The following is a 115,916-nucleotide window of genomic DNA, read 5'->3' as shown; positions in this document are numbered from 1 at the left end:
CTGTGTTCTAACATATTTATACATGGGTTTTCTTTGTTAACACAAATAATACAACATATTGCGAGTATTACAGCCACCAACTGGTAATATGCCTCATTTGCAAATAAATAAATGGTCTACATTAATCCAGTATCCAGTGATCAACTGTTTTAACATATGATGAAAGTTGAAATTATCTTCACTCCTGTAAGGTTTTAGCAGTCAGCATCATATTTACTGGCATTCTTCTGTGATAAGTTATGTCACTTGGTTTTCCAACCTGAATACTGAAAATAAATTAATATTTAATATCCATTATCAGGTCTGAAGTTGGAAAGAAGTGCTGTAGGAGGTTACTGTCATCGACCCTTCCAAGACATCCACACATTGTAAAACACAGAGACACAGTGGAAATCTAAATATTCATTTTTATTTTGTATTACTTGATGTTCAGATAATTAGAAAACGCCAACTCCTTTTCACTGTATTCTAGTCTATCAAGTGATAATACAAACGCCTAAAGCAAAACTTGTCGGAGTTAAAAATCAAAGGAACCTGCATCAGAGTGGTTCTCAGAGCCGACCTATGTGCAGGCAACAGGATAAAAGTGAATGATGGTTTAATGAAATGAATACTGGTCATGTGTCCCCCTCTCCACAGTCAGTCTGGAATGTTTTTAATGTTGTGGCACAAAGGAGGAGTGTCTGGCCACTCAAATATTTGCCAAACCTGGAAATGATGTTCTCTAATGTCTTGTTTTATCCACAAACCAACATTATTCAGCTTTAATGTTTTCTTCACTATATAGAGCAAAGAAACCACAAAACGCTCACATTTAAGAAGCTGAAACATCCAATTGTCAATTAATAATCAATTAATTATTGCTGCCCTAAATAGATTAAATGAAAACATGTTATTGTTCGAAGATCAGTATTCTGACATCCCCATCCAAAATGACCATCTCTACCTGGCATCTGGTCTGGCATCACCATTACATCTGACACAGTGAAAAAAAACACTTCCCATACAGTAATTCTGGATAGCACCCAGCCCAGGATGCAGCGAACCTGCCCTTACAAGCTTGTGTGAGGCGTGGCGACTTGTGTAATGGCAATTTTGGGGAGGCACTAAGAATCCATGCTAAGAAAACCCAAGTAAAAAAGCAGTAACAGAATGTCCACCGTGTGATCGATTGCACAATCCAGACACTTTGGTTAAGTAGTGCATATTCCCAAAGTCGTGCCCCCACCAGTTTACAATGACTCAAATCAAAGTCCACCAATATGGGGCCTTCATGAAAACTCAAAGTCTGGTAATATATCTGTTACGACGAGAGGAAACATCCTTAAGCCTCTGATGTCCAAAGGCTGCATTTCATACCAACTGAAAACTGATAACGGGGGACGGTAATTGGATACTTTTGAAAGTACTGCAGTAACTTTTGTGCTATACGAAGTAGGAAATTCATTTCCTGAGCCTACAGTTTGGTCTGATTGAAAAGTAAATAAAACAAAAGGTATGCAAAATGCATGATGATATGTAACACAAAACACTCGAACACTAAGACACCAACACGGGAAAAGCTTGAAGTCAAAAGTTTCCAACACCATTCTTCATAAAATGCATCCCTCATCATAGTAAAAACGACGCTACTTTCAGGTGAAGTGCCAACAGTGGGAATCGACAGTACCATCAGTATTGTCAGAGCATTCCATCAGGCAGCTGTGGAATGCCTTTAGACTGAGGCCAAGTTTCTCAAACACAGTAAACATTCCAGACTGAAGAGGCAGAGAGAGACACAGCGTTATAGCACAACAAAGGCAACATGAAGTGACACATAATGTGGTACTTATTAAGCTAAACATCATTCTGTTGAGCTAACCTCAGTAAAAAACTATGGAGCTATCATCAAGTACATGTGCTTGTTCTGACAAAAATAAAACTATACAGTCATTTTCTCTGCAGTTAGACGGACAGTTGCCTGTCTCTTCTCTGAGGTAGTAAATAAGTAGAAATATCATTAAAGGCAAGAACAGAGAACTGTTTGACTCCGGAACACACTGCTAAGTTTTCAGTGTGCACCCAGTCCTTCAAAGTTGATTTCTGAACATATCCCACAACTTCACCAGTGGTAAAAAACAAAAACAAAAAAAAACTGCCTAACTGTTACAGGTTAAAACTAGTTCTAATGAATTTTGCAGCAAGATACATGACAAAGTAGAGGTAGAAAGTCTGACTGAATTATAACGTCAATGTCTGCCACTAGATAAAAAGTTTAGATTCATAAAATCTACCTTTATAGTTTCAATCTAATGGCACAAATAAGAGCCAAAACAACTAAAAGCAAATACAAAATAGAAACAGAAACCCACAGTTCTGCATGTTTGAGGTACAGGTCAAATTCATCTTTTTTTAAAATGTCGTAAGTGCTTAAACCCAGTTAAGAGAGATCAGACACTCTCAAAGAGGCACAACAGTAGCATTTTAAGACATCGGTGCAACACATTGAGGCTTGTTACAATCCTTGTGAGAAGTCCTTCAACATACAGTTTGTGGAATTAAGGCAGAAGAGAAAAAGATCATCTGACTCAGTCACTCTTTAAATATCTTCTTTCCAATCTCATCAAAGCTTGAGGCCTCTGACATCTCCACTACTCTTGATCAATTTCCGGAGTGGAGTGTACCAGAGGGCAGCTGGGTAGGATCCATTATTCCCTCCATGCTACAGTGTGACTCTGTTAAAGGAACCCTGAATCTCAACAGACCAGCTGCTCCTCAACTCCTGCTTCTCTGGCCGTTGCCGGTCAGGACGAGAGAAGGGAGTCGACCTTTTTAAGTCCTGAGAAGATCAGAACCTGTTTCATCCAACACCACAGCCAATAGTGACATCAGAGAAGGGAAGATAAAAAAGGAACACATGCTCTGGAAGACCTTTTTAGAACATATTCTGAAGTCAGAAATTCAAAGCAAGCAGATTACAGATGCAGCCTGCGCAGATCCAGTGGTTCAGTTTGAAATGAACAGGGGAAAGGGGGCACTTATTTAGACTATTTCTTTACCTGATGACAATGCCCTTCTAAAGCAGTGTTTCCCAAACTTTCTACATAGGGACCCACTTTAAAAAACAAAAAGCAAACTATTGTGACACAAATCACAATATGAATCATGACAAGAGCCAATTTGTGCATAAAGTAGCAACTAATCTGTAACACCCACTATCAGAATTTGAATTGGTAAATTACATTAATAAATGAATTACAACTTCATTTTATGCATGTTACTTAAAACGTATACAAATAAATCTTTACTAAAAGGGTTGAAAAACCCTGCAAATTTGTTTAAGGAACCAAAAAAAATCCCCCATGACCCATCAGTGGGTCCTGACCCAGTCTTTGGGAATCACTGTTCTCAAGTACCCCAGCTTACGGAGGAGAAGAAATACCGATTGGTTAACAAATCTCAAATCGTTCCTTGCGATTAACGAGGCATGTGTACTGAGCATGCAGGTGAAGGTGGCAGAAACTGCAATCACTTTATCTCATTGGTTCCTCACTGTTGGAGCCAACTTAAAATTTGATCTGACAAAAAAATATTCTGTTCACATAAGTATTTTTACTCACTAATTGAGAAATTGTTTGAATCAGCATTTTGCATGCATTAGGATCCTGTAACCGCTGATAAAGGACCTACACAGAAGCCAATACTATGACAACTGACCGTCTCCTGAATATTTTGATTACTTTATATGAGCAGTACAACTTAAAACTCTGGAAAATGTCCAAACCCCAATTTTCTGGGCATTATCTTCAGTTCATGTTTGAAAATAGCTTTAGAAAGCAGCAGCTTTTTTTTTTTTTTTACTTCTAATGACCTGTATTTATGAAAATGAAACATTAAGTGCATTTAATTATGTGATTCTACATAATACAGCAAAAAAGGAAATTATATCCATGTAGCATTAAGTGTTACTGTGCTGCTGTGATCTCAGGTAACTGCATTTAAAACGTCTTCCTATAAGGAATCCCTGCTTTAGAGTTTCTCTCTTACACTTTTACAGCATACAACATCAAGTGGGTGATAACATGGACAGACAAAAAAAAGGCCTAACACAGCCTCACTCTCGATGTTGGGTACATTTAGCGCACTTGAAAATCAGAATGGTTGAAATTATATTTTCATCTGCTGTTGAACTCAGACATAGCAGATGGTGTGCTGTTGGATCACTGACTGGAAAAGCTTTTTAATTAATGTTTTAGTGCATTAAGCACTAGCTAACATATGCAAACAGTGCTGCAGAGTTTGCATTTATAACATTTTAGCTTGTACTCATCTTTAACAGAGTACTGTTCTCTCCCTCTGTAAGGTAAATTATGCTCCACTCTAATGAAATGAGGAAAACTCACATCAGCTGCACTAAGACGGTGACATTTTCCTACAAATGATCAAATAAATTTTCAAACCTATCCAGATCAAATATTTCTTCACATGGTCGTGTCTTCTATAATACCCTAAAACTGAATGACTCAGAATTATGCAGCACCTGTGACAAGTGTGTTAAGTGCATCTACTGTTGGTTGAGGTACTCTGTTTTGGTTGCAGTGAGACCATCACATTTCCTCAAAACGTTCAAGCTTCCTTTTTAAATTATGAGGTAATACTGATGAGGTGATTTGTTGTGTTCAACAAAAAAAAAAAAATCTACAAAGATTAGCATTATAAGCACTGACAAGCGAAAGTTAAACTTTTTTATACAATAAAAGACGCTATTCTCATGTTTTACCCTTTTCATTAAAAATCCATGAGCATGACAAAGGCAACATTTGTGAAGACAGAGTTGCTTACTGCTGAAAGGCCTGATAGTAGTGAGGTAGGGAGCTGGAAGTGCTCATAGCAGGACTGCTGTATGCCTGAGGTAGTTGGCTGTGGTTGTGGGTTCCAGGGCCCTGGGGTACATGAGCCTGTGGAGGCTGGAAGAAAGTGAAAGGCCCTGGTGCCTGCGAGGACAGCCCAGTGGAAGAGGATGGAGAGGAAGTGGTAGTGGTAGCAGGTGGATAGCTCATCACTAACCCTCCCATCCCCATATGAGGGCTGTAGGGTGGCAGGCTGAAAGGCAGGAAACCCAGCAGCGGCCCGAGGTCCATGTTGGTGGTGCAGGACAGCTCGGCTGAAGAGACAGCAGGGCTCCGGCACAGTAGGTGGGAGTCACCACCAGAACCCACCCCTTCATTCAGCACCTCCCTCTGGGGGGAGGCAGAAGTGGAGGTAGAGGAGTTGACAGCACTCAGGTGAGGAGGGGGGGCACTCTGCAGGTCCAGCAGGAAACTGTCCACATCGGCACGAGGATATGAGGTAGATCCGTGCTGGTACCTGGACATGTTGCTATAGGACTGCTGCTGCGGAGCTGCCGGAGGCTGCAGGTGATGGTGGTGGGGGTGAGAAGGCTGGGGGGCCATGTGGCGACCCACACCCATGGTAGAGGGTAAGGTGCCCTGCATGAGGCCATGCGGGTGGCCCATCCCAGGGACAGGATTGGCCATGGGATAGGAGTTGTACATATCCCTGGAGAATGTCTCCATGGGCTCCTTGGGGATGGAGCCCATGTCAGAGGTCACAGGGCTGGGCTCCTTCACTGGGCACTGGGTGGCAGGAGTCGACGTAGCCACAGGAGTACTGGGTGCACAGGATGGCATCAATCCTGACTCCTGGGCATGACTCTTCTTCAAGTGGCGGGTTAGGTGGTCTCTACGGCCAAAGCGCTGTGCACAACGGGGGCACAGGAAATCACGGCGACCAGTATGCACCACGGCATGACGGCGCACATCTTTACGAGTGTAAAAACGGCGGTCACAACGCTCACACGAGTACTTCCTCTCTCTCACAGGCACAGCAGCATTAGCATTGCCCTCTGACGGTGGAGGCCTGTCTGTGTGGCTGCCAAGGTGCTCCAGGAGGGGTGGTGCCCCCTCTGGGCAGGACAGGCCAGTTGAAGCGCTGTGGGCTGCCACCAGGTGGCGTCTATACCCCAGCTGAGTGTTGTACTGCTTCCCACACTCCTGGCAGTGAAAGAGCTGCCTGCTGGCTGGGTGGCTCTCCTGCAGCTGGCTCTTCAGATGGTCCTGCTGGTGGAACATGGTCTAGGAACAGTGCTGGCTCTGCTACTGCACAAGGACTCTGGCCAAGAGCCTGAGCACACACAGACAAGACTCATGAGGATTCTCCAGACAGCTGACCATCAGCCTGTACACTGCTGGTCCTCTTGTTAACTTAGAGTGCTAGAATTAATGCTAAGTGCTGCTTGTTGAGAGTCTGATGGTTTCTTGTGGCAATGAGTAGTGGTCTGTCCTGCCTTGCTAGGGCCAGCCTGTGTCCAGCACTTGGTTTCTGTGACAGCAGCTGCCATAGCAACCCCAAAAGGGCTGCGGTGATGAGGAGCTTTGGAAGCCCTGACTGGATTGCTGTGTTTCTTGAGAAGAGCTCTTGTTGTTGGCCCACAGTCTATTTTAGTATTCTGCAGACCTGGACACCACAGTCACAGCAGCTGAATCACAGAAGCAGTTCAACATCTTTGCAGACCTGCAAACCAGAAAACAGTGTAACTATGTGCAAATCATGCCTAAAAGCTCAAACGCTACAGCATTATAGGACCTTATGTACCTTATATTGATAGGATCAAAGTAATGTAATGGAGAAGTCACAAAGAATAATCGCATTTTATCAAAATTTGTATACTTTTATTTTGACATTTTGGCCAACATTTGGTTTGCATTAGATGATGCACTGTGAATGATATAAGCTAATATTGGCCCTCTCACTAATTGTTTTTAAATAATCCTTATACATAACTTATTATTCATAATTATGCTAACAAGAGTGGTCATGTTATTTTGAATATTTACTTAAACCTAAAAAAAAAATTACCACGGAAAAACATTTTTAACTAATAATGATAATTCTCACTATAAAGGCTGATATATTCCCCAAGTAAGATTTGAAGAAAAAGTAAATTTTGGTTTTCAGGGATTTTATGGACCAATAACAGTTGCAGAAAACAAACATTTCATACATTTACACAAAACATTCAATGTGATTGTATGTGTTAAGCCTCAAAGTGTTTGGGAAATTAATAAATTATTCGTAGTATTGTTATTGAGTTATTGCACGAGCCCTAAAAACCTTTGAGGAATCCTCATTATGTTAATTTTAGGATGAATTATTCACGTTGTTAGTGTTAAAACCATAACTTACTCGCATGTCTGAATAAATGCACTTATTCATATTGAACGGTCACTTTTTCAGTCACGCTGAATATTTCCACTGAAAAAGTTTCCTCAAACGTCTCGTTGACAAGGAAAATGGGGGGAGCAGGCAGCGCCATCTTGCGGATCCTCATCACGGAGTTGCCGTTAAGCATTAATTCTCACATTTACACGAGTTCAACTCTACAATATGTCTCACCAAGTGCCAAAACAACTGTTATACACAAAACTAAAGAATTAGTGAGGATTAGAGCCACAGTTTGACTGAAGTGACCGAGTATGAGCGGGTAGAAAGTGGTCCGCTGCGTTGGTACCTGACCGCAGCTAAATTTCACTGCTAGCCCGGCTGCGGCCACAAATGTCGGCAGAGAGGTGATAGTAGGTTTAGTGCTCGCAGGTTTCCCTGTGCATTTGCACTGGTTTTTAAAGCGATGCACCTCGCAGATTGGCGTTAAGTGTGGATTTGCCCGCCTTCGGTCACTGAGTGGAGCCAGCATGCGGGTTAAAAAACAAAAGATGAGCGGTTCACCAAGTTGTATCGGAGTTTGTCTTGCGGGAGCTAACTCCTCTAACATTTTACCGAGCATGGTTAGCCTCCGGCTCGGCTCGCTTCGCACGGACCAAAACGGTACCTACCAGTTGTGCCTCGGTCCAACTCTTCGTCCAGCATCCGTTTCGCCTCGACATCGACATTTTGGGACAATTTAGAAGGATGTTTATTAGAGTCCAGGCCTGGACTACTGGGCGCCGTGCTGGAAGCCATGCATTCTGGGAGAGTGACGTCACACCCCGGGCTCAGAGGAACTCCAGCAGCAGTGTGTGTTGCTCTTGTCTGTGGGCTGTAGTGCATGCTGCCCGCGTTCATTCGTACTAAGTATACATTAAGACAGAAATAATATCAAACAACATACAAACAAAAGTTTGAGAAAACAAGGAAAGGGAGATTTTACGTTTTCATTCAAGTGCTGATTCATGGCTCTGTCTAAGTATTTTTATTTTGTTTGTCAGTTAGACAAGCTTTAAGTTAACACTAAAATACAATATTGGTATTTGTCCCCAGAGAGTTTAAAGGCACAAATGAAGATAAAATAGTTGTACGTCAGTGTACAATCACCTTGTTGTTTTTCATTACCCCCAGAAGTTGAGTTTTTATGCTCAAGGCTGTATAGGTTGTCCAACACACTTTGAAGGGAATAGGGATATTAAGCTGCAACATGCAACTACAACAATAAATGTTGCGCACTGCACCTTTAACTCAAGTGGGGACTGTCTAACTGTTTTTATGTTACACTTTTTCCCTGTAATAATATATTGTAGGGCAGTGATATAATGATATACATTATATGAACACAAATATCTGGACAATCAATCACACGGCAGGAACTCGATGCATTTAGGCATAAGGACATGATCAAGACAACCTGCTGAAGTTCAAATTGAGCATCGCAATGAGGGAGAAATGTGATTTACTTTTTTTTTAATGTAGCACAGTTGCTTGTGTTTAAGGCTCAGTATTTCAGAAGAAACTGTTGATTTACTAATAATACAATCTCTTGGGTAAAAGGAGAATGTCCAAAAAGAGAAAATATCCAGTGTTATGGATGAAAATGCTTGTCGATGCCAGAGGTCAGAGGAGAATGGCCAGAATGGTTTAACATGAACACACAACACTTTTGTGGGGGTCCTGTGTACATAATAAAGTTGCATGACCGAAACAGATGATTGTTGATGAACATATATGATATATATATATATAACGGTGATTGTTTCTTTGGCAGATCACTATTTACCTATCTATAACATTGTACCTTGATAAGCAATTTTAACATTTTAGCTGAATTGACAAAAATATCAAAAGGTCCGTAATCAAGTCATTCATTTCTTCAAAGTGTTTCCTTGGGCCATAAACTACATCCTTAAAAATATTTAACCAAATCTGTCATTTAGTTTTTGAGCTATGCTGCTCACAAACCAATACTGCCAAAAACATAAGTATCTCTTTCGAGGAAATAATGCTGAAATACATTGCTATAGGATTGCCACAATATTTTTCATTCTCACATGGAATAATATTTGAGGACCATTTTAAACCAGAGAATTCCAGATTTACACCAAAACACAAATATGCTTTAATGTAGCACATGCATACATTGCATTATGCATCAGAATATGCAGCCTGTGTTCTTCTGACAAAGAAACATGTTTTCCTGCTCTATAATAAAACAAAAATATTAATTTAATTGTTTAAAAGAAGCAATAAATATATTGTTGCCATTATAATTTCCTAATCCTCGTGGAGACACTACTGCTAATTTTAACTACTGAAATTTTATGTCAGTTCTCCAGCCATTAGGTTGAATAATGGTGAATAGTTATGTAAACTGGCCTGTTGATAGAATCCATTTGTTAAAAGATCAACTGAGCTAAGATACCGATGGAGCAGTTCAAAAAATATTTCCCTCCATTCTACTTACTATCTTTATCTGGAGCGTTGAAATGCAGCTCACAGTTGGCATAAATGTTTCTCAGTCCAAAGACTAGGGTCTGTTTTTGTCCTTGGCTAGGATAATGTGATGTACGATTTTATTGTATTGTAACCAATTAATCACGGAAGATGGCTTCAGCTAAAATAGATTCCAGTTCAGGAACAATAAAGTTCGTCTTTGACATTGTAATGTTTAGAATTCTTCAGAGTTGTATTCAATGCCAGTTTTTATATACTTTTATATATTTGCTCCCACTGTTAGATTTCAAGGGTAGGTTTAGGGTAACGCTAACCCTACCCCGTCTAAATAATCATAACCAGTTCATGCTTAAATTAACCACAATTCAAATTTTAGTCCTAAACTTAACCAGCTCCTCAAAAAATGTGGTTCTGCCATCTGCCTCATTAGTACCAGGCTTTGGTCTCCTGCATGACAAGGTCAGTGTTTATGCTAGAAACAGCCCTAAAGAGGTGGCAAATACAAGTAAACAAGTACAGTAAAAAATAGTACACATATAAATTACACATACAAACAAAAACTGATAAATAAGTTATATTATATATATAAAATATGTATACATACATATTTTTATATATGTATATATATATATATATATACTATATATATATATGTATAGAGTATGCGCATGCGGAGGGCCGGACGTTGTTTTGTTGCATTCCTGCGGAGCGTTTGAACTTTGACCTGGTTGTTGCATTCCAGAGAGGCTTGTCCTGCAGCAGCAGCACCACCACAGTCAGTCCAGCTCCCTCCCTCACTCACTCACTCCCTGCTCCAGTGCTACACGGAGACGATGGTGTATGTCGAGCTCGTTTAAGCAGCAGATCACTGGGCACCGTCGTGACAGTCGGCAGAGACGAGCGCCACATCGCAGCATCGTCCCGAGCTCAAAGGAACGTCTCGTCTCAGCTCTCACCTACAACGTAGTTAGCCATTTTGCTAAGCAGCTAAGCCGCCATCGCATTGAGGTTGCTTTGTAGACACACAGGCAGCAGGCTAACCCGCAGACACCAGCGCAGAGGAAATGAAGGACAAACAAAAGAGAAAGAAGGAGCGGACCTGGGCTGAGGCAGCTCGCATGGTAAACCATCCCATTTTCATATTTAAATTGCCGCAAGTGATCTACGCGTGAATTAATGTCTAGTGATGGATCCAGATGTGTTGTGGCGTTTGAATATTCTCCTCACGACCACAGCCTGGTGTCTGCTTTAACGTAGCCACACACACTAACACATGAGTGCTAACGTAGCCCACAGGCTTCGAGTGAAATTGATAAAGTGAGAGGTGGCGTTTTGCATTTGCAGCACGTCGTTCTGACTGTTAACATAAACCGCTACGCCACGCAGCAATGCTAACGCTGGTTAGCAACGCGAACACACACCTCCCCTGTTTTGAGCTCTTTGTTTGCTAGGTAGCAAACGAGCTAGTGCTATGCTAATTATCGCCCGAGCAATCAGTGTAACACTATCGCTACACCGTTTCCACGGTGTGTTTTACGTGCCGTGTGTGAGCAAACCTGTCACCGAGAGGTTAACGTTAAACCGCTAGTGGTTAGTGAACCGTTTAACACGATAGAGGAGTAGACAGCTAATGTTGTGGAGCATTGTGTTCGCTAACATTAGCGAAGCTAAAACGCTAGCGTTAACCCATAGCTCGGTTGTCTTCAGAACCTACATTGACATCGAACGGTGCATGAAAATCACAGCTCAGTTGTTTATTTAAACCTCAGTTCATGTTTATTTAAATTAGCAGTACAAGCAACATGCATATTGAGAGGAGTGGATTGAATCAGCTGTGATTTAAACGTTACACACTGCCTGGAATAGGAGTGATAGATTACGTTATCTACTTAGTATTGATAATGTGGCTACATGTCATTTAAGTCGTTCGTGTAGACCTGTGGTCATGTAGTTTGAGGTCAAGGGGTTCAGGTACCTGGGCTCAGTCTCATTTCATATAAATCAGGCACAAAGTTGGTTACAACATTGTGTTTTATATGCATAGGAAATCATGTTCATTGTCTCTTTTCATTAGCAGGGTACAATGGGCGTAATCCCCAAACATACAGCAGCTGTACATAGTCTTCTTAGACTTGTTTTTCCGTTCTGCACACAGGTGTGCACCCAAAAGCCCATACTGATAATATAAAAATGTTCCTACTGACATTTGCTGTGGCTCATCTCACTGTGGCCACGTCCATCTTGATCTATTTAATCATGATAGAATTGCCTTCTGTAAACTACATGTGTTTTTTCTAGCCTTTTTTTGCTTTGTTTAGGTGCACCCAGATGGTTTCATGGCATAAATGCAAGCTTTTTGAGCATTTTGAGCACTATGCTTCGCAAATACTTTGTGTATTTAAATTACATTGCTCCAGTAATACATTACATTTGTGCTGTTTTTGTTTTGAATGTGGTTTTGCCGTTAGTAGATTTATATTGTTTTGAAAAAAACAAATTGTGCAGGTGCTTTAGCAGGTGGTGGAGCATGGGTGAGGAAAGAGTCATTGGATTTGGATAATGTTGTGATTTGATGCATGTTGTGTGAAATTGATGAGATGATTCACAGTCTGGCCCACACAGACTACTGATTTAAAAATGTAAGTTCAGTTTTGACCAATGTATGTTTGTTTTTAAGGCAAACATGTTTGCAAATTAATAGAATTCATAAGTTTACAGTAATTGGCAGTTTTGCTATTTTCAGTGGTGGAACAAATGTAAAAGCTTACTCAATTCCTAATGATGCAGATATTTAAATCAAATATACACAGGAGGTGAATGAGGCTCGGTTTTTGTTACTTGCTACAGCTCAGTGATTTGGATTCTGATCAAACAAAGACACATGTGGTGGATTGAAACATGTCTTTAGCCGCACGCTTCCACCACCCCATGGCGTTGACTGAAATCTGTGAGCTTTTGCACAGTGGGTCCTCCATGCTGCAGCTTGCACAGCAGCAAAGCGAATGAGATGCTGCTGAGAAAGCTGCATCTCAATCAAACAATGCAGGTCTTTTATGTTCTTTGAGCTGACGGAACATATATGTGAACCATATTGGAAGTAAGTTTTGTAGCCCAACCCTTAAATCAGGTTAGCCCCACTTAGTTCCACAGGAATAAAATATCAGCGTCTCCTTTCATTCATCCAGCATTGGTGCACCTTCACTGCTAGATTGAGCATCACTGCTAAAATTTAACACAGTCAAAGATGTAAAAGACAGATTTATTTGGAAGTCTGAAGTCTTCATCAGTGATGTCTGATGTAGCAGGACCTGTGAGAAGGTCATTGGTTATTTTGCCTAGTGTATTTTGTGCTATGAAGTTTTCTAAATCCCGACAAAACATGTTAAAACAAACCAGCACTGGACAAAGAGTAATTGGATTAAATTTCGGATGTAGATAGATGGTGGAAACATCTGGGTCAAGATCTTTTTTTTTTTTTTAAAGCAGAGGTTTGATTACTGCAATCTAAATCCTCTCACTGACTCTGCTTCTTTTCTGGTGCAGTGTAGAGGCTGCCAAATTAAAGATAGCAGTAGAAGAAAGTAGCAAATTTAACGTTTTGACACTGAGATGATCAAAACCTATACTCTGTATCTAATGCAGTTATTTGAGGGACTGAAAGCCGATTTGTATCCTTTCCATTACAGACAAAAGCCAGATGTTAGTTGGCTTTTGTGGGTTTATGAATAGCTGCAAGTCTTTGTAGAATCCATGTAATTTTACACTCGTAAAATATTCCGCTCAATACCTTTTTTGATTACAGCTCCGTCCTCGTTTTGTGAATGTTTATATCTTCCTCCTTCCTGAACCGCAGAACGTTTTTGTCTGATGTTTTTTCTTAATGAACTGCCTCCTTTTATTCAGAGTGTTTATGTCCGTGTGGTAAAAACATGTTGGATGTTTTCCAGGTTTTGGAGAACTTCTCGGATGCTCCCATGACTCCCAAACAAATCCTCCATGTCATCCAGACAAAGGGGCTGAAGGAAATGCGGTCAGACTCATACACACGTGCACACAATTATTTGTAGTAGTGCATGCTGCTACTATTAAAATGTTAATCAAAGATTCCAAGGTTTAGGCTAAAAAATGTGTATCTGTCTAACTAACTAATGAAGCTTTAGATGTCATGTTGTTCGAGTTTCCCAGGGTTTAGTTTTGCAATTTTTGGTTAAAATCATAGCTTAAAGAAGGCGTTTATTATCAAACATGAATTATGCATGCTAAACTGTTCTACACTGCGTAGTTTTACCATTTACTCCCATTTTGGATGTATTCTTTTTATTAGTAAGTGAACCTAATATACTATCATGTACGTCTCACTCTCCTCTCTCTCTCTCCCTCTCTCCATACACCACGGAACCTGCTGCTGACCAACAGAAGGTAAGTTGTTGGACTATAACCATGTTCCTTTCTGTAATGACTTGTCTTCTGTAACACACACCTAATTTTTCATATTCTGTTGTATTTTATAGATCTTGTTGATGCTCAGAACATGTGATGTAGATTCATAACTTTACCCCGTGCTGGGAGAATATCTGGTGGATTTATGGAGAAAGTCACTTTAAACTGATTTGTTGTATAACTGCAGTTGACATTTTGATTGCAAGAAGCATTTGACATTCCCTGTCAGTCAAAAGTAAAGCCTGTTTTTAAATAAATAAATAAAAATGATGTGATTCCAGGGCAGTACATTGTGAGGCACAGTGCCCTTGTTTTACAAAATCACAGGTGGATATTAAAATGTCGGGACACGTCTCATTCCACCACGCATACTGATTTTGTCCCGGCTGTAATATAAAACATGTTAATTTTCACTGTCTATCACTCTGCTCTGTTTCTGTAATGGGGGACAGTGTTACTACAGCATTAACATGCAAATAGCCAAAAATGATACAGACGGAGTGATTATGTGACACAACACTACCTTGTCTTCCTGAAGTAATTTTGTATTTCGCTGTTTTTGGTCGCTGGTGTCCCCCTCACAGTGCAAACGGCTGTTTAAAGGTGCACCACTCGTAGTGTACGTTTCTATGAACTGCTGAAGCCCTTTGAGTAAACGGGTGCACTAGTTTAAAAATCAAGAGTATCACGTTTTATTCTGTGACTGCTGTAGCAACTTGGTTTCAGCTATCTGGTGACAGGTGGCATTGCAGCAATTTGTTGCTAATAATACATGTAGTTAATGGAGCTGAGGGCACTGTACAATTGCACTGTGATGGTGGAGAGACCATCGGTTAACCTCGACAAAGAGTATTGAGGGGAAACTGAAACATCTGCACCATGCAACCTATGTCAGGAAAATGTAAACCCAATGTCAAGAACATTTCGTATCACATTTTTGAGGAGGAAATGTTTGAATCTGTGGAAATGGAAACCTAATTCCAACGTGAATTGATTATTGTGCTCTTTGTGTCTTGTCTTTTTGCGTCCATACATGCATACGCAGTGGCACAGCCCCTTTGGCCTGCCTGGTCACCATGCTGCACTCCCAGGTAAGGGGAGACCGAGTCAAGAACAGCATCTTCTTCAAACTGCCTGGACGGATGAGCCTGTTCACCCTGAAGGTACTTAAACATGACCTATAAATCATGTTTATAATCAAGCATGATCCAGCTACTTTGTATTCATCAGTCTGCTTGTCTGCCAAGGTCACACGGTGTCTGAAGTCAAGTCAAGTTTATTTATTCAGTATATATGAAAACATCATCTCACTTAAAGTGGCATACACGCACCGCTAATGAATGAACAATACAAGTTCTGAGTAACGTAATTAAAGTAATAGGGGTTCAAACAAACAATTTACATAAACAGACTCATGAGACAAACTGAACTAAAACAAAAATAATGGTTACATGTAGGTTTAAAATCTTAAAAAGCCAAATACTCTTTGGGATGTGGTTTGAGAAAAGGTTTCTGTCATGATGAAATCCTCAAAAGCTTTGTAAACCAATGGTAGAATTTTGTGTTTTTTTGATGGATAAACGGTGTAGATGAGCTTGAGCAGGAGACATATGTAGAATTGAGTCTGGCTGCTGTATTTTTGACCAGTTAAATCAGGGTCTTGTGTGGCTGCATAATATTACTTTGCGTTTGTACACGGTACATAAAACAGTGAGTTAATCAAATCACATAGTCATGTGAGGTTGTTATCGCATTGTTATCAATACACATTTCAGTGTTCAGTGAAGTGGATAAATGATCGTAATGATGAAGGTCCTTCTAACTTTGCATTCATTCTTGACCCTGTAGAAGAACGCCCTCCAGTGGACAAAGACGACCTCCGAGTCTGAGACGGCAGCTGAGGGAGCAGGTAGCACAGCCCAAACAGCGTCCAGCAGCAGCACTCCTACAGCAGGCACAGCCGTCGGCACCTCAGATGCTGCAGAGCAGGAGAGCTGTGACTCCACTGAGACCGCTGCCGCCAGTGGAGACAATGATGGTAACACCACACTATACACCAAACCCACCAGACATTTTTCCTATTGGGTTATTCTAAATGTGGTCATCGTTGTGCTAAGCCAGGAGTACACAAGCCCAAGTGGCTCAGCTCTCTTACAGTGAGCTATTTATAGGCCATTGTCTGTTTCATTCACCTTGGTTGCGTATGAAGGTTTTGGGGTTACTGATGTAATCGCAGAGCCACATTTGTCCTTGGTGTTAATGTAAACCATGACATTCAGAGTTGAAGCGATGCAGTGCAGTCTAACTACCCCAGACTGTTAGGCTGCAGTGGATATGGTTTGGTGAGATGCAGCTATAGGCGACCTACACATTATAATAGAAACATTCTACAGGAGACAGTGTTTCCCCTATATGCACGTAGCAGTGGCGGGCCAAAAATTCCTACTGTCTCGAAGCAGCCTTTCTATGCGCGAGGCCCACTGTGACCTGCTGTCAATCTCAAATTACTGACAGATTACTTCAGAGATACGTTAGCCTACATATTATTTGGATGGGATTGTCCAAGAAATGTTAGGATGGCTGAAGGTGTTAACATGGGTGGAGTGGAGGATTGTGATGGGGACAGAGGAGGGAGTGGGAAGATGCATGTGTTGGAGGCACAGACCTTTTAGATTATTCTTGCATTTGTGTTATGTGATTTTACTGTATATGGTTCGTTGTTAATATATTTTTTTGTTAAAATTATTGTTAATTTATGCGTTCAATAAAAGTGTAAATTCCTAAAGCTTGAGACACCTCATAGCTAGGCAGACATTTCCCCTGCTCATTACTTTGCACAAATGTACTTTTATGTACTTAAGCCTAAAGAGCCCCTCTAGTGCTGGCAGACACATAGAAACCCCCCCAGCACGGTGCACTTTGCTCTTTGCTTTTGCATGCGAGTGAACACTCACCTCCACTGCTACAACTCCATCCTAGGGGAAACACTGGTAGAAACATTCTTGTAAGATGTTTGAACAGTTTTTGGATCATTTAACTGTAGAGGGGCAGATTAACCCATAGTCCTTATTTTTTATACAGAAGTAACAAGGGTTCTGACTTCCTATTTTTATGCAGCACTTCCGGTGTTTGTTTCCTTCATCTGTGAATGGAGCATGTTTGCTTTCTCAATGTCGTGGGAAAAACTCAAAACAATTGATAACAAATGGAAATGGAAAATCATTTCCACATCTGTGTAATATTACAGAGTAGGAGGATGACATGAAGAAGTGGGCTCTTACAGAGTATGAGGATATTTTTCATTATTTTGTGTTGTTGGTCTGTGTTGAAGGTGAATGAATGAAATTAAATTAATAAAAGCAGGCAAAATACCCCAATTAAACAATTGTATCAACTGTTACTCGACTGTCAACTTAGTTGTTTCTGCCTAAAATAAGGTAGAGAGCGGAGATGAGGAAACACATTGATAAGGAAAATAATTATTTGTTGAAGCCCTAAACGAATCGGGTTTGAGGAAGTAACTGTAATAATATGACTGAATTTAATTGAAATATTTTACTTGTGTTTGTGGAAACTAATTTTATTGTAACCTGGCTGCCCAACACTGGCAATGATGGTGCAAAAATACTGTTTATTACAAACCAGTGGATGTTTTCTTAAAAGTAGCTTCTGCTCAGGTGGAAGCTACTTTTCCATGATCGCTGGAAATATGTCAAAGCTTGCTGCTAAATGCTGTCAACTACATGTGTGGTGTCTTCTCCACTGTATAGCTGTGGTGTCAGTGTTGATGGAGTCTCTTTATCTGTCAGAAGAGTGTGTGAGTGAGTGGTTGTCTGACAGTATTTTTTGATTCACCCCCTTAGCCTCAGTGGATGAAAGTTCCTCCAGTGCCTCCTGCTCTACAGAACCACAGCCTCCAAGCAACCAACCACAGACCCGTCTGAGCCGGTCAGCAGGACAACAGGGACGCACAGACACACAGCAAACCCAGCACGCTCAGACCAGACTAAGCCGTTCAAGACAGGTCAGCAGCATTGAAGCCATGTTTCCAATGTACATCTCTTAATAACATTATATATAACTTCTCTTAAGTCAAGGATTTGAGAGCAGGTCCTTTTTTTTTTTTATTAAGGCCTGCACACATGACGAGAATCTGCCAAAGCTTTGTCGTTTCAGCTTTTTATTTCCATGGAACCAGCATTTTGGGAGCTATAAAATGCTATATTTGGAAAACGGGTCTCAGAGTGAAAAAAATCTCAAAATGCCACCCTTGCTTTTTGGTGTATACAACCAATATGCAACTTTGAGGACAAGATGATGTCATGGTCCCATCTCTATCTCTTGCTCTTGCATTGCCACTTTCTTTGTTGTCATCTTCTTCTACTTGTGTTTGGAGTTAGTTTTTCTTTTTTTAATTTATATTAACTTTTGTTTTCTTTCCCTCTTCCCCCTGGCATTTGTCTGTTTTTGTGATTTATACATTGTGTATGACTCAAATAAGGCTTGATTTAAAGTTTGTACATGACACAAGGTTTTTTGTGCCACATCATCATCTCCATTTTTGGTGTATTTCTATAGCAGCATTACAGCACCTTATACAGGCCTGCTATATGTACTACAGTGTTTAGATTAGGTTTTTTTTGTATTAATGAAGACATTTCTTGAAACAGTGCCATGTTTCAAACAAAAAACCAAAAGATTGTAATGGCTTTTGTAAAATTGTAATTTCTGTGTGGATAAGGCCCGAGTCATTAGCCACGTAACCCCCCTCATTTCATATTTTTTGAACCACATTATTTCTGTGAACTTATCCATCTCCTTGTGTTTGTCTACAGTCTGGGAGACAGAGGAAGAAAGCAGTCATGATGCCTCGCGTTGTCCTCACACCTCTGAAAGTTAATGGAGAGCATGTCCCCTCAGGTAAACACTAAATTAACACCACACCAACCACCAAGAAAAACCCATAAAAATGGAAGCCATACAGTTAAAACGGCAAAGGTTTAGTCTAATCTTTTCACCATTTATCTATGGACGAGTCAACAAATCTCTCACCGCCTCCTCTATTGTAGGCTCTGTTTACACTGCAGGTTTTGATGCCCCGACCTGCTTACATTGCCTTTCAAAAGTGACCCATATCTGAAATCTGCATTTACTCAGTTTGACATTTGCTGTGATAATGTGCAGGGTGGGCTGAGCTACTGACCTGAAAATGGTTCGTATGCCAAATTGGAAGTATAGAAAGTTATTTTGAAATCTAGACATCCTTTCAGTACTGAGGAGAGAAGAGAAAGGGTATTTTGATTTTTCTGTATGTCCTGTACATATAGAAAATTGACAATAAAAGTCTTTGAATCCTCACCCTGAAGGCTTAAAAAAGGCATGAAACTTCAGCATAAGTGCACTGGTTTGAGGCACCAGTCAAAAGGATCATGTGATTGTGGCGAGTCTCCATGTGTGTTTACATAATTGCCACAGTCTCATTTTTAAGGACGTACAAATTGCTTTGACAGGAGAATATATGATCTCACCACTCCGATGGCGAAATACACGTCTGATTCAAATCTGATTTATTAACTCGTACAAATGAGACCTGAGACTGGCCCAATGATGGATTGAATCCATGTGCTTTTTTCCTGTTAACCTTTATGTCTCACATCTGATTTGTGCCACATGGGAGGATAAAAATCTAAATTGGGTCACTCCACCTCATGCAGTGTAAAAGCAGCCATTGACATAAGAGGTTTTCTTTATAACTTCATATTCATATGTGAAGGGAACCTGACGATAGTGTAATTTGAGCAGCAGATAAAACTTGCGTTGTACTTTTTCAGGACCGATGAAGAGGAGTCGAGGCGGAGTGGACGTAGACTTTGAAACACCGGGCTCCATCCTGGTCAACACCAACATCAGAGCCCTCATTAATGTGCGGACATTCGCAGCCTTTCCCACACAATCACAGCAGCAGTTGCTGCAGTTGCTGCCAGAAGTTGACCGACAGGTATGTTTTTCTGATTTTTATCAGGGCGATGAGATGAGATTCAACTTTATTGTCATTATTCAAATACAAGTTTCGGGTAACGAATTGAGATTTGCTTCTCACCAGAAGTGCAACAAGCAGAAAGTGCAAGAATATGTGTATATATATATATATATATATATATATATATGTACAGAAGTAGATTTTTTTAATTAATATGCAATTGTTGGGTATATATGGATGGGTGGATTAGTGGGATGTTCTATGAATTAGTATAAATATATAAAAAACTAATATGAATATAAATGAGCGCTATAAATACAATTATATTGTGCAGATTATTATATACAGGTAAGGTGCAGTGAATATGCTATATTAATAGACATATGGATAAATGCTAATTTACAGAATATTTTACAGATTATAGACATATTTTACAGGTTGATAGCTTATTGAGGTGGTATGAACATTCTACATAATAAATAAATAAATAAACAAACAAGAGAAGACATTTTTCTCATCGTGTGTTAATTTTAATAATAATAATAATAATAATTTGTACTTTGTGTACTAATTGTAACATTCTTGTAGTAGTAGTCATTCTCGAGTAACATTCCTGCCATGCCCTCTCTTTTTGCAGATTGGCCCGGATGGTATGGCCAGACTGAGTAGTTCAGCTCTCAATAATGAGTTCTTCACCCATGCCTCCCAGAGCTGGAAAGAGAGACTGGCTGAGGGTAAAATAAATATTCAGTTACTTTTAACAGACTTGAAATCAGAGGAGTTTTGGACATTGCTCTGAATTTCCTCTAATTGTTCAGATATTTTCCTGGAATTGTAATATTTATGTCAGTGTTACGGCCGCTGCCATTTAGTGTATGTTCATTGTGTGTTCCCATGAGTGATTCTGCCAGGCATGCAAAGCAAGCTGTGTGAATCCCGGATGAAAATGAGAATACATATCGCTCTTTGTTCTGTTTAGGCGAGTTCACCCATGAGATGCAGGTGCGTTTCCGACAGGAAATGGAGAAAGAGAAGAAGGTGGAGGCATGGAAGGAAAAGTTTTTTGAAGAATACCATGGGCAAAAGTAAGAGTCCGTCTATGTGAATTCTTAGTCATGTTGGAGGTTTTGACTTTCTTGTGGCCATAAGATGACATTTATTAGAAAAACCCTGATTACACAACATTAACACCACTGACTACTGTTGTGGCTGATGGGTGTGGATATACATTTTTTAAGTCACAAATTTCCTCCACCTGTAGTTAAGATAGATGCATCTGTCACAGCCAATGTAATAAGCATTATTTTTCCATGATGTCCTAACATGATGTCTTTGAAACTGTAGGTCTGGCTTGACACGAGAGGAATCCCTAAAGCTGACCATGAGTGAAAGCAGTGAAGTTGCAGCTACTGTGCTTGACAGTGATGTGGCTGTGGTGGCAGCGCCCAAGAGACGCACTGTGGGACGGCGGAGGAGAGATGGCAGGATGAGGAGACGTACACGGGCTGACTTCCGTCGCAGAGCCCGCAGGACCCTCTGCAAGGCCGCTGCTCCGGCCCTGCCGCCCGCAGAAGCCTCTGAGGCCAGTGTTGCAGTGGACATCTCAGCTGTCACTATTGGCTCACCCGTTTCTGAAAATACAGTGGTTCAAGGTGAGGTGGTGCTGCAGGCTGAATGCGGTGTGGAGCTTCCAGATGAGGCGGCCCCATTGGATCCAAAGCCCTCTCCCAGTCCAGAGCCAGTCATTTTGCCAGCTCCCACTCCCACTCCTACTGCTACTCCTACTCCTACTCCTACTCCTACCCCCACGCCCACGCCCACGCCCACTCCCACTCCCACTCCCACTCCTACTCCTACACCTACTCGCACTCCCACCCCTACTCCTACTCCCAGCCCCAGCCCCAGCCCTGCTTCCACCAGCGCAAACGAAGAGCCCGAAGTTACAGCTCGTCTGCTCCCCGAAGAGACAGCACCTACCCTGGTTTCCACCTCCTCCCCTTCCTCCTCCTCCTCTTCTGTTTCATCTGCCTCTTCACCCGCTTCCTCACCCTCCTCACCTTCAGACACACAGGGAGCTTTTGCTGCAGGCCTGGACTCATCGTCATCCTCCTCAGCATCTTCCAGTGCCGCAGTTGTCGCCGATCCCTTGGATGATACAGCCTCTGTGGTCACATCCATCACAGGGGGAACCACCACCACCACCAGCAGCCGTGACAGCAGCCCTTCAGCCAGCCCAGCCAGCCCAGCCAGCACTCCTGTACCCAGCGCCCAGCTCAAAGAGCAGAAGAGAAGGCCAGATGAGAGTCAGGCCTTCTCCAGCTTCCCCGAAAAGAGGCCGCGGCTTGAAGATCGTCAGTCCTTTCGTACCACAATTGACGGTGTCCGTTCAGAGAAGCCGCAGCCGACAACAGAGGAGCCCAAGGTGCCGCCAATCCGGGTACGTGTTTGTTGTATAACACCTTGCACTAAAACTATTGTTTTAGTGAGGGTTACTCACTGTCTTTGTGTCTCTGTCCCAGATCACACTGTCCAGAATCAAACCTCCCTGGGTCAAAGGGCACCCCACCTACCAGATCTGCCCGAGGATCGTGCCCCCCGGCGAGGGCTCGCGGCGGTCGGGGACGGGGGGCGCACGCACGCTGGCAGACATCAAAGCCCGCGCCCAGCAAGCCCGGGCCCAGCGCGAGGCCGCTGCTGCTGTTGCAGCCTCTACCGACAGGGCAGGGCCGCCGGGGGTCAGGCTGCGGACTTCTGCTGGGCTACCGGATAGCAGCAATGGACGAAGAGCACGGGAGCATCCAGGACCTATCGAGCCCGGAGGAGGAGGAGGAGGAGGAGGAGGAAGAGGAACCAGGGGAGATGGTGAGATGGATGAGCAGGGAGCGTCTTCGGGCTCTAATTCATCTGGAACACAATTACTGCTTCTCAATGTAGACCCCACGCCCCAACCCTCCCCATCCCTGTCCACTACCTCAACTTCCATGTCCATGGAGCCCCCACAGACACCAAGTCCACCTCGAGAGGAGGCCGCTGGAGGACCAGACGTTGTTGAGGAAATAGAATCATCATCAGCCAGTGCTCATAGCCCCTCTAATGGGCTAAGTGACAAAATGATTGACTCTTCCTCTCCAGAGCCTGACACTGTAGCTGAGTCTGTGGCTGACCAGCCAACAAGGCAAAGTCCGCGACCTGAGTCTGCTGCTGCCTCTGCTGCTCCTACTGCACCACCCTCAGAGAGTGCAGCCATGGGTTGCAGAAAGCCGACTCTTGCCCCAACTTCAATCCCAGATTCTCTTCCTAGGTTTGGGGCTCAGGGTGTGGACGTTATTCAAACACTGGCCAGCTCCTGTCAGTCCAGAGAAAAGGAGCAAGTAAAGGAAGTTGGAATGGGTAGTGTCATCCAGCATGGTTCTCACCATGTGGATCCACAGGAGCCTCTCTCTCACAAAGCTACAGAGAGACGGCTAACCTCGCCGCATGTGGACTGTGGGATAGAGAAAGATGATGAGGCTGGGACACACAGTGACTCAACAGAAACCGCTTCAGACTGTGAGAATGAGAGCCAGGAGGATGAGCAGCACCATGACCAAGACTGGTCCCCACCTCGAAGTACCCAGAGAACCAGTCAACTAGTCATCTGCAGCCCTTCTCCCCAGAACCAGCAGCCAGTCATCCAGGCCCATGTGTCAAGTCGACAAGGACAGACCGTCATTCAGCCTTGCTTCCCCAACAGCTTGCAGAGTCGACCTAATTCTCAGGACCCCTCTGTCCAGACACAGGGGTTCAGAGACGGCAATGTTGTGGTCAAAATGGAACCCGTAGATGATTTTGGGGCTTCTAGACACAGTTCTGCTGAAGAAGAATGTCGTGAAGCCTTAAAGCCTTCAGCCTCTCACCCTTCCACCACATCTGCCTCCAGGAGACAGGCTAGCTCAGCCAGACCTGTGTCCAGTGTGGAGGCCAACAACCCTTTAGTCACTCAGTTACTGCAGGGCAGCCTGTCCCTGGAGAAAGTTCTACCAACGCACTCTGCAAACAGACTAGAGATCAGTCGCTTGCCAGGTCCACACCCAAGGCCACCCATTTCCAGGACCTCCGGGCCTCGCCACAGGCCTGAGGGTTCAACACAATCTCCTGCACCAGAACTGAACACAGTCTCTCAGAGCCACAAGTCTCCAACAGCCCGCACAGTGTTGTGCCTGATGGAATCTCCAGCCTCACAGTATCAGTCCCAGCAAGCCCCTGGTGCTGTTCCAGTCATCACCCCTCTGCCACCCTCCTCATCCTCCTCCACGTCTGTGTCCTCCAGAACTAAGTCAGACATTAGCGCTCAGACTTCTGTGGAGTCCGCAGTCATCAAAGACTCTCGTGGTCCTCAGCCGTCACCAGGAGCCATTCCGGACCGGGCCCAGGCGGCTCACCGGACCATACCCAATGGCCCGTCTCCTACCCATGCAGACATCTGTCCCACTGAGGTGTTGCCCACTATTAAGATCAACTGGCGCCCACCACATTCTCAGCTGCCCCACCATCTCCAACAACAGCATTCTCCAGCATCCGCCGTAAAGAACGAAGTCACTTCGCGGCCCTCTTGCCAGGCTCTTGCCAAATCTTCCCCCATTATACCCATGAGTGTTACCAAAAAGGAGCCTGTGAGCGTCATGGACAGTTTCCTGAGCGGAGGCGCGATGGAGGGACTCCTCAACATGGAGATGACTTTAGCCAGAATGGCAAAGAAGGAGCACAGCAAAGCTTCCTACTCATCTGGCTCCCCCTCCACTTCCTCTTCTCCCTCACCTTCCTCCTCCGCTTCCTCCCTTCCCTTCCAGCTGTACGGGAAACTGCCCAAGCAGGCGGGAAGTGTAAGCTACACAGCCAATGTGTCAGTGATGGACAATAATGGTTTCACTCGGAGCATGGCCGATGGCATGCTCCAGCTCCGCCCCCGTTTGGCCTCCAGCCAGGCCACGCTGAGCATCCAGGCTTTCACCGACGGTGCGACTGAGGAGGTGGCTCTCAAGTGCTCGTGCCGCCTTAAAGCCATGATCATGTGCCAAGGCTGCGGGGCTTTCTGCCACGACGATTGCATTGGTCCCTCTAAACTCTGTGTTTCATGTCTGGTGGTCAGATAGCATGTTGGCGTCGCAGTGAACTGTCGAACTGTATCTGTACAGTGTCAGCTGCAGGACTGGGGGCTCCGGAGTGTACAGAATCCTGAATAGGTCAGAGCACACAGGAGGAGCCTGAAAGGCAAAACTTGCCTTGTATAATGACTGGTCTGTATTTTTTTTGTTGTTGCAGATTTTCAGATTTTTTTAGTTGTATTGATATTATTATTATTATTATTATTATTATTATTGTTGTTATTATTATTGTTATTATTATTAATATTGTTATTGTGAATTTTGGGGCATGATTGATTGTAAATTGTGCCTTTTTTGTTTTCTCTCCTCAAAAACATTTACCTCATCTTATCTTGCTCCACCTGTCATCATTTGGTGGCCATTATTGTTTTGGTCCCTCGTTTCCTCAGAGAACAGGGACGCATTGTTGTCTCTTTGCTCAAAGAAGTATTTTTTTAACCATTAAAATGAGTAAATTAAATTGTTTAACTGTTGGCTCATTTCTTGGTTCAGTTAAACTTCAGTTTTAATAAAATATGGCAACCAAGTTAAATGGTCTTTGAGTGGTGAGAAGCTAAATTAAACCACTGCTTTAATACTGTTTAATACCAGTTTTAGATTCTCCATTTTTTTTATTGAAAGCAGCTTATTTATTAATAATTTCTTATGAATAACATAAGTCACTTGATCACACTGAAAATGTTTATTCTGTAAACTCTAATTTGGAGAAAGTATCTTACCGTGATCTTGTTCTGGCAGATTTTGTGATTTGATTTGCAAAAATATGATGGTGGATTACCACATGAAGTCCAGTTAAAGATTTATGGATTGTTTCCTCTTTAAAAAGTTGCTTAAAACAATGAAAAATCTAAAGTGAAACATAACAATTTCAGCCTTTGCTAATTGTCTTCTTTCAAAATGCGAATGAAAATGATAATTGTTAAGCCCAGTGTTGCTGCAATCCCCTGTTAAAAGCACTTAAACATAGGTAAGTATTGCATATCATGGCAGTTACAACTTCTGTGACCCGTAAACTAGTGTATCTCAAAGGTAGAGCACTAATTAACCACTAGGTGGCGATTTGTGTGTGTGTGTGTGTGCGCGCGTGCATACACGTGTATATATACATATATACGCGCGTATATATATACATATATGTATGTATATATATACGTGTATATACATATATGTGTGTGTATGTATATATGTATGTATATATGTGTGTATATATGTATGTATATATGTGTGTATACATATATATATTGTATATGTATGTGTATATATATGTATATGTATACATATATATATATATGTATATGTATGTGTATATATATATATATATATATATATATATATACATATATATATATACATATATATGTATATATATATATATATATATATATATATACATATATATACATGTATATGTATATGTATATATATATGCTGTCGTATTAAAGAGATGAGTCCACACAAATTAAATCCACATGCACTGTGGGTTAACCTTTATTTCAAGAGAGCAACTTAAAAGACTAATCCATACACAATCATAAACACATAGACGATACAAAATAAATAGTCACCATCACTTTGTTCTTCATCACCAAATAAATACCAAATATGTGCAGCTCAATATTCACAGTGTATTGCAATGTACTGAAAATAGTTTGTGGAAATAAAAGGAAAATCATATGAACATAAGCACCAAAGAAAAAAAATATTTAGAAAATTATTAAAAACTTTCAGATACAAAATATTTGCACTTAAAAAGATCCCTGTATTTTAAATAAATAATAAGATATATAAAACAATTCATAGTTGATATCTTAAAATATTTCCTCTTTTGTTCAGCGATGCGGAGGAAACCATTACCTTCTCTTGATTACCGTTTTTAAAATCTTCTCAGGTAGCATTTTTCAAATGAAAACAAAAACTTAATAAATAAATAAATAATGTATAATAAATAAGCCAAAAAATAAATATAATACAACGGACATGAGTAAATAAGTTATTATTAAACCAACATTTTCAAAGGACTTAAATAGTTAGACAGCAATTGTAAGAATGAATCTACAAACTAGTCCTGAAGGTGCAACATCACTATGCTCGTACAGAATACTATCAACATCACTGAGTGGAGATGAGATCAGTTCACTAACTAAACAAAGTCTGCTCGGCTCAGCCTCTACACTGTACTCCTGCCTCAAGTGTAAACCTTTGACTCCAGTGTGCACACACACACACACACACACGTCACACACATACATGTCACACACACGTGTCACACACACACACACACACCATCGTAAAGCAACATGCAAACGGGAAACCAACGCAAAGAACAGAGGACAAAGTTCCAAAATGAGAAGAAAGTCATTACACACAGTATTTGAAGGGTATGGGAAAGAAAAGGTGTGGTCAGTGTGATGGTCCCGCCCCCCCGCTGTCCGTCACACCTCGATGCCCTTCACGGCCTGATTGATGGACTCGAGCAGAGCCCGGTTCTCGGGGTTCTGGTAGCAGTCTTTGTTGGTAAACATGTGGGTGAGGGTGTCAACGTAGCTGTCAAAGTTCTGCTCGGACAGCGGCTCCTGCTGAACGGACAATGATGAGAGATTATTTTACATGTCATGATTTATTTCCTTTCAGCTTCTCCCTATAGGTGTCACCACAGCAGATTATTTGCCTACATCTTGTCCTCTCCCTTGTGTCCTCTTCTATGACACCAACTGTCCTCCATAGCAACATGCATGAACCCTTTCCGTGGTCTTGTCCTCCTACCCTCCTGGTAGCTCCATCTTCAACATCCTTTCTCCAATATAATCACTATCCCTCCTCTGCACATGACCAAACCTTCTCAACCTTGATCTCCAAACGTTTAACCTAAGCTGTCTCTCTAATATCTCTAATATTTCTAATCCTGTAGGTCCTGGTCACTCCCAAAGAAAATCTCATCAGCTCTGACACCTCCATCTCCACCTCCTGTCTTTTAGACAATGCCACTGTCTCCAAGCCATATATCATATCAGGTCTCACTAGCATCGTGTAGACCTTCTCTTTCACTTTTGCTGCTCACTGGCATCTTGTAGACCTCTCTCTTTTGCTGCTCACTAGCATCTTGTAGACCTTCTCTTTCACTTTTGCTGCTCACTAGCATATTGTAGACCTTCTCTTTCCCTTTTGCTCTTCACTAGCATCTTGTAGATCTTCTCTTTCACTTTCGCTGTTCACTAGCATATTGTCGACCTTCTCTTTCACTTTCACTTTTGCTGCTCACTAACATCTTGTAGACCTTCTCTTTCACTTTCACTTTTGCTGATCACTAGCATATTTTCAACCTTCTCTTTCACTTTTGCTGCTCACTAGCATATTGTAGACCTTCTCTTTCACTTTTGCTGCTCACTGGCATCTTGTAGACCTTCTCTTTCACTTTTGCTGCTCACTAACATCTTGTAGACCTTCTCTTTCACTTTTGCTGTGCACTAACATCTTGTAGACCTTCTCTTTCCCTTTTGCTCTTCACTAGCATCTTGTAGACCTTCTCTTTCACCTTTGCTGTTCACTAGCATCTTGTAGACCTTCTCTTTCCCCTTTGCTGTTCACTAGCATATTGTCGACCTTCTCTTCCACTTTTGCTGCTCACTAACATCTTGTAGACCTTCTCTTTCACTTTTAGTTGCTATCCTTGCGTCACACATCAGCCCTGACACTCATCTCCACCCACTCCACCCTGCCTGCACTGTCTTCCTCACCTCTCTTGTGCTCTGTCCATCGCTTTAGATGGTCGACCCCCAGGTTTTTAAACACATCCGCTTTCTCCACCTCTACTCCTTGCACCTTCAACATCCATCACCATCACCTGTCTCACACACAGGTATTCTGTCTTGTGCCTACATTCCTCTTCCTCTCATACATCAAATATCATGATAACTAAATCTTTTTAATCACATATCAATAAAGAAAACTCAAAAAACCACATAGTGTATAGTTACCATGGTGGGCAGGCGTATGTTGGCCAGACTGCGGATCAGGACCTGACTCAGGCCTGACAGCTCCAAGAACAGGGCCTCATTCCTTTCCTCGATCTGTTTGTTCTCCTCCTCCATGCTCTTCAGGTTCTTCTCCATCGAAGAGATCTGAAGCAGAGACAAACGCAGAACATCGTCGAGAGGCATTAGCACAGACAGCTGAAGAACAAATCGTGAAGACGCAGCAGTAGCATGACGTAGATAAGGACACACAGGTCTGTTTTGTTTTATCATACTAACTAAACACTCCAGTGTGTCGATACCGAGTAAATGCTATCCTCCGCAGTGTAACAAATATGGAATATCAGTCTGATTCTCTGTTTTTCTGTGAAAACTCCACACTGGTTTTGAAAGCAAAACTACGACAGGGTTAATATAAATGTGGATGGTGTAGCTTTTTGACTTTGGACTTGATATTATTCAAATCTGTCAAATTCTGTACACGCTGAAGAAAGCAAAATGATGTGTCCTTCTGTGTGTGTTGACTTGAGTGACTGGTAGAGAAGGAAAACACAGTCAGGATGAGTCACAGACTGTATACGCCCAGTTAAAAGAGGGACAGCGAGCCTCTGGTGGGCAAAAGAAACCCTTGAAGGACAACAACAAAACATCATGTCCTGTAACTGGGGGGTGGACGACCTTGCTTTCGACAGAAGCAGTGCAGAAAGGTGCAGCGTATCATGAAATGGAACTCTGCAAGACAGCAAAGGAAAGACAGAAGAAGGCTCCGCCCCCCCCCACTCATGACCTCTACTTTCCCCTCCCCACACTGCACCAAAGTATGGATCACGGATCCACAGACATCTACAGCCATCTGAAGACCCACAGGTAGATGACCCTGCAGAGAGGACAGTCATACTCGTCTCAAGTGACAGCCGATGACGATGACGATGATGATGATAAAAATAGATGTAGCCTTAAGGTTTGAAAAGTGAAGCCAAAGAAGTAGGACGGAAAAAGCCAAAATAACTCGAGCTTCTACTTAAAACGTCGGTAATCACATTTCTGTGGAGTCAGTCGTCTCAATCATCAGTCTCAGCTCTTCTCCAATGAATCACAATGTCACATTTGTCAAATTTTGTTCCCATTTAGAGGAAAACAGATGATAAAGTGCGGCACACACACATGAGTGTATCGTTCAATAGGAGCCTGGTTGCACATGACGCTTGCAAAAACCATCATGGCATATAGCCTATATAGCCTCCATCTTGTTTTTGTCTTTATCTACCAGCGCCCGGAGCTCACCTGAGTGTGCAGGTTCATCATGTCTGTCTCCATCTCTGAGTTGGAGTCATTCAGCTCGTTGATCTCCTTGTTGAGCTGCTTTATGTCCTCATCATTGTCCAGAACTGAGCAAACACACGGAAAACACAGAAAACACTGCTGTGAGACATTGTGTTTTGTTTGGAAGTGTCCACACGTGAGACATGTGGAACATAGAGTAAGAAAGTAAGAGTCTCTCACCATCACTGGCTCTGAACTTTGCAGTAATGTACTCGTCTCCAGGCAACTTGGCTCTCTTCTTGTTGGCTGACGCTCTGGGACAACCTGACAGACTGAGAGGATACGGTAAGATTAAAAATTTAACAGATTTTTCATGTTTTTTTGAAATTCATGCATATTCATTTAATGTTCAAGAGGTCAAAATCATGAGCTTTGACATTTGACAGGGATATTCACTTGTTTTCCTATCTTAACATTTCACATATTCACTCAGCATCTTACTTGTAAACTACCAACTCCCCTGTACCAAATCCCACAGAGTCAGCAAAATCAGCAATTTTGCTTCACAGCACACGGCGAGTAGCTGATCCACTGATCCACTGCTCCTTCCATCAGTTAGTTAACATTTAGTTGTTAGAAATCTTTGATTTTGAAGTGACCCTGACAGACACAAACTTACTAAACAGGGCAGCACTAACACAACAAATCACCTTGTTCCTGTGAGCAATAAATGCTGAATTTCCTCTGTAAACCTTGGTGCAGGAGAGTGAGTAGTTTACAAAAAAGACACAAACTTCAGTTTCCTGCTGTGAGGAACATGTGTGAGACTATTGTGCACCATTCCCAATAAAATTTGCTTTCACCAGTATCATATATGACTAAATATTTAGTTTTCTATAGTATAGTAGTCTATTTTATTGCTGCAGGACAAACACATTTTAGTGGTACCAAGTACAATGACAATAAAGTTTCTTCTAAGAGAAGTTAGTACAAAGATGTGTCGTTCTTGCCTGATCCATGAATTTGAAGCCATGACTTATTAACACCACTTCTCCAAATTAGACTAAAACCAAAACCCCAAAACAAAACCTTGCAGTGAATTAGAATAGTCCTGAATGGCTTTGAAGATCTTTGCAATCAAGGGATCAAAGCCCTACGAACTCGCCACATAAACAAACAGACGTTCAGTGTCAGGTACCTGCGGTGCGTCAGGAAACTGCCGTTGGCGTGACCGGAGCCGTCGCAGCCCGGCGTCGGGCAGGTCGGGCCGTCGCTCTTGAAGGCCTTCCAGGAGAAGGGAGTGCCGTTAAGAAGCCCTTCCTTCTGGCGGCGTGCCGCCAGCGGGCAGCCATAGGCACTGCGGTGGGTGGCGTACTTTCCACTGATGTGACCCAGACTGTCGCAGCCAGGAACCGGACACCTGGAGACAAGACAGTGTCCCAGAATGTTAAAAAAGACAAAGATAATTAGGTATTTTAAACAGACAACATTTACTGGTCTATTTATCACCATTGTGCAAGTATGTGTTATTGTTAATATGAAGGCCCATCTGTGTATTTTAGCTAAACATCGTCTAATATACTGATACTGAGGGATAATACATAGATATATAAGTCATTATCAAAATATCATATATATTATATGAAAACATGAGTTAAATATGTGTATAATAACTACAATATCATCACAGAATTTCAGTATTTACATTATATAAAATCATCTTACATCTGCTGTGTAAGTGTAAATAAATAATAAATAAATACGACATACTGTATATCAGCAATTGATTGACATATATATGTATGTATATATATATATATACATACATATGTATATATGTATGTATGTATATATACATACATATGTATATATATATGTGTATATATATATATATGTACTGTTTAAGTTTTATTTAACTTACACCCTGAACAAATTCACAGACCAGTTTTTCTGTGTGACAAACAATACATTTCCTCGACCACATGAAGCTTTTTGTAACTCCAGAGTTTGATGTTCAGTCCAAAATTCAACATAAAACAATTATAATCCTACATTTCCATAAAAGACAAGGAAAAAACGTTTTGTTTCCGCCAATCAGGTAAAACACGACAACATCTATAGACACTTCATTTCTCAGGAGAGGATTCAAACGCAGCCCTTAAGTTCACGTCTCTCACCTCAACAGTTCAGAGTCTTCCTTGTCGTCCTTGGTCGGGGTGGACTTGATCCCGCATTTCTTGGCTCTGGGGCACCCGGACAGACTGGAGGAGACAAACATGAGCGTGATGAAGGACACACGTCACTGATGAAGCAGCAGCAGCAGCAGAACAAGAGCAGAGAACTCCTTCCTACCTTCTGTGTGAGGCGTAGTTTCCAGTGATGTGTCCTGATCCATCACAACCTGGGGTGGGACACCTGAGACACACACAGACGTGCTCTCTCTTAACAGGCTCTCATCAATAACACCATCAGTAATTTAATCATTTCTTCTTTTTTTTTCTTTTTGACTAAATATTCATAATGATGCCACATCCAGTTAGTGGGATGTGTCCCTGCTGCCACCTTAATGCAAAGGACTCAACAAAAACAACGGAGCAAAACTTTCACACGTGAGAAGATGACAAAAGAGTGAGCTGAACTTTATATAACTATCATCACAACTGATCCTACTTTTATCCTCTTTCAATGCATACATGGGTCAAATATTATAGAGAGTGAATCTTTTGGAGTCTGTCTAGGAAAAACGGGGTTGAAAACTCAGCGAGTCATGCTGACTGTGTATCAGTGTGTGTACAGGAGAGAAGGGACAGAGACGTAGCTGAGGACTGAGGTGCTCAGTGAACATGTTGGAGGTGAGAGATAGGAGAAAGCAGACATACTTTAGTTCAGCTGTGTGGGCAGCCATGAGGGTCCGAAGTGATTTATCAGCAAGAGGACAGCCTGACAGACTGGAAGATACATTAGAGAAAAAGAGAGAGGGGAGAGTGTCAGAGAAGCAGACTGTGAACAGAACGTCTGAGTGAAGAGAGCCTGAGCTGGACTACAGAGCCAGGAGAGGACTGAGTGTGCACACACACACACACACACACACACACACACAGGCTCGCTGGAGGACATCTAAGTGTCAAAAAGGTAAATGTATGTGTCTTTCTTAAGAACTTGTTGTTGTTTTTTTCTACCACTACAGGTCACATTCATCCATTCACTCACCGGAGGGTTATTAGCCAAGGAGTCTGACATGTGGACCATGTGGAGCAGCAACCACTGACCTCTACCTCCTGAGACACAGCCATCCGTTTAGTGCGTGTGTGCGTGTGTGCGCACTGGTGTCCATCACTTCAGAGGACATTACATTGACTTACATTCATTTCCTGGAGACTTGCTCTGAGCTTAACCATCATTAATACTGACCTAATCCTAACTCTGACTTCAGCCTTCACCTTAAAATGTGGTCATTTAGGTCCCCGCAACATAAGGAATACCAGGTACACACACACGCACGCATGCACACACACACACATGCACGCACATGTGTGTACCTGGATTTCCTTATGTTGTAAGGACCTAAATCTGTTACACAGTCACAAAATTAAGTCCCTGTAACATAAATGATTACATTTTAAGGTGAAGACATGTTTTAAAGTTAGGGTGAGGTTAAGGTCAGGGTTAGGATTAGGTCAGTAGTAATTATGGTTAAGGTTAAAGTAAGTCTCCAGGAAATTAATCTAAGTCAGTGCAATGTCCTCTAAAGTGATGGAAACCAGACTGTGTGTGTGTACCTGGTATTCCTCATGTTGTGGGGACCTAAATCTGTTTACACAGTCACATTATGGGGACTTCTCTTCCGTATGGGGACAAAAATCAAGTCCCCATTAAGCAGATGACTATATTTTATGTGCGTGTGCGTGTGCAATTGCGAGTGTGCGTGCGTTTGTGTGTGTGTGTGTGTGCGTGCGTATGCTATTACATGGATATTATGGCCCTGTCCAAACCTGGTTTTAACAGCCATCTTCAGTAACGTGAGAGCATGTGACGAGCACTAAGTACGACTATTCACACCTGACATTAAAATTGGATTGGAGTCTGACTGTACAGATGTGTATCAACCTCTGTGTGTGTGTGTGTGTGTGTGAGAGAGAGAGCGTGTGTGTACTTTATATTTTATACGTCTTTTTACGCCCTTTTCTGTCATAAACACTGACCTTGTCTGGACCGGTAGTCCTCATGGAGACCAAAAACCTGGTCCTAAATGAGGCAGCAGCAACCTCAACCATCTACCTCTTAACTGTATTCACACCATAAATTTAAAAACTCTAATAAAAAATTTAAAAAAAGGGATTATTTTAAATCACAGTGCAGGTTCTCACCTTCGATGAGACGCGTAGTTGCCCGTAATGTGTCCACTGCCGTCACAGCCTGGGGTGGGACATCTGCAGCCAAGACACACACACACACACACACTCATACATCAGTCACTGTCTTTGGAAAAGACTTTTCCATTTTGGGTTCAGTCGGTTTATTCTTCATAAATCGTCACACAAACATTTGTCCAACCAGATTCTATCAAATCTGACGCTCAAGCTGGTATTAAGGTGCAGTGTGTAACATTTAGGAGGGTTTTCCTTGTAGAAACTGACTATACTGCCCATATGTATGTTTGCATAAAATAAAATAAGTGTCATTGCTTTAAAATAGTAACTGATTGGTTTTCTTAGTCTTAGAATACTAATACTTAGAATACTTTTGTCTGTATTTTAGATAAGGGCCTTTACTGCGCAGGCTAGGAAGGACGATGGCTCCACCCACATTTACCCAATGCATAAACCAACAAAGAAGTAAACGGTAACCGGAGAGTTGTGAAGAGTGTTTATATCTATATTTCTGGAATGCAAAAGGCCACCGTAGTTCCCTGACCTGCGTAGACACGCATTAATAAAGTCATTAATAGACGTGATGGATGTGAACGCACACGAGAACAGCAGAAAAATGTTCACGAATAATTCAGCGCGATGTTGAAATTCTCATTCGGCGTGAACGTAGAATTAAGTCGTCCATTTGTTGCAGTTTACAGTCTCACCACTAGATAATTGTCACACACTGGCCCTTTAACAGGAAGAGACAATACTATATAAGACTAAAACTTGCATATACACAAATTGGAGAAATAGAACATTATAACAACAAATATAACAACAACTTTGAATTTAGCTGTGACAAAGGCTGTGACTTACATGAGCAGGTCTTTTTTGCTGTCTTTGGGCTGAAAATTGACCTTGAAGCTGCTGGTGGTGACCTCGCCGGGGTACTTCCTGTCCTCCAGGTTGTCGTTGTCCTGGTCCTCGTCCTCAGCATCGGATGAGGTGTACGACGGAGCCATGTTCTCCACCTGAGGCAGAGAAAGAACAGATTAACACGCAGAAAAAAAAGGTTAAGGATATAATGGATTTTCTTGTTTTTGTGGTTGTTTCAGTGCAGCGAAACATTCATATTTCATCCTTTTCATTCATTAAAATACCTCTTCATGGTCTTCGTCTTTGACTCCACTTGATTTGGTGAAGTCCAATGGCCCCTCCCACTCTGGCTGAGGATGGCCCTGAGACAAGGAGACCCCGGTGTGTTGAGAGGACGAAGACGAGGACGAGGACGGCTCGAGAGACTGCATGCCTTCCCTCTTTGTCTTCTTCATGCTGAGATCCAGTGTGCCATTTTCATCCACTTCAATGTCTGATTCCTGCAGAGATGGAACATGCAGAACATGTTGATGATGATGATGATGATGAGGAGGAGGAGGTGGTTTTAAAGTCCTCAGGAGAACCTTTGTGATTGAGAGTCAGTGTACCTTGGTGCAGGTCTCCCTGGGCTTGGCGCTGAGAGTCTCGGGTCTCTCCCAGCAGCGGGTGGACAGGTTGAGGATGGCTGTTGCTGCCATATGCGCTGCTTCTGCATCTTGGCTGTAGTCATAACCACTGGAGGAGGAGCCGCTCTTAGAAAATCCTCCAGACACACTGTGACTCGGGGAGGAGGCCTTAGGGAATGATTTAGCTGCGTGGGAGTAGAGGAAAAATAAATTCAGTCGAGCAGAAGAGAGAGCAGACGACGAGTGCGGTGACTGACACGAGCTGATGGTTAGACACAGTCACATCACAGTGAACTGAGATCCTACATGAACAGTGTGTGACAAAAGACCTTAAATTGAAGTTAAATGGGACTTAAATGATGTCATGTTATATCAGACTGACTTATAGAGAATTTTGACGTGTTGACGACAGACCTCACAGACAACTTTTGGAGAGTTTATCAGCAGCATTTAAAATAAAAATTGTTGGTTTTTTGTGGCCTTAGAATAAGCCTCATATAAAGCTGTGTTTTCACTGAATTGACCGGTTCAGTTTGGTACAGTGCGGTACGTATTCTTTTTGCATTTCCATTACGATTAGTGCCAAAATAACTGGCCCCAACCATTCCATTTTTGGCACCCTTCCCCTTGGGGTCCCGAAGTAAAATGGTACGATACGGTTTGGGTGGCGCTAGACCCACAGCAGAAAAACATAACTCCCTTTTGAGACTGGTGCTTCTTCAACACCTGCAGTCTGTTCTCAAAGCGTGACGTCACAAACCGAGCTGCTGTCAAAAGCAAGCCTGACCCATGTACCATAATGGAAACACGGCATCATTGCTTCAGATGAAGCAGAAGCTTACTCAAAGAAAGAGGAACTTTGGGAAAGGTACAAGTGCACAAAGGAGTCACACATTCCTTATAATCTCTAGTGTCACCATTAGGAATGTGTGGACTGATGAGGAAACCACAACGTTCCTCGTGAAAGCAAGAAGCAAATATTACGATAATTTAACGATAATAAATGGGTTAGCGATGAGAGTATGAGAGGCTGCTTGTGGTCTTTATTTACGTCATCAATTTGTGTCTTCTTATGCTTCTCCTGCTGTGGCGCCACCTACTGCTTATCTCTGTAAACTACCTTCCAATATTCACTTAACGGCATATAAATGAGCATTTTCTTTTAGCTATAGATATGGTGATGTAATGCAGTGTTTCTCAAACCTGGTCCTCAAGGACTCACACTCCCACACACCTGATTCAAATAAATAGGTCGTTATCAGGCTTCTGCAGTGCTTGCTGATGAGCTGACCATTTGAATCACCAGGATTCAGAAACACTGATGTAATGGAAGGGTCTATATCAGTGTTTCCCAATCCTGGTCCTCAGAGACTCACTGGCCTGCCTGTTTTAGATGTTGCCCTGCTCCAACACACCTGATTCAAATGTTCAAGCTCTGTAAAAGCCTGATTACGACCCCATTTATTTGAATCAGGTGTGTTGTTGCAGGGTAACATGCAGGCAGGAGTCCCTGAGGACCAGGATTGGGAACTAAGAAGATCTTCTTCAGGTGAAGAGTATGACTTACATTTGAAGGCTTTCGGTGATGTTTCAGGAGTGCCGGGTGACTTTGGAATGAGCGTGCGCTTTCCAAACACCTGGACATCAAAGCTTGCATAGTCAAATGACACCTTGGAGTATTTCTCCAGCTCCTTGGCCAGGTTCGCCCGAGGCGTGGTGGTCACGGTGTTGGGCCTGTAGCTGCCGTACTGAGGGATCTCCAGCTGCTTCACAAAGCACATGGGCCTGAAAGAGAAAGACATCAGTGATGTTTTTGTTTTATTCCTGCAGAGACGTGGACGTGCAGTAGAAACCTGTGGTGGTAAAGGTTTGTCTCCTACCTGAGCACTCGGTCAGAGTTGGAGGAGGGTTCACTGGAGGTCGGCTGCAAAATAACCTGCTTGTCCTGGGTCTTATTGAGCTTAGTCGCTGCTGCGATGGGACAGCCAGACAGACTGACGGGAGAGACACAGCCACAGGTTTGGATTTGAATGATTTGGGGATTAGGCAAATCTGATACTCTAAAATTGACCGTAGGTGTGAGTGTGAGTGTGAGCGTGGATGGTTTGTTTGTCTCTATGTGTCCCTGTGATGGACTGACGACCTGCCCTTTTGCCCTTTGTCAGGGATTGGCACCAGCGACCCTCACGACCCTCATGTGGAGGATAAAGAGATATGAAAACACTCATGTACAGAAGATCAAAGTGTTGCTAATCCGTCTACAGACAGACTAAGAATGTGTTAGTAGTATTATGAGATTATTCTTCCCTGAGATTTTGCTCAGTGCTTAGTGTGACATCTTTATTTTTAAATCATTTATAAACCAAATTGAACCAGAATTCAACTCCAAAGGCCGTAAAATCTATATTTAGACCATTAGAGTTCTGAGGTCTAAAATCCCTGCCATAATTACCACAATAAATGTCAAATTAAAGGGATAGTCCGTGTTTTTTTGAAGACATACATACACCTGACTGTGCTAGGAACCCCAATGAGACAGGAAGTCATTCAGTGAAAACATGGCTGCCAGCAGGGACACAAGGAAAAACAGATTTTAGCCTCCTAAAAACTCTAAGCCCATCTAATAAACTGTATCTTGAGATTATCTTTACTACAGTATCTCACTGTTACACAGCCTTTTTCTGTGTCTGCTTCTGCATTGAATTGAAGTTTGTACGACATAGGTAAATCCAAACAAAGGATTTTAAAGACACTAACAAAGTCCAAGTTGTAAACACCATAAAGTCACAAAATAACACATTTTACTAACAGATGGAAGCGGCCGCGGATCCACACCTCCTGTGTGCCGTGACGTAAAATCACACATTTATCACACAGCCATTTTTCTCGATGGTGACAGAAACTTTGTGTGAGATAACAGTGAGAACATATTCTAAAGATAGCGTACACTTCAGCTGACTGAGCCTTTTGTTAAGACTAAAATGTGTTTTTCCTCCAGTGTCCCTGCGTGTCTCACAGATGGTCTATAGATGCTGACGATGAGATAATACTTCATACAACCTCAACTGTCCTCTGAAAAGTCAGGCCTATCTGTATACATGTTTGTGAGTACTGAAATAGTCTACTCAAGTAAAAGTACCACTATTTTGACACAAGTACAAGTACAAGTATTGGTCTAAAAATGTACTCAAGTTAAAGTAAAAAAAGACATTTGTTTAAAATTTACTGAGAGTAATAGTTACTTATTTACTTTTTAACAAGGTTGGGTTTTTTCTTGTGTCGCGCAAAAAGGAGAACATTCATTCTTTTAAGAAAAAAGGTCACAAACACTCAAGGACCTTAATTAGCGCCAATTCACCTGTCCTTATCATTCACCTGTCCTCATCATTCACTGGTCCTCTGTCCTCATCATTCACCTGTCCTCATCATTCACTGGTCCTCTGTCCTCATCGTTCACCTGTCCTCATCATTCACCACTCCTCATCATTCACTGGTCCTCTGTCCTCATCGTTCACCTGTCCTCATCATTCACTGGTCCTCTGTGCTCATCGTTCACCTGTCCTCATCATTCACTGGTCCTCTGTGCTCATCGTTCACCTGTCCTCATCATTCACTTGTCCTCATCATTCACTTGTCCTCATCGTTCACCTGTCCTCATCATCCACTTGTCCTCGTCGTTCACCTGTCCTTGACGTTCACTTGTCTTCGTCGTTCACCTGTCCTCATTCTTCACTGCCAAAGGTGCATACATTCTTAATTTTTTATCTTTTTACTCACTAACGGATGTGATTTAAAATGCACATGTAATTCATTACCTTTTCTGGCATAAACACTGACCTTTTCTGGACCAGTAGTCCCGAGGTCGTAGACCAAAACCTGGTCCTAATGAAGCAGAATCTAATTTTTTTAGTTAAAGTTTGGAAGTTTGATTATGTGAATTCTGGTTAGCTTAGAGTTAGGGTTAGGCATTAAGTGGTTATGGTTAAGGTTAGAGGTAACGCTTGGGTTAGGCCGTCCAAAGGAATAGAAGACAATGAGAGTCCTTAAAAGGACAGCTGTGTGAACCTGTGTGTGTGTGTGTGTGTGTGTGTGTGTGTATGAGTGTGTGTGTTGTTATTAACCTGCGGTGTGTGTTGCGGTTACTGTTGACATGTCCTTGGCCTGTGCAGCCAGGAGTTGGACACTTCAAGACGTTCTCATGCATGGCCAGAACTACAGACACACCAACACCAGACAGACAGACAGACAGACTGAGGTCAGTCACAGTAGTAACAGGATTAGCAGTGAAAGCCGCAAATTAGCTGGAAGAAGTGTTAATGGCATTAAAAAAAGTAAGTATTATTAGTAATTTTTTATTTTCTAAAACAGGAGGAAGAAGTCATATTAGTACTAGTACCGATGTTTGTGCTCTGGATGATTATGAAAGCGTGTACTCACTCTCTGGAGGGATTCGGTCTTTGTGAGGACATCCAGACAGACTGCGGTGGTGAGGGTACAGTCCAGTCACATGACCTGTACCGTCACACCCCGGGGTCGGACATTTCACCTCCTTCTTGTCTAGAACAGAGGAGACGGGACTGTCACACACTGTATTCCTTAACTATAACACAAAGTAAAACCAAGGATCTACATGGATAAATGGTAGTTTGGCGGTTGACATGACGTGATTTAAGCGATTAATTCATAAATAATTCCACCGTGATGCTCCTTGCAGTGTAGAGACTCACTGCCACTGCATGTTTTGGGGACTTGTATTTAAATGTGACATTTAACATCCCACAGTATCTATTATACGGTCTTGGTACACTGAGTTCTTTTATTTATTTATTTTTAAATATCCATGGCAACCACATTTAATAAAGACGGCAGCGGTCGTGGGAGTAGTGGCAAGTATTTGACACTGTGTGAGCTGTGCACAAATAATTTAACACACATATAATCACTTTACTGACATATGCATATGAAGAAGAAGTGAGAAGAAGTTTAAAACCACAGTTAATTTGTTTCTTCAACGCAGCAGCAAATATATACATATATTAATATGTATATATATATATTTTTTTTTTTATTATTATTATTTTAATTATAGACACTGAGGGAGTTTAACATTTTTCTTCCTACAAAGAGCCAAAAGACAAATGACGAGAAGACAAAAACCTGCTGTGTCTTAATGTCTGGACAAAAACAGGATCAAGTGGGCACACAGAAGACGTCGGTTGTCCCTTAAATCTAAAATAAGTTAGTGTAAATGCTGTATAATAGGAAATAACTACTGTACAAACATGTACATACTGTATTTTCACACTTTCACTTATTCAGCTTCTTATATCATTTCATATCATGTATCATATGATATAGGGTTGCGACGATTATTTGATTAACTGTTTATTATCAATTACTAAATTAATCATCAGCATTTTTGATCATCACATTTTCTTCATCTTCTTAAATGTGCACATTTGCTCCAGATAACAAAGGAAATAATTTTGGTTTGTGGACAAAAACATTTCCAGGTTTGAAAAACACCGATCAACATTTTCCAACATTTTCTGTATATATTACAGACCAAACAAGGACTCGATTCATCGAGAAAATAATAATAATAATGTTAATATATTAAAAGTATTTCTGTTTACTGAGTGTATTTTTGGAGCAGTTTTAGTTGCAGAGACAGTGAATGTTACCTTTGCTGTACTGACCCGAGCGTCTGGCCACAGACGCAGGCTCGGAGCTCCTGCTGGACGAGCTGTACGGGTGATACTCAGGTGAACTCTGGACCTCCTGACCTCCCTTCACCTCCTCTGCCTTCAGAGCGATGGCCTTCTCCAGCAGACCCAGGTTCCCTCGAGTCATGTCCCAGTTCTCTGAGTCGTCCGTGATCCCAGAGCCCTCTGAGACGCGATCCTGCTCGTCTCCTTCGTCCTCCTCTTCCTCCTCTTCTTCCTCTTCCTCCTCCTCCTCCTCGTCTTCTTCCTCCTCCTCCTCATCGTCATCACCATCATCGTCGTCAGAGTGGACTTCGATGACCACTGTCGTCGGAGAGGCTTTGCTGGATTCTCGGTCGTCCTCGTCTTCCTCCACCACTTCGCCTGCCTCCTTTCCTTGCCTCTCGTCCTCCTCTTCCTCCCTCTCTTCTTCCTGCTCTTCATCTTCCTCCTCTTCCTCCTCCTCCTCTTCCTCAGTCATGGGGGTGATGACCTTTTCTTCCCTGAGTGACACCTCGGCATCTGATCCCTGAGTGTGTGGACTCAAAGTGTAAGGAGTGTCGACCTCTTGGTGGACCTCCCTCTCCTCTACCTCGTCTTCCTCGTCTTCCTCCTCTTCCTCTCCTTCCTCTTCGTCCACCTCCTCCTCCTCCTCCTCCTCCTCATCCTCTGGTTCCTCCCTGTGACTCTGCATCTCGGCTGAGTCTTTGGGCTGATGCTTGTAATCACCACTGGAGTACTGGTGATCAGAGTTTTCCGGACTTAGAATCTGTCTCTTCACCTCCCTCTGCTCCACAAAATTATTTTCCCTGTCCTGCTGCTCCTCCTCCTCCACGTCCTTCTCTTCCTCCTCCTCCTCCTCCTCCTCTTCTTCTGCCTCCTCTTCCTCGTTTGTCTTTGTTGCCCCAATAACCTCGACGTCTTCCTCGGCTGGCTCTGACGTGTCCTCCTCCTCCTCCTCTGTCACCAGGGGACCTTGGTCCTTCTCCTGCTCCTCCTTTGTTTCTTCCTGGTGTTGATGATGATGGTGATGATCTTCATCGGCTGGTATTAGCGCCTTCTCTTCTTCACCAGTTTTCTCACCTTCAGCCTCGATTGCAGTCTCCAAAGTGACGCCTTCGCTCTTGTCCTCCTCGGCTGGAGGACAAACCACTGTCTCCGCCGTCTCTGTGTCCTCTGCTGTCACCACTGAGCAGTCTGCTGTGGATTTAAAGCATAAAACAATGTTTTAAACAGGTCTGTAGAGATTTACCTTGTGATTTACACAGAGAGTTTTTTAGCACTGATGAACAAGTTTGATCAGGACGTCAAACCTCTGAGGCCAGAGTCCGAAATGTTGACCTTTATGAGACAATTCAAATCCTCAGACCCTGACATCGGTCCTTCTCAAATATAAAGGTGGTGGTGGAAGGAGGGAGATTCAATGTATTCTTTTTTCCCACTTGGTCAAATGAAGAATAAGTCATTGTTTCATCTGATTTCATAACCCATGTTTTACAGACCCGACTTTATCTGATAGTTATTATTCAACTTGACGTTTGGTATTTTTCTATTTGGTGGGTTTCTACCACCAACAACCAACAAAAAGTGTCAAAGTACTTCATAAATACAGTTTATAAATGTGCTATACGAGTTATTATTATCATGATTATTATTGTTGTGGTTACATTAATTTCACCTGTGCTTCTTATCATTTTAGGGACACCGGGGAACTGCAGACAACCACACACAAACCCTTAATTATCCCTTTAAACCATTAGTCATCTGTTGTTCTTCTTCTCCCTGATGCCAAATGCTGACGGTCTACAATCTATGTGTTTCAAAATCCACATAATAACCCATCAGTCCTACCTTTACTGTTTAATTGGATAACACAGGCGTGCTAACATACTAACTGACCTGGGGGGCCTCTGAGTGCCTAGTTTGGTCAGTAGGGGGAAAAAAGATAATCAAAATGATAATATTTATGATATTTCACATCATTTCAGAATAAAAGTGTTTGTTTTGATATGGAACAATAAATAGTTTGCAATATAAATGTATTTATGATGCAAAATGCAAAAAAACATACAGAAATAACTCATTATAACTAGATTACGCATGAAGGCATGAACAGCATGAAATTGATTGCGGGGGCTGAATGTGGGCTGCGGGCCGCGGGTTTGTGACCTCTATGCTAACCTATAAAACAATAAAAATGAGTTCTCTGAACACTCAACAGTCATTTTTACATGACTCACCTTGTTCTGACTCTTTACTTTTGCACTTTTTCTTCTCTTTGAGGTCTCCCCCCTGCTCCTCCTCCTCCTCCTCGTCCTCCTCCTCCTCTTCGTCCTCTTTCTGTTCCTCCTCTTCTTCACTGTCTGCGGTGGAGCCCTCGTCCGCTGCCTGTTTGACAGCAGGCTGGTTCCTTCTCTTGGGAGCAGACTGGTTCTCCTCGGCCTCAGCCTCGGCCTCCTCCAGCTTCCTTTTCTTCACAATCGGGCATCCCAGTACGCTGAGGAGGAGGAGGAGCCGCAAATAAACATGTAACACTCAGCTAGAAACATCTAACTTAAGATGTAGACAACGAAACAAAAGCTGCACGGACATATTATGTCTATACAGGTAGGATTTTTTGTAATGTTTGTATGAAATGTATGTTTTTTTAAATGAATTTACAATCATTTGTCTTTGTCTGGCTGGTTTGACATCTGAGGTGTGTGTGAGTTTTACCTCCTGTGTCGGGAGTATCGTCCACTGACGTGTCCTTTGCCATCACATCCTGGGGTGGGACAGCTGCTGCACAGTGAGACAGATACACAGTTCATACACAGTTCATACACAGAGAGAGAGAGACCTAAAACATGATTTATAGACACTGACAGTCCTCATAAATGACCTACCTTAACTCCTGTTTCATCTCCTGTCCCACTATTTCTGAAGCTGAGGGTGAAAGAGCAGAGACTTCATGAGAACATTGAACGTAAATGTTGTGTACTGTTATTATGAAGGACACACAGGAAGCTACTGAGCACGGCTGGATTGGATGTCAATTCAACTCTTAATATCTCATTCGCATGTGAGATAAATAAGGCTATCTTATCTTATCTTAAACTTAGAACACGTGGATGTAAATGGTCTGTATTTATAAAGTGATGTTTCTAGTCTTAATGACCCCTCAAAGCTTACACTACACATTTACCCATTCACACGCTGCCAGCACAGCCTCAGGAGCAATGTGGGGTTAGGTGTCTTGCTCAAGAACATCAACAAGACTAGCAATGCCGGGAATCTAACCAACAACCTTTATGCTGGAATACAACTGCTGGTTGCTGGTCTCTACCACTGAGCTACTGTCACCCCAACAAAACTATGTGTGTGTGTACGTGTGTGTACATGTGGATGTCTATACACACCCCTGATGGCTTTGGAGCGGGTTCTTGTTCGTGTCTCTGTGATGTCTTGACTCATCTGCATTTCAGAGGGAGAGAAGTGTAAGATTTGTTAGTGAGGTGAAAGAAAGAAAGAAAGAAAGAAAGAAAGAAAGAAAGAAAGAAAGAAAGAAAGAAAGAAAGAAAGAAAGAAAGAAAGAAAGAAAGAAAGAAAGAAAGAACGGTGTGTACTTTGATGCTGAGGCTTGTTGTGGGTTGATTCCTCTGGTTCACTCTTGGCTCAGTGCGTGACCTTTGAACTCATTGTCTGTTGGATTGAACACACAACAAGTCATGCTGATGAAAGAAAAACATTCACAAACACTCAAATCAAATCCACGGATTTCATACACGTGACACAGTGATGTCATCATGTTTACCGAAACAACAAACATTTCTGTGGTTGTCTTTACTCATTCTAGAAAATCAAAGTCAGAAAATGGCTGCCTGTGCGGCCTCCATTTTGAACATTCTACTGAAAAAAACAGACAAATGTAAAAAAATGATCTTATTGAAATATGAGAACCTCTTTAACCCACTGCCAAGAAGCTTCAATGACAACTACAGAACAGTATACTCATGTAGACTCATATATGTTTCATTTTCATTTGTTTTCTTATTAGTTAATAATCAAAAATAACAATTAATAATAAATAGGGATCATTATTGGGCCTGTACTGGTCATAGGGAGATAATATTACAGTCATTTCACGTTATTTCCAAAGTAATAACTAGGTCATAATTTGGTAATGGGGATTATTTTATGCTATAATTAGTGAATTACCTTCACATGAAAATGTTAAAAGTTAAAAGTCAAAAATATATATATTTTTTAAATAAAGTTCCATTGTTATCAGCAAGCTGATGACTGTCAAGAAAGATGCTTTTATGTTAATATTACTTCCATTATACTCAAATATGACCATATTGTTACTGTACTGGAACATAAAGTCCATCCGTTGTTTCACGGTGACTGTGAGCGGAAAATAGCAGTTTCCTCACCTTTAACAACACATTTATGTCTCTGTCTAAATAAAATGACATCACATTACAACTAATGAGTCGCTTCTTTTTTAAAAAGTGTCTCCGTGTTTGTAAACAATGAAAGAGACAGTAACGGGATGTAGAGCGAGTTCTCAGTGGGACGAGGCCTTTTCTCTTCTCCTAACCTGGGCACCGTGACAAAAAACACCAAAACCCCACAAAAGCCTCCGTGGACGTCGTTCACGACACTACACGGTAAATATAGACAGCGGGCCGTCCGCCATTGTAGGAAATAACATCTCATAGTCGTAATCGGGTTAAAAGCCCGTGCGTCAGAAATGCACCTGAATACACGCCCGGCCTTGTCACGTCCCTTCTGTCCGCTGAGGAATCCACCGAAGGCCCGAGGAAATACCGACAAGCAAGAGCGCTTCATCACGCTCTTTGTCACGGAGACATAAAGCCTTACCTTCCGCTAGTGACTTCCCCTCCCCCTCCGCTCCGACATCTCCGGCCTTCTCACACACACACACACACACACACTCTGTGACACACACACACACACACACACGCACTGACACGGTGAGTGTCAGCAAACGCGGAGTCCAGCAGCAGATCGCAGCACAGCGGACTGAAGTGATCCGGCAGCCGCGTCACTCTGAGCCCAACAACAGCAGCAGCAGCAACACGGAGCTGTTCAGCACCCAGGACAGAGCCAAACCCAGTAATCTTCAGCACCATGGACAGAAGCCACCACTGCCTGCACTGCCCCCTACAGGAGAACCGGAGAGCTGCAGCCCTGACCTGACAGGGCCCTGGCTCTGTCCTGCTCTGGCTCATGCTGGGCCCGGGCCGTGCAACACTGGAGGCGGTGTCAATATTTAACAAGGCCGCAGCCAAACAGCTGGGGAACGAGGAGAGCAGCAGGAGGAGCAGAAAAGAGCAGAAAGGAGCAGGAGAAGTTCACCAACAACAGCCAGCAACTTAACACCAGGAGGAGGCTACAGTTACACAAATACACTCACCAAACACTTTATTAGGTACTAGGGCTTGGCAATGCATCAACGATAAGATAAGATAAGATAAGATAAGATAAGACAAGATAAGATAAGATAAGATAAGATAAGACGAGATAAGGACCTATCCAGGAAAGCGATAGAAGACGGGTGGATGAATGGAAGATAAGATTTATAAATAATGGAAGGATGTGTATTTTCATCCCCTCTCACACTGTGTGCAGCAGTAATTATAGCAGTGATGGTGAGGTGGCTCAGTGGTAGAGTGAGTTGTCTTTCAACTGGAAGGTTGTAGTAGGTTCGATTCCTGGCTCCACTCGTCTATACAGGCCAATGTGTCCTTGGGCAAGACACTGAAAATGAGAAATGTGCTGCACACAGATGTACTGTATGACAGAATGGGTGAACGGCAAAACTGTTATGAATACACACCATTTATCATGAGAATCTGAGCCTCCAGAATTGAGACTGAGCTGGCAACATGTTAAAGTCTTGCAACTGGAAATTCACGTGTCACATGCAAACGGCTGCTATTGGACGACACCAGCTGTGGATTAGATAAGATTGTGTCCAATCAAAAATCACATCAGTCCAGAAGAAGAATTTAAAGGACCAGTGTGTAAAATTGAGGTGAGATTATTTTCATGTGGCAGAAATTGAAAATAAAATAATTATACTTTATTGAATGTATTTTCTTTTTTAAATTCATCCCCATAATGAGCCTTCTTTACTTGTTTAAGCTTATAAGAGTTAAAAACACGTCTTTTTTTGACAGGCTTTTTACTCTAGATGAATGTCTCTTATAATCTCTCACTGATTGTTCTTGATCAATGTCTATTTACACTGGTCTTAAAAATGTAGTTTAATTGACTGCACTTTTGTTCTTATAATCCTGTTTTATGTTTTTATGTGTACATTTTATTTGTTGTGAAGCACTTTGTGATTTTTTTATCTGTGAAAAGTATACTATATTATATATATTTGTTATAGACATTATATGGTCAGCTTTGGAAGGCAAGTTTATTGCCTTCCAAAGCAATAGAACACAAAAGAACACATTTCAATAACAAGGCATTTCAAAGTGATTTACAATTTAAAAAAAAGAAAGAGAAATACAACAGCAGCAGCATTAAATATTTAAAGGGTATATTAAAACATAATAAAAACATTTAAATAGAGAGTTAAAAGACATTTAAGAAATACTAAAGGAACTAAAGGTTACAGTTAGGGCTGAGGTGCAACAGAGACGATTATTTTATTTTTATTTAAACTCAGTGGCAAACAGGCGCGTTTTCAGGCTCGATTTAAAATAATTAATTGATTTTGGAGGTTGGTGTGTATCTGATGTAGTACATATATCAGTCCAGCAGAGGGCGGTAATGCAAGGTGGTGACATTTCACGGGCAAAAAAGAAAACGAAGAAGAAGAAGAGAAGGCGGAGCTTAATCGGTGAAAACGTCGACGTCACTCCCTCCGTCTGCTCAGCTCTGTCCTCCACAGCTCAGGTTAGCACACATTAGCCTCTTTATTAACTGACTGAACGGTTTCTACGTGTCTACACTGAACCGCTGTGATTTGTTTTAACAGCCCAACCGAGAAATGTGCTAACGTTAGCTCGAGTTAGCAGGCGGCGGTTGTCTTCGTTAACTCCGTGAAACTCATGCTAACTTTTAGTTTAGCGTTTTTATAGTTTTTTTTTTTTTTTTTTAAAGTTAAAAGTTAGCTCGGATTAAGTTTGTCCCTTTGATAACGCGAGTGAGTCAAAAGTTAGCCGTGAAATGTTGAGCTCGGCCTAAACAGTTTTAAATAGCAGGCTTCTCACTCTTAAACCTGTGGAAACTGAATATACTTTATGTTTAACAGAAGTTAGTGCGTATTCACTTATATTTTATTCTGCTTTTTCATTCTGCTTCTATAAACTGAATAAATTATAAAAACAAATCTTATCTATTTATAACTGTACCTGGAACTGGAACTGGACCAATATCTATTTACTTATGCGTGTAACTACATGTTAAAGCAAATAATCTGTGAATTCTGTAAATAATGTTTTCTACGTCATCTGTCGAAAGAAACTTTATTTATAAAGCACTTTACATGTGAATGACGAAAAACATAGGATATTATAAATCATTTAAAACCAATTTAACATTCAGGTCAGCGCTGGGTCTTGTTGTAAACCTGCAAAATGTTATTAATTGTATTTCATTATATATTTCTTATATCATTTGTATTTTAATTGCATGTTAATATTATTTTTCTTTAAAATAGGAAAGTACCTTGTAAACTTGTTTTGAAAAGTGCTGTATAAACAAAGTTTATTATTGTATTGCGATAAACGTTCATAATTAATATTTACTATTGAGCTTAATATATGTTTTTTAGATTAATGCAATTTTTTGTGTGCTTAATGTAGGACTGAAACAGTTACTCAATCAATTATTAATTGTCAACTATTTTGACTATTTATTATCAATTATTCGGTATAAATTTTTTAATTTTTTTATTTTTCAGCTCCTTAAATGTGAATATTTTTTAGGTTATTTGCTGCAAATAACAAAGAAATCATTAAAACTTAATAATTTTGGTTTGTAGACAGAACAAGACATTTGAGAACATCATCATTTCTAGGTTTTAAACAATTACTCGATTACTCATGAGAATAATTGACAGATTAATCGATTATGAAAATAATCGTTAGTTGCAGCCATAGCTCAAACAGTCATCTATTGTTGTGTTGATATTGAAGACGGCTGTATTTCAATCCTTATTATACCTGGATTATTTTTAATTATGCCAACTTTTATGAGATTTAAATATTAATTTGGTCCTTCACTGTGTTTCATGCAGTCATTTTGGTGTGTGTGTGTGTGTTTGTCTGTCTGTGTGTGCAGCAGCAGCAGCAGCAGCAACAGCAGCAGGATGGACATGTCCAGCAGGCTGTTGATGTGGCAGGAGCTGGCAGAAAGCTGTGGTCTCAGTACAGTTTATCAGGGCGTTCAGCAGGTGTGGAGGCTGCTGCTGCTCTGCCTCATCTGCAGACTTTTTTTCAGACTGGGTGAGGGGAATACTTTCTGAAAGTTCCACAATGTTCGACTTCACCACAATTACACAACTTGTGCAATATGTTTTCCTCTGGTGGTGTATTTTGGAAAATTCATTAACCAGAGGGAGAATAACCAGCCCTTAACCCAATCAGTTTTTCACTTTACACTTCTCTAATTCAAATCCCAACCCAGCAGTGCTAAGAGGCTGATGTTGAAGGGAATGAGCTTGTGACAGTGATTTTCTGTTTGTTCCTCAGGAGGCGTGTCCACACTGAAGCATGTGGTGTCAGTGTTGGTCGGGATGTACGGCCTCTTCCTCTTCTTTGAGCTGCATATGCTGTGGGTGCTGTTGCTCAGTGCGCTCTGTTACCTCGTCTTGCTGCTCACGCGACACTCCTCCAGCAGAGGCCTCTTCCTCTCGCTTGTCATCCTCATCTACCTTCTTATTGGGTGAGAAAACAATGCAACAACCACACAACCTCCCTTAGTTACACGTACATGTGTTGGAAGAACTTAACCTTCTGTATCAGACTGCTCTATTTTCTTTTTCTTTCTTTCAGAGAGTTGCATTTAATTGACACGGGGACCTGGCATAAAATAAGAGGTAAATATTCCCAAATGTACACCGAGAAGGTTACAGTTCCTGATTTCACAACTGTTTTCTGCAGTTCTATTATTTTCTGTTTTATGGTGAGAGACAATTGCAGTATTACCTGCTTCACTACCTACCTATACAAAGAAATTTAATTAAATTGTAATATATATTAAAGATCCTACAGCAACAGAAGCATTCTTCAAGAACAACAAGTGTGTCTCCCAGCAACACATTTAACTTGTAACTGAAGTGGGTGATCCCTGCTATGTGAACAATGACTGTATATTTAACAGGAAACAGTGTTCCTCATGAATTAATATTGAAAACGATAAGTGGTGTGAGGGGAAAAAAGAAAGAAAACAGTGTAGCATAAAAGCTGTTTGTGTGTGTGTGTCAGGCTCTCAGATGGTGGTGGCCATGAAGGCCATCTCTCTGGCCTTTGACCTGGACAGAGGAGCAGTGGGCAGCCTTCCCTCTCCAGCTGAGGTCCTGGGCTATCTTCTCTTTGTTGGTACGGTCGTCTTTGGTCCTTGGATCAGCTTCTCCAGTTATAAGAACGCCACTGAAGGCAGAAAACTGGTGAGTCTATGATGTTTCTTGCTTGTGTTCTTCTTGTATAGTTCTGTGGAAGTAATGAGGTGGTTTGTTTCCTCAGAGCTGGTTGTGGCTTCAGAGTTCCTTCATCAGTCTGCTGAAGAGTCAGATCTGTTTGCTGGTCTCCACCTGCATCGCTCCGTACCTCTTCCTTTTGTTCATCCCTATCCAAGGAAACCCAGTCACAGAGAAGTAAGAAACATTTTTACTCCAAGTCTTTACTCCATGTGTAGCAAAAAGTTTTACAGATACATGAACAAACACTGGTTTGAGAGCAGACTGTCTGTTTTTCTTTCCCTGCTTCGAAGATTATTTTGACAAAGGTAAGTCCTGCAACACTTTATCTTGTGTTGGATACATTCTTGTTAGGTGACCAATCCAATCCAATCCGCAAGACTTCCCTGCAGGAAGTGGAACTAATCAGATTATAGGCCTGTAAGTAATATAAACCAGAGTAGCACTCGTCTTTCACTCAGAGGGGGTACAGAGACCCTCTTTGGTGTAATTAAGTTGGAAATTTTAAGTGTTCAGTTTGAGAAATAATATGTGCATTTCTTTATGTGTTGTGCTCCAAAGGTGGCTGCGTGCTTATGAGATTGCAGTGTCCTTCCACTTCAGTAACTACTTTGTGGGTCACCTCAGTGAAGGCACCACCATGCTGGCTGGAACAGGCTTCACTGAAGAGAAGGACAACATCAGATGGTGAGTTAAGCTGGAGCTAATCTGTGATCTGACATCTTTGAAGAAAAGCTCAGTTTTTGTGTCTGTGGTGACATTCCATTTCTGGATACTGTTCTACTAAGCAGCTGCACACACACACACAGTACCTTCAGCAGAAAGGTCGATTTAAGATCCCCCCACTTCATGTTTGGGTACTACATTACCCTATTACCCTCTAACTTGTTTATATGTTTTATTTGCAGGGATATGAGTGTGGTGAAACCTCTGAGTGTGGAAATGCCTCGCTCCATGGTGCTGGTGGTGACGTCCTGGAACATCCCCATGTCCCGTTGGCTCAAAACCTGTGAGTGTGGGGCTCCTACACAATGTGTTTTTTTTTTTTCTCAGTGTGCAAAAGTTTTATCAGAAGTTGATGATAAATCTTTTATTTTTTATGTACAATTAATTGTTTTTCATTACCCCAGAATGAGCCTTTTCTTATATCAGTAACCATGTCAGCTCTACATAGGGAGCCATTTTGCATCACCATGTTTTCACAGCAGCCCCACAATGGACAAACTAAACATCTTTTTAGTTTTGATGCTAAGTGAAGGCTACATACGTTTTACAACACACTGGGAAAGGAGGCATGGTGTAAGGGAAATACAGCAGCAATACAACATGTAACTTCACTAATAAAATAAAAAATTAAATGTTAATTCTCCATACCGTACCTTAAGTACCATTTCTCATTTTTGCTTCTGAAACTCAAATCATGAAAATGATTGTTAATGGTATTTACACTCTTTGTTTATTACATATCACTTTGTTTTTCACATTGATAAATGTGATAATATGCAAGTGTATTGTAGCCTATATTTGTGTGTATTTTCGTCATGTTGTGAATTTGCTGTGTTCTCTTGTTCTGCAGATGTGTTTAAAAACGCCATGAAGCTGGGGACGTTTGCAGCCATCCTTGTGACGTACACAGCCAGTGCCTTACTGCATGTTAGTAACAACTCGCATTTAGTCACATTTTTTAATTTTCCTTGTCACAAAATGATCCTAATGTTTTCCGTCTTAATATTTTGAGGCTACAGCTGTTGCCATACCATCATTACAGGTTTACATGTCTCTCCCCAAACCCAACCAAAGAGAGCACTAACCTAATTTGACAATCATTCTGTTGAGTTTGTCAGAACCTAAAATGAACCCAATGCAGTCAGTGTACATACATATACTGTATGTTGGAAGCAAATGATATCTAAAATTTCTCAACCTTGCATCAGAATGAATAATTGTTAAAGGACCAGTTTGTAGAATTCAGGTGGGATCTATCAACAGAAATGTTATACAATATTTAAAATGTTGTTTTTGTGTATTTATTAAACTTCACATTGCTGAATTATACACTCTGTTCCTTAGCCATTTGTAGAAGTGAAGTGCTCTACCATAATTTAAATGTATTACAAAGTGAATATTGATCTTGGGATAATGTTAAGAAATTAATATGGCAAATCACTTTCACTTCACGGGACACACGGTGGTGTAGTGGTTAGCACTCTCGCCTTACAGCGAGAAGACCTGGGTTCGAGCCCCGGTTGGAACAAGGGCCTTTCTGCATGGAGTTTGCATGTTCTCCCCGTGTGTGCGTGGGTTCTCTCCGGGTACTCCGGCTTCCTCCCACAGTCCAAAAACATGCAATGTGGGGATAGGTAAATTGGACACTCCAAATTGACCATAGGAGTGAGTGTGAGAGTGAATGGTTGTTTGTCTCTATCTGTGTGTGGCCCTGCGATGGACTGGCGAACTGTCCAGGGTGTACCTCGCCTATCGCCCGATGTAGCTGAGATTGGCACAGCACCCCCCGCGACCCTCTGGTGGAGGATAAAGCGGTAGATGATGACTGACTGACTTTCACTTCACATGGAAATAAATTACAGGCTCTTGACATCTACAGTATTTGGAGTGTAAACATTCACCACTTGAACCTAAAGTGCTGTTGTGTTGTTGTTGTTTTTTGTTTTTTTATTCAGGGTATGAGTTTCCACCTTGGAGCTGTTCTCCTCTCTCTGGGATTCATCACATATGTTGAACATGGTATGAAGAACATTTCTGTTTGTTCATATAGAGTATTTATCTTAATTTTAACGACTGGTGAAGGTGAAATAAAGCTGCATATTAAATCAGGGTAACAGTGGCCAGCACTTGAATGGTCCAGGTTGTTAATTCGTCTTTCTTCTCCTCAGTTCTGAGGAAGAGGCTTGCATCCATCTTCAGTGCTTGTGTCCTGTCCAGGCCTTGTAACTCTGGCTGCAGCCATCAGCACAAGAAGGTAAACACTCAGAACACAGACTTTGGTCTCCAGCTAAAGTGTATAAATCTAGAGCATAGGAGGTGGACGATATTTGCCATTTTTTCGTATTTGGCCTATTATTACTAATTACTAACACTTAGTGACTTTCTTTTATCAATTAAATTCGTTATTAACACATTATTATTATTCCTGTGGGGTTATAAAGTCAGAGGATCATTTTAAACACATTCCTGTACATCCCACACAACACAGTGTGTGGTCTTGTTATCAGTTTCTACTTTTTCTTGGTGTTTGTAGGAGTACTGGGTGGTGATGTTGAACCTGCTATTCAGCTTCTTGGTCATCTTCCACCTCACTTACCTGGGCTCTATGTTTGATCCTGGAGTTGATGAATATGAAGTAGAAGAGGTAAGAGAATGCCAAATAAGTGAGGTCAAAGACAAATCTGTATTTGTTTACTAAACAAGATATTGTGCAGGACACAGAAAAGCCAAACAAATGGATAAGATTCTGTCCATTGATTGTCTGAAAGGTTGTCGATTTGAGGCTGTTTGCAGAGTTTATTCTGTTTGTGCTCGTTTGTCACACGTATGTTTCCTGTGTGCAGGGTTACGCAGCCATCCACACCATCCAGAGGTGGTCTGAGCTGAACTGGGCAAGCCACTGGGTTGTGTTTGCCTGTTGGATCTTCTACCGTTTAATCCAGTGACACTGGACTGGATTGTAACTCTGCAAGACACCACACAATACAATGGGTTTGTGTGGGTGAGGTCATGTTCATATTACTCCGTTAAAATCTCTGCTCCGGATTAAACTTGCTGTCCACACAAACTTTTTTGGAGCCTGAAAAAGTGAGAAGTATAAAAATGCTGCCGTCTCCATGTTAGTTTGCAAACTGTGGGGCTGCGTTTTAGTCTGGGTGGACAAAAACAGAGAGCTTTGGAAGCAGTGATGAGTTCACTTCCTCATTAGGTGTTATTAGCCACTTCTCAACCATCAAAGGCTCAGTTAAAAGTTACTCCAACTTTGTCGTCGGTCACATAACAGAAATCCTGGTTCTTTCTCCTCAACTTTGTGTTTTGCTGTCAGCACTTTCTGAAACTAAGCAACTGGTACGTACGCCATGGTACATATAATTTTATCCGTGTTATTGTTGATGCCATTTAAAATATAGTCGTATGGATGCGGCCTGAATATCAGGGTGTTCCTGGATCTGATGGGAATGAGGAGGATTCGTCTGGACACCTGTGGTCAGGTGGATATCAAAGCAAAATGACACTTTACAGCCTCTATCACATACCTCCAGTGTACTGTATTCCGCCTGTGGATATTTACTTAAAGGATTATTCCAGAATCCTTTTATTCAAAAGAAAGAAAAACACTTTTCAGACCAAATAAACTGCATGCGCGTGTAGTTTGACGTGTAGAGACAGGTGTGTTTCAATGTTGGGTCCAAAGTCATTTCAGCATGTTTAAGTATACATACATGTGTATATATTTATATGTTTTTTTGTTTTTTTCTACAAAATGTTTGTGCCAATGTAAACTCTTGAGGTGAGTCTTTTTTCAGAACACTATCAAAGTGACTCACCGGAGGAAACTCTTGAGATATCGCACATTATAATCGATTTTTTTAATAAACGCATATTAAAGTGAATGATCAGTGTTTTTGATCTCTGAAATTATTTCGTAGTGACAAAGAAAAGATCTCATTTGGAGATGAGGCTGATCTGGGTAAGTACATAGAAATTAGGGCAGCCGATAATCGATGACATTTATTGGCCCATATGTTTAGCTGATTTTCTCTTTTTCCTTCATCTGATAAAATATAAATGATCACAAAAAATCCAAAAGAAACTTCAGAAACCAGTTAATGAACAACACTAATGGTCTGCCTCTTCAATCTACATGTTATGCCTGCACTGCAGTGCAGCTATATACAGTATTTTAAGAATAAAAGTAATGTATAAAGAAAATATGAAACGGGTCATCAAAAACCATTCAAATCAAAATTTTACTTGGATGAAAAGGGAAAGTTTGAGTGACTTTAACAACATTTATCAGAGAACAAGAATAAGTTTCAGGGAACGAGTAATGCTGATTATTAACAAAATGGTATATAAATATGTTCTAGTCTTAAGGCAGGTTACATAAAATGGCATAATGTGGTGTGTAAACCTAGAATAGTACGATTCAATGTAGCACAGCTTTAATCGACATTTCCTTTTTCCCTTTGAAAAACATAAACAAAATAACACAAAGCTGCGTTCTTTGCTGCTTCACACCCAGAGTGACCGGACCTGGACATGACACAGGCACCGAAGATGGATGTCTGGATGGAGTAACTACAGAACCAGTGTGTTCACTGGGTGAACATGTACAGTAATTACAGTACTTTTCTCCTCAGATGAGTTTCGCAGCGTCTTGGATGGACTTGGATCCCTCACCTGTCCTCTCACCTGTATCTAGTCAATCATTAACGACTCAGACCAACACGGAAGCAACAGGACACACGTCTGCGAGAATCACTCCCGACACCTCAGCCTTTCATCCCTGATTCAGTGACATTACGAGGTCAGTTTTTGTTTATTGGGCTGTTTGTTGCCCTGATGTTTTAACGTAACAGTCGACCAGTGATGGATTGTTCCTGACTCTGCGTTTGATAAGAGACAGGTGCACAAAGTTTTAATCAGAATGGGAAGAGGGACAAACTGTAGCTGGATCGAGCCTGAGATTCCTCTGTCCTCACAATTCTTCAGTGGTAAGTTAATGACCTATTACATATTTTAATATCTCCAGTAATGTGTGTGAAGTGTGTTTCCTTCTATGTCATTATATTTTCTATTGTGTGTTTATGTACACTATGTTGGTATATGTGTGTACACACATATATATACATATGTCTATATATACATATATGTATATATATATATAGATACATATATGTATCTATAGATATATAGTATATATATATATACTGTATATATATGTATATACATACTGTATGTATGTATGTATGTATATATATATATAAATAAGTGCAAATTATGTGATGTTGTAGAAGAGGTGAGATTAAATAAGTTTAAAACTTCTTCTCACTCCTATTCAAACATAAGAAGCAACAAATGAATGTGAATGATTTGATTTGAACATTTGTTCTTCTTTATGTTCGAAATGAATAGACTAAAGTTTAAACTAAAACCAAGGTTTTCGGAGTGTTCTAGATTCAGAAGGTTTTGTGTTAACAGGTAGGAAGTACTGGGATGAGATGGATCCTGACTCATTCCCTGGAAAATTCTTGGTCAGTCTGTACCAGGAATCTTCCTACTATGCAGATCTATGTTGAAATAAATTCATGCATTATGTTCAAGAAATGGAATATTATTTTCTTGATTTGCATTTGTGAATCCTCAGCTATTAAAGGTGAGCTGTGGCTCTTCCTCATCCCGGCCGGCCTCGCTGTTATTCTCCTGGCCGTGTTTCTGGAGGAGTTGGGCTTCATCCTACGTCAAATTCCCTCATCCCGACGGAAACGGCTTTACCTTTGGATATTAGGAATGTATCCGGTAACATTCACCACCGCACTTCTTTACCTGAAACCATTCTAATAAATCAAAACTCTGGAATAATCTCCATGTTTTCATTCTTTTTTAACCCAGGTTTTCACCTTCACCTCCCTCATAGCGCTGTATGTGCCACGCTCTTCCTCCCTGTGTAATTTCATTGCTTCACTGTGAGTAAAACATTCTCCATATATAAACTGTGGACAGTAACGAGATAGTGTAACCAAGTGTGTTGTGGATTTGTGCGTCTGTGCAGGTATCACTCCATCACCCTGCTGAAGTTCATGGATCTGATCACAGATTTCTTTGGAGGGAAAGCTCGTATGCTTGCTGTGCTGTCTGGACAGAAGGTGTCTCCAGATCCTTTCCCCTGTTGCTGCTGCTGCTGTCTCCCACTGGTGGCCATCAATAGGTTCTGAGCAACAACCTATGTTTGCATTTATTTTGTGACATTTAGTGGCCATTAAGAGCTTCGAGTATTGGTACGTTTTTTTGAAGTGTGGTTGCGCCAAAAAATGACTTAATCAATTAGTTTCGCGAGTTTGGTACTTTTTATGTTACTTTATTCACTTTATGTTAACTTAAAGGGTGAATGAGGGATTATTTTAACATAATTAATGTCTATTTTCAGGCAAAAAGTCATTATAATGTAAAGAATTTAAAGCGGGGCTCTCAAACTCGATTAACACTAAACATCTAGTCTGGTCGGTAGGGGCCGGTGCAGTGACAAAAAGTCCAAACTTTATGGGAAAAAGCAACTGTCTAAGTCCCAGTATAAATTTAAATTATATCTCATGATATCGTAATAACAATATTTGTATACAGTATTTCACAGATTTTCCAAAATAAAAGTGTCTGTTGATATGGAACGATATATAGTTCACAATTAAAATGTATTTATGATGTAAAATGAAAAAAGATTCAATTTTAAAACATAGAAAGAAGAAATAACTCATTATAACTTCATATTAAGTGGCGACCTCTGATTTAAAGAAATAGTTATTTAGGAAACTTAGTTGCATGTACATTACCTTATCGACAGAGTTGACACAGTTGGTCATCATGTAAGAGCCATAAACTGTAAACTGTAGGTATTTCCCTTAGTCAACTACTGCATAGAATGTCACTATGAAGTGCCACTTTACAAACGGCTCACAATATTAAAACTACACCAGTTTAAGGGGACACAGTCATGTCACTTTGCCTTCTCCGTTTTGTAATCTGCTCACTGTTCTACACCAAAGTCCATAGAGAATGGGATGTATACATAATGGTGTAATCTGGTTGTTGTGTGGACAGTGTGACCCTAACATGTTGACATGCTGCGTGTCCCCCTTGTCTTCTTTGTAGCAGCAGCCGGGGCTGGATGATGTTTGCTGTGCTGCAGCTCTCTGTTGTCCGCAGCATCCTGTTCTTTGTCACTCTGGTGCTGTGGACGGACGAACGGTACAACTACGGCGACGTGAGTGATTTATCACGACTTGCATCCAAGCTTTTTAAAGGTTCATTAGGCAGGATTGCGAGAAAAAAATGTCAATTTTCGGCTCTCTGTCTTGAGCTCCTCTCATCTGATGAACGTAGACAATCAGCCTGTTCGTTTGTTAGGTTTCTTTACACTGTAGGCAGTTGTTGCTGGTGGCATATTCTAAGAAATTTGGAGGATTTATGCCAAAAAATGTTTTTGCATCAAAGAATGAAAATGAGCACACTGAGCTTGAATTTGACCTGAGAATAGCTGCATGAACCCTGGATGTAGTTATTAACAGGCTTCAAAATGTAGAATCAGCACTACATACTGTATATTCTTCAGTGTCACTGTTCTTGTTCTCCAGGTTGATTCAGTTGACCCTAACCTGTATGTGAACGGTATCATCGGAGTGTCAACGTTTGTGTCCTTCTATGGCCACCTGCTGTTTTACAAAGCAACTAAGAGCGCTCTCCATGGTTATGGACTGAGAGCCAAGTTCATCTGTGTCATCATGGTGTTGGTGCTCTGTGGATTGCAGAATAGCATCTTAGAGACCATGGGTGCTCTGGAGGTCATCCCCTGCACACCACCCTTCTCTGACCTGACCAGGTCTCAGTGTAAGTCACATCTGTCACATTCTATCATCTGTACGAATTTCCATTTAAAAAATAGACCATTATTTTCCATTTTCCATTGCCAGGATAGATTTTTTTCTTTCTACATTGATTTATTTTAGGCCTTGTTTGTCACTGCTTCTCGGATCGGTGTCTTATGTTATCGTTCCACTCTTAGTGATCTACCACTACTGTGTGATTGTGGAGATGTTCTGCATTGGCCGGTACGCCCGCCATACTTTCCGTAAGTTGGAGCCGAGCGCGGTGCCGGATGTGGAGCGGCCATTCAGTGTCTGGCAGGAGGAAAAAGCAGTTCAAACAGATGAGGTGCAGCCGGTGCGTCAGAAGCTTGCCGTGTCCTCAGAGGAGTCTTGGCCTGGCCACTGCTGTGTCAGTGCCTCCAATCCAAGTTACAACAGTGACGGTGAGGATACTCTCTGCAGGATAGAGCATGCACCTCTGGATGGTTTCCCCTTCCCTCAGGCCAGAGCTCAGAAGCCAGGCAGAGCCAAGTCACTGGAGCCCAAATCTGCAGAGGAACCGGGAGTAGATTTGACCCACATTACAATCAGAGCTGACATTAACTGTCAGGACTGTAAGGGTGACACTGTGGTTTGAACAACTATGGAGGACCTGTACCAGCACAGTCTTGAGGCAGTGCTGGTAAGCCAGTATCAGCATCCCGATAGCTGGCACTGTCTGTGTCTCTGAGGCCTTATGTGAAGGACTGTGCTACGATAAACAACTGATACATCGCCCTCTTCCTCCACATGGTGAAAATTCACAGATATATTTTGTTTTACTGTACAAACTGTTACAAACTGTTACACTGCTTCCACACACACACACATCTTTAATTACAGATAAGCGGATACAATACTCAGTCTGATACTGGTCAAAATCAATGGATCCAATATCACAAACACCTTACATCTTATATGATACAAAACCCCCAAAACATAAAATCACATGAATGCTTCACTAAGCACAGACTGTAAAATGTGGGCTATTTATATATTCTTTATAAAAGCAAAATATTTGTTACATAGTTAAAACCCTATGTTTTCAAAATGGCCTTGTGGTAAATGCATCAGCACAAATGAGTTCATTGCTTGATAGTATAAAAATGGTTAAAAAAAAAGCTGTCTACGACTAATATTGGTATTGGTAGATATTCATGGTTGTGATATTGGGATCTGTATTGGACAAACAATGTGGTATCATCCCTGTTTTAATGGTACCAACCAAATTACGTTTGTAATGTCGAGTACCAATTCACAATAAATATATCAGCCCTAAGTTTATGTAACACCTTTACCTGAGGAATAACACACAAACCAGGCAATTTAATTAGGGTGAACCCATGGCAAAAAGGAAGGGAACTTACTAAACCTTAACTAAAATAAACAAAAGAGAAGAAAACACTATAAAACATTGCTGCTGGAAGAGGTATCTGTGCCATTTGCAATATTTGAATAGTAAACTACTTACAACCAAAACAAAGCTAATGCTAATGTGAAGAATACTTACAATAAGGATTTTAATTTCAACTAACACACAACAGAAGATCTCTGGAATGATCCAACTCTTCAAGTTTGGCGTTTTGTAGCCGTTGGCCTCATTCTTCTCTTCCCTGCTTAGTTCTTCTCTGTGTCTAAAACTTGGGCAGAGTCAATGCTGTAGCTGATTACTGATGCTTCTCCTCTGAGCTTGATTTCGTATATAGGTCCCTCCTCCACGTGGCACTGAGCTATCACCTCTCTTTTGATGTGCTCATGGCCATAGAAAGAGACTGTGACAAGCTGCTTTTCCCCAGGTTGCAGATGACCATACATTGGCAAGACATCAAATACCTCTTCTGCATGCACAGGACACTGTGTCCTGTTCTGTTCATATACACTTGGCCAGGGTTTACGTGTAACTGTAATTGCAGGAAAAGGCATTCTAGATGGAGCTGTCTCATCTTCAGTCTCATTTTTGTCATTTTTCTGCTGCTCCCCATCTTTGTGCATGTCTGTGTCTCTGACAGTACAGTGTTTTTGGTCCGCGAGGTAAGCCCAGCGGTAGGACACAGGCAGCTGGGAACAGTTTGTCATGGTGATTACTCTGAGAGTTTCAGTGTAGTTAAGCACACATCCAAAATCCACTGTGGTGGAGGAGAAGTGAAGGTTGGGAAAGTGGACCTCAGCACGCAGCTCCACCCTATCTTGTTGTGGTTGTCCTGGATAAAACACCTCAAGGAACTTATCCACTACCCGAGACACTCGATCACAGCAATCAGGATTAAAGCATATCCACAAGTCAACCTGTTTACCATCATCTAAAACCATGGACCACGAAGTATTTGAGCTTTGAGTTTCTGGGGCCTCACACAACGAGAATGGCTCTTCAAGACAGATATTTATTGAGACAGGTAGAGATGATATATTCTTCAGGACCAATTTCTCATATATGCGCTTGAGACTCTCTCCTGGTACCTTCCCTATGCAGAAGTTGAGATGCTTGGAGGAAAGGCTGAGCAGAGGAGCAACAAAGTGACAGATAACATCAACAGTCATAATCTGCTCATTACAGCCCTGTTCGCCCACAACACCACGGCACACCAGACGTTCCTGCACAACCTTGGCAGAGTCTGAAGATCCCTTTAGCACCATGTCAACAGAGCAGCCTGGTAAAAGCTTTACTCGAGAAGGGGTGAGGCTGAACACAGGCTCCTCCTCTTTTTTAGAGGCCACTGAAGATCCAAGACTTTGAACATCTTTCTTCTTGGGAGTGCGAGATTTAGTGTTAGGCAAGAGGCCATCAATCCCCCAGTACAACCAATTTGTCCGTTGGCCATGGTTGGTCAATTTTAAATGGTACTGACATGACCCAGGGCTAAAGTATTGTCCTAAGTCAAGTCTGGGTGCAAAAGGCTTGTCACTAACAATTGTGGTGCCAATGCCTGTGGCTGACAGAGGTATTATGTGCGTTTGACTGTCCTGGATGGACACTTCAAGCTTTTCCTGGAAGGTGATTGTGTCCTTCAGGTGGGCTACTACACGTAGCTCCACCTGGCTCTGTGGAGACACTTCCCCTTCACTGGGCTCAACGTGCCAAAAGGACTTCTTAAGGCCCAAGTGAGTCGTAAAGCTGGCTGGAATAGGGGAGTGGTTTGACAGGTTCAGAGTTCTAGTAATGTTCATGAGAACTGGGATTCTGCCAAAGTCTAGCTCTGGGCTCTGAATGTGAACAACTGGACCCTGCCCAATAAATGATAAGTCCACCTCCAGAGGAGGCTGGGTACAGCCAAACAATGCAATACGAAGAGTGTGATGCAGTCTTCCAGTGGCCTTAGCCAGCAGAGTCACAGGAAGCTTTACTGAAGTTTGAGGAAGAATGACTCCTCTGGGTGTGGAACAATAAAAAAGCAATGATGGAAACTCCTCAGCTTCCTTATAAAGCACGCCATAGCAGGCAGGCAGACTGCTGGGGTTGGTAAGCTGCACTTGATGTTCATAGGGGATACTGAGGAAACACCTTTGAAACTGTAACTCGGGAGTGTCCACCACAATCTCGGGAACAACACATCTGGCATTGATGGGCAGAGTCCCAATCTCCTTTCCAACACCTTCCATATCCACCACCAATGCCACTCTATATGTCCTGACTGTGTTGGAGCACAGAGTCACTTTAATGGTGACATCTGACATAGCACACACACAATCTTGTGCAGGGCTGATGTTGAACTCCATAGGTCGTGTAAAAGGATCACTTGCAGTACTGCCTTCCCAATTGTTTCTGAACACCTCAGATACCTGCATGGCACAGGTAACACTAGGAGATCCCTGTCCATCTCCCAGGACACGTAGGGCAAAGTTCATAGGCACAAAGGAGGTGTTGAATAGAGTAAATGTCAATGTTTGTGGAAAACCAAAGGGTACATCTCCAAAGTTGAGCTCTGAAACATCAAAATGAAATGTGGGGCAAACAACGCAACCCCTGAAGGTAAGGGTAAGTGGTTTAGGTTGTCCTTGGATGGTTAAAATTATGTCCTCAGAGAAAGTTCCCAAGTTGTGACTCTGGAAGGTGATTTTCACTGACTGGTAGGCCCCAAAGGGGATGACACCTTCCTCAGGGATGAAGGAGAAACAGTGGCCAAAAGTGGTGTCAGGGCATGACAGCTTAAAAGGGGCATTAATCAGCCCCTTGTTGGACACCAGTACTTCATAACAGCTTTTGTCACCAATGAATACATTTTTCATATTCAACTGGTTAAAGTTGAGCAGAAGTTTCGGTCCCATGCCCTCACCCTTGATTGAGAGAGGTAACCGAGACTGACGGCCTGTGATATCACAGTAGATTGTTTGCGCATAAAGCTTTGCCTTATTAGGCTTGAAGAAAATGTTGAACGTTTGAGTCATTTGTGGCCATATTTCACCTGCCGCTGGCTGCAGAGTAATACAGCTGTGTGACAGGGTGAGGTGGTCCAGTGGAGTCTGGCTTCTACCATATTGCAGAGCTCTGGTCAGTAATGGGAGGTGATGGATTGCTGTGGGGTCAGACTGGTACTGAGAAATCAACTGCTCTCTCTCCTTCTCTTTCATTTGTTGGAGAACTGGACTTTCCCTAAATATACTCAGGTCCTCCTCCTCCTTGCTCGGCCACACTGACCAATGGTATTGAAGAACGGTGTCACTCGTGTTAGTGAGAGACACTTTGTGTACATTGGCCAGGGAGATGTAAGTCTTGTTCAGTGCGACAGAGTCTGGCTCCAAGTGGATGTCCAGTTCCTCACAAACCCCATACAAGCTGATGTACACATCCTCACCAGTATGGTAGTGCAGCAACAGGTCTTGTCTGTGTTCCCCTGTGGTCATGGGATTGAAACTGACAACCACCTGTATGCTCTCATTCACTTCAAGAGTCCCACAGGAAGGTGTCACTGAGAATGGCCTCTGTGTGTGTAGTTTGAACTTGGCTGTGCTGTTTCCAATGTTAATGACTTGCTGAGTCCTTTCTGTGGAAGCTTTCACTGGACAGAGAGGGAAATGGAGCTCATCTCGAAAGTTCAAAACAGCACGTGGCCCAATAGCACTGACTGGGACCTCAAACCGCTCCCTGTCTGTCATAAAAAACAGTCTGTGGTGGTAGTCCCTGTTCTCCTGTGGGTGGAAAAACACAGTTAAAGTCACAGAACAACTTGGTGCAACCTTGCTTGATGCACCCTCTGGGCTGACCACATGAAAATTCTTTGATTCCTGCAGCGCCAGCTTCAGACGTCGTGGAACCTTGTCCATATTGATGAGGCGCAGCTGTAACTTGTAGGTCTGTGAAGCAGTGAAGTTCTGGAAGATCATCTCAGATGGATAGGGCTGGAAAAGAGTCTGGTCCATATCCACCATAGTTACTTTGTGATGCGTAGTGCTGCTCATGTCAAGCAGCTCCAGGATCCTGGGTTTGTGCACCTCCTTGGTGTTTGCAAGACGTTCTTCTGTAGACTGTAACATCTCCTGGTTGTAAACAGATGGAATTACCCTTCTTGGCTTGTCTGTCTTCAGGACAGGTTTCATATTGTAAAACCAGGACATTTTCCCCTTTGCTTGTGTGCGACTCTGATTGTCAGTCATTTTAAAGGTATTTTTAGCAAAGGTAACATTCCATAAGAGAGTAAATGTTGGCTTAAATCTCTCTGAAATTCAGGCACAAGCTCCTTTGTCAACATTGTTAGAATCAAAATTCTTTCATGATGGAGGTGAAGTAACCATGACATCAAACTCTCTGATGCTGATGTAGATCAAAGGCAGCAGAAGGGCAAAGGGTGGAGAAGAATGGAGTAATGCAATTATTTATGGATAACAACTGCTGTAAAACACATAGGACTAACAAAAGAGTCACTGTGTGATGGCACCACTCTAACCCCCCTTGGTAACCTTTATACTTTTGTTATTGTGCCCCTCATCTTTCCCTTCAGATCCACAGTTTATAGCTACTTTTATAGAAAGAGCTATAATAAATATAAAATAGCATTATTAATATTTTTAGGAATTTTCTTCACAGGAAGCTTTTCCTAAGAGAAAACAAGACTTCTGTGAGATAGAGGCTAAAATGTGTTATATTAACATCAAATAGTTGTTTAAATTGTTTGGTGTTTGTGTGTAGATTGAAGCTGAATTGTATTAGTACCTAAACAAATAATTGTACACATTTATAAATTAAATTTTTCATTTGTAGATTTTTAGTTTTTTGTGTTTTGTAAGCCCCTGAACAATTATTTTTTTCAGTAACACTGAAATTTAATGTGTAATATATACCATAATCATGGTGAATAAGTGGTAGCTTGACAGTAGGTGTCCAAACTAACAGATCCAACTGAAAATGTATCCAGTAACATTATAAAATACAGCCTATCACTGGATAATAAAATAATTGAGAAATTGTAGTAAATATATAATATAGTACAGTGGTTCTCAAACTTGTTATATCAAGCACCACCTGTGAAAATATTGAGCTCTTGACATCATTGTCACCAACGTTAAGTACAGTGGTGTAAATAGACCAAGCAAAGTCAGCTACGGACTTTTCACAGATTTATTCCCAATAAAATAATCTACTGTCTCATCATCCTCCTGTTCTTCACATATACTTCAGATGCTGGTATAGTGAAATTAGATTAAGAGATGGAGTGAGAGATAAATTGTAATTATTAATATTCAATTTTTTTTTTATTATTAGTTTCATTTTCTATACACTCCGGTCAAAATTCCACAGCTTCAGTATTTCTTATTTTCATCCAAGTACCACCAGAGGACGCTCGCTCAACACACGTACCAGTTTGAGAACCATGGCTATAGTAAATATTAGCATAAAATAATGAAGTGATAAAATATGTTTCGATTTTGTTTGTTTTTCCCCAATAATGGCCATTTATTTGAACCACAAGTCTTTGTGTTAACATTTTACACACAAATCATTTGAGAAATGTAACCGTTATAATGTTTGCAGTGAGAAAAACTACGACAACATGGCGACGACGTTGACGTATGAGTCTGCACCCATGTTTAGCGTTTATGGTCAATATTGAAAGGTTTCGTAAGTCATTGGTGAATAGGACTAGCTCCGCACAATACGTTGTACGTCATTCCGGTCGCGCCTCCTGACTCCCGCTGAACCAATGAGATGCCTGGAAAACGACGCTGGCCCAATCAGTAGCCGCTCCTCTGTGTTTCCCAACATGGTTCCGCCCACCGCCGTACGTTCTCTTATTTTGGCGGCTGTGTGGAAAACATGGCGGAAAATTTGAAAGGTAACTAAAGAGGACTTTATATTTTATCGTCGCGTTGTCTGCAATTACGGTGTTGTTTCGGGTAGGTAGAGTTTCTTTCAAATACAACGAATACGCACGCTTTTGTGGCCTTTGAATTCACGTAACACGAAGAGCGCTGGAAGTGCGTATCACCGTAAGTGTCCGGAGCCAAGTTAGTTAGTCTTAAGTTCCTTTTCTGTTCAACGTAACCCCCTTTGTTAGCCACTGCTTTTCTCGCAGTGTATTCTTCCAGAATTACTGCTATTATTACGCTAGTTAAGGGTTGTTATGTCAGTTGTCTTATTTTGAAACCGCTGCGGTTTAGCGGGCAAAACTACTCGTGCAGTTTCACGCGCCATGCTGCGTCACATTAATGTTTAAATGGCAGTCTCCGCTGTATCAACGCCGTTGATTTCAGTTCACTGTGGTTTGTTATTTCGTCAACATCTTAACATGGAGACACGGTACGATCGACAACTTTAGTATGAATGAAGCAGCACTAAACTAAAGCAGGAAACGGCGAAGTGTAGACGAGCGTAAAAGAGAAAGGAGTAACAACAATACACTCCGACCACATTATTAGGAACACGGGACGCACAATAAAGTGACCGGCGTGGTCCTTTTGCTGCAGTCGATCATCGACTTTACGGTTTTAATGCTTTCTGAAAACCTGTCCAACATCATTATCACGATGAATATTTTGCATATCAGTTAATATCAATGATTATCATGTTAGATGATTAGCCATCTGTAAATACATAGATATTATACCTTGTACATATATTTGGGGTAAACATTACAATGATTATACGTGTTATACATAAAAGTGTGATTGTTCAATGGATAAATATATCGATGCACAGTATATTGAACTTTAAAAAAAAAGGTCATGAACAACTGTTTTGATCATCTAATCAGTTTGAGGTTTTATTAAACAACATCTAGCTGTCAGCATTCTAAATATATATAAGCAATGTAATTATAATTAGGGCTGAAACAATTTATTCATTATTAATCAGTTTGAGTTGTTTTTAAGGAATTAAAACAAATTGTCTGATTTTTCAGCTAAATATGTGAATGTTTTATGGGTTCGTGGCTCCATATAACAAGAAAACATTACAACTGAAAAATTTTGGTTTGTGGACAAAACGAGGCATTTGAGAATGTCATCATTTCAACGTTAATGAAACACTAATCGATATTTTTCAATATTTTCTGACTATTTATGAACAAAATTATTGCTTGATGTAGGTGGTAGCCAAGGAACAAATAGTTTTATTTTGGCGATGATCCAGATTAAAAAAAAAAAGTTTGTTATTTTCACTTAATGTAAAGTAATTTTGTGTATCATTTGTTAGTGTTAAATTCATATTTTATCAAATGGAAGAAAAAAAAACATGCACCCGTCACTGGCTGCAAGGATTTCCTAAGCTTGGCATTTGCCATTAGGAAGTACCATACAGGTCGTCCTTGAGTAAGGAAGCAGAGTTACCAGATTGAAAAATATATTTATTATTGAGATGAATTCCTCTTAATTGGTTTATATTGTTGTACCTATTCAGCATGAACAGGGCCACGTATTTAATATACTTCCTATAAGTATGTTTGTATGTATAATAGCTTTAAAATCAGCATTGTCAACATTATTTGGTCTTTGTAGCCTTAGACTATGACTATCATGTACTTGAGGCAAAGGCCTTGCTTTACAGAGGCCATCATCTTGTGCTGCCAGGTTTCTACAGCAGGCAGAGAATGCGTTTTGCCTCTTGAAGCAGGTGATTAGTGACATCCTCTCTGTTCTGTGAAGGCCACCATAGTTCCCTGAAGCGGTGAGGAGGAGTCCACTGTATGTTTCAGTCTGTCGTCTCACTACTAGAGTTTGCTGTAGTTTGTAGTTTGCTGTTTGACTCTGTAGTGGTTAAATGGAGTTGCTTTGTCAGATTGCAGTGTACCCTGTAAGATGTCCTGGGAAGGGCTGGAGGCCCAGTGTCGCACAGAGAGGATCCAGTGTGATCAGCTTGGCGTGAACAGAGCCAACGTCAATGATTATGAGGTCGAGTTTCTCTGCGACTACAAGAAGACCAAGGTAAAGTATTAAGTATCATAATGCATGACTGCTATTAAAATGGCTCTATTCATCTGTGGTAGATTCCAAGTTGTTATGCAACATTTTTATTACTGTACACTGATGTCTGCCCCTTATTTGTATTTAGACACGGTTATGTGAAGCTTACATCTTTGAATCAGCTGGAATTATCCAGTGTTTAATCTCAAACAGACAGCAGTGCAACATAAGTGATTAAAGAAATTGGGTTTTTTGATGTGTGAGGTACTGACATATGATAAGTGCTGACTATCTTGTGTGTCTCACCCACTTACAGAAACATGAGTTTATGTTGCTTTGTGTTTGCTCATTCCCCTCACCAAAGTCCATACTTAAAATCACTGATTTCACATCACCACACACAGGAGATTGCTGATTTACTGCTGCTTTCATCTCAATTTGAAACATGTTATTGTGGGACTTTTGTGTTTGAAATCCTTCATTTGAAATTATGTAAGAAACCCAAATTTAGCAAATGAGGCAAAAGTAGAGCAGCAGCCCCTGTGTTTCTGTGGGCTTAAAACACTGATTTCCTCTATGTACTTGGTGCATGGTTTATAATCTTATAAGGCTGTCTAATGAAGAAATAACGCAGGTATTGCAATATTGCAGATTTTATTTGATAAAGCTTTTGTTAAGTAGTCCATGCTCCTAAGTGAAACTCTGTGTTTCAGGTGGAGGAGTTCTACCTGGTAAAGTGGAAGTCATTTCCAGAGTCTGACAACACCTGGGAGCCCAAGAGAAACCTCAAATGCTCCAAACTGATGAAGCAGTTCCACCTGGACCTTGAAGAGGTGCTGAGAAGGCACAAGAGACGTTGTGTCCCTAAAAAACTGGATAGGGAAATTGCTTCATTCCTCACCCAGAAAGCCAAACTCCGCTTGAATCTGCAGCACTGGCAGGACCATTTAAATTTGACTCGCAACCATCCAGGCCGCATTTTTGTCACAAATGGAGTGGACCTTGAGGGGCCCCCTAAAAACTTCACCTACATCAACAACTATAAAGTAGGCCAGGGTATAGTGTTAAATGAGGTGGCTGTGGGTTGCGAGTGTAAGAACTGTGTAGAGGAGCCAGTAAATGGCTGCTGCCCCGGAGCCTCTTTGCATCGCATGGCTTACAACGATAAAGGCCAGGTCCGGATTCGACCAGGACAGCCAATATACGAGTGTAACTCCAGATGCAGCTGTAGCCCTGATTGTCTCAACAGAGTGGTGCAGAAGGGCATCCAGTTTGACCTGTGCATCTTTAAGACGGAGAACGGCCGAGGTTGGGGAGTTCGCTCATTACAACACATCAAAAAGAACACATTTGTCATGGAATACATTGGAGAGGTAAGAGCTCAGTTATTCTGTCCTCTCATTTTTAACGGTTTACCCTAATGCAACTTTCTAATTATGGAAGAGGCAGGTTTTGTTTGAGGTGACGTGGTCAGAATCGGTGTTTGGAGGAGTATAACTAACATTTGATAAATCTCTGCTTTGTTTATCTGCTCAGTGCTTCTCCATGACATCACATGAGGTGCAGGGTTGCTCCCCTCTGTGTAATAACATTTATTCTTACTCTGTAGTATGTGATGTGTCATTATTTTTCACATGTTGTCATGAAGGGCTGCTGCTATTAATCAGTCGCCATTTATATTGATAATCAATTAATCAGTTTTAGTGTTGTTTGTTTTACAAGTTATTTGAATATTTTTTATCATTTCGAGGTTTGGGGACCACTGATCAATGTTTTATAACATTTTCCGACATTTTAGGGACCAAAAAAAATCTCAATTAATCAAGAAAATAATTGACAAAATAAACAATTATGAAAAGTATGAATCCAGGAGCTTGAAAGAGACACATTAAGATGTTACAAATAATTTTGAATTAAATTAAAACATTGTCATATTTGATGTGATCATTTTTGTGTATCTTGTGAAACAGGAATCAGTCCAATACAATAATTGTACATATTTAAAATCTACTAAGCTGTTGACAACATATTTTATGTGCTGATCTATTTACCACCAAGGTATAACTATTAACTAAACATTAAAAAAAACATGAATATAGTATAATTATTTGACTTATTCTGTTAATGTTTATCACACAGTCTTGGAGAACTCGGAGCAAGTAAAAACTGACTTTTTTACTGTCAGTGTTTTGTTTTTTTTTAAATGTCGATTTTGTTGGCTATCAACACTATCACATAGAAAAATGATGTCTCTGACGGGGTGAAAACAAACGGAACCACAGAGATAAACCGAATTACCATCTATTACTGGGTATTTCTTTAGATTTTGTACTGGTGTGCTTTCGTTTTCCTGATAGTTCAGTGTTTATACCAAACATTTGTGCTGCGATTTTACCAATGGTGCTCCTTTGTTTAATAAAAAAAAAAAGGATTGTTATTGGTTGTGGCTTGGCTTGTGTGTGCTGGTACTGAAACTCCTAGTAAATGGTTTGTGGTTGTTTGCATTCGCTTTATTTTTTGTTGTAGTAAAAATAACCATGCATATTCCAGAAAACTGGTTCCAGTGATGTCCTGCAATGTTATGTTTCCCACAGATCATCACAACAGATGAAGCGGAGAGAAGAGGACATGTGTACGATCGACAAGGATCTACATACCTCTTTGACCTGGACTATGTGGAGGATGTGTACACAGTAGATGCCGCGCACCATGGCAACATCTCCCACTTTGTCAACCATAGCGTGAGTGACATAGCGTAAGACATAATAATACCTGTATAAACTTTCATTGAAAAGTGACAGCTAGTGGATGTGTTGACATACTGACTCCTTGTTGACAATGACTGCTTGTTTACTTTACTGCAACACAAACATGGCTGAATAGCTGGTAGGATGTGGGAGTGGTTGGTCTACTGCTGCCGTCTTCAGGCTTCTATGATGGACTTCGAACATCAACGCCACAAAATAATACAGTTAAACTTGCTGATGGAGGCAGCAGAACGCCACACTTCTTGTTTTCTGTGTAAAATCACATGTTTTTTTAACATGAAATCTGGTGCTGGGGAAAAGTGGGTTACAAAGTCACAAACTTCTGGTTCTAGTTAGAAAATGCTCTGTAGCAGCATGATGAGAAAGAAATGAGCAAGATGAGCTAGAAACTTGGGCGTCATGATTGATGACCAGTTGACCTTTACAGATAATGTTGCTTCTGTCGCACCGTCATGTCGTTTTGCACTATTCAATATAAGAAAAATCAGACCGTACCTAACTCAACAGGCTACACAGCTCCTAGTACAGGCTCTGGTCATCTCATGCGTTGACTACTGCAATGCCCTGCTAACGGGCCTCCCGACCTGTGCTGTGAAACCAGATGGTCCAGAACGTGGTGGTGCACCTGGTCTTCAATCAGCCTAAAAGGTCACCGCTCTGTTCATTGAGCTCCACTGGCTACCCTGAGCTGGCCTCATCAAATTCAAATCACTGATGCTAGCCTATAAAAGTGCTTCATGGATCTGCTCCCACCTACTTAAATTGCTCTCCTAAAGGCTTATGTTACTCCTTGACTACTCCGTTCGTCAAAGGATTGGCGTCTGGCGGTGCCAACACCACACACAAGACAATCCAGACTCTTTTCATGTGTAGTTCCATGCTGGTGGAATGACCTACCGAGTGCTACCAGAACAGGGGCGTCGCTGTCTATCTTCAAGAAGCTCTTGAAGACCCAGCTCTTCCAAGAGCATCTTTTGTCCTAGCACTTACCTTACCCCCTCCCTCTGCACTTGCATCCACTTCTGCACTCTCACCCTCTATCAGTCCACTGTTCCTATCTAGTGGAGTTCTTTCCAAGACTTCTATGTAGCTTATTCCTCTCTTGTAAGTAGCTTTAGATAAAAGCATCTACTAAATGCTTAAAGGAGACAAGTTTTTAAGAATGTGAACATACTGCGATCTTACATGTCCGGGAGCATGTGTGAACCATGTCCAGGCAATATATCAATATTTTAAACTTTGACTAGAGCTAAATCCAAACGATTACTCGATTAATCGAGAAAATGAACGACAGATTAATAGATTGTGAAAATAATTGTTATTTGCATCTCTAATCATGACGTGAGACAAGCTATGTCTTCGATTTTGGATATCGTCATGTCCTACGATAAGATATCTGTGAGCTTTCCTGGTTTTTAAGGCTGTGGAGTGGAAACTATGCTATTCATAATAATATTGCAATAATTGTAAAATCAGGATGAACTACTTTTAATGTCTCTAAAACATGCTGAAAGTTTTTTGCATCATCATCTTTTGTTGAAAAAGAGGTATTTTAAATAATTTAAGAAAAATAGTTTTTATTTTTATGTATAGTCTGAGTGTTTGTGAAAATCTCCTTACATAATATTGTGTTCCTTTTGCAGTGTAACCCTAACCTGCAGGTGTTCAACGTGTTCATTGACAACATTGACGAGAGGCTTCCGAGAATAGCTTTATTTTCAACTCGGGCTATTCGGGCGGGGGAAGAGCTCACCTTTGACTACAAAATGCAAAGTAAGTGTCATTAGTTAGGTTTCAATTAAAGAAATATTGCAAACTTTAAACGCATTTTCACAGATTTGTTAAAAGAACATTTGCATTCATCCCTTTCTCTCCGCTGCTGTTCATCGGGATATTATGAGGTAGTTTGTCAAGATAAGCAAGAGTTTGTGTCACCACAGAAGGATAACAATAATTAAAGAGCTTCAGTAGCTGTAAAGTACTATATATGCTGACATTCATTTTCAACTTTAGGACTAAACTGGCTTCAAACAGACTTTAGGGGACTGCTTCTGTGTGACCATTACGTTTTTAGTGGGGTAGTAAAGTTTCTTTTCACCAGTCGATAAGAGCTGTTTTTTGTATTCCAGTGGACCCGGTCGACACAGAAAGCACCAAAATGGACTCCAGTTTCAGTCAAGCAGGACTCCCCAGCTCGCCGAAGAAGAGGATTCGAGTGGAGTGTCGGTGTGGATCGGACACCTGTCGAAAATATCTCTTCTGATAAGGCGAAACTGGTATTGAAAAATGTGAAAGATTGTACAGTTTTTTTTGTTTTAAAGAAAGAAAAAAAAAATAATTAAAGTTTTTTTTTTTATGTACTTTTTTATATGAACGCTCAAAGCCACCATCAACATCTCTGCAGTTACTATGTAATACATTTTAGTTATTATAAATATATTCACCGTCCATTTTAAATAGCAAAAAAAAAAATAGCTTTTTTTTTTTCGACAAAAGATTAAGCATACATCATTTTAATAATATGATTATTTCTGTTTATGTCGCAGTTAAACAGCTTTTTCCAACAAGGAATCATAGAGTTTGGACACTGGTGGAAGCAGCAAACTTCTTGTGGTGGTTACCAACACTTAAGTTTCCCGTCAGAAAGTCAGTACATTTGTGTTACTCAAAATGGAGCCTCTCAAACACCAAACACCACAAAATCATACAGTTTACCTGATCAGTGGGAGGCAGCAGTGGATCAGCAGCTCCTGTGTTCTGTGGGATGTAAAATCGCTGGTTCTCTCAATGGATTCTAGTGCTGGGAAATGAGTAGTTTACCAAGTGAGACAAACTTCAGTTTTCAGCTGGAAAAAGCACAAGGCAAAGCCGTCAACATTATCCTGAGAAGCTCTGTTCTTAAGCAGGTGTATGTTTTATTTACTGTGGTTAAAATCAGTCCTGACACCTCCCCCTCTGAATTTGTGTTTGTAGTGAAGATAATGTGGATGAATTGTGAGTGTATGCGTCTGCCTGCCTGACTGCTGTGTCCTGGATCCTGTGTTTTCCCCCAGTGGTTGACTTAATGAGTCATTTCCTTTTTTCCATTTTGATCTATAAAATGTCAGTCTTGTCTTGTTTTGTCCACAAACCAAAATTATTAACTTGTAATGATTTCTTTGTTAGATTAAAGGAACCAGGGAATAGTCAATGTTCAATGTGGAGGATGTAGTGGCACCTAGTGGTGAAGTGGAATGGTTTTGGACATGTGGGAGGAAACTTTTCACGAAGCATGCAACTCTTTTTATCAATTGACCAAACAAAAATGAACGACAAAATCAAAATACATAAATTGCAAATAAAATATCGATTTAATCATTCAAAAATATTGTATTTTATGTTTGATAATACTCTTGAGTTTGCGCTTCCTCACCTGTTCTTTGTGCCGTGTTTTTTTTGTTGCTTGCTTCGTGAAAAGTGTTCTTTGAAAGTCTCGACACAAACTGTAGAACCCAGAGAAACCCGTCATACGCCGTCCACAGCTCTGTTGCCCATGTTTCCCCTTGTGTTTGTACTCATCCGAGTATTTCTATGGCTCCTGTCACTGTTGGAGGAAGTGGATTTACCATGTGATATTACACCTGACCAGTTGGTCAAACTGCAGGGACTGGTGAGAGCATTTTTGATGGACTGGTCCTTTTTTAAATGAGCTCTCCTCTTCCAGTGTAAATATGTTATGTTGGTCAATAGCTTATTGTTTTAACGTGTGTGTACATTTAAACATTTTTAGTTGTCAGTACTTGTTTTTATCAGTGTTTTAGAGGGGGAGGGAGAAGAAAAACAATGTAAATAAATGGTTATGGTGTTAACTGATGCTGCTGCTGTTGTTGTTTTTATTTCACTGTCAAGGCTTTTGACATGTTTTCCACTAGGTGGAGCTTCTTGAGCAGCTACAGTTAACTGCAACATACAGTGTGTTTCACTTTCACCTATTATTATAACATACAAAAACAAGAGTTTGGAGTGATATTTCATGATGTGGAGCAACTGCACTTTTTGCCTGTAATTTTAAATACTCCGCTTATGCATGTTTTTAAACTGAAAGAATATGTTTTACTGATGGTTTTCCAGTTTTAGAAGATTCAGAGTGATCGGCTTACTCTCGGGGCAGATTTGAGCTGGAGATCTTCACCATTGTGAGCCGAGTATTGGCTAATGGACAGAAGTTGAGACATCGCGGTGACAGAAGGAGAATCCTGTGAGTGAAAGTTTTAATCCACTTGTTGCCAAACTTGAAACAAGTTGTCGATTGATTTATATTTTTTACACTCGTGACAATAATAATGGTTCCCTTCAGGGGATGTGTGTTATTTGACCTTTTGCACAGCGCTATAAAACATGAAGGGAAATTTACTCTAAATACGTTAAAGGTCAGAGCCATTACAACTAATCACTAATTGTCATTACCGAAGCATGTATATTATTACTGAACCAGGTGCTCACTTAGAGGTTTATTAATTATTGAAACAATAATATTCTTGCTTTTAGTCTGTGTGAAGAACATGTAAGTTTTATTTCGACGTTGCCACATGACTTAAAAAAATATGCCTGGTGATCATTTAATATTGGAAAAAATGTATTTGATTTGAATGTGGTGTGAGACTTGTTGGATGAATTGTGTCAATACTATATATATACTAAGATCAACACTCACAATTACCTAAGGCCTCTATGTTTCAGAAGCAAATGACCTTCATTCTGCCTCCTTAATTTCATGATTTCGAATTTCGACACTCAGTCTGGTGCAGTTTGGTGTTTCTGGATGGAACCATCGTGGGGAGTCGCAATAAACCTTGCCTGTAGTAAAGCAACTGTTTAAAGTTGCCTGAAAGTGGGAGGCATCATCAAAGTGTGGCCTATTTCTGTGAATGAGTCTGGTAATTGGTCTTGTCCGCTGCTCAAAGCTCCTTGTGTGAGCATGTGTAGGCCACACCATTGTCCGCAGTGTCCTCAGGAGAGGCCTTGTCAGTTGTCTGCTCTGGACAATGTGGCGAGGGGTTGCTTTGGATTTGCTGGATTTGTGGAGGATCAGGACTTGATGAGCTCCGGTGAAAAGACACAGGTGGTTGATGTGACTGAAAGGTGAATAAGCCATATCGGCCAGATGGCCTGTGTCTGGGTCAAATGAAGCATGATGGTGCATTTAGGAACAGTTTAGAGAACTTGTGGCTCTTCGTAAGCGATGTGCTCTCCACTTCTGTTTGGAGATGGGAGGGAAAACAAATAAAAGGGTTTTACGTGACACTAAAAACATTCAGCTTTGTAAAGGAAATCGAAGGACTCTTGCAAAAAGACAGATGTTAAAGTATCTTAAAGCAACACTATGCAACTTTTAAAGACACTGCTGTGGAATCATTGATGGCTCACTGACCTGTTAACCTCTGTCCCTACACTTTAGAAGTATGGTGAGTGGGTAGTAACCCTGTGAAAGTTGTGGGACTTAAAAGGTGCAGGAGCACGAGTTTGTTCCGCTGGTTGTTAAAACGTTAAGTTTTTTATGTCCTGAGTTTGTGTGCTCCTCACATGAGCGCAGAGAGACACACTTGCTGATACCGACTAGTGTTTGATTGTGTCTATTGTGTTTTAAACCTGTATACAGAATAGTTGTAAGAAAACGGGGGCGCCCTCCCCCCCACTCTCTGAACTGTTCTGATTTATCAATGCCTTTTTTTTCCTATGCAGGTCCGATTTCCCAATTGCTGTAAACAGGTAAGGTCTATTTTCTCTCTTGGATCACTTGATCTATGATATGCTGGCATATTATTATGGAATTATTGATCGATAACCCCCGAAATCTTGCCTACTGCACCTGGTATGACGGTCAGGGACTCAAAAAGTTCAGTGAGTTCATTAGAAGGACTGTACTGAAAATTATGAACTATTCAAAACAACTACTTTCCTTGTGGCATGTTTTTTTAGTTAGTGTTGCTTTCGTTTGAGCTCAAGTAGAAAGTTATGAAAATGTATAGTAAACCGTCATCAGTCGGCTTCCAAAACAGGATGTTCCATGTCCTGTGAACCTGATGTGTCGCGTTGAGATGTACTTTACGTCTATAGATATGTAAACAAGCAACATCACTATGGTTTAGAAAGTACTTTCCTTACATAATGAAACATAAATGACATGTTTTTCACTGTGTTCACATCTCAGCAGTTTAGTTTCACTGTTCTCATGGAAAAGACCCGATTTTTTGTGTGTTTTTGTACGTATATTTCTGTGTCATCATGTATTATCATGAAAATTGTAGTTTGACATAATAGTTTTAATGAATGAAACATTCAGAAAGACGCCAGGGTATGCAGTCATATTTGGTTTGTTCGGATGCTTTATCGCAAGCTTGTTTTAACCTTCAATTGTCCCTAAATATGTACAAAAAAATCCACTCCAATTACAATGACCTGTTACATGTGTTTTTTTGAAAAAAAGGGACTTGTAGTAAACATCATTGGTTTGAAAACACATTCATATCTTTGTATGGGGGGGGGGGGGGGGGGTCAACATGAGAAATGGCGAGGAAGCCTTTGCGGGAATGATATCTTTTAAAATGCAAAATGTGTCTCTTCAGTATTTTCCAGCCCGGTTTTTAAGAAAAGTGTTGCAAACTCACGTTTCTGCAAATCTAGGGAAACCATAAAGCAGTGGGTCAAGACTAAACCTTGACATTCTGGATTACTTTCACCTTTTTCACATGTTTTTTGAAGGAGAGGGTGTTGACACTATGAGGATTTTTTGCTTTTCCTTGCTCACTGTGCCTAAAGGGGTATACCTTTTGTGTCCATGTTAGACACATGTCATAATCCGCCTATGTTCCTATGCAGAGTATACAAGAACATTTTGTGTCTGCACGGATAGTATTCATAGGAACCTTCCTAGAATTAGGAGCAGTGGGCATCCACTGAGCAGCGCCCGGGAGTGAAGGTTGGGTACCCCAGCCCTTTGACCTGGTGGGGACTCGAGATGTAAACTCATCACTTAAAGGTCCAGTATTAAACATTTAGAAATAGTCTAAAGTGGCTTTAGATTAAGCCATTTTTTATGTACTCTTCGTAAAAGCCCTGCTTTACTGAACACACAGACCAGTTTTGCATTTTGCATTTACACTAATTCTGCAACACTGGACAAAGGACAAACAAATGGGGGCAAAAAAACTCTAAGTGCAAAGTTTCCACTCTGTGAATGGAGTCATGACCATGTACGCACACACAGGAAAAAAAAAAGCATGGTAAAGTGGAAAGTAGCGCTCATGGTGACCTCATTTCCGCCAAATAGCGTCACAGATGGTTAAAACAATCAAACATGAGGATATGTATGTCTGTAAACATGTACATAAGTAACATCATTTTCATTCTGAAACATACAGGCAGCTCATGGCCGAATCCAAGGGAATGGGGCTTTTAACCGGAGGGTAGCTAGTTCGAATCCCTGCCGGTTCAAGGGCTGGGTTACCAGTGGTAGAAAAACGTTTTCTACCACCTCTCTACCCTCCCACTACTCTGGAGAAGTGGGAGGGTAGAGAGGTGGTAGAAAACGTTTTTTGATTCAGAAACGTGAGCTCACACAATCTATGGTTTGCAGAAATGTAAATTGGCAACAATTGATCCTGGAGACAGAGCTGGTATTTCCCTTCTTTCCTTCCTGACATTCATGTGACCATCGTCTGACACAAACACACATTCAAACCTGCCAATAGCAACACACACACTCACACACACTCACTCACTCATACGCGCACACACACACACAGTCACAGTAAAAATACAATGACCAGGAACTCTTCCGTTGCATTTCAAAGTTAGTTTGCCGTCAATATAATACACACTAAATAATACAGAGGTCACAGTAAATTTACAAAAGATAATCTGCCTGAGGCAACTTAAAAAAGAAAGGGGAAAAAAAAGCATAGTCAGGCCTCCGCAGCATCAACTGTAAATCCACACTTCACTCTGGCTTCTTCCATCTCACTAATGAAGATGGAAAGAGGCGTTGTTTCCCCTTCGCTCCGCAGCGTGGTGGCGGAGAGGAAAACAAAATCCAGAGCAGAGTTCAGAAAGTCACTCTCAAACTGCTGCCAGTGTTCTTTCTGTGACCACAGTCCCTCCTGGATGTGATGGGAAGAGCAAGTCTCAAATGTCCCCAGTGTACACAGTGTTGCGTTTTCCTCTTTGCGGATGACGTCAGTGCATACAGAAGAGACACTTTTCTCTACTCTTTTGTTGCATTGGTTTGACATTTTTATGGAGTAAGGCCATAATAAAAAACAAAGATAAGATTAGCGATTCATGGTGGCATGCTGTTACTGTGTGTGTGTGTCACAAATGCCACAGCAGAGACACGGGGGGGCACCTTAAATCCCCCTACCCTCCCACCCAACCCCCCCAAAAAAACAACACTGCCCTCAAGTCATGTTTTTAGACATTCACTGACAATAAATACAATCTACTTCCACCTTAACTGCACCTCAAGTTACAAGTCATTCAGAGGATAAAAACAAGGAAGAAGCACAGTTTTGATTTAATTTGTGCAAAAGAATAAAGTAGAGTCTGCTGCTTCGTCGCCACCGCTTCACTGGTCTGAGTAAAACAATGACGATTTAAATCAAACATTAGGATCTGAACGTCAACCTGACATGGACTCCAGATCGGCACCAGGCGGCGGCGGCCATCATGGCTCTGTTTCATGATTCAAACTGAATTTTGTTGGAGTAATTATAGTGTGTTACAGTTGCCTCAAACGTCATGACTCTGTAGGATCAACGTCATGTCATGAGTTAAGTGTGTTCCAGTTTCCACAGAGCTCCACAACATCACAACTAGTTGTCTGACTAATTAGCAAACTAATCCAATCTGTTTTCTGAACACTTTATGCGGTAATTTATACATTAAAAACACAGACATCTGCATGATAGTCTCGTGTGTACAAGTTATTGAATTGGACAAAAAGTATGTGAGAAAAAAATTAAATTGTAAAACAAAAGTTGAACGCTTGAAGCAGCTGTCTTTAATTGTGATTTCAGTAGGGCTGTACCAACAAATTAATCTAGCAGATTTTTTTTTTATTCAACTAATGTATCTCCCAATTCTTCCGACCAGTCTACTTAAATTACAGAATATTTTCCCATTTCTGTTGAATTTGGGGAATGTGGATCTCAAAAAGTTGAAGACTCAACAAATTGAAACTTCAATGGGCGTTCAAATTTAAATTCAAACTGGTGAAAACTGGTGAAATTACAACTTGCGAGCACAACTGGAACACACTATTATGTCGTAAGTTTTGACAGTTTAGCAAGTTGGAAGTTTTGACTTTAAAAAAAGTCCACTTTGGCGTCCTGGAATGGACAGAGACGACCTTCTGTGGACCAGCTGCAGACAGGTTAAAGCTCAGTTTGAGTGTTGTGAAATCTAGAGAATCCTGTATTTTTGGACAGGGACTGAATTAGTGCAACAGATTCCGTCTCACCTGTGCTTTGCATCTTTCACATTTCACTCTGTAGCTGCTGTTCTTCAAACTGCAGTTTCCTTCACTTCTCCTAACCTCAGTAAACATTATTTCCCAGGTGTAAAATACTAACAAAATTGTGTCTGTAGTCAGGGAAAATAATTCCTTACAGCACAAGTGAGTGAGGACAATAACGCGATTTGGAACAGATGGAAGTTTTCTTGTTTTTACCCTAAAGTGGAAATGTGCAGAGGAGACTGGTGCCAGACAACGCTCATATCTGTCACACTGAATCAAGCCATTCCCTCTCTTTAGATGATTCTGTTTCCTCTGCCAAGTGTGTTTTTAATGGTAGTTTTAGTCTCTTATTCACTCAGTCAAACACGTCAGTTTCTCTGTGCTGAATGAGCCAATGGTGTGATCACATGACCACAGATTATAAGCGGGACGAAGACTTAACTGCTGCATTTGAAACGGCAGTAACTGCCCGTGATTCATGAGCTCATTTTGTTGCATGAATGAGATGCTAATAAAACACTGACCAGCTCCAACTGGAACTTTAATGTGGAGCAAAACAAGACCTTAACGACGGAGGTGGTTAAGGTCTTGTTTACAGAGCTGGTGATAACACTTTTCTCTATAATCACTTATTTCTCCTGTCCTTTAAAAGTCTTCTTTTTCTTCCACTCCACCACCTTGAAAAAGTATTTTATTCACATCTCATTCATATTGTCATGAATTCTTTCTCCAGTTGCCGGCCCTTCACCGTCATGTGCTGTATTATTTCTCTATTTTTGACTTGAAAATCTGCTCATAACTAGCAGATCGCATGATCACTTTTGTTCTAAAGTAAAAACAAATGTATGTGTGTGTATGAGGGGGTATTAAAAAGCACAAGCCAGTGTTGTAGTTGAGTCACTAAACTTCAAGTCTGAGTTATCAAAGACTCGGAGTCAAGTCTAAGTCGCTTTCCCATTACATATTAGTCTTAGTCTAGTGAGAAGATGGACTCCAGGGCTCCACTTACAGCTGACATACAAAAAGAAAAACTTTTTTTTTTTACTTAATAACCAAACAAATGCATGTACATGCACACTAATGAGTAAACTGTGTATTTGTGAATGGCTGCTTCATAATCATCATTGATCATTACATTTCAGAAAGTAAAAGGTCCATTGGTGTTTCCCAGACCTCAAAGTAAAGACATTTAATTTACTGTCATAGATGAAACCCAAAGAAAACCCAAACGTAACACCCAACATTTGACGATCAAATTAGAAGAAAATGATCGATTGAAGTAAGTGGTTCAGTCCTACTAACCACATGTACCCACACTTGAATTAATAAAGGTTTTGCTATTTTAATAAGCATTCATATTTTAATATTTTATGCCTAATAAATACGGTTCATTATGCAGTCGATGCATGAGTCTGAGTCTGAGTCATCAGTGCACAAATTGGAGTCAAGCCACAAGTTCTGGCTCAACCTGACTCGAGTGCTACGACACTGGCACGTGCATTATAGGCATCTGGACATGGGAGATTTCCATGACATCCTCAGTTTGATCCTTGTTACACTTGGAAGTACAAAGATCAGACAGAAAAGGACACCTGGGCACAATTTTCAGTTATAAAATGTAGCCTATAACAAGCTCCTGTCCACCCGAAATCTCTACTTCCTATATTAACTGATGAACTAAGCTGATCATGTTTTATCTTTTGTCTTTGAATGACGTGCAGAATCACAGGCTAACGCAGTAGGATTTCTGCCCCCGTCTGCAGAGAGTTGGAGTAACAGAGAGAGAGTGAGAAATTACATCATCCCACTCATAAAGGCTGGTGCTCGGTGCTCGTTGGAGTTCCTGCCACAAATGTGGCAAAAATAATAGTATTATATTCCTCTATCAGCAGTTATTGATACAAAGCATTATGTTCTGATACTGCCTTTGATTAACTTGCCAATTCCAAGTTGTCTCCATTTATTTAAGACACAATAACTTAGATTTTAAAGCCAAGATGTGACATATTTTGAAATTCCAAGTTATTACTGACTAAGATTTTATACGTTGAATGAACTGATGAGTCTTTGTGTCCCGATATGTGAAAATAACAACCAAGTGAGAATGTCTTTGGATCTGAGTTTTGTTTCCAAAAATCAATACATTAAGGTCAAAGATTTGAGGAATATTCTTAACATTTTGCTCCTAAAAAGAAACTAATGAAGAATATGCAGTTAGGGGTCAACCTCATGGTTTAGGGGTTAAGATGAATGGCAGTATCCCCGGTTACAATCTTTGTTGCATCGCTCCACCTCACTTCCTCTCACCTCTCCACTGTCACTGTATAGATAACATTATCTGGCTTGTCTGAGTGAGCTAGCACATTAGGAAATTTAGACTAGAAAAGTTGCTTCTTTGTGTCCCTTCGGTCACCAAAACATAGAAAAACAACCTCTTTCAATCTACTTTTGACATTCTTTCTGAAGCAGCTCATATAATTTGTTGATGCTTTTTTTCTTTTTTTCTTTTGTCTGGCTTGATTTCCACAGTGACAGCATTAATATTAGCTTGTTTCGCAATTCAACTATTTTTCTCATTGTCAAAAGTCAGTGTCTGACTCCATATATGTTCCTTGTTTTGAGAAAAAAAAGGGTTGGTAGATGTACATGCTTACCATTCCAGTGTTTTTACCAGTACACTCTCTAGTTTACACCCACTGCTCCTAAGTAGCTTGCATTGAATCAAACACAACGATAAATCAAGTTAAGACTCCCACAATGTATGTGTTGGTTGGCCCTTGGTTTTTCTCCATGTTCACATCATCATCTCTGCTTACATGATGCAATAAGGCTCTCGTGGCAGATGAGGTTTAGTCCTGCAGCAGGCTGGTAGATGGGAAAGGAGCCCTTTCTTCAAGTCTTTGTTAAGGAAGAAACAAACAATGGGGTTAACGCCGGCTTGAGCAAAACTCATCCACACAGTGGTGGAGAGGTACCGGTGCGGTATTGTGCAAGCCTTGACAAACACCCTCCAATAGCAAGCCACTATGTAGGGAGACCAGAGCACCAGGAACAGCAGGGTGATCACATAAAACATCCTGCCGAGCTGCTTCTCTGCTTTGAACTCCTCCATGCCCAACAGGCGCCGGTTCTGGTTGTGCAAGTTCTGCCGGATTCCCAGCAAAGTGGGTGGCATCGGGCCCCTGCCGAAGCCTGCAATCCAGTTAGCAGCTGCTTGGCCAGTGGCCCCCGGCCCATGAAAGGTCCAGTTCTGGCTGATGGCTGGTACCATCTGGACCGGCTTCATTTTGCGGTGCTTGTATTCAAAAAGCAGTAACTTCATGTAGACAACGTGTGTGGCCAGAATGAGCACAGCCAACATTAGCATGAAGCCTAATGTATCATTCGCCTTGAAGTAGCGATGCTCAAAGATGCACTGGTCCTCCTCACGAATGAACTTGTAGGTGCCCACGTCAAAAACTGGTGGGAAAGCCATCGCCACAGACAGTGTCCACACCATGCACACCACGGCCACACATGTCCAGAATGTCATGCGCTTTGAGTAGAAGCGGTGGTGTGCGATAGCCATGTATCGCGTAACGCTGATGCAGAACAGCATGAAGGCGGCGTGGAAACAGAAGAGCACTGCCATGAAGGCCACCACTTTGCAGCTCAGCACACTGTAAGTCCAAGCCGAGCCGTTCTTTATCGACACCAGCACAAACGGGAAGCAGATGGCTGAACGAATCGTGTCTGCCAGGCACAGGTCCAGCAGAAAGTAATAAGGTGCTTTGTGCAGGGCCCGGTCCCGCAGTACAAGCAGAGATACCACCAGGTTGCCCACGAGGCTAATGCAGATGATTAGCCCAAGTAGCACCAGTTTAATATAGGTAGAGACAGCTGAGGAGGGACTCTCTGCTACCATACCTCCTGCTGTAGCCACCACTGCTGACATGGACCCCGCAGGCCCCTCACTACTCTCGTTTCCATTCGCCATCCTGAATCGCTCCCCACCCATGCCACCTTTTCTTTAAGCACCCAAGCCACCACTGCCCCGCCACCTCCTCCGTCAGCTAGTAGTTCCGTCGTCCTCGTGGTTGCTTCCTTTTTGCAGTTCACAAGGAACAGGAACACCATAATCCACATTGCCCCATTATGAGCAGGGTCCCTTTGATGGTGTGATGTGATTCCTCACCTCCTGAGCCCCTCCAGGATCCTGGAAATAGAAAAGACAAAGAATTAGGGGTTTGGATGGTCAGTCTCTTCAGTCATCCAGGAAGTCACATACTGGATCACAAATAAAATGCCAGACTTGTATAACAACAACAATAATAATAATAGTAATATTAATAACAAATTCATATTTGAGAACATGGCATAAACAGCTCCAGATAATTCACAGCCAGGCTCCACTCCTTGCCTGGTTGTTCCAGAGATTCTCGTGTGGTTGTGAATGTGTCTGACCTGCTATTTTCTTTATTTATTACCAGCAAACTCCCACTCCTGTAATTCTACATTGTTTGAAAAACCAACAGGGCTACAGAGCGGCGTAGTAGCTAGCACTGTTTCCTTGCAGCAAAAGACCCAGATTTGCGACCCGATCCAATCATGGGCCTTCCTGCATTGAGTTTGCATGTTCTCCCTGTGTGTGTGTGTGTGTGTGTGGGAGGGGGTTATCCTGGTTCCCCTGTGTCTTCCCACAGTCCAAAATCATACAGACATTCATTTGACACTGTGTTTGCCCTGTGAAGAACTGGCGACCTGTCCTTTCGCCATGTGTCAGCTGGGATTGACTCCAGCGGGCCTGCAACCCTCATATGGAGCAGTAGACTTTAAAACCCTAAAACAGGGTTTACAACTCAGGGGGTAACGTCATGTTGGCGGCCATTTCATTTCAACTGGAGGAGCCTATGTTTATTCTTGATTAAGGCCCAAAACGTCCCTCATTAGTAGACAATACCATTTTGCAAAATGACAACGATATCAGTTTGAGATTTGGGAAACACTGATCAACGCTTTTTATGCACCAAACAACTAACTGACTTACAGGAAAGGTAATGAACAAATAGAAACAATCGTTAGTAACACACATTAGTTGGGCTGTAACTCTATTGTACATTTTTCATATTTTTGCAAGAACAAAGGTGTCTCAATAACGATGTGGACCTGTGGTGGTATCAAAAGATAAACATTCCATTTTGTTTCAGATACCGAGCAGCAGAGCACTCATATGTGCCCTGCTTCATCGTTTATTTTCCTCTAAATGTGAACCTAATTTACAAAACTAGCAATTGAGATCATTATCTCCTCCGACAAATATTTACTAACATGAGAAGTTAGCTCATGTTCCCTAAGAATTCAAATGGATTTCTTTTCCGAAGCAGTCGAGTCACCCCCTGGTGGCTTGTCAGTATATTTTTTACTTCCTGTTTGACTTTGTCTATGGTCTTTACATGTGTAGCCAAAATAGTGGATACCTGAGTCACTGGCAATGTGGAAAAGAGTGTACCTTTAGCAGAGAGAGAAGGATTTAGGAATTGTACTTGCTCAATTTCTGACTTGGTTTACCATGTCAGGAATGAGAGAGAAGAGTAGGTGACGGACAAATATGGACACTGACGGACAGCTGTGACCTACATGTCAGAGAACATGTGAGTAATATAAGAGGCCACTTGTCAAATCATCCATCCATCCATGTTCTGCCACTTTATCCTCCACATGAAGGTCACGGGGGGGCGCTGGTGCCAATTCCAGCCGACATAGGGCCAAAGGCGGGGTCACACCATGGACAGGTTGCCAGTCCATCACATGACCACATAGAGACAACGCACTCCTCCTCCGAGAGAGAGGTCCCCCCTCTACTGTTTAAAACATTTGATTTTGAGTTTATATTCTTAAGTCATGTTAAATCACGAAATATTCAGTGAGATCCCAAATCTCCTCCATAAAATGGTTTGATTAAACGCCAAATGTGTGGTCCTGTATCTTGGATGTGGGATCGTCTAGTCTGAGCTTTCTCTGGAATAAAACGTTGAAAATCAGTTGCAAAGTGCGTCGTGTCTGTGGTCTCCCACGTTTTTAAAATTGAGTCCGATTTGAAAATCCTCAAGTGAGGGGCAGGCATTAATCAGAATTTTATCGATGGTTTGAATGTTGCAGACATCATTTTTTTTATATATATTTAAACAAAAATACAGCTTTAAATCTATTACACAGTGAATATTAAAGCAAACCTTTACATATCCTTAAATATGTTGCAAATCAAACTGCAATGGCAATATCTGGTGGAAATATCACAATCAGATTTTTTTCCCCCAAATTGATTAGCCCTGGTATCATAATCAAGATTATTTTTCTTTCAACTGTGTTTGTTGATTTGGTGATTTTTAATTATTTTCTTTTTCTTTTTTGTTGGAGTTGCAGCCGCCACAGCTCCACAGGCTGGGAGCTACAGGGAGCTGAGTGGCTGTTGTGTGTCTTGAAGGAGGGGCTTTGTGAAGCTGAAAGTTGGTTGGCAGCTGAGGGCAGAGTCACTGTCAGGAACTGGGTAGCAACAGCAGCCCAATACCCCTGGCTTTATATCGGTGGGAGGAGGCAGCAAAGCTCAGTGGATGAGCCGTAGACAGTTCAGTGTCTGTGAAAGCAACATGGAGCTCACAGGTCTGATGAGAAGAGCTGCAGTCCAACATGAAGGAACTCTTCAAATCACACACACACACTGAGGCTTCAACACTCCCTCCCTACGGTGAATACATGACTGAATGCTATAAATCACTCATCTGTGTCTGTGCTTGACAGCAGGGCCTCGGAAAGCTGATGATGTGGAAACCCCGTAAATGTTTAATCAACACAACATGGCAGCGTCACACTGATGATGATGATGGTGTTGGTGGTGGTGATGATGATCACTGCATGCTGAGTGTGTGCATCACCACACACACAAAGGCTCTGTGAGGCCTGCAGGAGGAGGCTGCAGCTGGACATGATCTGTTACACCCATAAACACACTGTAGCATGAAAGGAGGCAGGAATGCAGAGGCACAGTCTGTCTGTCTGTCTATCTGTCTGTCTGTAGCCAATACAAAATGGTAGTCGTGGTGTTGTGCTGCTTACCTGCTGTGGGCTGCTTGTCCTCCACACTGTGGCAGGCAGGCAGGCAGGCAGGCAGGCCGTGTGTTGCAGTCTACAGTGATGCACCTGCACCAGCAGCAGTAGCAGCAGCAATGTCACTGCTCACTTCTCTGTGCCTGTTGCAGACTCCCTTTAAAAGACTGAGGCTACAAAGAAACCAAAGCTGTGTTTCCTCTTTTTTCTTGTGCATGTCATGTCATCATGTCATGTCAGTCTCATCATCATGCTTGTCCACAGATAGTGTGTATGTGCGTGTGTGTGTGTGTGTGTGTGTGAGGCGTTGACTCGTGTCTCCGGGCAGGTTTTTCACAAAGCACAGCCTGTAGTAGTGTCCTCCTCCTCCTGCAGCTGTGGACTCATCTTCCCCTGGAGAAGATGACGGACACCGGCAGACGCCCTGTAGTGGTGGTGGTGGTGGTGGTGGAGCATCATCATCATCATCATCATCTCGAAGACCTGTCGATCCACCGCCGCACTTCCCTCTGCATTGTCCCAACAACCGTCATCATCATCATCATGTTGGTGGTTGAAAAACAAATCCTTTCAGCTTCAACCTCAGAGCTTCTGCTCGGGAGGAAAATCTGCTGTTGTTCAGAGGCCAGAAAGCCCCGAGCAGCAGCAGCAGAAGACAGGTCCAGGCTGCGGGATGATGGCACCGACAATCCCCATCCTCATCCTCATCCTGTCCCGCAGCCCGTCAGCAAAAAACAGACATCTCCCGGGCAAAGACGGGAGAAACCACGCAGAGACAACCGTCCTCAGTGCGGCGGTGTCCACAGCAGAGCCGTTGCTGTCGGGCAGTTTTCATCCGACGCTCGGTAACAGACAACTTCAGCTGCGATGAAATCCCGTCTGAATGATCCATGAGCAGCAGCAGGGGCGGCGCAAAGCTTTCTGTAGGCCGTGGGCATTTGGAAACTCCAGATCCCCCCCACACATACACACACACACAACTCAGAATCTCTATTTATTAAAACACTTAAATTATATATATAAATAAATATATAATACAATGTAAGCAAAATAAATAAATGGCTAAAGCTTTTCACTTTTTTTTTGTTACTGACTTCTGTAACAAAGTAAATTACATAAATTATTGTTAAAAAATAATCTCTTCCACACTGAGGTAAAGCAGAAAATAAATAGTGAAAAGTCAAAAGAAAGTAACATTTCTCTTTTCTCTAACAAAATACTAATGTTGGGGTTGGGGTTGGTTACACGGGTTGCCAAGCTGGAGATCCAAGTTCAGGGGCGTTCCCGTGTAAGGTCCACTCCATGACCTCAGAAATTCTGAGTTCCAACTGCAAATGGAAATTAATATTTTAATGGTTATTTCAAACTTAACTACCTGCTGTACTATCACATCCCACCAGGGGGTTGCAGCTTTCACTTTGGGAATCACTGTACAATTCATAGTAATCACTACTAGTAGTCATAAGTGGCTGTTCAAAGAAAAGGCATTTAGCTTTTAAAAGTGATTTTAAATTACGGTAAAGGATTTAGATATTTTATCATACCATTGATAGCCATTTATCATTTTCACACACAACCATCTTTAGTGTTTACAGAGAGTGGTCTGAAAAACAAAAACGACCCAGAGATTCCTCTGGGTGAAAATGACAGAAGTCATAAGAGAATAGTCAGACTAGTTTGAAATGAAAGAAAAGCAACAGTAAGTGGCAAACATTGACTCAAATAACCATTCATAACAACCAGAAGACCATCTCTGAATTAACAAAAATATTGAACCTTGAAGCAGGTGAGCTACAGCAGACGAAGATAACACCACACACATCAACCATTAAAACTTCTCTTTCCTTTTTTATTCTTTTTAAGCTATTTAAGTTGCTCTTTATCTCAGAGTTTTTTTTATTTATCAGTTACAAACGTCAAAGGATAAATCAGGCTGAGTGCTGGTGAAGGCAGTGTGAAGATATAGACTGTGGTACACTTGATGAAAAGGAAATAATACAAGCGTTTTCACTTCTCACGTCTGATAAGGCCGCTGCGGCGGGGCTCCGTGTTATCCTAATAGCAGTCATGCAGTGTTGTCAGATCTGTGTCTGCAGCTCACTTGGCTGTAGTTAATGGAGGTCACTGGGACACAGGGCAGCGGCGATGACATGAGAAACTTCACACTGTGGCTTGGATCACAGCCCTCATCGTGGCCAGTCAGGCGTGTTATTTTGTGCCGTGGGCTTTTTGCCACAACAGCTGTCTGCTCCGCTGGAGACTGAACACTCAAAGTAAACAGCTGTTTGTCACTCTGAATAATGCAAATGTAGGATGTTGTGCACAAACACACACGCACACACATAACCAGATAACCACAATTGAAATCTTAGCCAAACTCAACAGGTTCATCAGAACCAGGTTTTGGTCTCTTTAGGACTTACAAAATGGAACAAAATGTCCTAAAGAGGTAACAAATGCAAGTACACACACATACACATTTATAATAACAAAGGGAACAGCTGCAACTGTACAGAAAAATAAAATGAAGACAAAATTAACCATAACGAATTATGCCAAATTGAACAGAGCACAATTTAGTTTTATTCATTGTGATTGTTCCCACAGGTTTGTCAGCAGGACAAGCAACCAAGATGGACAGAGGAAGACGAGGGACACTGTTCTTCACCGTCTGACCGCAAAATGATCATTGTAAGTGGCTTACAGATGACTCATAACACTTCTTTATTAAGTCCTGTAGGGTTTTTTTGTCAGGAGCAGAAGAAATGCCACATGGGCAGTTTGTGAAGAGTTCACAATAAATAAAGAAATAACATTAAAATACTTTGGATAAGCATGAGTTATATTTTAAATATCAATAAATTAGTTATGAGGGATTATAAAACAAGAAAATAAACAAGTTCTGGATTTTCAGTATAGGAGATAAATTCACTAAATGAACTAGAGAGACCACTCAGAGAGCATAAACCTCCTCCAAGGCCGCTCAGTTTCCCACAGTAGCCTTCACCGCTCAAGTTTAACTCTTAAATAGTCCTGAAACTTTACTTTGGTGTAGATCTGTAAATTTGCCTGAATAGGGTTACAAATTACAATATATGACTCACCTGAGAAATATACATAAAAAGAAGACCATATGACCTAGAAAATATCCAGACAGACTCGCTATTGCAGCGTTTGCAAAACACCTCGCACATGGGAAAAAAAACGGAACACCGACCATGGGCAGCCCCCAAAAAAAAGGTAACTCAATAATAATGTCAAAACTTTCAAAAGATTTGAAAGGACATGAGCTTCCGCTGTGCCTCAGTGGTGTTCTGCAGCGAGATGACCTTTGACAGCACAAAAAACAACCTCAAAACGAGCTGTTTACACCTAGAATGTTAGAATGTCACACATTATGGGCTTTCCCCCCCGCTCACTGCAGCTAATGCTTCCTCTTCAGCATTTATTGCTGAGGTTGTTGATAATGAAAAAGACTGAGATGACAAGTTTACACTGAATAATCATACTGACACCAGGAAATAATATTTCTGAGGAATTCAAAAAAGAAAAGAAAAAAAAAGTGAATTCATAATTGAAAAGTATCTACGCTTTACCGTAACCTCTAAGACAGGTCTTTTAATGATACCTGTTAATATTAAAAGTGGAGCTTTTTTTATATATATAATTTAAACTCAGTGTTGTTTCTGTTACTTACGTTATCACTATTGGTGTGACTGACTTATGTCACTAATAGTAAATGTCACAATTGGAAAAGTCAAGGTGGAAAATGATGATAACCTTTGCATAAAGATGCACCTACAGAGTAACTGTATCACTAAGCTTATTACATAGACGTGTACATAAGAGGAGAGGTTGGGAGATACACGATACAAAATCAGAAGAAAAATATGAATTACAACAATTAACCTCTCTCTGTTCGACTGAAACTTCATGTGTGCTTACTTGAGCTACTGACATATGCTGTAGTTCAGTTCAGTTGTCCCCAACCTCCAGGCTGCACGGAAAGAATAAATATTTCATTTTGTTTCCATTTCATTGATTATCAGACTCTTAAAGTTGTTTTATTTAGGAAAAAAAACAGATTATTTTTTAATAACATCCATCTGTTCCTCATGACACGCTTGACACGTGATACCAAAACAATTAAGCCCACAAATTAGTAAAAAACAAACATCTTTGCAAAGAGCTTACCACTGTCAAGAAAAAGAAAGCTACATTTAATTGAAAACATTTCCACAGAATTACCCCCACTCCCTCTGGCCGTTCCATTAAAATAATGTCTTACATGAAACCGGTCCATGATGCAAACAACATGGCATGATTGTTGCTGACAGACGGGCTGATCCAAGTGTTTGTTTTGTTTGTTTTTTTTAAACTGCTGATATACTCGGTCTCTGGGCTTTACAGAGAATAGTCAGAAAAAGAGAAAATATCTAGAGAGCTGCAAAAATGTGTTGTTGATGCCAGAGGTCAGAGGAGAATGGTCAGACTGGTATGAAAGGATAGAAAGTTTACAGTCTCTCAAACCAACCATTCTCAACCATTTGTTACAAGCAAAGGTCATCTTTGAACACACAACACATCAAACCTGAAAGTAGATGGGCTAATATGTTAGAAACTGAAGAACCCTGAGCTGTTGGCTCGTTGGTTGGCTTGGTCTGACCCAACATTGGATTAAACAAAGTGACCCAACCAGAGCCTTTATTTGGCCCTAAACTTAATATGTTTTGGGGGGCCCCTCCCACCACCTAAGATATGCCTGTGCTTGACTATTTTTGATAGAAATGTAAATCTAATAATTATATTATAGCTGTGTTATTTACTCCAAGCCAGTGTCACTCTTTGTTTTGTTTTTTAACATTAGAGGGCGTAGTTAATGTTACTAGTGGCCTAGTTTTAATTTCATATTCAAAGTGAAGCACTAAATATGGTGAGACTGAACGTGAATTGAAAAAATACTAGTAAACCAGTTTCATGGATTTTAAAAACTTGGAACAGTTGTACAATCTTCAACTGAAACCAAATAACTCATGATAAAAACTATTTAGATATACGAATGTATCTGTATTTCTTAAAAATGTTTTTTCTTCCCACACAGCCTCAGGTGCCAGTCCCAACAATATGGGTTAGAGATTGTGACTCATCACTTTCTGTAGTCAGCCATTTTCATGCAGAAGACAACCGATTCAACCTTTGCCTCGGCACAGAAGAGAAAAATGTAAGACAATAAAACTGTAGCTACAGATATATCAACTTTATATTGGTTTATGACCAGTTAGTTCTGTATTTCTAACATGAACTTAAAAAGTAATGTTAGCTGGCTAGCTTAGTTCACTCAAGCTAGCTGCCACTTGTTAGCTTTAGCTAGTTAGTGCACACTATTTTGTAAAACTTGTGTGGTGGAACTACTGGCTAGCTTTGGCCTTTCTCTAAGTCACTGGTTCTCAAACGTACCACCTGAGAAAATATTGAGCTCTCGAAGTAACACCATTATCACCAATGAAATTAGATTAAGACCACAGTTTGAGAACCATGGCTCTGGAGGGGGCAAGCTAGCAATACTGACAGATATAGTTTGTCAAACTCTCTGACTTTTTTCAATTTCCTCTTATTTGTTAAAGTTGCTTGTGAGATAAAGACCCGTGGAACAATCCATAGTGTGAATGAAAGATGGAGAGGAAGAAACACTTGAAATGGAACTTCCCTGAATTGCTCCCCACATTTAAAGGTAAGCTAAGCTCACTCAAGAGGTTCACATAAGACCTAATGAAGTAAGTTTAGGTTGAAATAAGGCATATAGAATAGCTGCATTGGTTGCCTGTTGTCTTTATTGGTAAAGTAGATGGATAAATCACTAGCTCAGGTATGGAGCAAACATACAGGTTTTATAATTCATAGAAATACTGTGTACAGTTGCTTTACTACAGTACATTTATGAGTACAACAGCTGTGTTTATTTTTTTTATGTTCCAGATACACATAATTGAACAGAGCATGTGCTGAAGTTCAGAAACAAATAATATAGAATAACTGTATTGGTTACCTGTTGCCTGTATTGGTACTGTAGATAAATAAATCACTAGCTCCAGGTATACAGTAGAGCAAACATACAGGCTATATAATTCGAAGAAATACTGTGTATGTTTACTACAGTACATTTATGAGTACAGCTGTGTTTACTTATTTATATTCCAGATACACATAATTGAACAGAGCAATGGTTTGTTCACGAGCAGATAATCACATAATCTGGATGCACACACCAGTGTTTGCATTCCTCACACTACCCGCTGGGAAAGTCCCAACCCTTCTAACTGCTGCAAGCACAAATCCAAAAACCCAATGAATAATACCTGCATTTTACCACTCAAAAAAACATTATGTTAAGGAAAAATAATGTAATTGATTCTTTGTGGAGGTTGACATGGATTGTGGCGTCAAAAAATAAAAAAATTACTAACACAAATCTTGAAATGAGTCAAATGAATGAATCATTCAAACATTGTCCACTGATTGATTTTTCATGAGAAATCAAATGTTTTGCAAAGAAAAAAATGACTAATTCCTATTAATTTCCATGAATCAGCAAAAAAAATGTACCTTTTATAGCATTTATGTATAAGAGGAAGCTGACAATTTTTCACAACGAAATGTCTTTGGCAGTGGTACAGTATTATGTAACCTGTAATGAAACAACCACTCACCCAAGTGTGGGTTGAATCAGCTGAGTAATCCTCACTTCCAACACGGGAAGGAGTGAGTTACTGTCATATCGACAATATGATTTTCATTCTGACTAACACAGAGTGCTAGTGCAGCATCCTTTACGCACGTTACACACACAAGTGTCCCAGAATCTTGTCAGCAAGAATCTCGAAACAGAATTCTCACCTGCTCACTGCACTTGTTATATCAGAAAGTCGAGTCATCAAAAGATTTTATCACCCGCTGAAATTCACACGAGAACAAAATTAACACCGTGAGACCTGGAAGAGTTTTCTGACCTGTCTACTGTTTCCATCGTGTGTGACAGTTCAAGCCGAACACATGAGGTATCGAAACAAAATGAAACAAAATTGACTTGACTTTGAAGTTCTTTTCTCAGCCAAGAAAAATGTATATCCACGGACCCCCCCTCTCATGTATTTCCCTCAGAATAACTTATTATTAATTATTTGATTTGAAAATAATCTATGAACTAAATATAGTAAATATAAATATAATAAAATAAAAAGGGACAGGAAGATAATTCAACAGATGTGGAATCTTTTCACAGACTCTAGAGTGACAGTGAGTGACCATTTGAAGAACTAACTACAAACTTTTATTTAATCAGGAAAGCAAATTGAGGATTTAACCGTCAATTTAAGTGACAGACAAAATAGAAATACCGCTAAATGTACGGAAAATGTAAAAATATTAATCTAAAAGAAGAATTCAATCATAAAACTTTCAGCATTCAGTGATCAACCAGGGCAGAGAGACCCAGCTACACTAAAACACTCAGATTCATGTGACTTCAGGATCTAAGAAAACATCCACTGAGAGCAGGTCTCTGTGATTCAGCTGCGAAAATGATTCCAGGGCTGATGGATTCTGGGAGCTTAGGCTAGCGTTTGCACTAGTTTTAGGAATAATGTAGGTTACGCTGTAGCTGTTGTTCTCTGACTGAGGATACTACCACCTGGGTATCTCTCCCCCCAGCTACATATTCTATAGCTACATGAGGATGTTTTCCTTGTATTTGATACAGTAAATGTACAATATAGAACTTCACACATGTAAAAAAAACCAAAAAACTATTGGCTTCATATCCAACATTTATTTTTCATTTAAGTGTCTTTAGCTTACACAAAATAGACTGGAGGCAGGTAATTACCAGTAATAGCCCTTTATAGACACATACCCTCAGCAGGTGTAAATACAGAATTCGAGATGGCCAGATTCTATTTAGCTGCTTCGTTTTTTAGTTTCTTCCATGGCTTAGTGGGACACATGAACATAGCGGAGTCAAGTTGCTGTTATCGGTAACGTGAGTGCTTTTTTAAATCCGACTGAAAACGTGAATCACGTGTGTGATTATAAATACAGATCATCAACTTGCTGTTCACATGAACATGAAACCCACTCAGTTCTCAGGACACAATGTGACTAACACAAATATCAGAGGGAGAGAAACACCAACCTCATTCTTGTGACACACTTTGAATCTCCGATACTGTACATACAGTTTATGTACAGGATTCAGTTTTCTCTGTCTGCACTTTTTGTGACTCTTGAGTAATTCCAACAGTGTTTCTGACATAGCACATTACTTTCATACCAAGAGAACGGTTCACAGTCACCTGTAATCAGAGGTGAAAATAGTACAAAACATTTTCTTCTAAAAAGTACATTTACTTTAATGAAATTGTACTCAAGTAGAATTACTGGTCTAAAAATCTACTTGAATGAAAATGAAAAGTTGGTCATTCATTAAAATGTACTTCTAGGGCTTGGGTCTTTCCTGTGTTGTGCAAAAGTATTTTTGTATGCTGTAAATGGGAGTGATTTTAAATGTAGTAAAGAATAATAGGACATTCACTGATGAATGATATGATTATTGCTGCCTGAGTTGGGCAGATAAATGATGTCATGTGAAATCTGAGTAAATTTACAGCAAAGTCAAAGTAAACTGGGAGTAAAGTCAAAGTAAATTTGGAGTAAAGTCAAAGTAAATTTGGAGTAAAGTCAAAGTAAACTGGGAGTAAAGTCAAAGTAAACTGGGAGTAAAGTCAAAGTAAATTTGGAGTAAAGTCAAAGTAAACTGGGAGTAGGGTCAAAGTAAATTTGGAGTAAAGTCAAAGTAAACTGGGAGTAAAGTCAAAGTAAATTTGGAGTAAAGTCAAAGTAAACTCATTGTAAATTTACAGTAAACTCAGAGTAAACAGAAACATTTAGTGAAGTAAATGTACAGTAGTAAGTTAGTGGCATGAAATAGAAGGATAAACAAAGGTTTTTACCAACAACATTAATTAAGCTACTACTCCAGGTTCAGGAGAATCTTAGTGCTGCTATTGATCAAGTGTAAGAGGAGCTCACACTTAATACTGGACACTTTTACCTGTTCAAGCTTTTTTTTAATGGCATGCATGGGAAAACAAGCTTTCAGTTTCTCTGCCCCCTCTGCTTGGAACCCTCCAAACTGAACTTAATTTGCAAACTTTTATTTCACTGGGAGCTTTCCGCTCCATCTTAAAAGACAGGCAACAGAAATCCATTGAACAGTGCCTGTGTTCTTAAATTGTTACTGTGATCACAACTCTATGTTTGTCTAGTTGTACTTTTGTATTTCCATGTTTGTATTGTAGTTGCTGCCTTCCTGTTTTTTATTTAACTTTCTTTCTTGGCCAGGTCACCCTTGTGAAAGAGATCTTGATCTCAATGGGTCTTTTATCTGGTTGAATAAAGGAGAAAAAAAAAAAGCATATTCCCTGTATTTTCTGCTTGAATTTTATTAAAGTGATTGAGAAATAATTATATATGGTGAAAAGAAGACCTAAGACTTTTGCACAGCTCTGTGTATTGCTCATTATTCCTGAAATAATCCAGCGTGTTTGGAGCGGTCCGGGTTAAATGTGTGAAGGTAAAGGTGGAGAAAACAAGATGCATTAAAATTCTGCACAAACACACAAAGACAAAACTTGTTTGTGTTGTTTTGGCTGCGCGTTAAACGGCATGGACTTTCCAGCAAACATATTTTTTTATTTTTCCTGTTCAGAAAGATTTTTGTGTCAGTTTTCTTTGTGTTTTGATTTGCTGAGGACTCGCGCTTTAGCTTTGCTGCGTTTCCTGTTGTGCGTATAAATACTGAGTGGATATATATCGTAGCTTTAATGTGGTCTCCTCTTCTCAGAGTGACATCAGGTGAGTTTTCATTTATATAAATTATATTTTACTGAAATATATACATGCTAGAATAATGCACATGTGGTTTACACCAACAAAAAATATCTACTTTTTGGAATTTGTTATGTGCTGGGGGTTTTTCTCTAGGATTTCTAGTCGTCTTCATACTGAGATCTATCTTTCATACTTTTTTGTCAGAAACACTATTTCCTGTGGAATAACACCCCCTCTGAATCATTTTACAGTATTTCCCTCAGCCGAGAGAAGGAAGACGGGGCCAGGCTTCAGGTTGTGCTCGCACGTGATAGATACGGTAAGCAGCACCAATTTTAACTGTTTTGTCAAAACGTCAAATTGTAAACTGGGATCATTGCAGTGACAAACACGGAAAGGCCTTTGACGTTGAGTAGGATTACAATGTTCAGTGGGAGCTGTTCAGTCGTGTGTGCAGCACAGACTGTATAAAACACACACACGAGTAAAGTCATGCACACTGTGGATGTTAATCTGCTAATCCACATTGTTGTGCATCCTCAAATGCAAACGCTGGATCAATTCAAATGTGGTATCACATATTTTTGAATAGAAATCTTGACTTAAATGTCAGCTGTGACTATTTTTTTTTCACTAAATGAAATAAAATTAAAGTTATAAAGATGATCTCCTCAGAACATTATGGTAAAAAATAGTGTTGGTAAAAGTATATATATATACATATAAATATATTTTACAGAGAGTAAAAATATTCAGAAAGGTTTTATGGTCATATTTATCTACATAACATAGATATATACATATATGTGTATATATATATACACACATACATGCATAAATAGATATACATGCAGGAAGCAGTGAAAGAATGCGATTTAATTAATATTAATAACTAATATATACATATCTATATATATTTTTTTTTTTTGTAAGTAAAGCCTATTTCATTATGTCTGTGGTTTAATGCCAAAGATGCTCAAATCATTTTTTTAATTTTAATGTGATTGTCTCTTGAAGAAATGATAACTCATTGGTTGTTGGTTGTTGGCAGGAGCTTCAGAGGAAATTACAAGATTAAGATTAATATACGATGAAAATGTTTATTTCTGACTTTACTCTAATCTCACTCTATTTCTCACGAATAATTGGTTATAATTATGGCCTTTAATAATGAACTCCTGTGAATACAGATAGTGGACGATTCTCCTCTTATTGTCCATTATTGCCTACTGCACATGTGGTCAGCATTTGAGATGTTGTCCCATCATTTCCTACTATTTATATTCACTAAATTGATTTTTTTCCCGGAGTGCTTCATACTGATAACTTCCTCTCTTCTGCTCCCTGGACTGGTGAGGATATAAAACAATGATGTGTGTGAGTGTGTGTGTGTGTGTGTGTGTAATAACTGCAGTGTCTACAGTATTTTACACAAAACTGCAACTCTTCACACACAATTCAGAAAAATTGTGACACAAAACTGCTAAATTCTGAATACTTGTGACACAAAACTGCTAAACTCAAAGCCCTATTACGCTGTTGTCGCTCAAATATTATTCTAAATACAAGACAAATGGCTCATTTGCACAGCAGCCATTTTGTGAGGTGTAACTGATCACGTTAATGACGTTCAATTCAATTCAATTCAATTCGTGTCAGTCAGGACGACGGTGTGAGTGCATGAACCCCTAAACTGAGGAAGATGAATGGGTTAACCCTAACACTGTCATTTTCTGTAACTGATAATGGCTGAACTAAAATGGCTAAAATTACTGACCCCTGATGACCAATAGTCTCACTCATGTTGCACCTGTGCTAACACTTCAATCATGTATCAGCGTTTAATAGAGACCTCAAGTCACCTATACAAAATATTTATTTTGTTCCATGTGTCTATCTGTCGTGTCTACCTATTTTGATAAAATAATAGGTAGGTATAGGTAAATTAGGTGGCAAAATAAGTATAAAATATGTAACATCTGCATGTACTTGCTGTATTGTGAATGCGTTTCCAGGAAAAAACCAAACTCCTACACTAGTGCAACGTTTTGTCTAATTGTGACGTGTATATAGCATTTTTGAATGAAGTCAAAGGTCAGTTCAAACTTACCTGCAATTAAAAGTGATTATATTACATCCTTTTGCAAAAATGAGAATTTGGTAGTTTGGAAGGTCGTACAGTTAGAAATAAAATAATTAAATTGCAAGCCTTTTTTGATTTGCCAATTGTATTGTTTCAGATTTACGATTTGACAGCGATTCATTTTTCATTCTTGACGAAACGTTAACTTATTTCCACACATTTTTGTGCTTTTGAATAATGTAACAAAATATACTTGAACACTAGACATAAGCTTACAATAGCTTTGGCAAAAGTACAAAAGTATAGTTTAACTCTTCAGTTTTGTTTTTGTTTGTTTTTTTAATTTGAGTCACAGTTTAAATACGGTTAACATTTGAGACAGTCTCTAAAAGTCAGAATTGTAAAATAATACATGTGTCATTTCAAGAATCAAACTTAAATGACAAAAGGTGATAAGAGGCATGAGTAAAAGCAGGTGTTCATGTGAAATGGAAAATGTTGTCTAAGACTGTGTGTATACATTACACACACGCATGCAAGCTTCTATTTATAAAGGTGACTCATTTGTCCCAAACACCGTTGGGTTCAACGAGATTCAAAGCGAGAACAGAGGAGCTTTGATCCAGATGTGTCCACGTGTCCTCCTGCAGATCATCTTTACTTGTCTGACAGAACCCGTTTAACACCTCAGTTAGCTGTTCACTATGAGAGTAACAGCTATGGAATCAGGAAATGAGGCTTCAGAGGAAGACAGCCGTCCAAACATTCACCTTAGCTCTGAAACAATTGACAAAAACATAGTCTTTTTCTTACTTTTTCTTCACTACATTTTTAAATAGTTCATTCAATGGCCTCATTTGAAACCACACACCTTGTGTCTCAACTATATGAAAAGGATTGGGAACATGGGCATTATCATAAGCGATGACTTTAACAATGAAAAGGTTATAAAATTTCACACATGATGAAAGCGTTAATTCCTCATCAGATGTGCGATTAACCCACTTTCCCCATGTGTGCAATTAGAGTTAAAATTGAACTGCCATGGTCATGACTATGGAGTAATAAATAGACACAACATGGTCACAACTGTGTGTCACATTATCTAAAAGTAAAGTGAAATATAAGATTGAGCCATGCACGCAATGATTTGTAAATAACTCTGAATGTGTGTGTGTAACCATACCAAGGCATTTGTGCAGGTTTAAAACACATCAAAAACTCAATAAATACTGATATTTTAACTCTTTCCAGTGAAAAAAAAGAAAAGAAAACAATCGTAATGTGTGTTTCACCTAAAATCAATAGTGGGATTAATCGTTATATTTCTTTCTAATGATGTGATAATCTTATTCTTTCATGTTAACTTCACTACTCCAATGGCTCAACACACTTTTTTCACAGGATTTCCAACAGTTCAGTAGTGAATCAGAACCTTAAATTACGAGTTCTAATGTTAGCTTTAACAAAATTAGCTTTGAACAACATCCTAAAACACACAAACACACAAAAGTCAACACATACAATTCACCATAAGGTGAAAATGTGAGTAATTATAACTAAAATAAACAAATCTTTTAAATAATTAAAGACACAAATCATAAATAAATAAATAAATAAATATATATAACAAAAAAATGTCTTGAAGATTAAATCATAATAAATAAATGAAAAACAGTTAGTCCCTATTATCAAGTACCTGTGTATTCTTCCATCGTATCAGTTGGCAGTAGAACTTAGCAGTGAACCAGCCCACGTTTCTATCAGGCTGCATTAGTGAGAAAGGTTAGATGTTATAAGACACAACAAGGATAAAGTGATATCTGTCAGTAGACCACTGTACTCTTTTCTCACATGCCACCTCCACTGTTGCCCTCCTCCTCAGGCTCTCTTCAGAATATGCCACGGTGTGTGACGTTGTCAGGGTTCACTCTGGAGAACCTGTTTTATGTTGCTCAAAGAAACCTCCCCTGTGTGCTGCAGCAAAATTAAGATGAAATAAGTTATTAGGTTTACTTGTGTGTTTATTGAGAACTGATATTTACAATAATGGAGCAGACAATTCAACGTGGAAATATATATACACACACACCTTACCCTAACCCCATCAGAACTAAATGCCTAACCCTAACCCTTAACCTAATTCTAACCTAAAACCAGGTGTTAACCTAAAAAATACCTTTAAAGTTTTGAGGACCAGCCAAAATGGGTTAGGGTTTCCTCCCTTCCTTTTTTTGGTCCTCACAAAGACATACATACACGTTCAGACGCACACACACACACATACACATACACATACACACGTTTGCACAGCTCTTCTCATTTGCGCAGCTATTTCTCTCTCATATCGACTTCCATTCATTTGGACAGCCTAAACAAAGCCTTGACCTTAACTATAACCTTAACCATAACCACAATTCAAAGCTTAGTCTTACTTCCTCAAAAAATTCCTCATTAGGACCAGGTTTTGGTCTCCATAAGGATTGCTGGTCTTGACAAGGTCAGTGTTTATGCTAGAAAAGGTCCTAAAGAGGTGACAAATACAGATACACACTCTCTCTCACACACACACATACCCACACACACTCTTGAATGATTAACCCCTGATTAATTTTAGATCAAAGATCTAAAAACAGACGTCTCCTACTCAGTAATTTCAGACTTTGAGAAGTATGTGAATAATAAACCCACACACGTCGTAGTACCAATATGAGGCCAATATCTGCAACTTTCCAGACTGTAATGTGGCTGATTACAATTTCCAACAGGAAACACTTCAAACGTGTTTGTTGCCGAAAGATGTTGACTCAGAGGAATACCAAATATCGAACATCGCTTAAAATTACTCTGCTCGCTTTGTCACAACACACACATACACAGAAAGACACTTTGATTGTTGAGACAGAGTAAATAAGGAAAACCAGAATGAGAGATGATGGTGAGAAGCCACACATATTCTGGCGCTCTCACTTTTTACTCAATTCCTGTGTCTGTGGGTGTGCATTTGCAGAACAAATATGGTATCAGGCTGTTTGGTTAGATGCACGTCGCTTCCCTACTCAACTTTAAAGAAATCTCTGATGTGACAGTGAGATAGCTGGGAAAGGGGCGCCCATGCACTTCACACGAAACTTTATTTACACACTGCACATGATGGCACTCACTATCACCTACTTATGTAATGATAATGTAACGCTGAGATCTTTCATACCATCATGACTAAACAAGATTAAACATCATGCTTCCGTAACGTGGGAAAAGACAAAGCCAAAGACACAGGACAGGATAGATGACTGCTTTTCTCATAAGTGGAAAGTTTAAATTTAGATAACTGTTCAGCTAAGGTAGCAGGTAAAATTAGAAACATCGGGCCACACGGTTAATGTAGTGTTTAGCACTCTGCAGCAAGAAGACCGGGGTTCTAGCCCCGGTTGGAACAAGTGCCTTTCTGCATGGAGTTTGCATGTTCTCCCTGTGTGTGCGTGGGTTTTCTTCGGGTTCTCCGGCTTCCTCCCACAGTCCAAAAAACATGCAATATGGGGATTAGGTGATTGGTCACTCTGAATTGACCATAGGTGTGAATGTGAGAGTGAATGGTGAATAGTAGTGCCGGTGGAACTACGCCATTAGTCTGCTGAGATTGGCACCAAACCCCCTGCAACCCTCCGGTGGAGGATAAAGCAGTAGATAATGGATGGATGGATGAGCTAAAATAGACAGTCAACAAAGGCCAGTTTGTTCTACTTCTTTGACATCTCCTTTGAAAATAATGTGGGTTCTCCAGTTTCCTGTCACATTCCAAAACTCTGATTGTCTCTCCAGGGTGTACCCCGTCTGGGATTGGCTCCTTTTTCCTCTATACAGTTCTAGCATGTTTGGCTCAACTGATGTTTCTGCTTTTCCATCAGTGACAGTACCTCATATCTGGTGCTATTTTTAGTACCTGCTGTGGAGAGGTTCCATGTGAGTCAATACTAAAATGGGATGTCGACAGACTGCCGGCCACAGATTGGTCAGAGAGTGTCGTCACGGGAAGAGTCAGGAGCGCGACATCCGACACAAGAATCAAACCGAACGATGCCAAACTGTAGATCACTTAAAAAGACTTAAAAATCCTGAAAACGTGCTCCAACATTTAGAAAAGAAATGCCTAAAATCTCAATATTTAACAGAGGAGTCTGGTGTATTTAGAGACAGCTCTACTTAAACTCTCACTGTGCCTGCATTTACAAAAAGGGGGAGGAGTCTGTGACAAAGAGCCTCACACTGATTGGACAAGATAGTGATGTAAGAGTGTACCAGTGATGCAAGCAAGGTCTAAAACAACCAATGGCAAAATTCGAACGCAGTGGCTGGTGTTTGACCAGAGAGAGGCAGTAGATGCACAGATTTTTAACAACAAATAGCATTACTAGATACACATATACACTGGTTTATTTTTTTAAAAAGTGGTTTAGGGGTTTAGTTCCACTTTAAGTAGCAAGAATCTGTTTTTCCTGATGCCTGCTGGCAGCTGTGTTGTCCCTAAGAGCATGTCTGTCTGTCTTATGCTTGTTCTAGGCGTAGAGTGCGCTCACACCGCTACTACAAATATCCCTTTAAAATATTAAAGAAAAAGGCCATCAGTCAATTTTACAACAACATAGCGTAATCAGATTATTGTCGTTTGTGGTCTAATTCAAGCATTATGTTCGTTTTATCAGTAAACAAACTTTTTCAAGGACATGAACATCAGATTTGTTTGTTGTTTTTCTTTGTGAAGAACAAAATCACAACCTTCTCTGTGAACAAAGTGCGAGGGTGTTTGATCGTCCAAAGCTCTGATGTCACTTTACTGTAAGAATGAAGAAATGAGCAGCTTTGAGCAGCTCAGACACAGCTGAATTTCACAAAGTGAAACAACACTCACCAGGAAAGATAGCATCTGATCTGCAGGCATCTTCTACAAACACAAGTCCCAGTGGTTACAGGTGACGCATTTCATCATGCACACTCTGCACACTCGCACGTGTTTTGTTACAGCCTTCTCTGCCACATAAACACTGACTTTGTCAGGACCAGTAGTCCTCATGGAGACCAAAACCTGGTCCTATAGAAACAGAACCTCGTTTCTGACGGACTAGTCAAGTTTAGGAATTATTTGAATTGTTAGGGTTAGGCGTTAACTGGTTATGGTTAAGGTTAGTGATAATGCTTTGTGTAGGATGTCCAAATGAATGTAAGAATTAGCTGTGCAAACCGGTGTGTGTGTGTGTTTCTATGTTAACATGAGTCTACTAGGGTGAGAGGAAAAAAGCCTATTTTGTGAGGACATTTTGACCTTGTGGGGACATCTTGGCTGGTCCTTTTTAAGGGTTAGGGTTAGACATTTAGTTGTGATGGTTAAGTTTACGGTAAGGGGCTAGGGAATGCATTATGTCCTCACTAAGACAGGTATACAAGAATGTGTGTGTGTGTGCGCACCTGCTGATGAACAACCACAGCTTTTGGAACAGGAAAACCATCACATTTAATGTTTTCGAAGACTAAAACACCAACACGGCTGCAATGAGATTTTCAACAATTTGTAATTGTTGTGTACAACTACAGTTTCCAGCTAATGCTCCAGTCAGGAGCCTGAAGTAAAAACCTGTATTGCTGAATTGATTAAAATGAATTTAATATTTCAAATTAAGTGTACATGTATAAACTATGTATGCATACACACTAATGGATATTTCTCTTAATATAAACGCAAATGTATCGGTTGTGTGCAGTAGTTATTTTTTATTAAAGCTTTTAACAGTAAATTAGTCACTTTATGTGTTTTACAACCATGTTGTTGTTGTTGCAGTTATTAATGTATTAAAACTGAATCATTGTAGTTTGTGGTTAAAACAAGACATTTCAGAGGTTTGGGAAACATTTTACGGCCCAAGCAAATAATCAGTTAATGAAAGAAATAATCGACAGATTAAGTAATTGTGAAAATAACCACTAGTCGAAACAACCTTACGTTCTCTATTGAGAATAAATATCACTGTCTCTTCTGTCACTGCAGAGATGCCAGAAACATCCAGTCAGAGAGTGAGATGTGGACAGCCCCAAGTTCAACCAACGCAGGACAAGATCAAACAACCTGAGGAGTCACTTCCTCCTCTTTCCTCTTCTCCTCCTCCTCTTCCTCCTCCTCCTCGTCCTCCTCAGACCAGGAGTGTAGAATCAGCACCTGCCTCAGGAAGTCAGGTATGACTCAGCCAACAACATCAGACAACTCTGCTGGAACAAACAAACAAAAACACCCCAGAATTCTCCAAAACACACAGATTAAATCCTCACAGCCATCTGGGCCCCTGTTCATGTCAGGTCTTGCCAATATTTTAATAATTTTCAAGTGTTTTAGGGGAAGTGTAATGTACTCATGAGATTTCATTATTCTTAAAAATGGAAAATATGATATAGAGCTCAGCTGTAATAACCACATGCATGTGTTTAAAGATATGCAAGTTCAGAAATGAAGTCAAGTGGACGGATTATTAATCTGCACTGAATTTTTGTATCCCCATGGTCACATGAAAACAATAATATATATCGGAATTATTGATCGTGATTCAAGGTTTGGGTTTGGACCTCAGAAACTTAAGGCACTCTTAAGTTTGGGAACCTATAGATAATGTATTAGTCTCAGTTGTTAAGTGGTACCTTTCTGTCATGTTATCAGTGTCGTAAATATTAATAATGACATTCGTTCCCACTCAGTGCTGGAGTGGTGGTGAAGGCATCAGACAGAAGCAGCAGAGACCGTCAGTGCTGCGCCACGTTTTCCAAATGGCTTCCAGACGACAACATGGTACATCCTCATCCCCACACACTCGCAACATTACCATGTCATCATTTTAGATGTTTTAACCAAATTAGTACAAAAACCTAAATTCGTTTTTTCTTCCTCTGTTGTGTCTAGAAAATGCTGCCCCCTCTGTTGGTGAGAAAGAGGAGGACACAGGCCGTCCTTCCTTGTCCTCTTCACCACAGATGGGCCCTTTAGTCAGACAAAGTCATCACCTGCTGCCTCTGAGGACAGATGGTCCAAGTCAGAGTTCCATCGAGGCCAGGCTTCATGATGGGTGACTTTTGCATTTTCACGTCGTGTTGAATGATAATTTACACTGAGCAAAAAGTAAAATTCCCTCTCACACTCACACCTACTTTCAGTTAGAGTGTCCAGTTAAATGTGTTTGGGTTTTGTTTTTGAACCGTGGGAGAGACCTCCACACAGAAAGGACCACAGTCAAACTTGTTGTGTCCATGTTTCATTTTTATATCAGGCACTGGGTCAGTTCCATGGAGGCCTCCATTTTGGACCACCATGTTTTTACATTATGGACAAACTAAAACATCTTTTGAGTTTTGATACGAAATGAAGGCTATATAGGTTTTCCCACGTTCTTGGAGGAAATGGGGGAGGTAAGGGAACTTTACAACATGAGTAATGATGACTCTCACCCCTTATTCTCCTTCTGGTCGGAGATTTAAAGTCCTAAAGTGCTACAGGTACAGCCTCATCCCTGCAGCAACAATCCCTTTAAATAAGACAACCTAAACAGGTCTTTTATTGATGCACTCTGCTGGTTTCTTTATGGTATTTTATCTTTTTCTATCTTCTTTTATTCTCTTTTCAATCCTTTGTATTTATCCACCCCCATGTCTTGTGCAGTTTTGTCTCAATTGTCTATGTCTGTGTGAAACACTGCAAACAAAACCCACGGTATAAGGGTATAAATAAAGTCAACTGGACTGAACTGAACTTACCAAGACGTTTCTATATTTTACACACTGTATCTTTTAAGATAGCATACATTCAAGCTGGTGTAGATTTTTATAAAATCTGCTTTTCTTGTGTGTCTGTCTGTCTCATGAAGGTTCTAGGTGTAGTCAGTGCACACAACACACTCGGATCTGACTATGTGTCAGCACCTTACACAACCACACCAGAAAAAAAGCCTGTATTGTCCTCGAATTTAAGTCTGACAGTGGTGTCATATTATATCTTTTTCTTCCAGTGTCTCTGAGGGAAGCAGTGCTCTGTTTGTGAGTGGCTTCTGCCGCTGGCCGGGCTGTGACGCAGTCTCTAAAGATTTCCAGAGCTTCTTAAAGTGAGTGGACGGCTGAACCGCTCGTCACTGAAGTGTAGTGACATTTTTTGAAATGGTTGTTTTTCACCTCAGAGCAGTTTACAGATGAAGCACTGATGTAAGGTTGTAAGGTTGGAAAGTAATGATTACGTCAAGAAAATAAAAGTTTTGACATTCTGGGAATGATTAAATGTACAGTATGTAACTTTACATGTAGGTAATTTTTTTGTTTAAGAAAATTATATAACATTATTTATATGCTGCATACTTTATCGCAGTGGTTCGCTCTGATTTTATGTTTTCTAGAATACAAGTGTATTTCCAGATATTGTCTCAACATCATCATATCTTGTCTTGTAGGCATCTCCATTCTGAACACAGTCATGGTGACAGAAGTGTTGCTCAGTGGAGGGTCCAGCAGGATATAGTCCAGTACATGGAGAGTCAGGTGAGATGTAGAAAGACACCAGTCTTAAATTGTGTGATCTGTTATTTTAGCCAAATGAAGGTAAATTTGACTTTGTTTTATTTTCAGCTCATTCTGGAAAAACAGAAACTCCTTGCGATGCAACTTCATCTGCACCTCTCTGAACACAAGTACACTGATCTGGTATGTTCAATTCTGACTCACGTTCTTTCTTTCACCTCCATCTGCCGATAAAATGATTTTCTGAGAGCATCTTAAAAAAATTGTTCAGTTGTATGAGGTGAAAAGTCAGTGACTCACGTGCAGCAGACTGAGATCTGCATGCAGCAAACAGCGAGCACAGAGGCAGCCACACGCTCAGTGAAAACGGCACTGTCAAACAAAAGCCTCACCTAAAAAAACCTACGCAGCTTAAATGTATGCTGTTTTAGGAACATAGTTGCTGTTTTATCACACTGTTACAATGTATTTTCTGACCGAAGACTTACATTTTTGTCACCTTGTAAACCACTCATTCTCATGCACCAAATTCCATTGAGAAAATTAGCATTTTTAGCTCACAGAGACACAGGAGTTTCTGGTCAATTGCTGTCTCATTTGGCAAGTTTCTCTCATGAAGGTAAACCCAACCCAAGTATTTCAAACGTCTAAGTCAAAAAGTAACACATTTGAACTCACTGCTGGAGGCAGCAGTGGATCAACAACTCATGTTTGCTGTGAAATTAAATCGCTGTTTTTTTCTATGGACTTTGGTGCGGGTGAGGTAACGGGTTACAAAGCGACACATACTTGTTGGAAAAGGCCATTTAATGACAAGTTAAAGTGGCAAACATGAATACACTTTATCAGATGAGCCTCTTCTCTTCTGTTTAACTGTATATAACACACTGACTATGTGTCAGCACCTCTTACAACCACAATGCCAGAAAAACACAACAACACCAGAATATAAATAGTTTTGAACTTTGTTTATGATTGCTCTTTAAATCACGTTCCTCATGTAAAAGGCAGCCTCTGAGTGGCCGTACAGCCTCCCTCTGTTCCTGCCACAGCCTCAGGTGGCAGACAGAGACCAAGTACAACAGTGGTGCATGAAACAGCTGGAGGAACTGTCCCAACATGGCTACAGAACTACTGCTGCTTCTGCCAACCTCCTGACAGGTAAAATAATAACACTTCTGTGACAGTTTCTCATTCACCAAATGTTACAGGAACGATAAAAAAAAACATTTCTGAGCTTTACACTGTGTGAGCACTAGGGATGGGAATCGAGATCTTCTCCAGAACCGGTGCGCAGTCAATCGATTCCTCGGAACCCTTAGTATGCCTGCTTAATGATTCCGCTTATCGGTTCCGCTCGTCGCAAATGCTTCATGACGTCACACACGCGCTGCGTTGTTTTGGTTCAGAAGACACCGAGGCAGAAGCGCTCTGAAGTGTGGTCAGTGTGGTGCACTCTGACGGTCACTTGTGTAGCCGGGTGGTAATTAAACCCAGATGTTATTGTACACTGCAATGTAAGATTTTAATGTGTTCTATTTTTCTATGTCATCGTTTTGTAAAGCACAGAAATGCACACAGACACTTTTGGTCACAGGGGGGCAGCATTGAGCCCTGTTAGGGTTTAGCGCGAAGTGCATTCTGGGTTGTTGTGGTTTTTCCTTCTGCTGGATGTGTGCGAAGTGGCTAACGGACACTCTGTTGTTTGAATCGAACGTTACAGAACACACACATGGTGGAACATATTATACACTGGAACTTACCTGCTTGATAATCGACCGAACATGGTAGTTGATAGAGAATGGAAATACGTTTCAGGATGTGAACATGCTAGGCGTCCACCACGGTTAGCAGCTAACTTCGGTGGTAAGTAAGGAAACACGTTGAACTACGATTGGTGAAAGTCTCCTCTGCCACTGCCGTATTTTGGGACATTTTATATTTTAATTTGATTTCTTTTCAAATATCAAATTTGTATAACCGCCCTCAGATATTTGGGTTATTGATTCAGGCCGACTGTCCCATAGTAAAGCTATAAAACCCCAGTTATTGTGTCCTGTGTGTGTGTGTATCAAATTCCCACGGGCAACACTTGTAAAGTTTCCATTTCGTCCAAAATGCAGAAACATTTGGCCACACACCATCCAATTCATTTGCAGGACTGTCGCGTGTGTGATACACTGCTACTTAGCGACGAGTCAAGCAGCAACGGGACGCCATCTGTTATTGAACTCTCCAGGCAGGACTACTACGACTATGAGCGCCAATTCATTGTGTAAACTTTTACGATACGAATAATCTCCATTGTTTAGATGATGATGATGATGACGGCCAGTGTCTGGCTGGCTCCGAGGCTGCAGCAAGTTACTCTCGTGCACCTCTAGCTACTCCGTTCACAGAGGCAGGGAAGAATAAAATGTCGAGGCGAGGATAAACGAATGTCACTGAGCAGTCTGTGCTTTTAGTTTTTATGGCACATAATGGCAGTTGGGCTTAAAAAGTAAAGAGAGTTAATATAAACAAACAAATTTGTACTTATTCCCTCACCCAATGAGAATCGATAAGGAATCGGATTGATAAGCAATATCGATAATGGAATCAGAATCGTTAAATTGTCATCAAATCCCATCCCTAGTGAGCACCTACTGTTCAGTTCTAAATTCAGCCCTAAAATCAAACAACCATTGTAGGTTTTGTCACATTTAGTCAATATCACACTTTTTGGAGTTGACTACATTTTTTAATTGTGATAAAATGAAGATGATTTTATTTTTGATTGTTTAATTTTTATATCACAAAAAAGAGAAGTGGGGAATCATAACTCAGTCATTGAAATTGAATGATTTAAGCGATTATGAAATAGGCCAGCTAATGTGTAAAATGCATAGACACCAAATATGAGGTCAAATTAATGCGGAAAATAACTTGTATAAAAAGTAAACATGTTTAAATCAAAGGGGGAAATCTCTAATCTTAAGTATTTACTAATTAGGCAGTGTGACAAGACAGTTATAAGTTCTGTTCCATCCAACACCTTATTACACCCTAATTACAATATCATCAACGTCAACAGTTCTTCGAGTTTTTTTTCCATAGCGTCAATATGCAGTGCTGTCAACATGCTCTACCTCCTGAGCCACAGCTGTCATATGACTGTGTGAGAGTGAACGTGTGAATGTTTTTGAATTATTGCTCCAAGTCGTCATCTGCAGTGGACAACATACTGTAAATACAGAACATTGTGTGTTTTTCTGTCGTAATGACACTTCACTCTTGTTGTTGTTGTTGTTGTTGTGCAGATGTGGTCCCCAGTATTGAATTTTACAAACACAAAAACATCAGGCCTCCGTACACTTACGCCTACTTGATACGATGGGTGAGTTTCTGTTATTGTTATTGTTGTTGTTTTCACAGTAAAAAAAGTATGTAACAGTGATTCTGAAGAAGTTTTCATGGCTCAATCTTTAAAGTGGTAGCTCAGGATTTTTTTGCACCCAGTACTGACTTCTCCAATCCTTCTGAACCAGCTGGACAAAAACAAAGAGAATCATTCTCTCTGAAAACGTGACTGTCAGCAGGTACACAGGGAAAAACAGGTTTTCTCCAATAACAAAAGTGTATTTTCCTGTGAGAAAACAGTAAGAAAATCCACAGATAATTGCTTAAAATATTATAAAATTAAGTAGGCATAGATTTTTATATGGTGAACCATCTGTTTTTTGTTTTTTATTTAACCGGTCTCATTCTCAAGAGAGACCTCTTTCAGACAAACGTACAATATATCAAACAATAATTAGTTATGAACAGACTACAGGAACACAGAAGTACAGCAAAATTAAGTGCCAATGCTAAGAACAGGAACACGTTTCCAGAGATTCTTCAAATGCCCTTAATGTTCGTTTGAAGTCCCCCAACGGAATCAAACTGGACAACTTCAGATCCTGTTGTAAAGGTTGGTCCAGGTTGAAGGAGCAGAGTAAGAAAATGTAATTTTGCCAAGCCCGGGAGCACATGTCTGCGTGACATGTTGAAAGAGATATATGAGGGCAGCAGTCCAAGGATTGATTTGTAGATGAAGTTGTACCAATGCAAATGACCAGAGAATACAGCGTGCAGTAGTGGGTGAGGTGTTTACAGCGGGGTATGACACTGGTGGTAGACGGTGTCCAGCATCTGTAGAGAGCTGGTAGTGGCATTCATGTCAACAATGTCACCATAGTCAGTAACTGTTAAGAAAGCGACAGCGACAAGTCCCCACGGCATCCATGTCTCAGGCTGGTTTTTGTCGACTGGCAGCACGGTTGGTGAAGTCAGTGCAAAACATCATACAACCACACTTCTAAATACCTGAACTGTCCCTTTAACACATATCCAGTGTGTGTGTGTTTGTGTGCTATATCCATGTTTGACAGAAATTACTGAATTAATGACGTCCATCTAATCAATAAACCGATACAATTATCTGTCACGAACTGGTTTGTTTGTTTGTGACTTTTTGCAGTCGATTGTGGAGTCTCCAGAAAAACAGCGCACGCTTAATGATATTTACAACTGGTTTACCACCATGTTCTGCTACTTCAGACACAACACTGCCACCTGGAAGGTTTGAACCTCTTTATTTGTTATTATAATACAAGAGAAATCATTTACATGACACTACTACTACATAGTTTACACTGTATCACATGCATTGTATTCACTTATATTAGATGTCTGGTTTTGCATCGTGTTCATGTTGGTCAGCTTAAAGTGGAATTCCAGTATTTTTCAACCTGGACTCATGTGTAAATGAAATTTCTTGAAAAACTTTGGTCCAGGCAAGCTCATCTAAGCCCCCTGGTGTCACCATGGCAACAGTGGCTACAAATTCATCTACGTAATCCAGTGAGAAAAATGAAGCTCCTTCTTCTTCATTTGATTCATATCGTCAGTTAAACATTTTCTTCTTCTCTCTCTCTCTCTCCAGAATGCAGTGCGTCACAACCTCAGTCTACACAAGTGTTTTGTACGAGTGGAGGGAGGGAAAGGAGCTGTGTGGACGGTGGATGAAACAGAATACCAGAGGAGGAAAGGACAGAAGTATCACAGGTACTGAACATCCTCACATACATAAACAAGTGTGGAACCTGATGTGTCTCAGTGCTGCTGTGAATGTGCAGATATGTATGTAGGGTCAGGGTTGGGTTTAGGGTTAGGCATTTATTTGTGGTAGTTAAGGTTGGGGTATGGGGCTATGGAGTGCACTATCTCTACTTGGATTTGTTTCCAGACATTTTCTGGCATAAACACTGACCATGTGAGGACCAGTAGTCCTCATGGAGCCCAAAACCTGGTCCTAATGAGGCAGTACCTAATTTCTGAGGAACTGGTTTTAAGTTTAGGGCTAAGATTTGGATTGTGGTGAGGTAAAGGTTATCTTTGGAAAGTCAAAGTGTGTGTGTCTTAAGAGGAATAACTAACTGTGAAAATCTGTGTGTTTGTCACACTAAATGTGTGTGTTTCCAGGGACTGTCCTGTCAAGTGGCTCACATCCTACTCACAGTATTATTGTCCAGAGGACGCATGAACACCAGCATGGACAGAACTGTGCAGCTGAAGTGATGATGATTTTGATTTCTGTTTTGATTTTGTTGTTTAAAAAATGTTACATGTGGTTGTATTTCTTTTCTTTTTCTTTTTCTTTGCTACATGAAGAATTATTTTTTTTTGTACGCATTGATTTTTAATTCAACAGAAATAAAATAAATACAATTTTGACTTGATTTCACCCATTCATCAACCAGTAGTTGAAGACAAAAAAAGATTCATTTATAACAGTGATCTGGCATTCATTTAAAAAAAACAAAAAAAACAGCGTTATGGTTGATATTAATATTTGAATTGATAATGATGTTTTAATACTTTATTCAGTGTGGTGGGAATGTCTTTGTGTTCTTGCAGCTCAGTTTTCCTTTGAGACTTTAAGTCGTATCACTCTCCACTTATTGTATTCTGTCTGAATGTTTTATTATGAATGTAATGTAAGGTGATGTAGTTTTCAAACTTTCCACAGAAGTGGAGGGTCAAGGTTGTAGTAGAGTAATAATAGCAATAGTTACTAAACAGTGGAGCACAGTTTGAAACCAGGTTGAAATCAAATGTAGCAATTGCATGTTGAGGAGACATCCTGTTATGTTTTAACTCTACAGTGTGTTGTTATTTTATGGAGAGGATGTAAAAACCATGATGGTAACCTCACTCATAATCAGGAAGTGATTATCATCACCCTTGTTGCCTCAAAAACCTCAAAGGTGCAATGAAAATGGATGGATAGACAGATTCAGATTCAATGAGGAAATTCATTACCTCGAGACTTGAGGCCCAGTCTTGGACATTTCCAACATACG

At 40.7% G+C, this 115,916-nt stretch overlaps 8 protein-coding genes across 25 annotated transcripts; 5 read left to right on the top strand and 3 right to left on the bottom strand.

The window, feature by feature from the left end:
- Positions 1-389: 389 nt before the first annotated feature.
- On the bottom strand, positions 390-8,181 carry LOC131468642 (zinc finger protein PLAGL2-like). The gene is made up of 2 exons (XM_058643132.1): positions 7,872-8,181; positions 390-6,552 (listed from the first exon to the last, which is right to left on the bottom strand). The coding sequence occupies exon 2, from the start codon at positions 6,108-6,110 to the stop codon at positions 4,818-4,820; it is 1,293 nt and encodes a 430-aa protein (XP_058499115.1). The 5' UTR covers positions 6,111-6,552; positions 7,872-8,181; the 3' UTR covers positions 390-4,817.
- Positions 8,182-10,418: 2,237 nt separating this feature from the next.
- On the top strand, positions 10,419-25,723 carry asxl1 (ASXL transcriptional regulator 1). Of its 2 annotated transcripts, XM_058642889.1 has the most exons (11): positions 10,419-10,820; positions 13,647-13,729; positions 15,185-15,302; positions 15,988-16,177; positions 18,003-18,163; positions 18,975-19,059; positions 19,971-20,137; positions 20,757-20,853; positions 21,099-21,204; positions 21,464-22,556; positions 22,639-25,723. In XM_058642889.1, exons 1-11 carry the CDS (start codon positions 10,764-10,766, stop codon positions 25,249-25,251), a joined length of 4,770 nt encoding a protein of 1,589 aa, XP_058498872.1. In that variant the 5' UTR covers positions 10,419-10,763; the 3' UTR covers positions 25,252-25,723. The 2 variants fall into 2 exon arrangements, with proteins under 2 accessions (XP_058498872.1, XP_058498873.1); XM_058642890.1 differs by lacking the exons at positions 10,419-10,820; positions 13,647-13,729 and adding an exon at positions 13,748-14,118.
- Positions 25,724-26,722: 999 nt separating this feature from the next.
- LOC131468589 (myelin transcription factor 1-like) lies at positions 26,723-47,149 on the bottom strand. 9 transcript variants are annotated; one of them, XM_058643012.1, is made up of 23 exons: positions 46,801-47,149; positions 45,665-45,740; positions 45,458-45,512; positions 44,945-44,984; positions 44,775-44,840; positions 44,300-44,556; positions 42,039-43,259; positions 40,792-40,911; positions 40,476-40,566; positions 38,235-38,348; positions 37,922-38,139; positions 36,337-36,539; positions 36,013-36,228; positions 35,729-35,883; positions 34,865-34,927; positions 33,377-33,445; positions 32,850-32,912; positions 32,675-32,758; positions 31,696-31,917; positions 30,738-30,829; positions 30,519-30,622; positions 29,238-29,381; positions 26,723-27,839 (listed from the first exon to the last, which is right to left on the bottom strand). In XM_058643012.1, the coding sequence occupies exons 3-23, from the start codon at positions 45,510-45,512 to the stop codon at positions 27,696-27,698; spliced, it is 3,741 nt and encodes a 1,246-aa protein (XP_058498995.1). In that variant the 5' UTR covers positions 45,665-45,740; positions 46,801-47,149; the 3' UTR covers positions 26,723-27,695. The 9 variants fall into 9 exon arrangements, with proteins under 9 accessions (XP_058498995.1, XP_058498994.1, XP_058498996.1 ...); XM_058643011.1 differs by having other exon boundaries at positions 46,926-47,149; XM_058643013.1 differs by having other exon boundaries at positions 44,775-44,837; positions 46,926-47,149.
- A 1,759-nt stretch (positions 47,150-48,908) lies between these two features.
- Positions 48,909-56,342, top strand: LOC131469253 (protein-serine O-palmitoleoyltransferase porcupine-like). 4 transcript variants are annotated; one of them, XM_058644233.1, is made up of 13 exons: positions 48,909-48,977; positions 50,367-50,530; positions 50,777-50,969; positions 51,080-51,123; positions 51,512-51,693; positions 51,770-51,900; positions 52,285-52,410; positions 52,632-52,732; positions 53,300-53,376; positions 54,405-54,468; positions 54,618-54,703; positions 54,983-55,093; positions 55,293-56,342. In XM_058644233.1, the coding sequence occupies exons 2-13, from the start codon at positions 50,395-50,397 to the stop codon at positions 55,392-55,394; spliced, it is 1,353 nt and encodes a 450-aa protein (XP_058500216.1). In that variant the 5' UTR covers positions 48,909-48,977; positions 50,367-50,394; the 3' UTR covers positions 55,395-56,342. The 4 variants fall into 4 exon arrangements, with proteins under 4 accessions (XP_058500216.1, XP_058500218.1, XP_058500217.1 ...); XM_058644235.1 differs by having other exon boundaries at positions 48,935-48,977; positions 50,373-50,530; XM_058644234.1 differs by having other exon boundaries at positions 48,952-48,977; positions 50,370-50,530.
- An 826-nt stretch (positions 56,343-57,168) lies between these two features.
- si:dkey-16n15.6 (organic solute transporter subunit alpha) lies at positions 57,169-61,405 on the top strand. 2 transcript variants are annotated; one of them, XM_058641938.1, is made up of 8 exons: positions 57,175-57,259; positions 57,359-57,446; positions 58,100-58,251; positions 58,345-58,418; positions 58,505-58,660; positions 59,599-59,710; positions 60,081-60,333; positions 60,509-61,405. In XM_058641938.1, exons 2-8 carry the CDS (start codon positions 57,380-57,382, stop codon positions 60,946-60,948), a joined length of 1,254 nt encoding a protein of 417 aa, XP_058497921.1. In that variant the 5' UTR covers positions 57,175-57,259; positions 57,359-57,379; the 3' UTR covers positions 60,949-61,405. The 2 variants fall into 2 exon arrangements, with proteins under 2 accessions (XP_058497920.1, XP_058497921.1); XM_058641937.1 differs by having other exon boundaries at positions 57,169-57,446; positions 60,509-61,404.
- Positions 61,406-67,528: 6,123 nt separating this feature from the next.
- Positions 67,529-74,907, top strand: LOC131469286 (histone-lysine N-methyltransferase SUV39H1-like). Of its 5 annotated transcripts, none has more exons than XR_009241784.1 (6): positions 67,529-67,615; positions 69,556-69,701; positions 70,394-71,053; positions 72,275-72,435; positions 74,092-74,221; positions 74,578-74,717. XR_009241784.1 is itself a non-coding variant. In XM_058644281.1 (6 exons), the coding sequence occupies exons 1-6, from the start codon at positions 67,597-67,599 to the stop codon at positions 74,709-74,711; spliced, it is 1,236 nt and encodes a 411-aa protein (XP_058500264.1). In that variant the 5' UTR covers positions 67,529-67,596; the 3' UTR covers positions 74,712-74,907. The 5 variants fall into 5 exon arrangements, 4 of the variants coding, with proteins under 4 accessions (XP_058500264.1, XP_058500268.1, XP_058500265.1 ...); XM_058644281.1 differs by having other exon boundaries at positions 72,275-72,421; positions 74,578-74,907; XM_058644285.1 differs by lacking the exon at positions 67,529-67,615 and adding an exon at positions 67,683-67,769 and having other exon boundaries at positions 72,275-72,421; positions 74,578-74,907.
- A 5,963-nt stretch (positions 74,908-80,870) lies between these two features.
- Positions 80,871-89,919, bottom strand: gpr173 (G protein-coupled receptor 173). The gene is made up of 2 exons (XM_058644127.1): positions 89,034-89,919; positions 80,871-86,136 (listed from the first exon to the last, which is right to left on the bottom strand). The coding sequence occupies exon 2, from the start codon at positions 85,936-85,938 to the stop codon at positions 84,754-84,756; it is 1,185 nt and encodes a 394-aa protein (XP_058500110.1). The 5' UTR covers positions 85,939-86,136; positions 89,034-89,919; the 3' UTR covers positions 80,871-84,753.
- Positions 89,920-94,126: 4,207 nt separating this feature from the next.
- Positions 94,127-115,287, top strand: foxp3b (forkhead box P3b). The gene is made up of 14 exons (XM_058642007.1): positions 94,127-94,245; positions 94,649-94,755; positions 99,161-99,228; positions 107,033-107,217; positions 107,731-107,821; positions 107,933-108,095; positions 109,032-109,124; positions 109,464-109,551; positions 109,639-109,713; positions 110,538-110,691; positions 112,830-112,906; positions 114,032-114,133; positions 114,497-114,618; positions 115,036-115,287. The coding sequence occupies exons 4-14, from the start codon at positions 107,035-107,037 to the stop codon at positions 115,094-115,096; spliced, it is 1,209 nt and encodes a 402-aa protein (XP_058497990.1). The 5' UTR covers positions 94,127-94,245; positions 94,649-94,755; positions 99,161-99,228; positions 107,033-107,034; the 3' UTR covers positions 115,097-115,287.
- Positions 115,288-115,916: the final 629 nt, after the last annotated feature.

This window comes from Solea solea, chromosome 11, assembly GCF_958295425.1.
Source record: "Solea solea chromosome 11, fSolSol10.1, whole genome shotgun sequence".
In the NCBI taxonomy this organism is placed as follows: domain Eukaryota; kingdom Metazoa; phylum Chordata; class Actinopteri; order Pleuronectiformes; family Soleidae; genus Solea; species Solea solea.
The sequence above is the reverse complement of the archived record's forward strand: the minus strand, read 5'-3'. Positions and strand labels throughout refer to the sequence as shown.

Excerpts from the sequence above, each read along its gene's own strand:
- LOC131469286 (XM_058644281.1), top strand. Across the intron at positions 71,054-72,274 it reads TCATGGAATACATTGGAGAG|ATCATCACAACAGATGAAGC; the intron begins GTAAGAGCTCAG and ends TGTTTCCCACAG. Across the intron at positions 74,222-74,577 it reads CTTTGACTACAAAATGCAAA|TGGACCCGGTCGACACAGAA; the intron begins GTAAGTGTCATT and ends TTTGTATTCCAG.
- gpr173 (XM_058644127.1), bottom strand. The coding sequence starts at position 85,938 with ATGGGTGGGGAGCGATTCAGGATGGCGAATGGAAACGAGAGTAGTGAG.
- LOC131468642 (XM_058643132.1), bottom strand. The coding sequence starts at position 6,110 with ATGTTCCACCAGCAGGACCATCTGAAGAGCCAGCTGCAGGAGAGCCAC.
- LOC131468589 (XM_058643007.1), bottom strand. The coding sequence starts at position 45,518 with ATGCAGATGAGTCAAGACATCACAGAGACACGAACAAGAACCCGCTCC. Across the intron at positions 30,830-31,695 it reads AGTTTCCTGACGCACCGCAG|TCTGTCAGGTTGTCCCAGAG; the intron begins GTACCTGACACT and ends GTATCCTCTCAG. Across the intron at positions 29,382-30,518 it reads TGATGAACCTGCACACTCAG|ATCTCTTCGATGGAGAAGAA; the intron begins GTGAGCTCCGGG and ends TCTCTGCTTCAG.
- foxp3b (XM_058642007.1), top strand. The coding sequence starts at position 107,035 with ATGCCAGAAACATCCAGTCAGAGAGTGAGATGTGGACAGCCCCAAGTT. Across the intron at positions 109,125-109,463 it reads GATTTCCAGAGCTTCTTAAA|GCATCTCCATTCTGAACACA; the intron begins GTGAGTGGACGG and ends CTTGTCTTGTAG. Across the intron at positions 110,692-112,829 it reads TTCTGCCAACCTCCTGACAG|ATGTGGTCCCCAGTATTGAA; the intron begins GTAAAATAATAA and ends GTTGTTGTGCAG.
- asxl1 (XM_058642889.1), top strand. The coding sequence starts at position 10,764 with ATGAAGGACAAACAAAAGAGAAAGAAGGAGCGGACCTGGGCTGAGGCA. Across the intron at positions 10,821-13,646 it reads GGGCTGAGGCAGCTCGCATG|GTTTTGGAGAACTTCTCGGA; the intron begins GTAAACCATCCC and ends GATGTTTTCCAG. Across the intron at positions 18,164-18,974 it reads GACTAAGCCGTTCAAGACAG|TCTGGGAGACAGAGGAAGAA; the intron begins GTCAGCAGCATT and ends GTTTGTCTACAG.
- si:dkey-16n15.6 (XM_058641938.1), top strand. The coding sequence starts at position 57,380 with ATGGGAAGAGGGACAAACTGTAGCTGGATCGAGCCTGAGATTCCTCTG. Across the intron at positions 57,447-58,099 it reads GTCCTCACAATTCTTCAGTG|CTATTAAAGGTGAGCTGTGG; the intron begins GTAAGTTAATGA and ends GTGAATCCTCAG. Across the intron at positions 58,252-58,344 it reads GGATATTAGGAATGTATCCG|GTTTTCACCTTCACCTCCCT; the intron begins GTAACATTCACC and ends TTTTTAACCCAG.
- LOC131469253 (XM_058644233.1), top strand. The coding sequence starts at position 50,395 with ATGGACATGTCCAGCAGGCTGTTGATGTGGCAGGAGCTGGCAGAAAGC. Across the intron at positions 51,124-51,511 it reads GACCTGGCATAAAATAAGAG|GCTCTCAGATGGTGGTGGCC; the intron begins GTAAATATTCCC and ends TGTGTGTGTCAG. Across the intron at positions 52,733-53,299 it reads GTCCCGTTGGCTCAAAACCT|ATGTGTTTAAAAACGCCATG; the intron begins GTGAGTGTGGGG and ends CTTGTTCTGCAG.